The sequence below is a fragment of the Ochotona curzoniae genome, unplaced genomic scaffold (genome assembly GCF_017591425.1).
Source record: "Ochotona curzoniae isolate NIBS_2020 unplaced genomic scaffold, NIBS_Ocur_1.0 scaffold_2453, whole genome shotgun sequence".
NCBI classification, from domain to species: domain Eukaryota; kingdom Metazoa; phylum Chordata; class Mammalia; order Lagomorpha; family Ochotonidae; genus Ochotona; species Ochotona curzoniae.
Genome location: NW_024467094.1, coordinates 29,692,388 through 29,812,963, shown reverse-complemented (window position 1 = coordinate 29,812,963; position 120,576 = coordinate 29,692,388). Strand labels below are relative to the sequence as shown.

Below are 120,576 nucleotides of genomic sequence, written 5' to 3'. Positions count from 1 at the left end.
GCAGTCCACGCCGACGGCGCGTTCCCAGCGCCAGCCCTCAGCCCCGGCGCGCTCCACACGCCACACGGCGCTGCCCACGAGCGCCGGGGCCAGCGGGGGTCCAGGGGACCGGTCGCCGCCCCTGCCTGGGCGCGTTCCGGGCCTGGCTTCCGGAGAGGGACGAGCGGCTCGGTGGCCGGTGACTGCTCGGCGCTCGGCTGCAGGCAGCGTCCCGCGCCCCCCAGGAGGCAGGCGGGCCCCAACGGGCCCCGCCCGCCCCCCGGAGCCGCGGGCCGCAGGCCCAGGGGCCCCGAGGGGACGGACAGCCCGCGCGGACGGCGGCAGGACGGCTGGAGCGGCTCGCGCCTCCCGCGCCTCCTGGCTGAAGGCGCCCCAGCCAGACTCGCCGGCGAGTCGCGCAGGGCAGACACCTCCCCCTCCGGGGCGGCCCCTTTCCAAGGCCGCCCACATCCCACACACTCACCCCACACCACACGCCCTAAGGACACTGTACGCCCACTCCCCAGCCTCGCACTGCACTTGGCACTCGACGTATGCACAGACGTGGCCCTCCCTCTTACCCAAACACTCGCACACTCTACCTGCCGCACACCTGGCGCCCCTCCCCGGCGCAGGCACATCCGCATCTTACATCCCAAGGCACTACAGTCCCACGTGCAGTTATGGGCGGCGCAGGTACCTATGCACACAGGGGCCTACCCTGCTCACGCTGCAGACCCACTCCACACACCTGTACATAAGCACACGGTGACCCTCACCCTCCCCTGCAATCCAGAACCTCCCAGCCACGGTCCACACTGGGCAGAAACAGCATCTCAGGAGTGGCCACTGAGCCCCTGAAAATGCACATGAAGGGTTTCTGACCAGGATACCCTCCAGCCTCATGCTGTAAGCTGCTCACAGCACAGTGCCACTCTCAACAGCCCTCACCACGGAGAACCACACAACGAGACAGCAGGTGGCATCCCCACCCACCCCTCAAGACCTCTGCCACCAGCAAGCTGGCAGCTGCACGCGGGGGGGGGGGGGGGGGGGGCGGGGCGGGGCGGGCAGCCCACCTTCAGCATGTGAGCCACACAGGAAGCCCTGGGGGATGCTAGACTCCACCCTCCTTCCTTTTGCTGATGAGCTCCCACTTGCTTTTCTCCCTATCTGGTCATCCCCTGTCCCCGAGCAGGTGGCCCAAGGGAGAGTTACTTGGTCTAAAAACCGGAGGGGAGGCAGACGGACTATGGGAGGTGAGGAGGCCTGGGGCAGATGGAGGAGGGGTGGAGGGACAAAGGGATGGGAGGCTGGGGGGGGCAAGAGAGGATCCTTAGAGGTGCATAGGATACAGGGAGAGAGGAGGAAGAGTGAGGGCGAGGTGCAGGCGGGCCCCAGTCAGCCAGCAGTGGTTTTGTTCTCCCGTTTCCTGTTTGCAGCTTGCTGGGCCCCCTGCGCAGGAGCTGGACCCCCGCCCCCTCCCTGGCGGAAACCGGAAAGGAAGAGCAGAGGCTGCCTCCATAGCTGAGTCAGGAGGGCAACCAGAGAGCGCGGGAAAAGGCCGCAAACCAGGGTGCGGGATCGGGGGACCCCAGTCAGGAGCAGGGAGATCCTACAAAGCAGAAAAATCTAAGGGTTCAGGGTGGGAACCACTCCTGCCCACTTGTCTTGTGCCTCCCTCCCTGCCAAGGGGCAGCTGGAAGCACCACTAAGCCGGCCTCAACCACCTCACTGTCAGTGTGTCCCCCCAGCCCTGGGCTCAGGGGGGGTCCTCAGCTTCAAGTATGACCTGTGGTGTCAGAGACATACCAGGCCGGTCCTTCCAGGTGTCTGTCTGTCTCTCCTCCTGCTGCAAACCCACTGCCTGGAGCCTCTGGAGCTCCTGGCCTCTGATGCTCTTATAGCTTAGCTAACCCGTGCTGCCCAGGGCCTGTTGAGGAGTCTCATCAGAAACTGCCCCGGGCAGGGAGCTCATGTCCACACTGGTTCATGGCATGTCCTCCAGCAAATGTACACCTTCCCCTCTCTCCACCACCTCCACCCCAGCTGCCTCAGGAGTTGAGTTCACACACAGAAAGGCATCAAGAGTTGCACACAGTGTGAACAAATGATTCCCTGGGCTTGGGGAGTCTCCCAACTCCCACTCCCCCCGTTTTCCACTGGGAAAGGAATGTAGGGTGGGCCCCAGAAAGCCATGGGGGAGGGGGCCCAGGGCTGGGAAATACCAGGCGTTGCTGGGATTCTATTCCAAGCCTTCCTGCCCAGCATGCGTCCTCCCCCTGTGTCAGGAATTACCCCGCCAAGCCAGCAGTCCCTCCCACTCCTCTCTAGCTCCAGCAGCTTCCCTGGGGAGGGGCCTGGCAGCTGTACAGCCCTCCCCCTCCCCCGCAGGATGTCCAGCCTTCCCTGTCAGCACCCCTGCGAACCAGCAGAGGGAGAGGGGGGTAATGGGGATGGACCCAGGGACTGGTTTTTGGTTGCAGAAGCAGGCTAGGAGAGGACGCATGACCTCAGTAGGGGCTTGGTTTTCCCTGTACTGTTCAGAGTCCAGTGTTCCCTGACCCTGGGGTCTGCTGAGTACCTGCTTGGGGGTCTGGGACACCTGGGAGAACAGACTGTCCTCACCAAAGGGTGCCAGCAGGTTCCCCAGGAGTGGCTTTCCTCAGCACTTGAAGTCTTTGGGGAACCCCTCGCTCAGGTGGGGCTGGAGCAGCTGTCTTCACTCCCTATCACCTGCCTCCTTTGCAGGAGGAAAGCAGCAACCAGGGCCAGGAACAGGGTGGGGGAGCATCCTTGGGCCCCAAGGCCGGGAGGGGGCAAAAAGAGGGAAACTAATAGCATTGCATGGGTGCGGCTCAGGAAGCGGGGGGCGCTCAGGGTCAGTTCCGCCTGCCTTTCCTTCCTCCAGCAGGCTCAGCACCTCCTCCCAGCAGGCAGGCCCACAGCCTAAGGTGACAACGTCCCCACCCTCAAGAGGATCCTCCAGTATTTATGAAATTCTTCCTGGTCCCCATATACCCTCCACCAAACGCCAACCCCCAGGCACCCCACCACCTCGTGCACGCACAGGCACATCCCACAGCCAGCACCTGTCACCCCAAGGCACGCAGGCAATGTGATACCTGATGCACGCCCACGCCTCCCACCCTCTGACCGCTTGCCTGGTTGGTCTCTTCCTCGCTCAGGGGTGCCTGCCCCAGGAGCTGCCTCCACCCTTTGGCCCCGTTCGGATGCCTGGTTCTCAGTGGGCTACTGAGGGTGTGAGAGCTCCACCTGACATGCCCCAGCAGGCCAAGCTGACGAGCCGGCTGGGCAAGCCTGGCTCCCAGAACCTTCAGTGCGAACACAGCCCGCGTCACTGCTGACCTGCCCCCATCCCCAGACAGACACACACACACACACACGCACACACACACACAGAGTCCCGCAAGTTGACAGGCAGGGTTTCTGAGGGTCTTCAGGTTTGAGGTTACGACTGTGAGCTGTTTTGATCGCTTTGTGAACACACACTGCCTTGGCTATGCTTGGCCACGTGTGCACAACAATACACTGCCAGGCTCAGACAAACTTATTCCCACAGGCACGGCCCCCACCTCCCTCCAGCAACCAGGGTTCCCACAGGCTCCCAGCATGCCTCGGTTCCTCCACACAAGGAGGGGAGCCCTTTGCAGAGCACTGGCCTCTGGGCTGTGTGTCAGTGGGGGAGGAGGGAGTGGGGAAGCAACTAGAAACACCAGGACGAAGCCTGCTTCTAACAGACAGGCAGTGTGGCGTAGGTGCCAGGCTGGCAGGGCACCCTCCCTGTAGGAGAGCCAGCTGTCTCTCCAGGGACCACAAAGGGAGGGGCCTCGTGATGAGCATCTTCCCTCACAGGGAATGAGCACTTGCAGACAAGGCTGGGTCCGGAGCAGCCACAAAGTAAACACCAGGGCCAGGGGCCCAGATCCGGCCACCACAGACTGGCACGGGGGGCAGGGCTCACCCCAGGCCTTCTCCACCCTCCACCTGCCCCACCCAGCAGCCCCTGGGTCGTCTCCCTACAGGCCATCCAGGATCCATTCTAGTTCCTGGGCCTGTCCCAGAACTCTCCATGGGGAAAGGGCTATGCCTCCTCTATCAAACTGGAGGCTCCCCAGGGAGCCAGGGCCTTATGCCCTAACCAGGTAGGCACAGCCTGTGTCCTTGCCCAGACTGGAGACTGCCCAGGGCACAGCCTACACCTCTCCCCATGACACCTGACAACTCCCAAAGAAAATGGCTGTTGACGTTTCCACCGAAGGATTTGCTTGGATCATGGAAGGCTCTTGGAAATTATTGGTGTGAGGGCCCAGCATGGTGGCCTAGGGCTAAAGTCCTCACCTTGAACGCCCTGGGATCCCATATGAGTGCCGGTTCTAATCCCGGCAGCTCCATTTCCCATCCAGCTCCCTGCTTGTGGTCTGGGAAAGCAGCTGAAGACAGCCCAAAGCCTGGGACCCTGTACCCGTGTGGGAGACCCGGAAGAGCTCCTGGCTTCAGATCGGCACAGCACCAAGCCGTTGCGGTCACTTGGGGAGTGAATCATCAGATGGAAGAACTTCCTCTCTATCTCTTCTCCTCTCTGTATATCTGCCTTTCCAATAAAAATAAAATAATTTTTTTTTTTTAAAAAGAAGTATTTGGGACCCAGCATGATAGTGTAGTGGTTAAAGTCCTCGCCTTGAACACTCCAAGATCCCATATGGGCACTGGTTCTAATCCCGGCAGCACTGCTTCCCATCCAGCTCCCTGCTTGTGGCCTAGGAAAGCAGTCGAGGATGGCCCAAAGCCTTGGGACCCAGCACCCATTTGGGAGACCTGGAAGAGGCTCCAGGCTCCTGGCTCCAGATTGTCTCAGCTCCAGCCGTGGTGGCCACTTGGGGAGTGAACCTTCTGTCTTTCCTCCTCTCTGTATATCTGCCTTTCCAACAAAAATAAATAAATCTTAAAAAAAAAAAAAAAGTATTTAGAGTCTCTCCTTTTTTTTTTCTTCTTAAGATTTCTTTACTTGGGAGCCAGGATCATGGCTCAACAAGCTAATCTTCTACCTTAGATTAAGTGTCAGCATTCCCAGTGGGCACCAGTTTGTATCCCGGCTGCTCTGCTTCCCATCCAGCTCCCCGCTTGTGACCTGGGAAAGCAGCAGGGGATGGTCCAGAAGCCTTGGGAACTTGTACCCATGTGGGAGACCTAGAAAAAGCTTGTGGCTCCTGACTTCAGATCGGCTCAGCACTGGCCATTTGTAGAAGATCTTTCTATCTCTCCTTCTTTCTGCAAGTCTGTCTTTCCAATAAAAACAAATAGATGCTTTAAATAAAATATTTATTTACTTGAAAGGCAGAAACAGAGGAAGAGTGAGAGATCTTCCATCTACTGGTTCAGGCCCCCAAATGGCCACACTGGTAGGCCTATTCTGGGCAGAAGCCAGGAACTAAGAACTCCGTCTGGCTCTCCCACATGAGTGGCAGTGCCCCCCAAGGACTTGCACTCTCTTCTGTGGCTTCCCAGGTGCACTGAGAGGAAGCTGGGTGGGAAACAGAGCAGGGAAGACTTGAACCAGCACTCTGACAAGGGATGCCTGTGTCCCAAATCGTGGCTTAACATGCAGTGCCACAACACTGGCCCCAAGAACTATTAGGTAAAGACTACAGAATTTCAGTGTGGAAGGATTAAAAAAAAAAATCCCAGAGGTACATGGTGGTGGTGGTTGCACAACATGGAAATATACTGAATGCCACTGAACTGCAGTTAGAGTGGTTAACATGGTCAGTAGTATATACAGAAAGTTACAAGGAAGAGAACAGGAAAAAGTCCGAATTCAGGCCAAAAAGAAAACTGCTGAGAGAGCAGGCCTGCGGAGCAGAGGTTAAGATGTTTGGGATGCCTGCATCCATATCAGAGCACCTTGGGTCAAGTCCCGCATCCTCTCTGGATTCCAGCGTCCTGCTGAGGCACGCCCTGGGAGTCAGCACGGGACAGCTCAGGTGCAATGGCCCCAGACACGCACGTAAGGGCTCCAGGCAGCTCCAGACCCCTATCAGTATGGCCCAGTCCCAACTCCTGTGGGCATCTGAGAGATGAACCAACAAGTGAGTTTTCTCCCCCCTCCCTCTCTCTTTCTCTCATGCTCAAATAAACAAATAACAGTTCAGACAGTAGAACAAAGCCAGGAGCAGACAGCCAGGCGTATGTTGCCCAGAGACCTCCCGGCCCCACCAGCACTGCACCTGCTCCAGATTCCTCACCCAGGGACAGCAAGGCTGCCAGGAGAGGAGGAGCTGTGGGCACAGTAGGTCCTTGGCATCGGAGGCTGGACCAGGGCACGTGCAAATATGCCTGGGGTCCCGCCCCACACCAAAGTGGCACAGCGTTTCCTGGCGGGAAGCCTGGCCCAGGGAAGAGTCCCTGTACCACAACCCCATCTGTTCCAAGCCCTGTTCCGTGCTCACCCACCGCCTGTAACACACACCTACCCAAGGGTGTGCCCATAGAGATGCATGTACTCCAAGGAAAGGAGGGTGCCCTCTCCAAGCCAGCAGGGCCGGTAGGTCCCGTGGGGAGCAGAGCCCCCTGCTGGCCTGGCTGGGCATGCCTTATTTCCCTCAGAGCCCACAGGGGCCGAGTCCTTCACTGTGGAGGAGCAAGGTCCCCTGCACAAAGACAAACCAACAGGAGGACCTTGGAGTCTCCTTTTGGTTAGGGAGTCCCAAGGAGCAGGGGAGTCTAGAACCTTCCGGAGGCTGAGTCCCCTGCAGTGACTCAGAGCCAAGCTCACCACACCACCCACCCAGGATAGCTCACTTCCCAAGAAACTGGGGAGGACTCAGGTATAAATCTCCCATAGTCCAGAAGTCCTTCCTCTAGCCTGACTACCCAAGCAGACAGGAGGTGCACTCACTGGCTACTTTCAGGGGACAGCTTAGGTTCCTTGAAGCTAGGGCCACACCCCCTCCCAGTGCAGGTCCCAGCAGACTCCCCCAGGGCACTTGGGGCTTCCTGCAGGGAGGGCCTCTCAGCCCCACCCCTGAAACCACCCCCTCACCCCAGCCCTGTCCAACCTGCCCAGGTTACCCCTGCCCTCCCCCTCACAGGCAGCCCTGCCTTAACCCTTCCCTTAACTGCGAGGCCCTAGGCTGTTGGCTCTGCAGGGTCCAGCAGTGTCCCCTGGGCTGTGTGGTCATCTTGGACCCCACACTTGGGGACACAATCATGTCAGAACAAATGCTGCATCCTTGTGGGCACTTGCCTGCCAATGCCTATTAATTCAACTGCCACGGCAGCCCCTGGAAATCAAGGCAGTCCTGGCTAGGCAGGCAATGCCAGGCTAAGCCAAGGCAGCACTGGGCAATGATAGGCAGGGGTAGGAGGCTGGTGAGGGAGGGGCCACCTACTCTGCTTTAGGAAGACTGTTCTGGGGCAGCAGCGAAGGCACAACATGACATGTTGTCTCCCATACTGCAATGCCTGGGTTTAAGTGACGGGCTCAAGCACTGAATCCTTGCCATCCATGTGGGAGACTCACATTAAGCTCCTGTCTCCTGGCTTTGGGGAGTGAACCAACAGCTGGGAGATCTTTCTTTCTTTCTTTCTTTTAAGATTTATTTATTTATTTTTAAAGTTTTATTTTTACTATTTTTTTATTGGAAAGGCGGATATACAGAGAGGAGAGACAGAGAGGAAGATCTTCCGTCCGATGATTCACTCCCCAAGTGACCGCAAAGGCCGGTGCTGCGCTGATCCGAAGCCGGGAACCAGGAGCTCTTCCGGGTATCCCACACGGGTACAGGGTCCCAAGGCATTGGGCAGTCCTCCACTGTTTCCCCAGGCCACAAGCAGGGAGCTGGATGGGAAACTGGGCCATCGGGATTAGAACCGGCAGCCATTTGGGGTCCTGGTGCATGAAAGGCTAGTTTAGCCACCTAGGCTACTGCGTAGTGGGCCCTGATGGGCTCTTTTAATACCATGATTGCTGGGCCCTGAGGAACACACCCCTGGCCTCCACCACCAATACACTCTCTTTCTCTATTGCTCTGGCCACCCTGGCCTCCTTTCAGCTGCTGTGAGGACCGGACATCCCCCAGCCACACTCAAGGCCTTAGCACATGCTGTTTCTGGAATGCTGTTCTATCTGTCCCAGCTCCCTTCCATTCCACCAACCCACATCTTCATTAACTCCTACCCACTCCTACCTACTCAACAAAAAATGCCAGCTCCCCAGAATGGCTCCTCTGGTTCCAGAGCAGGGCCAGCTCTTGTGCCACCCCCTGGTCTGTGTCCACGTCTTCATGAGATTATTGTGCCAACATTGCTGGCCTTGCCTGTGAGGATGACATCTGCTGGGCAGGTGGTGGCCACACCAAGCTCCCAGAAGGCAGGGGCCTCTTGTAAGAGCTGGGTCCCCAGCCCAGGATGGTTCCACCTGCCTCGGGGCTCTGTAGAGCTCTGGCCTCAGAGGGAATCCCATCCAGAGAGGTGGGGAGGGTTGCTGGCAAGGCAGGGAGGAAGAACACTTCCTCGGTGCTCTTCGCTGCTCTCTGCTCTCGCCCTGGTGGGCCATGTTTAGCACCAGCCCTGCATCCCTCCTTCCCAAGGGGGTTCTCCAAAATGCCAAGCCTTGGACCTCCCTCCCTCACCCCAGAGCCACTGTCAGCCCCCTGGTTCAAGGCCAGGTACATCTGCCTCCCTGCCCGTACCACCCATGCACTTCCCACTAATCGCTCCCCCCTCTAGGCACCACAGCAAACCTCACCCCTTCTCCGGGGCTCCAGTTTCCTTTTGGGGGCCTGACCTAAACAACTGGGACATCTGTGGAGTTTAGGGAGACTGGCAGAAGATCAAGAGGAGGAGCGGAGAGGAGGAAAGAGGAGACAGGAGAGGAGGGCGGGAGGACTCGTGAAAGGACGGCCAGACGTGAGAAACGCCAAGTATGTGAGATATGCCAGCTCCTGAGCTATGAATAGTGTGGCCAGCCTGGCAGCCCAGGTCGGCCCTGCCTGCCCTATCCACCCAGTTCTGCACAGGGGGCATGGCATGGGCTGCAGCCCTCCATGAGAGCACGCTGAAGGCCAGAGGCTGAGTAGCAATGGATGGGACTTGCCATGCAAATGAGATGCAAATAAAGAGCAGCAGACCACTCTGATTGGAGGGTCCCTGCCGGGCTTAAGAACTTTGGTGGTAGTGAGCACTCAGCCCCTGTCACCCAACAGGCCCACCTCCTGTTGCAAGCCTGCAGGTCCCTGCTGGTCATCCCATGCTACCAGGGCTGGGGAAGGCCATGCATCCCACACACCTCACATCACCCTGATGCCAAGTCACCTGGCCTGCTTGGAGGTCACAGCTGAGCTGGGCACCTGAGCAATCCCAACAACCCCCATCCCTGCCTCTACACCCCTGTCTTCACCAGCAACCACAATGGGCTGATGGGTGGTGACCCTGAGGCAAGAGCAGTTCAAAAGACGAGGGACCAGGTTTGTGCATTCCTGGTCAAGTCCTGGCTTTTCAAGCCTCAGTCTTCCAGGCTGCAAAAGGGGGTCAGTCCTGGGCCTGGCGCAGTAACCTAAATGGCTAAAGTCCTCACCTTGCACACACCAGGATCCCATATGGGCACTGGTTCTAATCCTGGTAGCTCCACTTCCCATCCAGCTCCTTGCTTGTGGCCTAGGAAAACAGTCAAGGATAGCCCAAAGCCTTGGGACCCTGCACCCACGTGGGAGACCCGGAAGAGCTCCTGGCTCCCGGCTTCGGATCGGCACAGCGCTGGCCATTGTGGTCGCTTGGGGAGTGAACCATCAGATAGAAGATCTTCCTCTCTGTCTCTCCTCCTCTCTGTATATCCCCCTTTCCAATATAAATAAATAAATAAAAGGGGGTCAGTCCTTCAGGGGACTCAGTGCAGAGCACTGGCATGGAGGAATTAACCAGCAACTCTCTTGTGTCCAGCAGGCCACTACAGCTTTTGAAAGTTAATAAAAGCAATTCCCGATTTTATAAAGTTCAAATGGATGAAACGCAGCAAAGGAACTGTAGAACACAGCTCCTTTAGTTCCCAAGCAGGGCCCAGCACAATGGCTCAATTGGCTGCTCCTAACCTGGCAAGCGTCAGCATCCCATCGTGTCCGTGCTGCTTTACTTCCCTTCCAGCTCCCTGCTGTGGCCAGGAAAGCAGCGAAAGATGGTCAAGACCTTGGGACTCTGCCCCTGCATGGAAGACTCGGAGGAGGCTCCCGGCTCTTGGCTTCAAATTGGCTCAGCTTCAGACATTGTGGTAATTTGGGGAGTGAACCAGAGGATAGAAGATCTCTGTCTCTCTTTTTCCCTGTAAACCAGTCTTTCCAATTAAAATAATTACACATTTTTTTTCTTAATCGTTAAGACTTTTTTTCCAGGTTCTAAGCAAAATTCAGAGGCATGCGATTTTGAAATCCCAGCATGCACCTCCTCCTTGGCTGTGTGTCCTTTGGCCAGTTACTAACTTCTCTGGGCTTCTGTTTTTACAGGCATTTAGCATCATGACTAAAATGCTGTTTGGGATCCCACATCCCATCTCATTCCTGCTAAGGTTTACCCTGGGAGGCAGCACATGATAGCTCAAGTACTTAGATCCTTTATCATCCACATGCGAGACCTGGATTCCTGGCTCCTGGCTTTGGTCTGGCCCAGCCCTGGCTGCTGCTGCTACAGGCAGTTGGAGAGTGAGCCAGTAGATGGGAGCGCTCAGTCTCTTTTTGTCTCGCTTGCCTTTCAGATAAATTAAATCAATGTACAAGAAAAAAAAAAAAACTAGATAGGACCCACTGCTCATGGGCATGTTGCGCAAGTTTCAGATTTTCCATCTGCTGGTTTACTTCCCAGATGGCCACAATGCCAGAACCGGGCCAGGCTAAAGCCAGGAACCAAGAGACTCCTCTGGGTCTCCCATGTGAATGCAGGATCCCAAGGCTTCGGGCCATCCTCTGCTGCTTTTCCAGGCCATTAGAAGGAAGCTGGATGAGAAGTGGAGCAACAAACTGACACCCACATAGGATGCTTGGTACTGCAAATGGTGGCGTAGCTTCCTACACCCAGGCGAGAGCCCCTGATCCCGTCTTCAAGCTCCCATTGAGTTGCTGAAGCCTTCACCTACCTCCCACCACCTCAGGGTGGCAACATCAACCTGGAGTAGCAGCGGGTCCATCTCCCCCAAGCCTGGGCCATTTGTCCATTGATATCCTTGCGCCATGCTGGCCCGTCACGTCAACCCAGAGACCTCAGGGTCCATGTGTCAGATCTCAAGGGGAGACCTTCCTTCTGCCTAGCTTTCAGCAGTGGAAAAAGCAGACGAGACACCCCAAGAGCTCCCCACACACAGGGCACCAAGAAGCCAGGACTGAGGGACCAAGCCCTGGCAGCAGCTGGATTCTCCCATGCTGCCCCAGGCAGAAATGTGGCAGACACATGGGACACAGCATGCCGGCCAGGCCTGGGAACATGCTCAATGCCCACAAGCCATATCTTGTCTCTTTGATAAGGCTGTCCCCTGACACTGGGGTGTTCTGGGCCTCCCCATGAGCCATGCAGGAGGGAAGGCCCCTGGGTAGGGAGTCCCAGCCTTGCATGGTCCTCACTGCCTGCCTGCCTGCCCACCCTCCCCTTCCCCCAGGCCTTGGGCTTAACTTCAGCTGCCCCTCAACCCAAGGGTGCTCTAGGCTGGAGGCAGCACAGAGCAAAGGCTTCATTAGAGCTAATGAGGGCTCAGTTCTACAGATGCCTGTGCAAGATACAGGGCGAGCCAGAGTCACCAGCAGCTCCCATCCCAGCCCCGGTCACCAGCACCTTCCACCCCCATCCCCAACCCCTGTGTGGGGGAAACAGAAGGCTCCAATTTTCCCCCATGCGCAGGGCATGCTGGGATGCCAAGGCCAGATCAGCAGGGGCAGGACCCTCTCTGCCAAAGGCTCCCCATCCAGACTCCTGGGGTCCCCCTGCACACTGCCCACCTCCCCCATCTTCACACCCACTGCCTTCTAAGGAGCCCTTGCATTTTCCAAGGAATCCAATGGAAAAGGAAGAAGGTAGTGATGGAGCCCTGGGCCAGACAGAACCCCAACTAGAGACGAAGAGATGGGGGGAACACCCCCCATGGTGAACCCCTTGGCACCAAGACCCTTTGCCCATACTCGCGGCTGCCATTCCCGGGACCTACCCGCCACCTGCCGCCTGCCTGGGGGTATTTCCACTCCTCACCCCTACCCCCAGGGCCCTGGCCTGTGGGTTCCCGTCATCCCTGGGCCCTGCCCTGGCTGGTTCCTCCTAGGGGCTGGGCCTGAATGTTGAAAGGGTCACTTCAAAGTGGACTCGCCAGTGAGCGCCCAGCTAGGCCCAGGGCAGGCTCCTCGGCCAGATTCCCGCAGCTGGGGACAAAGGCACCACTGTTCCCCGACCCCTGGACGCCCCTAAACGCACTGGCATAAGAAGTCTTTCTTTCCCCAGTTGCACTCTGGCCAGGCCGGGCTCCCTGCCATGGGGAGCAGCCCCGGTCCCTCCCCAAGAGAAACCACAGAGGTGGTGATGGGGAGTGGAGGGTCTCATTTTCCACCCCACCACCTCTTCAACTCCCCAACCCTCTGGGAACCCCAGATGATGAGACAGGCTCGAGGACAGCTTTAGGTTCCTCTCTGCCACCAAGTCTTTCTCAGCCTGCCAGGGCCCCCAGCACACAAACACACATCCATCCTTGCGTGTCTCCTCCAGGCAGCCCTCAGGAACCATGGCAGCCACCTCCAGGTATTCCCAGGAAGCCGAGGTCCTGCCTCCTCTGCCAAGCCCCTCTGACTACAGTCACAAAATGCAACCCATGCCAGCCCCTCGCCCAGGGCCTCACTTCCCCTCACCGTCCTGCCTGGGCTGGGCTGGCTCTGGTGACAGGGGGCTCATTCCCTCTTTGGGCAACTCCTACTTTGGGGTCCCAAAGTCTTCCTTTTCTCCCCAGCGCTTGGTGTCTGTTTGGCTGTGCTCCCCAAATGCCACTTGCCTCACCTGTGCCACTCACGCTTGTGGCCCAGCCAGCCCTGTGCCTCGCATAGTCATTGTCATGGCTGGCCTGTGTGTATGAGAAGGTGGACCAGCTCCCCAGCAGGCGCAGCAGCATGGCCTGGGGACAGCAGCTGATTGATGATAATTCACACCAACACAAGAGGGAGTAGCAGGGTCAGAGGGCAAGAGGCCATCTGCCCAGGTGCACCAGGGCTTGAGGAGGCTGGAGGAGCTGCCCCGTACCCTGGACCTCAGTTTAGGACCAGAGCTGGGTAGACACCAGATCCTTTCTCGCAGGAGACAGAAAATGGATCATTTTGACAGGTTCTGCCCCAAATCAATCCCCATCCATCTTCTAAGATAAGAAGTGCTGGGGTCTGTGCAGTGGCTGTGAGGGACACAAAGGTGTGAAGAGTATTGCTACATTGCAGGCAGGGCTGCAAGGAATTTCCCTCTGCATGCCAGGGCCCAGTGGATGTCTCTATAGTCACCTGAATGCAGCTCCACCTTCCTTTGCACTGGACCACCCTGCGGAACAATTCTAATCTATGCAGGCATTGTTTGCTGCTGTGGAGTTGGCTTTTTACTATCAATGTGAGCTTGGAGGTTAATGTCAATAATAACATCTTGCAAAAGGGCCTTTTATTATTCATGCTGTCTTGGCTGTCCACATTGACCTTAGCTAATGAAGGGACCTGGTTTAGGGTTTAATTCTTTCCTTGGATCTTTAGGTTTTCCTTTTTTTTTTTTTTTTTTTTAAAGACTTACTAATTTTATTGGAAAGGCATATGTACACAGATAAGGAGAGACAGAGAGGAAGATCTTCCATCTGATGATTCACTCCCCAAGTGACTGCAACAGCCATTGCTGCACTGATCCCAAGCCGGGAGCCAGGAGCTCTTCTAGGTCTCCCACGTGGGTGCAGGGTCTCAAGGCCTTGGGCCATCCTCGACTGCTTTCCCAGGCCACAAGCAGGGAACTGGATGGGAAGTGGAGCTACCAGGATTAGAACCAGTGCCCATATGGGATTCTGGTGCGTTCAAGGCAAGGACCTTAACCATTATGCTATCGCGCCAGGCCCTGGATTCTCCTTTTCTTTGTGATGCAAGATTGAGTTGTAGAATAAGAATTGTTTTAGGAACTTCTATTGAGTTTTTAGGTGAAACAAATGGCAGAATTACTCTTGGATACACCCACTTGACCATGAAGTCAAAAGTCTATGCCAGAGCTTGTGAAGGTTTCTGTATAAATAAAGGGAACAACTTTCTTGCATTTGTCCATTATGATCATGAAATCGTAGTGGTCCTTTTCTTTTCTACACCTAATCCACGCACCCTTCTCGAGCTCCAAACTCAGCTGGAGGTAAGACTCCAGCAGAGAAGGTGTCAGGGCCAGGACTGTGCCCACAGCGCACTCCCTCCCACAGCGTAGTGGCAGCTACAGTCCCGGTTACTGTCTCCAATCCCACTGCCTGCGGAAGCATCTGGGAAGCATGTGAAGATGGCCCAGGTACTGAATTCTCTGCCACAGTGCATTTGGCAGACCTAGGTGGAGTCCCTGGCTCCTGGCTTTGGCCTGGCCCAGCCCTGGCTGTTGTGACCAGCTGAGGAATGAACCGGTCATTGGAAGAGCTCCGCGCGTGTATGTGTGTGTAATGTGGTCTTTCAAAGAAATAAAGAAAGTTTTGAAAAAGACAGCAAAGGACAAAACTTTCCACTCCAAGGTGATTCACTGAGCAGACACTGCAGAGAGGAAGAGAGTAAACTCCTTTACCCAACCGTGAGCGCCCATTGTTCAGGTCCAGCTCCAGGGGAGGAGACAAGAAAGCAACCAGGAAATCAGCAGAGACCCCAAGTGGCTGAGCCAAGCTTTGGAGGAAGGGTCGGGGTGCCAAGACCAAGCAAAGAGTTCCATCTCTTGCCTAGACCCCATGCCCACCACCTCCCAACAGCCATAAGTGCAGGCTCCTGTGGATTCACCCTACGCAAGCCCATCATCATGACTTCGGTCGGTCAGTCAACAAATATTCTGAATCCTGGCCGTGCACCAGGCCTGGTAAATACCAAGGCCAACGTGACCAGACCAAGACTGCTAGGCACGAAGGTAAGAGTGTGGGCCACACTGCTCTGCGTGACTGCATGAAGCAGGGGGGGATTCTCCTTGAACGCATTTGATCTGTCAGACAGAGCAAGAACAAAGACCCCGGCAAGGGCAAGTGCTTGGGAAGTTGTGGCTATTAGCAGCTTTCTCACTGTGGAACAACAACTCCAGTCCCTCACACAGACTGGCCACCACAGTGCCAGGGACAGAGCCGGGCACTGGGCACCCCAGGCAGTGGAACAGGGGGAGGGCCATTCCCTGGCTTGTACTTGGCAAACATTTATGGTGAACCGCTTGGTGCCAGGCACCATGCTGGCCACTGGGGACACGGGGATGAACGGGACGCATTGTTCATCCTCCCTGCTCCTCCCCACCACGAGCAGGCTGCTGAGGACCAGACTCCCGCCCTCTCTGGCATCAGGTCCTGCAATGCAGCATGGGAGATTGGGTTCTGGCCTGTCCGCACCCCACCTCATGAGCGCTTGCAACTCCCCACTAAATCCCGGCCAACGTCATCACAGCCTCGTGTCTTCTGAGGCAGTGATGGAGGACATGGGTATCTGGGACAACCTGGCACAGCCTGCCCTGCTGACAGCTGGCACAGTCCCAGGCACAGGGGCCCTGGCTCTAAAGGACCGTTCGGAGGGAGCGCATGCGCCAGGGTGGGGGTGGCAGGGAAAGGCAGCACCAACCCTCCCAGGCCCTATTCACACGTGGCTCTCTCAGTGAGGGTGACAGAGCAGGGTGATTCAAGCCGGGCTTTGTCCAAATCCCTGACCAAGCCAATCCCTCACCTAGAACCCCTGCGCCACACTGCAGGGCTGGGCCCCCTCAGATAGGAAGCCCTGGAGCGCTGTGGGCAGGTGTAGACACAGGCAGCACAGAGCTGGACAAGTAGGTGCGTTCTCACCAACAAGAGACTTCACCCCTATCCCAGCACAAAGATAAGCAACTAAACTTCAAGCCAGCAAGAGAGTCACCCCGATCTTGGTTGGGAGGTAACAGTGGGGCACAGCAGGGCCTCAGCAGCTCACAGATGGGGCGTGAGTGGGATTTGAACCAGGGCCCGGGCTCTTCCACTGGCCCTGCTGGTTCCTAGCTTGCACCTCAGTGTCTCAGTGGTAAATGGGGAGAATGCTGCTTAGCTTGTGGTGGTTCTGTGGAGCAGACATCAGCTAACTGACAAAAATCCTGGCTTAGGATATTTGCCATCTTCATCTTAGCTATCAGCCATGCAATGCTTTTCTTAAGATTTACTTATTTATTTATAAAGCAGAGTGACAGAGGGAAAAGGAGGGAAAAAGGAGCGAGCTTCTGGTTTACTCCCCAAATGGCCACAACACCCAAGGGTTGGGCCAAGCAGAAGTCCTGCGCTCCACAGGGTCTCCCCACATGGGCAGCAGGGTTTTAAGCACTTGGACCATCTTCTGCTGCCTTCCCTGACACATCGTCAGGGAGCTGGGGCAAGAGCGGAGCAGCTGGAGCAAGAGCGGACCAGCTTTTGGTACAGCTGAGAACCCAGAGTCACCAGCAGCTTGACCCACTGTGCCCCACTCCAGTCCCTATCAACCCCATCTTTAAACCACACCCCTCCCCTACTTCTCCAGACTCCAAAAAAGTGTGCTCATTTGCATATCTGCATGCCCTACGGCGCTCCCTGGATTTCTGGCCTGGACTCCACCTTCACAGGCACTCCTGACTCCAATACAAGGGTGCTGCCAGCCGGCTTGTGACGCCATGGCTCCCAAGCCTCACCCTGGAAGTCCTCTCCCACATATGACAGCGGTGCCTCATTCCATGACTTCTTTGCTCTCGGCCTTACACATCAAGCAGGACTCCTGGAAGCCCTGTGATGCAAGATGAGGCAAGCTGTCGCCCACTCCCACACCATCCTGCTCCCCAACCAGCCCCAGGCCCTCTTCCTGACTACACCCAAGGTGCTGACCCCTTCCTGATGAGTGTAGGGTGGGGGACATAAGGAGAGGACCCCAAACTGCCCCCATCCAGGCTGCCCCCACACAGGGCTGTTCCCCACCTCCACTCCTGCTGCCAGGCAGAAAACTTAGACATGGGGTCACAAAGCCACCTTTCTAACAGTCCTTCCTTCTCACACTTCCTTTTATGCCTTGACACCAATCGGGGGATCCAGGTTCCACCCAGGTCCTGTTGCTGCCGTGCTCAGGGCCCTGTCTGTAAAATGGGCCCAGACACCTGCCTGATGTGCCCTTGTGGGCCATGAACTCCAGCATCCAGCACTGAATACTATTCCTTGCTCCCAGGGCAAGGGCAGGACTTCCTGGGCCAGACGACAGAGTTCCCAGCCACCTCGGGGCCGCCAACCCGGCCCCTCCGTGGGCGAGAGGGAGCCGCAGGCAGCTGGGCCAGGGGGGCCTTGGGACTGTGTTTGGAGGCCAAATGATGGGTTATGTAATAGAGATTCAAATCGCATGCTGATGAGAGCTGGTCACTTTGGAGAATGGGGCAGTTGCCCTGGCAGAGGGGGTGGGTGGGGGTGGGGAGGGAAAGCATGTGGGATCAAAAGCTACCCACCCCCAGCTGGGCCACGGGGTGGGGGTGAAGACGGTGAGAAAGAAATCCAGTCTTCATGCTTGATGGGGGCAGAGGCCAGGGACTGGGGCTTAATGACCTCCGCCCCCACCCCCTGTCTGTCCTGAATTTCAAGTTCATAATTAGGAAACACACTTGGCCTGGAGGGAGGGGGCAGAGATGCCGAAGGAGGGAGAATGAGCACATCTGGCCCCCGGAAACAGCAGGTTCGGAAAGTCTGCGAAGTACAGGATCCCAGCTGGCGCCTGGAGGTGGTGGAGGGGTGGCAGGGTCTCTGCGAATTCAGCCAGGAGAGGAAGAGGCCGCCAGTGTAGTGGCCTTGACCCAGACTGGACCCCAGGGGATGTCCTTTCCAAACTCAGGAAGTGTGAAAGCCATTGGTAGTCCCAGGTGGTGTCCACCCCTTCAACTTAGGATGTTGGCTGTGTGAGTCCCCAGGCCTGGGCCCCCCTGTCGCCTCAGAAGCTGCTGGCCCTGAAGGGGGTGGGGGCCAGGAGGCCCTCCCTGGCCTCAGCAGCTGCCAGATGAAAGAACCCAAGCACAGCAGCCCAGCGCTGAGTAATGCCCCTGGCACCCCGTGCCCAGACCCACCCACAGCCAGCCGGAGGCCCTGGAGCACAGCCACGCCTGCATGGCCGGGGGTCCCAGGCCTGGATCTCTTTCCCCCTGGACCTAGGGGCGACAGGGCCTGGCCGGAGACGGCACGCTCTAACCTGCCAGGGGTGGACTCAGCGCGGGGAGGGGGCGTCCCCGAGGCCACCCTGGCCCTGACCGAGTACGTCCAGCTCCGGGAGCCCCCTCCCCCACAGCGCTCCCTCCAGCTGTGCCGGGGCCTCGCCAACGGAAAACGAAAACTCGGGCAGAGGAAACGGCGGCAGTTGCCCCGCCTGAATATCCCGGACAAAAGGCGCGGGCCTCCGCCCCCACTGCGAGGCCACCGGGGGGCCTGGCACGGCCACCCCGCGCTGGAATCCTCCTGCCCGGGCAGCCCCCCAGCCCGTCTCTGTCCCTGTCCCCTGCAGCCCTCCCTGTTAACTGCTTCACCCCCACCCCGTCCTGTCCACGGCAACTTTCACCCGGGTCCCGGCCCACGACCAGCCCAAGTTTCCCACGGCGGTGCCCTTGGTGCCCGCGTCATGCGCCCCAGGCCGTGCCCGTCGAGTGGGGGCGCAGCGACCCCGGCCCGGCCTCCCGCTTCCCGAAAGTCCGGGGTTCCGCCCCCTCTCTGGCCCAGGGCCCTCACCTGAGGGGGCCGGGGCTCCGGGCGGGGCGGGATCCCGACCAGGCAGAAGGCGACTCCATTCATCGGGCGGCAGCGGCGGCTCTCTGCGACCCGGGCACGGATGGGGGCGCCGTCAGGGACCCGGAGGGGGCGGGGTCCGCCCTTAGCCCCGCCCTCACCCCCACGTTCCCACCCACCCCACTCCACCCCAGCGCTTCCGACGGGGTGCACTGCTGGCTTCTCCAGAGGGCCCAAGACTGGGGCAGGTTTGCGATGACGGCCAAGCCAGAGGTCAGAACATAGCATGGGGCGACTGGGGGGGGGGGCGCTCATGGCGACCTCCAGGAGAGATCTGGGAAGGACCCAAAAGGTCACCGAGCATCGAAAGATCCCAGGGAGTGGGAGGGCAGGTGAGAGGAAGGGAGAAGGCAGCAAGGAGAGTGACTGCGCTACGTTGGTTGCAGAGACCCCCGAGAGTGTGCAGAGAGACAGAGTGGGAAAGGCAGAGCCACGATGCGGACACGCAGGGCGAAGGAGAGGAAACTGCCTGGACAGAGATATAAGGGCAGGTGGACCCACAGCGCGCCCTGGGAGTGCTTGCCCTGGTGAGCAATCTCCACCAATGGGGGGGGGTATCCAAGCTGAAAGAGAGCCTCCTGTCAGGGCCCTCTGCCCACAAGCCCCGTGCTGCAGGGCTGGCAGTTAGGGCACATGCTTCCCACAGCACCCCTCCTGGAGTCTCTCTGAGTGGGGAATCTAGGAGGCCTGGAGCCTGAGCCAGCATCCAGAGGGACCCCTCCAGCCCACGGCCTCACAGCGCTAGAGAGAGTTTGTTCTGCGGCTGGGAAATTCTGCTATCCTATACTCATTAGTCCTACTTGTTCTTTCGTTTATTAAAAATTTTATTTGGGAGGGGCTGCTGTTGTGGTATAGTAGCACACATACTAGTCTAACCGTAACCCTAACCTACATCACCAACATCTCCTATGGGTACCAGTTCCAGTCCTGTCCACTCCATTTCCAATCCAGCTCCCTGTTAATGTGCCAGGGAAAGCTGCAAAGGATGGCCAGGTGCTTGTTCACTGCACTCACATGGGAGACCTGGAAGGAACTTTCCTGGCTTTGGCCTGGCCCAGCCCTGGCTGTTATGGCCATCTGGGGAGTGAACCAGTGGATAGATTTTTCCTCTCTCTTTCCCTTTCTCTCTCTCCAATCTGTAACTTTAAAATAAATCAATAGATTATTTTAAAATGTTATTTTATTTGAAAGACACAGATTGAAAGAAAGTTCCCATCAGTGGCTCTCTCCCCCAAAGCCTGCAACAGCCAGGACTGGGCCAAACTGAAGCCAGGAGCTGGGAACTCAGCCTGGATCTCTCACATGAATGGCAGGAACCCAGCTTCTTGAGTCACTGCCATTGCGTTGGCAGGAGAGCGAGTCAGGAGCTGAGCTGGCTCCGTGCGTTCCATGTGTGACATGGGTATAGGAACTGCTGGACTCAACATTGCTCCCTCATGTTTTCAATTTTTAAATTTTTATTGGAAAGGGAGGTCAGATTTATTTTTAAGATTTATTTATTTATTTTTTAGAGGTCAGATTTATTTTTTAAGATTTATTTATTTTATCTTTAGAGAAGAGGAGGCAGAAAGATAATCCATCCATTGGTTCATTCCCCAAGTGGCTGGCTGTGCTGATCTGAAGCCAGGAGCCAGGAACCTACTCCAGATCTCCCACGCAGGTACAGGGTCCTAAGGCTTTGGGTCACCTTCCACTGCTTTCCCAGGCCACAAACAGGGAGCTCCATGGGAAATGGGGCAGCTGGGACACGAACTGGAGCCCATATGGGATCCTGACATGTGCAAAGCGAGGACTTTAGCCATTAGGCTACTATGCCAGGCCCAGGTAGACTCAATTTACACAAAAGGAAAGAGTGAAAAAATCTTCCATCCACTGGTTGACTCCCCCAAGTGGCCACAACAACTGGAGCCCAGCTGATATGAAGCCTGACGTCAAGGTCAACTGGTCAACCGTCAACCGGCACCCATAGGGGGCATTGGAGCCTGCAAGGTGAGGATTTGAGTCATCGGTCCGTGCACTCCCTCATTCCTAAACGTCTTTCTCATGCCTCCTTGGAGTTTGCCAGACTCTCTTGTATTCTTTTACCTAGATTATGAAGGAAAAAACAGGACCCAGGGGAGGAAGTGAGCAGGCTAGCGCCGCCTGCTGGAGTCACCCAGCTCTGGGCCTTCCTGGCTTCATCACTCCCAGGCTCCTACCCCCTCACGTGGATCCCAGTCAGGAATTCAGACCCTTGAAGGGGCCCAGACCCGTTAGGCCTTGCCTACTCCTGTGAGCCCAAGGAAGGAGACACTGGCTGGCTGGTATTAACGTCAGGTGCTGAGGGCCTGTGTGATGGCACAACATGCTAATCCTCCACTTGCAATCGTCAGCATTCCAAATGGGTGCCGGTTCAAGTCCCAGCTGCTCCACTTCCCATCCAGCTCCCTGGAAGCTCCTGGTTCCTGGCTTTGATTGACTCAGCTGCAGCCATTGTAGCCATCTGGAGAGTGAACCAACAGATGGAAGATCTTTCTCTGTCTCTCCTTCTCTCTGTCAATGTGCCTTCCTAATAAAATAAAATCAGATACTTCATTTATAACACACACACTGCAATAGTGATTCTTTTACAATGCTGGTGGAACACTGATGACTTCTCACCCCTCCCATCCACCTTCTTCAGGGTCAAGTGTAACTATAATGACCCATGCTTGTGGACAGTCCTTCCTGCTACCCAGCTGGTCTCTAGCATCCACTTGGGTCTTCCCACCTTCAACAGGTCCCTGCCCCTCCTTTCCGTCTGTCCCATTGCTCCAGGAGCCCAAAGCTTGTGGTCAGAACAAGCCCAGGGACCGTGCCAGAGTCAAGGGTGGCCTCCGGAAGAAGGACACATACATCAGGCACTGAATCAACTGGGCAGGGGTGGAGGGTGCCGGCCATGGGGCTGCTGCCCCTGGCTCACTTTTTCCAGAGTCCGATGCCCGCAGACTCTGCAGGAGGCGCTGAGAGGAAATGAGCTCACACTGACCGGCAGCAGCGAATTCCTCCCTCCACAATGCACCCCGTGCGCCACCCCCACCCACTCCCACTTCCCAGAAAGTGCACACTCCCCACCCTGCGGCCCTTCCCACTTCTTCCTGCACCTTGACCCACAACCCCTCCAGTGTGCCTGGCCCTCCCCATCCATGCCTCCTGTCCTTCATCCCCCTCCCACCGATTCACCCTTTCCCAAACCACTGACTCTACCTAGGTACTCGGCCATTGGGGTTCAGGGGAATAGAGCCCCACATGAGAACTCAGCCTCCAGCCCACTTCACCTTCCTTCCACTGATATTTTGGGGCAGCAGGGAGACAAGAGAGTGGTCCTAACAGGAGAAGGACAGAATGTAGAAACAGGCAAGGCTGCCCATGAGAATCCAAGGATAAGGGCTAGTTCCTCCCCTTGCCCCTCTCCAGCCTCCCCCAGTGACCATTCTATTGTGCGGTCTGGAAGGAGAGCAGCAGAGGAGGAGGGAGCCTCCCGACAGAATGCCCCTTGGGCTGGTCAGGGCTGCGGGCAATGAGGAGTGGGTAGAAGGCACTCAGGAGCAGGGCCGGCCCAGACACAGGGGGGAGGGGGGAGGGTGTGCAGGACATGCAGGTTCTGGCAGGCTGTGCAGGCAGGAAGTGTGGAGGGATGAGGAAGGAAATACTGGCGCGGATGTGGCTTGCCTGGATGCTTCAGTCCCAGCCTGGCTCATCAGGCAGGGAACCCAAGTGCAGAATAGCATGAATGCCCACTGCCCCTGCCCCACAATGGGGAAGAATGGGAGAGCAGCAAGGGGCTGCGGGAGGTTCTGGGGCAAGGGGATCCCTGGTTAACCTTCAGCAAAGACTCCTGGAATAACCTGTTCATCATAGGAGGTAGGATGTGGAAAAGAATCTAGAAAAAAATCCAAGACTTGGATTCCGGTAGACCAGTTCTCCAGGGTGTTGACACGCAACAACAGAAAGCAGGCTAAGCTGATTGTGTGTGTGATTCCAGCTAAGCCTTAGAGGCCTCGTGCCCCAGCTATTAAAACTCTGAGCTGAGGAATCAAGAAACTAAGAACTCAAGTGGCTTAGCTAGGGCCACCCTGTACTTGAACTTGAACTAGGTACCTCAGCTCTGGTTCACACACTTGCCCAGAAGGCTGATGGGGCAGGGATAGCCCCCCACAGCCACGGTCCCTCTCCACAGAGAGGTACCAGCCAGAGGCAGGACTCTGGAAACCTGGTGGCCCCAGAGGCAGGGCTGTAACAGTCCCAGGAGAGAGAAGAGTGAGGGGGTCCATATGGCACAACGTGCTGGGTGAGGCAGTAGAAGAGATCCAGATGGGAGCACTGGGGAAGTCCAGGGGGCCCCAGGCCAGAGCTATGCGGGATCAGGACCAGGTCTGGCCCAGGAACCAAATGAGGGCTATGTTGTCATGGTGGTCCCTGGGCTCATCATGTTCCATCTGATTCCCCCTGTCTTCTGTTCCTGCCAGCCTCATTCTCTGGGCCTTTCCTTCTGTGAGAGCCGCCTTCTGCACCTATCTCCCAGTTGAGACTTATGTTTGGTGATGGACACATAGCACTCTGGGAGCTGAGAGAAAAAACAGCAACACAGCTGCCCAGCTCTCAGGACCAGGCCATGTCCTATCACCCATCTGCAGCCAGCTAAGGGCACCTGACACACCTGAACTGGCCCACAGGGCACTCGCACAAGCCCACTGGAAACATCTGAGTGTACAACAGCTTGGGGCTGGTTCTGAGCTCCTGTGGAGAGAGGACATCACCACATGTTGCTGGGCACACCAGCCCCATTTGCTGCTGTGATTGTGGGGCTGTGCTCATGGTCCCTGCCCAGTGCTACAAGACAGGTGCAAAAGACCCAAATTTAAAGAAGCGCAGTTTCTACTGAAACTGTCACACCACTGCAAGGAAGGGAATTGCTAAGTCCAAGGGGCTGAGGTTGTGCTTAAGCCACTGCTTGTATCATCAGTATCCCACATGGGAGTTCAAGTCCTGACTGCTCCAGTTTCAATCCAGCTGCCCGAAGAAGGCAGCCAATAGATGATGGACCAAGCGCTTGGGCCCTGCCTTCCATCTGGGAGGCCCAAGTGGTTAGCTTATCCCAGCATTGACTATTGCAGCCATTTGGAAAGTGAACCAGAGAATGAAAGATCTCTGCTTTTTCAAATCAAGTTGAACTATCATAGATTGGGGACCATCTGTAGTGTGTAAAGTTGTAGAGCCCTAGAGCCAGAAACCCAGCCCCATTCAAGGCCCTTCCACCAAAGGAGAAAGAGCACCCCCTGGTGGACATAGAGAGGAGGCAGCCAGGGCAGAGGAGCTGCTGCAGCCCCGACTTTGCGTCCCAGGGTTCCCCTCTTGTCCCCAAAAGCAGCATCATCCTCCCCAGTTTGCATCTCTAAAGCAGGGAGAGCCCGGTTCCACAAAGTCAAAAAATACTGAGCACCTGCTATGGGCAAACTGCTATGTAGGGTGGGGAATGAGTGGGACGGTTCTGAGAACTGGGTGATTTGTCTGCCCGCAAGGAGCTCTCATGAATGAAGGAGTATCATGAAATCAGCAGGGCTGGGCAAGGACATGCCAGCTCCCAGAGAAGGAATACCTGCAGGGAGGTAACCTAAAGACCCCGGGAAAGCTTCCCGACAGCTGCAGTGCTCAGCCCTGCAACTTGTGAGCAGCTGATTGAGAAGGGCGGGAGGGGCTGCAGCCAAGCCCCCCAGCCAGGTACCGGGTCCATGCAGGAGGTGGGAGAGAGAGCCCCTGGCTGCTGTGACCTGACATGTCTGGGGCTGTAGGCTGGGGTCTCTATCCTGCAGTCTCCCACCCCCACCACATGACATCGAGCCCTGGCAGCCCTAATGGCATGGACCAAATGTGCACGAGGCTGAAGGCTGACTTAGGGGACATCCCCCAGCAGGGGCTGGGGAGACAGAGTCAGAGAGGGGAGGTTAAGCTCTTTACGCACATTATTTCCTGTAATCCCCACGACAATACCCAACACCGCAGGAGCTAGGAGGATATTATTAGCCCCTCTATGTAAATGATGAAACAGAGAGAGTAACTCATCCCAGATCTCTCGGCCACATTCAGCACTCAATCCTGTGTCTGGCTCTCTCTCTGTGGAGGCAACACCATCACTGCCGGTGGGGTTGGGGGAGAGGTCACGTCAGGCCAGCTCGTTGCTCCCAGCACTAAGGATGCTACATTCTGCAGTAGTTCTTCCAGGACCACCACCACCACCGCTCCCTCCCCCAACGTTCCAGCACACAGCAGGGCCTCCACACCATCCTTCTGGTGGGTACAGGAAAGGAGGGGCAAGTAAGGAGAGGGCTGAGGGGGAGTTGAGGGGGAGGAGACTCCCCTCCCCCTTCCCCTTTGGAGGCCTGGAAATCCCCAGCAGCTGCTGTCCTTGCTTTGTTTGGCCCAGAGCCATCTCCTGGGCAGAAGGTGGGAGTCAGACTGGGAGAAAAGAGGGCAGGGGCTTGAGGCCTTGGGTCAGCCTCCTTCCCCACCACCTCCCCGTCCTCCCCAGCCCACAGCTCAGCCCTCCCCAGCCCACAGCTCAGCCCTCCCCAGCCCACAGCTGCAGTCCCCGTGAAATTCCAGGCCTGCTTCCCTTCGAGGAAGCCCCACATGCCAAAATCCACACATACCAAACACACACGTCGGGGCGGGCCTTGCGCTATAAATGGATTCTTTGCTTGACAAGAGAGGGCCTGGCACATGGGAAGCTGAAAATAGGACCTTTCCCTGGTCCCATGAACAGAAGCTCTGATTTCAGACATACCCAATATCCCAACACCACCACCGTACACATCATACTTCCGGCACATCCAGAAAGCCAAGGAGGGTCCAGGAGGCTGCAGGGCTCTAACCACACCCTGGCCACTCCACAACTGTGGACCCCACGGTGTGCGGTATGGTGGAGCAAACGTTTCCTCGGACATCTGGAAGGGCCCTGGCGAGTCACCTTTCAGCAGAGTTGGCAGAGTTGTCCTGGGCGAGCCCAGGGACCTTGAGGGAGCCCGTGAAGGACCTTCCACATTGTCTCCTCCCGCGAGAAGGAACCCAGAACAGCCTGGTCTGACCTCTGGGGAGGGGGAAGCAACCAAGCCCCCAGGGCAGGTGCAGAAGCCATGGGTGGGTGGACAGGCTCCCAGGAGGTGCAACCCAGCCAGGGAGGTGGCCAGGATTTGCCAGACAGCAAGAGCAAGCACTGGTGGTCCCAGCTTTGCAGCTTTTCCAAAAAAGGTGAAATGACCGCCACTTCTAATGCATGGCTCTACAGTGAGTAACTCCTTGGCATTCTGGACTTGCCCTGGCTTTTTGTATGCTCAGGTTAGCAATGACAAGAGCAGCTAATGGGCCACACACGGAGTCCCCTTCCCCCGCTGGAGCTGCCACTGGTCCTTTCACTTAATGACCAAGATGCCAAACAGGCCTAGAGACCAGCTCCACCCACAAGCTCACCAAACCTCATGCCCAGCCCAGGAAGCCGCCCAGAGCCACTCTCCCTGCTCTGCAAGCCCCTCTCCCAGCTCCAGACACTAGGATGACCTCATATCGACTTCTCCCTACCCCACCCCTGGCAGCTCTCAGCACCCACCACCCACCACAGGTAATGCAGGAGCTGTTCTGTCCCAGCACAGGGGCCCGGGGGGCATCAGTCCCTCGATCCAGCAGAAGCAGAGTCTGGGGCAGGGACAGGAGGGAGTGTGCACCTGCTCATCACTTAAGGCCCACCAAGTAAGAGAAAAGCCCACCTCCCACTCCAGGCCCCGCCTCCCTCCTAGAAACCTCACCCCAAGAGGGAAGTGGGAGCCAGTTCGGTCATCCCAGGAGCCCCAAGGGCAGCCTGCTCAGTGCTACTGCCCCTCTCGGAGTAGCGGGTAGCAAGTCCGGCTGGAGTCCCTGGGCCCACTGACAGGGACCGGCCCACCTGTCCGGGATTGGATGAGTTCCTTTGCAAGGGGTGAAAGCTCTGACGGTGGTGGGTGAGGACTGCACCCTTGCACACCCTGGACGTGTCCTTAGAGTACCTGGGTGAAGAAGAGCAGCCCACCCCCCTCCTGCCCCCATGGCTGGGGCTGCAGTACCACATGTGGGATGCACAGGAAGGGAATCTCCCAGCCCTCCCCATTCTTTTGCTGCCGTGAAATGGTGGCAGCAACTGTCACCAGGAGAGAAGAGAGCCCCCGGCTGGAGGAAGCCCGCGGAAGTGTGTGGGGGTGGGGGGCATTGCTTGTGAGATCCCACGGGGGGGGGGGGTTGCTGAGCATGGCTGGAGACCTTTAGCTCTTCATTCTGCTGAGGCCTAGGCTGAGAAAGCAGGGGCTGAGATCCTACCCACTGAGGTGGGTGGGGGCTTCTACACCTGGGCGCCCTTCTTCTGGGGAAGTGGTGGGGAGAGGTGGCTTGTACACCTTCCTGTCTAGATGCAGCGATGGGGCACGCCCGAAGGTGTGTGCCTCGCGCATGGACATCAGCTCTGGGTCACGCTAGCCCCGCCCGCCCCCCAGAGCCCTGGCTTCTCCAGATCCAGAGCTCTCACACCCCTCCCGCCGTGGCGACCACCCTCCCCCAGTCCTAAACGCCCTCAGCGTTCCTGGGCTCTCCGAGGAACACCCACGCCCGGCGCCCACTGACCTGCTCCATGCTGCGCCCCGCTATGCTGTCCTCGCAGCGCCAACCCCGGGGCGCGCAGGGGGCGGTGGCCCCTCCATGCGCCCAGTCGGGGCAGCTGCACCGGGCGCTGCCGCCGAGCGCCGCCCGGAGTCGCCGCGGGCCCCGCCCCGCCGCCGGCCCCGCCCCACCGCCGCCCCCCGCCCCGCGTGTTCCTCGCCCGGCCCGGCCGGTGGGGGCACCGCGCACTAGAGATCGCGACACCCACTCTCCCTGGCGGAGCCACGCGTCTGCACACGCACGGCAATCACACCACTCTCAGCCGCACACACGCACAATACATAGTGCACGCACGACGACCCCACATCCCCGGGCCCAGCCCTGCTCCGCCCCATGCTCTGCCTGGCGTGGAGGGACGACCCCCTCCAAGGCAAACCACTTCCTCCTTCCAGAGGGTTTTCAGGGCCAGAAGGGCCCCATCCCTATTTTTCAGGGGTGGGGGGCTTGTTCAAGGTCATTCTGCAGCATAGTGATAGAGTTGAGTCCATGGCCCTCGCCAACTGTTTTCTAAGGCTTAGCACCCCCGTGGAGGCCCTGAGAACAGGCCAGAGACATCTGCAGGGCTTAAGCCCCAGCAGACACCTGGCCCCACCCCGCCCCGCCTCCTCCCACCCCCGCAGGCGACCACTGTGAGAACAGGCAGCTGGCCAGCCTCATCAGGTCTGTCCTGGCGCAGTCTGAGACTTGGGCAGTGGCTGTGGAACAGAAAATGCAGATTCCTGCCCCCTCCCCCAGGGGCATGCTCCAGGCCTGTGCCAAGCAGGGAGCTGGGGGCGGGTGGGGTGGGAGGATGGGGTGGGGGGGTGGGGGGGTGGGGTAGTACTGACCTGCTTATCCACTACCAGTGAAAGGGCATCTGGACTGTAGATACTACTCAGGATTATGACCCGGTGGCAGTGGGACCACCTATTAGTGTGGAGACCAAGCAAGTGGCCAAAAGACCCCCTTTCTCCAGCTGCAGCAGGCCATCTGGGGTGGCTGATGCACTGGTGAGAGGCAGGGTTTGGGAAGGGGGTCTCCTAGTGGACTGGGTGGGAATTAACCTGCACTCAGGTGGGCAGTGAGGGTGGGGGCTTTCGGATCCTTGGGTCTGGCTGCCCTGTCTCCCTAGGCCGGTGCCCAGGCCAGCCCAGAGGTGGTGTCATCATTTTCTCATGAGCCTGGCCTCTTAGGCAGCAGAGAGTGAGGGAGAAGGGGGCGGGAAGCTGAGATGGGGAGAGTTAAGGTTCTCAGTGGCTCAGACAAAGGGGGCTTTATAGCTGGGTGTGGGGGGTACCCTGGGGGCAGGGACCAGGAATGCAGGCCTTGAGCTCCTGGGCAACTCATCTGGGGGCTCCACTTGGCACCTCCTAGCCCTCCCCTGCTCTGGTCCCACAGGATATTTGCTCTTGTGCCCTGGGACCCAGCCAGAAACCCCAGGATCCCCTCAGCCCTGGCTGCTGCCCCCCGTGGTCATCTGATAGGCACTGCCCATGCCTTCCCTGCACACTCAGCTGCAGTGGCCCTGGGAGTCTCTGCTCTGCCCTCTTGGTGGCCTTACAGCCCCCATCTGCTGCCCAAGCGCCCTAGGGAGGAGAGAGACAGACTTAGTGGCGGGGTGGGGGGGTCACAAGGCTACGAGGTCAATGGGGCTCTTTGTCCTTTCAGATGCAGTCTGTCCTAAACTGCAGAGACAGGAGACAGAGAAGCGTGCCAGCCAGCAAGCCCTCCGCCCTGGCCCTGAGCCGCCTCCCTGGCTGTGCAAGGCCAGCTCCTACACTTGGCGCTTGGTTTCTACCTGCTTCTCTTTCAGGAAGGGCAATGAGGAGGAGGAGGTGGTGGCCACCTCCACTCAGGCCTTGCTCCTAGACAGCTGTGGCTCGGCCAGGCCTTAAAGTCTGAAGCCGGGCTTCGCAAACAGGGACTGTGTCCAAAAGACTCAGAGTGCTAGCAGCCAGTGTCACAGTGGCTGGACTGCTAAACCCCAGCTCTATTTTATCCACACATCCTGAGCCACAGGAAACTTCAGTAGTGGGGGAAGGAGTGTTGTCATGTGCCATGTCTGCCCCAGCCTGGGGTCCACGTGTGCAGGTCCTGCAGACTAGACCACCCAAGCATTGCTACTCTTCCATCCCGACATGGGCCAGGGCCTTCAGCCACAACGCTGCCTTCCAGGCACGGCCATGGGGAGTGGCAGCAGGCCCAGCCAGGCTGCGCATGTGTCTTATTTTATGTCTTGGATAAAATTAAGAGACCGTTGTCTTGGGCAAAAGGCTCCTTTCAGGATCAAAAACAAGTGCCAAGTATGGTCTGTGTTAAGTTTCCCAGCCATCTCTCTAGGAGGTTTTAAGTCTCACTAGAGGGAAACCCAGATTCAAATCCCAGGTCTGGGAGTTTTTGTTTGTGTAGTGCTTAAGACACACAGGGCTGTGGGCACTCCCCTGATAGGCTGTCCCTAGCTGGTGAGCCTAACCAGGGCTGCTGGCAAGCCAGGCTGGATAAGGCAATGGCACCTGTTGTCATATGTGAGGGCTGGGTCTGGGGGAAGGTTGGGCTGAGCTAAGCTGCAGCATCCAAGGGTGTGCATGAGAGCCAGATGGATTGTGGGCTGGGCCAGACAAACTCACAGCAGAGGCTGGCATGAGCTAAAAACCAGGGTTGGGGGTGGGCCTGGTGAGAGTTACTAGGGGTTGTCCCGAGTAGGCCATGGCATCCACTGGTGTGCATGAAGACTTGGTCTAGGTCTGTGGTGGGCTGGCTGGCCTGGGTCGTGCACCTGTCAGTTTATGTGAAGTTCAGGGCTGGGGCAGAACTGACCAGGCAGCTGCAGCCATGTATATGTGTGCTGGCTGGTGCAAGTGATGGACCGCATCTGACCCTGCACTGGCTGGCACACATGAGTCAAGTATGAGGTCATCCCAGGTGAAGATTCATGGGAGACTCCCCAGCTAGACTTCTGGACTCTGGCCACAGGAAAAAATCACAGGATGTGTGGTCAGACCTTGGAGTGCACATATCAGAACTGGGCCTCCTCAGTTGTTGGTGCCTGTGCAGTGGACAGCATGCCCAGATACACACAGGGGACTTAATGGCCAGCTCATCTAGACCAGCAGGGGGTGTCGACTGCCTTGTCTGGCCAAGCTAGCAGCGTATTCCTGGCTCTGTAGATGTATTCAGGTGGATTTGTCACCCAATAGGCCTTAACATTTTTTCTCAACCCTGGAGCAATGAAGCCAGTGACTTCTCAGAACTATCAAAACCACTCCAGGGACACCCTTAGAATACACTTCCCCACATCGGAGTCTCTAAAAGGCGTCATGAAATTACTATCTCCCACCACCAGGTGCTGATACAGTTTTACAGCAAGGAGCTGTAAACCCCTCCTCTCCTGCAGACACACTAGGGAAAGAAAAACAGAAGCACAACTGAAACATGTGTCCCACCCACCTTCCTCCATACCCAACCCTCCAGACCCTAATCAGAGGGCCACGTGGTCAAGCATCCCTCTCTGTTATGTAAACAATATTAAAAAGAAAATTTTAAAAATTAGACCTCCCTTGGGGTTGGTACTGTGGTGAAACAAGTTAAGTCACCACTTACGTTGTCAGACCCCACACGGGCTCTAGTTCAAGTCCCGGCTGTGTCACTTCTGATCCAGCTCCTTGCCAATGTGCCTGGAAAAGCAGCAACAGATGATCCAAGTGATGGGGACCCTGCACCCACGTGGGAGACCTGGAAGAAGCTCTGGCTCCTGGCTTCGGACTAGCCTAGCTCTGGCCATTTGGGGAATGATTTCACTCAGTCTCTGTAACTAATTTTCTTTCATTTTTTTAAATGAAAAAAAAAAAAATAACCGCAATAGCCTGAGCTGAGCTGAGCTGAAGCCAGGAGCCGTTAGTTTGCAGCTCCTGCCTTTGACCCCCATTGTGGCCATTTGGGAGAGTGAACCAGCAGATGCAAGATTTCTCTCTCTCTCTCTTACTCCGCTTTTCAAATAAATAAAATGTATGTTTAAAAAAACAGGGGCCAGTACGGTAGCCTGGCAGCTAAAGTCCTCACCTTGCATGCACCGGGATCCCATATGGGCACCTGTTCTAAACCTTGTGGCCCCACTTCCCATCCAGCTCCCTGCTTGTGGCCTGGGAAAGCCTTGGAACCCTGCACCCACATGGGAGACCCGGAAGAGGCTCCGGCCTCCTGACTTCGGATGGGCAAAACTCTGACTATTGTGGCCATTTAGGGAGTGAGTCAGCCAACAGAAGATCTTCTTTTTGCTCCTCTCTGTATATCTGACTTTGCAATAAAAAAAAATCTATATAAACTTGAAATTCAAAATGTATTATCAACAACATATTGTGGATAAGTGAAATTGTCTAAAACAATAACAACAGCAGGAGCCTGCACTGAGGCACAATAGGGTCAATTCTGCCTGCAAGGCTGGTGTCCAATATGAGCACTGGTTCAAGTTCCAGCTGCCCCACTTCTTTTTTTTTCTTTTTTTTTTTTGTAAGATTTATTTATTTATTGGAAAGTCAGAGATATAGAGAGGAGGAGAGACAGAGAGGAAGATCTTCCATCCGATGATTCACTCCCCAAGTGACCACAATGACGGGTACTGCACCAATCCGAAGCCGGGAATCAGGAGCCTCTTCCGGGTCTTCCATATGGGTGCAGGGTCCCAAAGCCTTGGGCCGTCCTCAACTGCTTTCCCAGGCCACAGGCAGGGAGCTGGATGGGAAGTGGAGCTGCAGGGATTAGAACCGGAGCCCATATGGGATCATGGCGCATTCAAGGCGAGGACTTTAGCCGCTAGGCCACGCCGCCGGGCCCCCATAATAAATAAATCTTTAAAAAGAAAAGAAAAGAAAAGAAATTTGCTATTTCTTCTTGTTTCTGGGGAAGGGGAATGATGAAAAGGAAAGCCATACCCAACTTCCCAAATGTCACAGTACCCAGGGATGGAGAACTGCCACCCGATATTCACCCAGGGTTCTGGTGTGTGCATGTTCCAAGGGTTCTGCGCAAGTGGTTTGGATAGTTCTGAAATACTATTGGTTTCACCAATCCAAGGATGATGCAGCCCTCCCAGTGTCCATTGGCTGACACAGTCAGCCTCAAGTCTCCAGTCTCCATTCACCTTGATTTTGCTGTCATCGTTTGGATGGGGTAGTTGTCCAATTTGCCTAACATCATCTGTCCCCTGTTCCAACCCTGATAAATCTTAAACAAGCAAACAAAGCAACCAACTTGAGGTCTACAATTTTGTTGCCTTGCAGTTTGGGGCAAGTATTCATAGCTCCCTGAGCTGCAGCTTTGTTATCTGCAAATCAGGTAGGATTATTAAGGGTACAGAACCCCCTCAGAGCTGCTGAAAGGCCAAATGGAAATGTAAGTGTAAGATGCTTGGTCCGGAGCTGGCATATACATAACTGACAAATGCTAAGTACACCTACAAAGTATCAGATTATCTGGTGTTGATTATTAGTAGCTTTAATTACACGAGTGACCATTTCAAACCTTGTCACCCAAATCTGGGAGTTCATACCCTGGCTACAGCTGGATATTCCTTCTCTGGGTTCTCAGCCAGGTGGGGATGGTCAGGTGCTCATTTATACCTCCTAACTGCAACAAAATAGTGTCACTCTGGAAGAACTGGAAGGGGAGCAGTGAGCCTAGTCACAGTGAAGGCAGACAACTCCCGGGGTGCCATGCACCTAGGAAGGGAGGAAAATGGAGGATTCCCCAGGAGGGAGTGCAAGGAGATGAGAGGGAAGGGGGGGGGTGGTAGGCAGCCCCACGCCTGCAGCTGCCGCCCTGAGAACAAAGCAAAGCATGATGCAATCCTGGCCGGGTGCGGCTGAGGCTGCCAGACTCCAAAGGAGAGAGAAAAAGTGGGTGCCAGGGGCAGACATTCAGGGCCTGTGGACACCTGCCTCCACAGTCCTAGCCCAACTCAAGACTCCTTGTGGGGCTCCTGGCCTGTTCCCAAAGCCCCTCATCCACGCCAGACGCCTCCCCGAAAAGTCACAGACACAGGAACAGCAGGAGTCAGATATGATGCAACCAGGACAACACAGCTGCCTCCCAGGAGGGGTGGGACACAATGAGAGCACGGGGCTGTCTCAGAGGCCCCCACAGGGGCCTTCCCCAGCGGACCTTGAGGTGCAGGTCTCTGTCCCCATTCTGTTCCCATCCCAGAGATGAAAGGCCAGAATCCTCAGAAATCTCTGGAGAATGTAACCCGGGGCTTGCACCAAACAGCACATATTTGCAGAATTAAGCAGATGCTGAGCTGATCTGGGTCCCAGCATCTCTCAGGGCTGGGGGATGGGCAGGAAAGGAGGAGCACCCACCCTCCCCCAGTCACTAGGCCCTAGGGTGGGGAAAGTGGGTCTACTTTAACACCCTGCCTTGCTGGGAACCCCGTCCCCGCCCAAAAAAAGCCTCCTGTTCTCACTCCACCTGGAGGAACTGGAACAGGTGGGGCATGTGACATGGGCTACCATCCCCTAGTGGACCGGGCAGCAAACCAGGGCCATAGAAGTTAGGACTAGGGATCGCTGTTAGGGATGCATAAACCTAAAAGCCCACACCCCAGCCCACACCTGAGGGGTAGCCTGGATGCCTAGCCTGGAGCAGCCACTAGATGGCACAAAAAGCCCAAGGACGCAGGCAGCTCCACCCGCTCCCACTCAGCCCTAGTGCCTTACCTGGCTGGAAGGAAGTGGGCCTTCCTCCTGCCGCTCCTCTCAGCCCACCTCTGTCTATAGTCTGCAGTGACAGGGCTCTGGGACTTTCACACACCCTCCTTCTTTGTGGAGGCAAAAATCTCCTGGCCTTCTGCAAAATACTGTTAGTGCCCATGGCTGCCTCACTGGAGGCTGAACAGGGCAGACAGCTAGACTGAGCTACAAGTGGCTAGATAATATTCCCCAGACCATCCCTGGAAACCGGCCTTGAAGGGTGACCCAGGCATGGCAGTTGGAGAAGGTGACAGAGGGAATAGCCTGAGGAAAGGTGGCAAAGCAGGGATGTGGGCCAAGGACCCCAGCTTCCCATAGTAACCAGAACACAGCTCAGGTGGTGGAGACGGAAGAAGCCAGACGGGTGGGGGTGCGAGGGGGGAACTGAGACCTACTTCTCTGGCTTCAAAAGTTAGATCTTTAGCTAAGGAAGTGACATGAGCAGTGTGTTCATGTCAGAACTGGACTGAGGGACAGGAGGCAGGAAGCCTGCGAGGTAGAACTGCGACTGCCCAGGTGAAGCAAGGCGAGAGCCTGACACAGGGCACTGTCATACAGCAGGTGCCTAGGGACAGAGACCCAGCACCAGTGGCCATCAGCACAAAGAACATCACAAACTTCCCCAGGAAGCCCCGGGGAGGATGGAAGTGACCGCTCAGCCAGCTGGTGGCTACTCTGCAGTCCACAGGGCCCATGTGTCAGGTCCCTGTGTACAAGCCGCTCCTGCTGTGAGGGGCTACAGGGAACCCAGCAGGATGGATCACTTTTCCCACCCTCTCCTCTGTCAGGCACACGTGTGCACACACACACATAGAATAAGGGTGTGCATCAAGATACTCGTAGAGGTGAGGTGAAGTAGCCTTCAGCTAGAATGAAGCAAGTTGAAACTGGAGGCAGAGAACACAGGAAATGAAGTAGTTTTAGGCTTTGGGGGTGGAGGAAGGTGAGAGCGGGTAGTTTTATTTTTGGGACTTATGTTTCTGAAAGAATGCTTTTCTGCTATGAATAAGCTAGGTTGCTGAGCCACCCAAGGCATGCCGAGCTGGCACTCAAACATCCTGATAAGTCCAGTGAATCCTCATCTATTTGAATGTCAAAGTGAAATAATGGTAATTACGGTCTCTACTTTGAAAATCAGTGCACATGGGGCAACACCAGAATCCTGTACAAGTGTAGGACAGCCGCTCCAATTCTAACTGAACTCCCCACTAATGCACGTGGGAAGGCAGCAGAGAACAGCCCAAGTCAAGTACTGGGGTCCACTGGAAGAGCCAGGCCTCTTCAGCCTGGCCCAGCCTGGTCACTGTGACCATTTGGGGAGCAAACCAGCAGTGGAAGATCTCTGTCTCTCCTGTCACTCTTTCAAATGAGCACACACATGAATACTTCGGATTCACAGTGTTTGCAGGCCCAGGTACTGCTAGTAAAGCGCCTTTTCCACTGACACACCAGCCAACAGACACCCATTTCTAGAACTGATTCTGAGGTAGGTGTTTTCTTTTGGCGACCCTTACTCTTCTGTCCTTGGAGTACCTTGTCTTCCAGGAAGAGGAGTGAGTTAGTGCATCGGAGTAGCTACCAGAACACATGTCACTGCTTCCTTGTCACCCAGGTGCATGATCTGTGAGTGAGCAGACTGCAGCTGGCAGCCTGGCTGGACCTCCCGCCCAGTCCGGCTCCTGAGAAGGAAGTTTTTATCGCAGGGTGCTTCCCTCTGGGAAGAGAAAGACAATTTCTCATAATAGGTCAGTGAAATCCAGGGGCCCTCTGAGGGATACAGCGAGGGGGGCGCTTTGAGTGGCTCCAAGGACACACTGATGTTAGGAACGTACCCAGCCTTTCCTTGCCTGAGAGCAACTCAAGTGGGTGTGGGCTACAAAAGGCAGCAAAGAGATGCAGATAAACTGTAGGAGAAAACCTTGTCCACGATCCTCAGCTGGCCTAGAACAAGTAGAATAAAACAGGACCTGTCATTGGGGAGAGCCCCAGACCACTGCCCACCATGGCAAAGGCCATGGGCACCCAGCCCCCGAGCCCCCTGAACTCCCCTGCTCTTCCTGGGGAGAAGGCAGTGTTGTGTGACAGCCACCAGTCTCAGGAATTTCCAACATCTCTAATGCTGACAAGCCCAGAGCTGAGCAGACACTACTCTACAGGGGCGCCCCCTTCTCCAGGTGGGCAACTGACTCCAAGAGGGCAGTGAGGAGCCAACGAAGAAAGGAGGCAGATTAAAAAACAAAGAACAAAAACAAAAACCCCCACAAATAACATGAAATGATTTCTAAACATTTTTATTTCAAATCTCTTCACCCCTCCCCAAAAAGACATGGGTCGGTACAGCAATCATAAAAAGGAGATACAAACACCAGAGTCAAATGTCTCCCGCACTGACACTTACAAAAACCGGGAATTGTACACAAGGGTTCCAAACAGGACCTGCAGCAGCTACTAACGGCCCTTTATGAGTCAAACATGCCTATTAATACAGTATGTACAGACACCCCATTCTAGAACTAAGCTACAGGGACTTCCTAGCACCCATCCCCACAACCCCCAGAAAAATACCAAAACACACCCAAAGTGCATTTGTTTTGTTTATATCAAAACATCTTTCCCTTTCCCCACCCACCCACAGACCCTCCCGCCCCATTAAAGATTGGCCTGCAAGTCTATTTTAACCATTTAGTAATTTTTTATAGTTTATGAAAATAAATTATACAGCAACTATCTTAATAAATTAAGCACAAAAAAGGAGAGGGAAACCAAACGGGAAGACAAAAGCCAGGCCACACTTTGGCTTGGAGGAGGCAGGGTGGCCAAGAGGACAGAGGAGGCTGCAGGCAGGTGGGTGGGCTCCCCTCTGGTGAAGATCCCACTGCCCTGAGCCTAGAATGATAACCCCTCCACTCAGCTTCTTCAAAACAACCAAAATCGTACAGCAATGGCTGTGTAGTGGGCAGCACCGCTTCTGGCATCCCAGCAACTGGCCCCTAGGACAAGGATCTGCGACGAATGGCAAGGGGCAGGACCCTGCTGAAGGTCAGCATCAGAGGTGGGAAGTTGTCACGGCCACCCTGCTCCTGCAGAGCTGGTGGGGGCTGAGGATGTAGTGGTGTGCCGGGCTGAGTGGATTCTGGTGGAGGGTATCCAAGTCTTCCTCCATCTGCAGGGGTAACTTCGATCACAGTCTAGCTGCAACCAGACACACTCACCCACCCCAGCTGGCTGTTCTGTGCCCACTCCTGATGCCTCTTGGTACTGTGGAGGAGGAGGAAGGAGAGAAGGGAGACATTCTAGACACCTTCTAAAACTTGCTCAAGATGAAATGGGAGTGAAGGCATGTCATAAACTCAGCATGCAGGACTGGCTTCCTGGGAGGTAGATGGAGCGGGAAGGGCTAGGAGCAGGTGTAGAGAGGATAGGTGGGAAGACAGCAGGAAATGGGGAGACACCCACCAGGAAGGTCAGGAAGCAGTGAAAAGAACAAAGACATATGCAATCTGCACGTAAAGAAAGGTCTTTCTAGGGCAGATAAGAAAGTCAGCATTTTCAATACAACTCATGATTTTCTAACTGCAGGACGCAGTCCCCAGTGCCTGCTTCTAGGGTTCAACCCTCACCTCACTGCTCCCAAACTTGGCACTCCTTCTTCGCAAGGCCTCCTGTCTTTCTTGCTGCAAATGAAGGCTCCAGTGTCAAAACAGGGTATTTTGTGGGGACTTGCAGCCTTGACCTTTGTGGTCTAATAATCCTATAGCTATCATTCATAGTAGGTGGTGGGGTACACTTTCTTTTCTTTTTTTTTTTGCTCTTTTTCTTTTTTTTTTTTAATAAAAAAAAAAGTTTTTACTCCCCAGGAGCAAATAAATCATTTTGAACTACTGATAAACACTGCTGCAGTGAAAAGAAAGATGGCTACATGTATGCAATAGCACAAATTCAGTGTAAGAACAGCTGTGTTGACGGTCAGAGATAAAAATCACTTACCCATCCCCCCTTCCCACAAAACAAACCAAGAGGATTCCCATAGGGAAAATGTCTAACTCAAAAGCTCCTCCCTTACACACAGGGGGCATGGCATTCTCTTAAAAAGTGAAAAACAAATGTCAGGTCTCCCCGCCAATGGAGATGCTCTCAACACTCCAACTGGTGGCAAGACTTTTGCAAACGAACAAAGACACACACACACACACACACACACACACACACACACACACACACACACACACACACACACACCCTGACTTTCACATGTCTGCCCAACAGTCACAGAACTGTATCCCAGAGCCTAGTCCTTTAACTTCAGGGCTCAAAGCTAAGGGAGATGCCGCAGGGAAGGAAAGGATGCAACCCAACGAAAGAGTGCCTCCCTTTTTCACATCCCACTGGGCTGAGAGGACTTCAATCGGGCATGCTTCTGGGAGCCCAGTGTGAGGGCAGAGAGGGCTGGCACTCCAGGGTACTTCCGGGCCTATCCAGTCTCTCACAGCTGGATCTGGGAACTCTAACCATGCCCCCACCCCATCCTGCTCCAGTTTTTCCAGGATGTGCCCTGGAGGGTTATGTACAGCTATTTTCTTATTATTCCCAACCCCAACAAGGTGCCCCAGTGAAAAGGAGGGAAGAAGCAAGGAACAGGAACTATGGAGGCAAGCTTCCCACCAAGCCTTTTCTCTCAGAAGGCTGCCGCTGCCCCCACAGTTTCTATACTGTGGTGTCATATTCACTTTATCCAGGCAACCAGGCCAAGGTCAAGGCCCAAGGATGCCAACTCTATTAAGAGCCAGCTTCGCCTCCAGCACAGAACCTTCACCTCCAGTAAGAGCAGCCAGTAGCAGTAGCATTACTAGTACACACGTATTCACACCTGCCTCAAGAATGGTTACAGTGACCAGTCAGAGGTCCGTGAGAGCTACCCGTGCGGGCCGAGGGCACTGACACCACTTGTTCACAATTCAGAATTCATCAACATGTTCCTGGAAGTGACAGCCTTGTCCAGACTTATAAGCATGTGCCCCCTCTCCATACCGGATTTGTTGGCACACCCAGCAGGACAGCCGAGAGTGAAGGCCGAGAGTAGTCCCTGGCCCTGCTGCCCCCATTCCTGGCGCTCTGCTGATGCTCTGCCCACTACACCTCAGACAGCTGCCCTTTCTCCAGCCTGACCCAACTGGTTCCACACAAAGCCATCCACACAGGTACCCAACGGCCATGACCAATGGATACTGCCTCCTTTCATACAAGCCTGTTCTACAGCCCACTCCATGGACAAGGCTCAACACTCCTGCCTGGAAGAGGAACAAGAGATGGCAGGTGCTGAACTTGGCTCCTGCCTCAGCTGGCTGGTTCTGATCCGAGTGTACGAGTTGCACAGTAGAAACCCCAGAGCCACAGAGGTGCAGAGCTCTGCCTCCCTGCCTGGCAGAGGTGACAGAAGGGAGTCCCTGGTGATGAGCAGGAGCCTGGGGACCTCTGGCTTCAGGTTCCACCTCATCACCACAAATTTTTCACCTCCAGACCTGTCTGACACCCAGGAAGTTTCAGTCTAACCACTGCACCAAAAAAGAAGTCTTGAATGGTGTTGCCATAATAGGGGCGATGCACTGTGCAGTATGTCTCATGAACACATTGCGTCTCTCTAATCTCACCGTCCTGCCCTCACCAGCATCCCAAAGCTTGCACAGACCATCTGGTTCACCCTGATCTCATTTACTCTCAACAGAGGTCCTGGGTTCTGCACCACAGTGAGTTGTTCTACAAGTGCTTCATGCGTGGCACTTATCTGAAAACTCCCAGAGACCAGGCATCACGTCTTCTGCCTCTTACATCTTCCACTGTATCTAGTCCACAGCCAGGCAAGCACACGTTAAAAAATAATGCTAGCTTTATAGATAGCCAAAATTCCAGATAGTTGCACATCAGCCTTTTGAGGATCTCAATAGCTTCAGGCTCCAGGTAGCATTTTCTGTAAGAAGCTGAGTCATTTGTTTAATCCAGAGACAGAACTGGTGAGTTCAAAGAGGACTAATGAGATAGTCTCATTAAGCCAAATTGTGGAATTACAATGTTTCTTAGCTGGCAAACCACAGCGGAAGCCAAGGATAGAAAAGATGCTACAGGATAGATGCCAGGTGGCCAGCCACCTCTCAATAGTCAGCGAATGACATGAGGTGCCCAACACTCAGTTAGAAGAGGGAGACCAGCCAATTCGTGCAGGACCTCAGGCAGAGGCCAAGGCCTTCAGATGAGACAGATCTATAAACAGCCAAGACATGAGGGCCTCTACCCAGCCATCAGGAAACCACAAACCTGACAGGACTGTGCCGAGATAAGACAGATACAAACGTGGGAACCCAAGACAGTCTCACAGAAGTGTAAAAGACCCCACAGCCCACCGGTCACATCTCAACAGTATAGTTCTCCCCAGAGAGCAACGACCTCACACTTGTAACTGTATGCTCCAGCCATGGGCAGCTACAGAAACAAGTAGATGGCCAGAAAGTCCTGGTACTGTGGCCCCTCTCTGGCATGTCCACCTGAAAGAGCAGCAGCTATCACATCAGTTCTGACAGATTCCCCAATGAATGAAGGGAACAGGATGTGACACAGGAAGTCTGCATTCCTAACATGGACAAAAGCCTCCCTTGCTTCTTCGTCCCAGAACAACAGTGCTCAATCTAAAAACACGTAATACTCTCTTCCTCTGAATTTAGGAAGCTCGTGAAGGCCGACCTCAGCGCTTTCTCTAGGAAGAGCCCAACTACAGTACAATACCTTTGCTTCTCCCCTTTCTCTGCACTCCCTTTCGTGGCTGACAGAGGTGACACTGCCTCCCAGGCTGTGGTGCACTTTGCCACTAGGATTCTGGATGCATGTGCCATCAACCTCAGCAGCCCACAGCTGGAGCTCTGCATTGCTCAGGCGACACAGGAATGTTATCCTGACCAGAGTTAAGGGCAGTTATCCCAGAAGGGGCTGCTGATGAAGGAATAGGGTTAGCTTTAGATCAAACAGCTTAAGGAATTAAGTAAAACAACACCAATATAGCTTCCATGAGCAGTAATTCTGAAATTAGGTTCCTAAACCTTGTAGAAAAAGGACAAGGAGTCACTACTTTCCCCAGAGAAGACCATCTGTCAGTTTTTGTCCAATCATCCTTTCTTCACGACTGGTCACACTTTTTTCTCTCCTGCCGAAGCCACCTGTGGCAGAAGAGCAAATTGTCCTGCTTCCTCTCCATCTTCGAGGTCCCTGCAGAAGACTCAAGTCAGCCTCCAGCCGCAGCTGAATGGCTGCACCCTCTCCTCCCACCCCTTCTCTGGACCTGCTCACTCCTTACATCACCTCCGATTCAATGAGCACAAATCCCAGCTGCCTTTAAAGCGAATTTCCCATACTGAGAAATAAAAATATCAAAAGCAGAACTCATTTCTAGGAAAACAAAACAAAACAAACAAAACAACAACAACAAAAAAACACTCAGTACTGAACAGTGTTGAGACTTCTTCCAGTTTTGCAAGGAGCTCATCCAGTCCCAGGACACCACAGGGGTGGATGTGACAGTGGAGCCCCAACTCAAGTGACAGTGTGTGCTTCTTCCAAGCCCTAGGGCTGCAAAGGGAAACCAAGTCTATGCACAGAAAATCCCAGCCCTTCCTATTGCATTTTGCTTGTCCTTACTCTTCTTTTCATGTTAACTTCATCTGGTTCTTCAAAACTGGAGCTTGGCAACCAAAAACCTAAGTAAAAGGGGAGGGGGAAAACATTAGCACAGTTGAACAGCACAGGACCACGATGCAGTGAAAGAACAGTGAGCTGCTGGAGCTGGAGAAGCTGGCCCACAGTCCTGGAGCCCAGATGGGCAGATACAGCTACTGTGTGCTACCCACAATGGCGCAATGGCCTCATCAGGGAGTTCTGCCCCGTCTACAACTTGGAGGACAGATTCAGGTCCTAAAGAAACACAAATGGACCCTACCACATTGCCTAAACTGCCTTACCTTGGCCTCTTTTCTACCAACTTCCTCCCAAGACCCACCTACTAAAGAGGGACTAAGAGGAGACTAATTCCTGAATTAATCCCTGTGAGCCCAGCCCTAGGTGCCGGCAACTTCCTTCAGAGCACTGAAGACTACAAAGGATCACAACAGCCAGTGCAGCTCCCCCTTGTGACCTGAGACAGCACTGCTCTGTGCCCTAACCCCAGCTTCCTGGCATGACAGCTCCCAGATCCAGCAGGCCAGGAACAACTCCTAAATTACACCGGCCTGACCAACAGGAAGTCACAAAGGCACTCCACTTGGGAAGTGTGACATTTCTCTTCTTAAGGGGCTCCAGGGTCCCCACCTGGAGCAAGAAGAGCATTATGCTTGTTCTTTGCCACAGCCAACAATCCTAAATCACAGCACAAAGGGACCCTTGGTGAGGTCTGTCCAAATCTTTGCCAGTAAAGGACTGCAGCCAACACACATGACAGGTTGTAAGCCTCTGGCCCGCATCTGACCACACTGCACCCCTGCCCTTTGCAGCCTGGGCCTGGTGTTTCTCAGTCCTCTTTCCCAGAATGTTCTGCCCCCAAGATCCTCCTGTGGTTGTGTTCTTATAACATCTCAGCTGAAATGTCACCTCTATCTACCCTTGAGCAATACCAATTCACTCATCATTAAATTTCAGTTTTATTTTATTTTCCATCAACACATACAGCTACCTGGAATTCACCTTCCCATGTTTTTATGCACTGGCAGTATTTCTTCTCAACAAAGAAATCATCACTAGTGAGAACAGGCCTCTGACTGTCTCACTTGGTACTCGGTTCCCAACTCACGCTGGTACTCAACCAACAAATTTACTGAATGAAAACTCTTGAGGAAAACTGGATTATTTTAGGGATTCTCCTTTTAAAATGTTCGTCTGGAGGGTGGGCTCGTTTTCAAGCACAGCTAACACAGATCTGCTCAAACACAAGGGTCCTGTTGACCGCACATCAGTCAGCAGGGCAGACGGACCTGCCTGCTTCCCTCCCCTCTAGCTTCCCACTCTAACCTCAACTGCCAAGCCAGAACGCAGAGAACTGTTCCCAGACAGGAAGATGTTTTAGGTGCCACTTTCAGACCCAGGATTTGCATAGTTGGTGGCATACTCGAGCCTGGACATGCAGTCCAGAATCCTTAAAATTAAAAATAAAATTCCACAGTCTCACAGTGTCACTTTATAGCCACTCGCCTTCATTCCTCTTCCTTCATCACTCCTTATCAGCTTGGCTCACACACCTTCCCTAACAGCATAGATCAGGGGCTTCCAGAGCCCAGAAGACAGTCACGGCCAGGCTCAGCTGAGCCATGGGACACGGACTGCAGCTGTCACTCTCTCCCACTGGGAAGACGGCAGGCAGGCGGAAGGCATCAAAGCCTCCTCTTCACCGTAAGGTCGCTGGTGCCACGGGATTTTTCCTCGTGTTTTGTGTGGCGATAGGGCTGAGGAAGAGAGGCCAGAGGAGAAGCAGCCTTCAGGGCTTAAAAACACCACCAGACTGACAGGGGAGAGGGGGCCAGTTCACAGGGCTATGGCCACCGGAGTACAAGTTCTCACTGGCAGCCAGCACCACCAAGTCATGGCTCATTGTAACCATGTTTCCCGTTTGCCTTGACCTTTCAACCTTCAATTCAACACAACTGGAAAGACCCCTGGACCCTGCCACACTAACTTGTACTCCAGGACATTTTATGGAAAAATAAATGAGTACAACACAGTGCAGAACTTAGCTGATTTATTCTCCTGAACAATTTACTTTGTCCTGGCCAAAAGGGAACTCTAAAGAGAAAAAAAGAGGCTGTTTTCCTCATCCTCTCATTTTAAGTTCTCATGGTGGAGCAGGCACTGAGGTGCATGCCTACTGCCTCACAGATAGGTTCAATTCCCTCTGGTGAGATTTTCTTCTCCTCTGGTTTCCCTCTTGCTATTTCGTTTGTGCAATACGAGGGAGATCAGCCAAAGGAAGCATATGAGGAGGCTGCACCTGGCTGTGTGCATGTCCTCCTGCCTATTTACAGTAATTAGCCTGCACACTGCTTGGCAAATATTCTATCTTTCATGTCTGTCTGCTTTATTTCCAAGTAGGGCATGGACTCCACTACCAGATTTGGCAATTCTGTGGGCAGCTATCTGAGTGAAGGGGTGTCCACAGGGGAACATGAGGCAAAGCACATACCCTCAGTGGTGGCCAGGAGAGACCCCTTGCTACGTGGAGGGCTCCACCTCCTGTTTCTGTTTGGAAATGAGCTGCGCTTCCTTTAGCGACAGGTACACCTCCTCCTGAGGATCGTAGTAGTAGAACTTCCGGATGTAAGAGATCAGAGGTCTGCAGAAGACAAACGAGGGAGACACACAAGGTTATTTACACTATGCACAGAGGAAATCATTCCTTCATTTAGCCCTTCTTTTTGCCCTATATGGCTTAGACTATAGCAGAGACCGCTTAACTAATAAAATGCCCACTTTCTCACTTGTTCTAGTTCTGTCTCCCTCCCTCTTACCACTTGGTCTGCACTCTCTGTGGAGATCACAGAAGGCAGGCTAATGCACACACACCTTCCTCCCTTCTGGCTGCAATGTGACAGTGCTAGAGCTAGGTGCTAAGACACAGAAGTGAAAGAAGTGAAAGGAGCATGCCAGGCTCTGCCTGAGGGAGCAGCTTGCAAGTCTCACTGACATTTGGAGCCCACCCCCCTTCCAGCCCCAACCCAGCGACCCCCTTGTACTTAGGCAGTGGGAGATCCGGAATGTGGTCTATCCGGACAAGCTGTCGGATCCGGAATCTACAAAGGTGTTGGAGGGATTTGACATTGCTGAATCGGGACACTGGATAGAGCAGCTGGACTGGAGTTGGTGGCAATCCTTCAGGAATAAAAACAAAGGGACATATTCAGAGGGACTGTAACTTCCCTTAGCAAAAGAATCAGAAGTAGAAAAGATGCCTCTTTATAGCTTATGCATATGCTCTGTGCAAAAACCTTCCACAAAGGGCTGTTGCTTCCCAAAGTACCACTGCTGGGGACAGTGTGGCAGCACAGTGCTAAGCCACTGCCTACAGCACCACAGCGCTCCAGGCTGTCCCAGCTGATCTGCTTCCAAAGTCGCTCCCTACTAATGAATGCTCCTTGGAGAGCAGCAAACGACGGTCCAAGTACTTGGGCTTCTGCCACTCATGTGGGAGACCAGGACAGAGTTCTTGGTTCCTATGGGAAGTGAATCAGAGAATGAAAAATCTGTTTCTGTCATTATTTAAAAAAATTTTTTTAAAAAGCACTACTACCATGTACCAAACTCAAAGGACTCTATTCTGCCCTGTGGAGGGCCTGCCTTGCATCACTCTTTAAAAAAAGATTTATTTATTTTTATTGCAAAGTCAGATATACAGAGAAGAAAAGAGACAGAGAGGAAAGTCTTCACTCCCAAAGTGACCGTAACAGCTGGAGCTGAGCTGATCCGAAGCCAGGAGCCAGGAGCTTCTTCCAGGTCTCCCACGTGGGTGCAGGGTCTTAAAGTTATGGGCCATCCTCGACTGCTTTCCTAGGCCACAAGCAGAGAGCTGGATGGGAAGCGGGGCTGCTCGGATTAGAACCAGTGCCCCATATGGGATGCCGGCACATTCAAGGTGAGGACTTTAACCACTACGCTATTGTGCTGGTCCCCACCTAGCATCACTCTTAACAGCTGAGGCTTGCTCCTTAGAATAGCTCAATGACTAGTGCCAAGGTAGAGATTTCTGCCTCGTGCTAAGTGGTCAATCCCAGGCATGAGGCTCTCAGAGAAGGGCAAGAATCAAAAGCATTCCTGTTGGGAATATGAGATGCATCTCTAGCAGGACCCCAACAGTGAGGCCTCAGAAAGACTGCTCTGCTCCAAGGGGAAGGGGACTGCATTACTATTGCAAAGGTTTTTTAAGTGAAATAATGAAGTAACATCTGGCCACGCAGGGGCCTTCAGCTACCATTGTTCCAAAGTCTGAATAAACAGACTCCTTTCAGAATCTGTTAAGTTCGGGGGAAAAAAAAAGGAAAGAAAAGAAACAGAATCTGTTAAATTCGAATCCCTGTCTACTTCTTCCTCACCCCAATCTTCTAGTAAGGTCAAGCTCAGATAACACCTAGACATTTGCGGTAAGCAAGAGCCACAAACAATGACTTTGCCTTTTCTGTCCCAATCCTTCAAAGACAGGTCATTTTAGGTCCAGGGGAAAACAGTAATGAATACTAAAATCTGCTTTGCCTTCTCAACTTGATTCCAATTTTAACTACAAATACACATATCCTACTGTGGCATTCACCTTAATTCCTAGAAAGATAACTCCCACTAATAAGTAAGTTGATCTTCGGAATGTGGTTTCTACAAAGGCCAGCAAATCAACTGTTGATTTGATTACTGCTTTCTTTTCTCACAACAAAATGGTAGCAAATAAAGCACAAGTTTTGCGTTATCTGAACACAAGTTCGAGTCCTGCCGTTAGCATCTAATCAATCAGTTGTTACCTTCAGGTTAAATAATAATCTTTAAGCCTCAGTTCTCTCACTAGTAAGATGAAAATGTTTTTTTCCTTTTTTAAAACAAGATTCATTTATTTGAAAGACAAAGTAACAGAGAGACGGAGAAACAGAGATCTTCCATTAGCAGATTCACTATCCAAAATTGTGCCAACTCAGCCAGGACTGGGTCACACTGAAACCAGGAGCCAGGAATTCCATTCTTGGTCTCCCCAGTAATAGCAGGGGCCCAATTCCTTGGGTTACCTTCCACCGCTTTCTCAGGTGCATCAGCAAGGAGCTAGATCAGAAGTGGAACATCCAGGCCTCAAACCTGAGCTCTGATAGCAAATCCTGGTATCACAACTGGAGGTTCAATGCACTGCATCACATACCAGCCCTGCACCAATGCTAAACAGATTGATCTGCTATCCAACTTTGAGTTGCTTTGAGAAATTAGCGATTATTTTTTAAAATATGTATTTATTTTTATTGGAAAGGCAGATTTACAGAGAGAAGGAGATACAGAAAAGATATTTTATCCACTGGTTCACTTCCTCCGTGGCCGCAAAAGTCAGAACTAAGCTGATCCAAAGCCAGGAGCCAGTAGCTTCTTTAGGTCTCCCACACGCGTGCAGCCTCCCAAGGCTTTGGGCCGTCCTTGACTACTTTCCCAGGCTACAAGTAGGAAGCTGGATGGGAAGTGAAGCTGCCAGAATTAGAACTGACACCTATCTGGGATCCCAGCACATGCAAGGTAAGGTCTTTAGCTGCTAGGCTACCACTTTAGGCCCCAAAACTAGAATTTTTTTTTTAAAAGGTCCTCGAGGCAGGCATTTGGGACTAGGATGCTATATGTACTTCTGTTTGGTACACAGTACCAGCTCCTGACTCCAGCTTCAACTAAGGTAGACCCAGGAAGGCAACGCTGTGAAAGCTCAGGTAACTGGATTCCTGACTCCTGCAAGGGAGACTCAGGCTGAGCTCTGGTTCCCAGTCATGTCCCCTCAACCACCCCAACACCCCAAGGCCATTGTGGACACCTGGAGAGTAAATCTACTGAGATGGATGGGAGCTCTTTCTCTCTACTTCTCTAATTAGTTAATGAGGAGACAAGAGGGGAGGAGAGGGAAGGAAGGGGAGAGGAAGAGAGAACGTGGAGAAGAGGGGAGGGGAGTTGACAATTGTAAGGCAAACACTAAATGAAGTGAGAAGTCATACAGTTCACACCCTGTCATGCCTTATTCAAATCACTATGATTCTAAAACACATTGCTGTCACCTGCCTCCACCCTGTTCCTGATGCTCTGCCTGAGGCTTCCCTGCAACTCCTACTTACTTGGTAGGGTACCTTGGCTCCCTATTTAAGAATCTTAATTCTGATTCAAAGGGAAGCATGAAATTCTCATTTTGTTCTGTTTGTTCCCAAGAAATCCTTTACATTAATGTGTTGTCATTTTGCTTTATTCAATGACATGAAAGCAGACTCCTACAACTCTCCCCCTCCTTGAGTGCCCAGGAAGGCCGGCTGATGTCACCAGCAAGAATTGCTACAGCCCAGAGCTCCCACAAGGAGCTGTACACACGAAAAAAAATTTTGACAGGAGGTGTAGCACAACACGGGAAAAGCCATGGCAGATACTTCCTCACAGAGACAGCAGTTCCACTCAGCTTCCTTGACACTCAACACTGCCTTTCAGGCGAATACTCTTATCTCTCCTGTTCCCAAGGAGATGACCTGAGAGCTCTCACATCCGTGTCTCACACTTCAATGTTCTGTCTGGGTCAGTGCCATTCCAGAACACCTGAGTGGCAAAGGTTAACTTAATCCCATCAAAACAGGAGCAGGCCCAGTACCATAGCCTGATGACTAAAATCCTGACCTTGCATACGCCCGAATCCTGGTTATTCCACTTCCCATCCAGCTCCCTGCTTGTGGCCTGGGAAAGCAGTCGAGGACAGCCCAAAGCCTTAGGACCCTGCACCCACGTGGGAGACCTGGAAGAAGCTCCTGGCTTGCTTGGCTTCAGCCGTTGCAGCCACTTGGGGAGCAAACCAGCAGATGTAAGACCTTTCTCTCTGTAAATCTGACCTTTCAATAAATAAATAAATAAATAAATAAACATTAAAACAAAACAAAACCAGGAGCAGAACATACTTGTCCTTAACATGGTGAGGACTACCCCTACATTGTAGGCAGAATAGTTGCTTTAACAGCCAAGAAGAAAAAAGTGTGGCCTAGGAGGAAGTCAAGTATTCTACTTCCCTGGGTCACACCTAAGTTAAATATTTCATGCAACTACAGCCTTACCTGGAACTCTGGATCTCAGGAAATAGAGAAATTTCCCATTCTTGGAGTGCATGATGGCTCTCTTAATGAACTCCACAACTGACTGACAGCGATCTTCAAACTTGGGATGACACCACAGGCTGAAAGTTCCTGCCACAGAAGATTAAGAAACAGAAAGTTTAAACTTGAGAAAGACACTTGACACTGGCCTGAACATTTTAACAATGATTCCCGTTTTCAGGAGGGCAGTTTGTAGCAAGGCATCCAGAAGCCACTTATTCCTGCTTATTCCACAACTAATAAGAAAATAATACTTTCATTAAGACTTAAATTAGAGGCCTAGCACAATAACCTAAGTCCTCACCTTGCGTGCCTGGGATCCCATATGGGCACTGGTTTGTGTCTCAGATGCTCTACTTCCCTCCCAGCTCCCTGCTTTTGGCCTGCGAAAGTAGTGTCTACTTCTCTCTGTAAACCTGACTTTGCAACCACAACAAAAAAATATTTTTTTTAAGATTTATTTATTTTTTTATTACAAAGTCAGATATACAGAGAGAAGGAGAGAGAGAAATATCTTTCATCTGATGATTCACTCCCCAAGTGACCGCAATGGCCAATGCTACGCCAATGCAGAGCCAGGAGCCTCTTCCGGGTCTCCCACACGGCTGCAGGGTCCCAAGGCTTTGGGCCGTCCTTGACTGCTTTCCCAGGCCACAAGCAGGGAGTTGGATGGGAAGTGGAACAGTCAGGACATGAAATGGTGCCATATGGGATCCCAGTGGCTGCAAGACGAGGATGTAGCCAGTGAGCCATTGCACCAGGCCCCCCCATTCTTTTTTTTTTTTTTCAGGCCTCCTTATTCTTCTAGTGACTGAAAACAAGACCTATTATCAATGTTCAATCGACTCTATGAGATTTTTCCCATTTGCTATAATTCTATTCCCATACATCCTTTTGACGAAGATGTCAGAAAGCAAAGACAGAGAACCCGGACAGGCACATAGGCACCTCACAGGCCAGCATTCTTACCTCTGTAGTGCTCCATCCTAGTGTGGTGGGTGACGCCCTGGGACCGGAAGCTGAGGCTTAGGATGTAGCGAGGGTCAGAACTGTCTCGTACCAGGAAGGAACCATCTGGCTTTCCTTTCAGCTTCATCTCTGCATCTTCCCAGTTCATGGGCCCCCAGTACCAACCACACTACCAAAAATAAGAGGTAGCCAAGTATTAACAGAAAAAGGAGATAGCTTTCAGCACAATCTATCTTACTAGGAAGCACCCATCACCGCCAGTCTCCAAAGCATTTCAAGAGGTCAAATCCACTACAAGTATCTAAACCATTAGCAATGAACATCACACTCATTAAACTTTTTAATTCCCTAAAGTATTAGGAGAGTAATTCACAATTATATTACCAAGGGCCCAGCCAAGGAGAGAGGAGGGAACTGGGTCAGTTAATCTGTCAAAACCAGGCTAGGCTATGTCAACACTTCTCCACATCCTTCCTTTTTCATGTCCTACATCTACCCCTCAATTCAATTCTGCCCTTTCTCTTATGGAGTCACTACACTGTGTTGGCACTGTCAACAGGGTGGCAGAAAACTCCCCTTCTTCCAGACAGCCTGGGCAGGGCAGTGGGGAGTGGGAGGGGGTAGGCTGTGAGTCTAGCACCGCCTACCTTCTCTAGCTCTCGAAGGCTGGCTGCAAAGCTGCTCGAGTCAGGCCGGTAGAGGGGACAATGGAGGTGCTGGGGGGGCTGGCTGTGCAGGGATTCAGCTGCTCGGATGGGAGCAACCCGGGGAAACGCATCTGCAGAGTGAGAGTGGTGGTCACTGTTTATCCAAACTATTCCCAACAACAAGCAGACCCTCCCCGCCAAAAGAAATGCTAACTGAAGAGGGACAAAGCATTAGAAGCTAAGCTGGAAAGGGTGGAAGCCAAAGCAGTGGGAAAGAGCTGGATGGGCTGGAACAGAAAGCTGTGTGGGCTTGTGTAAGCTGTGAAGGATGGGTGGGGGCACTGCACCCCAGGAATGGAGTGGGGAGCTGCTCACTAACCTGACTAAGGTGACTACTTCAGGGGCTTCACCAGCCTAGAGCGATTCCAACTTCTCCCACCTCGAAGTGAAGTGCCGATAAAGCAGCCTTGGAAATAGCGATTCTCTTACTTGCCCAGGAAGTGTAAGGATTTTGCCAGGCAAGTAAAAAAGAATGTCGATTTCATTCATTTCATTCCTTGGGTACTGGAGGCTGGCAAAGCAGGTGTGGGCTAATAAATGCTTGGTACTTATTTATAAGGCTGCAGTAAATACTAAAAGCTTAGAAAAACCACAGAACTTTGAAAATCAGCAACATATTAAATCTTCACTAACCTAAACTAAGGTTATTTCTTAAATGATATCTACCCAAGGATTGCAAACTAGTCAACAGCAAAGAAATGAAAAATTCAAATCTTTTGTCCCTAATGTAACTCAGATTCACATTCATTAAAAAAAAAAAAAAAAAAAAAAAAAAAGGAAGAAGAAGAAAGGGAGATTTAGAAACACCAGTTCTCAGCCTATTTCCAAGAAGTTCTGGTCCAGCCAAGGGGAAAATATTTAAGCTTTCTCCTATATTGTTCTTTCCATGAAAAGATTTCTCCCATCCTTCAACTCTTACAAGTCTTGCTGCTAAACTAAGCTAACCTGGGGCATGGGGTGGAGGAGGCGGAGGTAGGGGGAAAGACTGCAAGGAAGACCCCATCGGAGCCACAAGGACAGACGTAGGCAGCGTCCCACTGATATCATCTAGAAGAGAGAACAAAAGCAAGAGGTTCAGAAATCCGAGCACAGAATGGGTGAGGTGAAGGCAGGAGAGGGAGAAAGACTGTAAGGCTATGCTCTGGGGCCTGCCCATACCCTCACCCCCACCTTCTGGGGTAACAACCATCTCCCTCTCCTCAGCTCTGCTTAGAAAGCAGAAGAGGAAGAATGAATATTCCTAATGCAGCCCGAGCAGTGGACTGAGGCCAGCTAAGTGTCAGTCTAGTATCTGGGCAATAACTATCACAGCATGCAGGTAACCACCCATCTCACTGCTAAGGGAGATGGCAGGGGTGCTGAGAAAGGAACCGGAAATAACTGTGTCATCATTCAAAACCATTCAGTTTGTTTAACTTCCTGGCAAAAAGTAAGTCTCCAGAGCTCCCCCTCCCTCTAAAACAAGAAGGCACACAGAGGAGGGGATTGTACCTAGGAGGCTGAGGCTTCTTCTTGGAGGAGGAGGGGGAGTTGGAGGGTGAGGAGAAGTCAAGCCCCGCTGAGAAATGTCCACGTCCACAAGCGACACCGTTTCACCTGAGGGATTCATGGAGCAAGCATGTTACAGAGGCACCTTGCCCATGCTAAGGCCAGAAGCACAAAGAGCTAGCAGGGAAGCAAAAGGGTAGTGGCTCTCAAGAAGCTCAAAACCAAATGCTCCCCAGGGCTGAAATCATCCCGAACACAAATTTAGAATTCTACCACTGCTCTGCCTTTTTACAGATCCAGTGTTCTTGATGACAAAAACATGGTAAGAACGGTGGCAAAGTCATCTAATTAATGCTGGTTCTGCCACTGGCACAGATCATAACCTTCTTTATCAAGTGGAAATATCTGTAAAATATCCAGTATTTCACAGACATGTGTATTAATTTCTGCCTTGGGGAGCAAGGCAAGTGGCTTGTTAGGCAAGACACAAAAAACCAGATGCCTGAAAAATGTAAGAATTGCATGTTAAGCTGGGTGCAGATACAGGTCCCATAGCAGCCCTAATTCTTCCTGGTTGGCTTTCTGGAGTACTCACCCATCTGCTCCTGACTGCTGCTGCTACTACTATGGCTAAAAATCTACTTACAGGCCTAAAACTCAACTACTTCCACAGTTAGCTAAAAGCCAGGTGAGCTGTTTTTTCAGTCTAGGTAGGGATGCCACTGATCTCTCCTACTTTGCAATAGGTAATCCAGTACTTTCTCTACCATATCTATTATTTCTTGCCATGTGATCCCTTCCTCTCCATTTGAGTCACTAGAAAATGAAGTGTATTTCTTTAAAAAAAAATTATTTGAAAAGCAGAGTTGCAGAGGCAGAAACAGAGAAAGCATAAACTTCCACCCACTGACTCATTCCTCAAATGGCTGGCCAGACTGGAGTTCAAATTAGGTCTCCCACACGAATGAAGGGGCCCTAGCACTCGGGCCATCCTTCGCTATCTTAACAGGCACATCAGCAGGGAGTTGGATCTGGAATTGAGCAGCCAGGACTTGAACCAATACAGCTTGTCCAAACCACTGTACCACAATGCCAGCCCATCAAGTGTATTTCATTAGCACAGGTTGACAGCCATGAGTAGGTTCGCTTGGCCAGTCTGATCCACAGGTCAAAACACAGGATTCCTCTAATTTACCTCTCAAAGCATAATTTCCAACACCCTTTCCATTTCAGGGCTGAATTATCCCCTTAGCAGTATTTTAGTAATTCTCACTTAAGAAAATGAGGTAACCAGAATCTCTGAAAGTCCAAGAGCTGGGTATCCAGAACCCATATACACAGCTTCTCTTATAAAGGTCTGGAACACCAAGATAAGCAGACTCTTCTCAATGTCATTAATGAAATTCTAAGATTGCACAACTTGGAATCTAACAGCCTTGCTAACCAGAACAATGCAATGGGCCCAGCACAGGTGTGCTCTCAGACATGTCAGACATGTAGACTGTAGATACAGCCTTCAAATAAAGGAAGTGACTCAAGGGAGCTAAAAACTGCCTTGAATCAGAAATTACAAAAGTGGGTGTTCCTTACTTAAGAACAAAGTCATAATTAAATAGACAGACATGCTGCCAACAGGGTAAGATTCAGTCCTGCACTTAGAGTAAAACCAGACCCCGCTGCACTCACACCACCTTCTTCACTAGATATCTGTTTAGGTACCATGATCTGACAGTTCACAGCAGTCCACACAACCAGGGGGAGCAGGTCCCACTGGCCTGCTTAATGTCTTCCCAAATGTCCATTTCCAAATCACAGTTCTTTTATCACCTTTTGGAGGATCCTAACAGGCAAAGGAATGTTACTCTGAAATTTCTTTTTTGAAGATTTACTTATTTGAAAGGCAGAGTGATAGAGAAGAGAGGGTGAGACAGATCTTCCATCCCCCCATTTTCCCCAAATGGCCACAAAAGTCCAGAGCTAGGCCAAGTCAAAGCCACAGACTCCATTCTGGCGTCCCACATGCGTGGCAGAGATAGAAGCCCTTGGGCCATCACACACTGCTTTCTCAAGAGCATTACTAGAAAGTTGGATGGAAAGGGGAGCAGACAGGACTGGAAGTGGCTTTCTTTTTTTTTTTTTTCTTTTTTTTTTTTTTTAAAGATTTATTTTTATTATTTTCTCATTGGAAAGGCGGATATACAGAGAGGAGAGACAGAGAGGAAGATCTTCCGTCCGATGATTCACTCCCCAAGTGAGCGCAACGGGCCGATACTATGCCGATCCGAAGCCAGGAGCCTCTTCCGGGTCTCCCACGCAGGTGCAGGGTCCCAAAGCCTTGGGCCGTCCTCGACTGCTTTCCCGGGCCACAGGCAGGGAGCTGGAAGGGAAGCGGGGCTGCCGGGATTAGAACCGGCGCCCATATGGGATCCCGGGCGTGCTAGGCGAGGACCTTAACCACTTGCGCCACCGCGCCGGGCCTGGAAGTGGCTTTCTAAAAAGGAATTCCATGTTCCTAGCAGCAGCTTAATTCACTGTGTCACAACACTGGTCCCAAGTTTGAGGTTTTTATAAAGCCTTCTCATTCACAAACTCCAAGTACTCAGTCTGAGACTAAGGAAGTATGGTGAAACCTTTCTTTTCCATAGCTTATGCAAGTGTAAGCTCCACATCTGACTGACATGCAGCTCTCCCTCCAACTAAGTTCTATTAAAGAAATAAGGCAGTTACCCATTCCCTTCCTAACAGCCTTCTTACTGTACCAACTATGCTCTCTGCTGCAAGAGCAGAGACTGAAATTAGATACAATAAAGAACTCTAACAGCTGCAAGAATTGTTGGCTCCTAAAATGAGTAAGAGAAGAGTTCATGTAATCTCTCTGCCCAAAGTCTTTAAAAATAGACCAGATAATCACAGATCACTTTTATTAGTTAGCACACAACCTCCCTTGGAAGCAGGGACAGGAACTGCATGACATCTATAGTCTTTTATGCACTGTGAGCCTATAATTCCTACTTTTAATGTATGTACGATGATCATCAACTGACTACTGCATAACTGTTAGGGTCACCCAATTACCAAGAAACAGTCTTTACCTCCAGTTATCATGCATCCAAAATTAAGGCCCATTCCAACCATAAAAACAGCATCGCCCTTAGCCCAGTGGACACTGAATGAAAAAAATTACTGCAGATATGCCTCAAGCTCCCTCTGCCACATAATCTACAAGCATAATATCCAACAGGTCTTAGGACACTGGCTTTCAGATCTCAGAATAAAGTAAATGACAGCATCCTCACCTGTAAACAGGGGGCTGAAGGAGACTGGAGAAAAGGCACTTTGGGTTCTTGTCAACCTGGGTTTCCTAGGTAGAAAAGAAAGAAAACAGAGAATAAAGAGGAGAAATGAACATATATTCATTGAAATCGTTACAACACTCAATTCCAGATGCAACGTGAAACAAATCTGGTCAGCCATTGTCAGCAACACTCCTGTAATAAAGTCTAACATTTGGGGGAGAATAAAACCATTAAGGCAATTCTTTTAATAGATTTGGCTACAGAATCTACCAGCCTACAAAGCAATAAGAAATTCCTTTGGATCTCTTTGCACATTAAAAAAAAGTAAAACATTTTGAGTGGCAATTAGCAAGACCATCTCAAAAGGCAGGAAGTCTTTTGATGCAGAGTTGATTTTTATCCGGGAGCCAAGAAAAAGGCTCCAGACCTGAGCAGCAGCCAGTGCAGGGAGAAGTGATTCTTCTGGCCCTGCGGCGGGAGGAGGAGGTCCCAGAGTGAGCCAGAGAAGGGATTCTGACCAGGGAACAGCATACAGGATGCACAGGAAATCTTCAGTCCTGGAAGATCTCTCATTTCTGCACACATGCCCCAAGGCATCAGTAAAAGCCATTGACTGATGAATCAATTCCTGACAAATGGGCTTCCCCAACCGTGGGCTCCCTCCCACCTGTCTCTGAGCTGCCAGTCACACAGCTCTTCCCATGGGGTTCCCAGAAACCAGCCTGAAAATCCAGACCTCCTTTTGGTTACACACCAAAGGTAAATTCACCCTGCACCAATTTCAGCAGGATTGTCATTTTTCAACAAGAACTCAAAAAGGGGCCCGGCACAATAGTGTAGAGGTTAAAGGCCTTGCCTTGAATGCCCTGGAATCCCATATGGGCACCTGTTCTAATCCTGGCAGCCCCGCTTCCCATCCAGCTCCCTGCCTGTGGCCCGGGAAAGCAGTAGAGGACGGTCCAAAGCTTTGGGACCCTGCACCTGTGTGGGAGACCTGGAAGAAGCTCCTGACTTCAGATTGGCTCAGCTCCAGCTGTAGGGTCACTTGGGGAGTGAATCAGTGGACAGAAGATCTTCCTCTCTGTCTCTCCTCCTCTCTGTATAACCACCTTTCCAACAAAAACAAAAATAAATCTTTATTAAAAAAAAAAAAAGAAGAAGAACTCAAAGAAATCCCAGAACTCAAAGATTCCAGGAAAGATTTGCCAGTTAGAAACACGCTAAGCTCAAAAAAGATTCCTGGATGACCCAACTGACTACAAGAACTCACTGAGGTGATGGAAATATGCATATGATGACAGCAAACAAAATAATACTGAGCAAATGAGTCTGTCAAAATTAACAGAACTGAACACTTAACAAAGGTAAATTTTGTGGCACAAAGGTTATACTTCAATAAACCAGACACTTAAAAAAAATCCCACCCCAGAATGGATTGCATCTAGACATTACACCTATAATTATAGCACTACAGTGCCTATTCCAGGCACTGTAGCTAGCTCACCTTCCAAAAATACTCTCATCCAAAAACTACACAGAACTACCAACAGAGGGGAAAAAACAAAATGCCAAATAAAAATTTCATCTAAGCACCTCAGAATCACGCTAAACAGAATTCCAAAACCATACCAGGCATACTTCACTCAGAGAGCTGCAACATCCATCACTGCCTGCTCCTGCCCCATCTTTCAAATTCCTTCTGCAAGCACCGCCATGCAGACTCCACGAGTCTGCAGATGATGCCACTGTGAACACCACCCCTAAAGCACACTCTGGAGCCAGAGCTACACGCGCGGCCCAAACACATGACGGCCCCCTGCTTATACAAGATGCTCATGACTGTCAAATAACCCAGAAGTCTCAAACAGAATATTAACGCCACTGGACATGAATTTTTATGACCATCAATGAGCTTTCAAGCTGATTTTTATTTGATAATTTGTAGGTAAAACATTAAACTCTGCAAGTAGAAAACTAAAGCGGTGGCCTTTCAAAAGGTTCACACCTCAGCCACTTGGCTGCTTGCCCCTTTTCAAAGGAAGCTGCCTTACGCTGCCATCTGCCCATGCCGAGGACGCGTCTCAGTGCCAAGCACTGAAGAATGGCAGTACCCAAATGCACACATCTTGTGGAGACCTTCTCATTTCAGCTCATCTTCTCCCCACCTCCGGCATTCTGAAGAAAAGAATCATAGTTTCTAGAATCCAGAAAAAATTAAAAAAAAAAATCAAATCTCAACCCAGGCAGAGCCATTTTAGAGTGCCAGGATGGTTTTTCTTGGCAAACAAGAGGGCTCATAGCTGGCAGCTAAGGGAGGTAAAAGGTATAAGAGAATGAAAAGCTAATATTCAACATGTATGCTTCCTTTTCTCTTCAGGGAGCTGCTGCCTAACAAAAAACCTAAAGCAATTTCTGTCTCAAGAACCCTAAGAGCATTCCAGTATCATTTATGAAATGACCAATATAGAAGACAGAAACAAGAAGCAAAGGAACAAGCACCATAGAAGCGCACACAGCAGTTACCTGGTGGAAGGGCAAAGGATGTCATCAGGACCCCCACTCCAAACCAGGTCTAAGGTATTAACAACATTCTCTATATTTGCTAAGTTTGGTAAATACTGTGGATCCAGACAGTTTTTAGCCTTCCACACTACATTTACATATGTACCATATCACATGTAGAATATCTATATACATGCACATCTACACTACATTTCCACAGTAGATCTCTCTCCAGATCACGCTGACAAGCATTAGGGTGGCAGTCACACCACTACAACTGTCAATGGCCACATGCACCCCAGACACACTGGGGGGCCAGCATACGGTGGGGGTAGTATTTGGTGAGTGGGCGGTGTCTCGGGTGACAGAGCAGGACACGGGCAGGCTTTATGAAACGTGTTCTTTGAGGTTAGCCACCCTTTGTGCCTTCAACACCATTACATGAGCTGTAGGTAACAGAGACAGAAAGCCTATGTCCATTTCTACCCTGAAAATCACCAAATAGATTACTAAGCAGCCTTCTGAGATAAAATCAGCTAAAAAGCATTATATACGACAGAACATTCAAATATTACCACTGGCCAGTTTCAAATTCCTTGAAATCTAAAATGTAGGATAATGAAATAATGCCTTCCCCTCTCTTGTCCCTACAACCCACCTACAGATGCTTGTCTTACAGTCTTTTCTGTGATATCTTCCAAAACTAGGATGTCCAAACATCAGGTTTTGCAGCCCCAGAGTACCTCTGCCCCGCTAAAGCGCATGGTGCCAATTCAGCCAGCCTGTGCCATTTCCAACACGTCATCAGCCAGTGTCTGTTCATGTGCTACAGGCACAAAAACCATGTGTTCATCTTTAGTTCCAATACACAGACATCTGTGCAGCAAGGTCAGATCCAAGATCCCTCCTAAACCAAGTGCAGCCCAAGGAGGGGTTTCCAGGGAAGAGCCAGGGGGCATAGTCCATAACCGAGAATCTCAGATGAGTTGCTGGCAAGAGCAATGTCAAGACGTGAAAGGTACAAGACTCCAACAGACAAGTTTCTAACCGCAAGAGCTCATTCTGAAAGAGAAATGCCAGCCATAATCACGTCTCTCACACACACACAGTTAAAAAGACCATGAATGTGGACCTAAAACCCAAACACAGCATCAGAGCTTCCCCACCACACAATAAAATCATTTTGTTCTCAGCTTGTCATGCCATGACTTGAAAAGCTCCTTCAGACCTGAAGAGCTAAGGAAACAAAAACAGGTTTCCCATGTTTCCCATGCCTGTCCACAACAGCAGGGCCCCAAGCTGATGCCGAGGCAACCTGCCTCTTCTCAGAACTGTATCCTTTTGCCCAGGTAGGAAAACCACTACAAAACTATTCTCCACTTCTCTGCCTCACAGCTGTGAAGACTGTAACAGCTTCAACTTTTAACTCAGTAAAAGCAAATCTTGAAAAGTGAACAAAGGTTCCCCTTTCTAATCAAGTAAGTACCATATTGTGAGATTCAGAAAGGTCAGCTCAAATGCCACTTCTCCCTAAATTCAGGGAAGACAATCAGCGCAACAAATGGGAAGCTGAGAAGGGACCTCCCCTGGTTTCCCTGAAATAGCGAAGTTCTTTCTATATTGCACCAAGGCCCACAGGCACCAAGCCCAGCTCTCTGCATCTCAACATATGTGTTTGAAGGCCTCGCCCGTTTCCCCAGAACAGAAACCTGATTAGCTGGTGAACCTATTTCTTATTTCACTTAAAACAGAGTCCTCTAAGTTAATCTGAACCACACTTAAAACTCCAGATAACCAGGCCAAGTCCCCTTGGCAGACTCTGAAACTCATCTGAAAGGAAGCAAAGTTTTGCTTAGTGTTAAAATATGACAACTGTTTAGACTTATTATAGGAAGCACTTTCTAGTTGATAGCCATGAGAAAGGCAGACATTGAGACAGGCAAAGACAATTATGCCCACAGGTACTGTAAATGCCTCAAATTACATCACAAGTCTGCAGAGGCCCATAATTAACTGCAACCAACAATGAGGAGGAAGGCATATACCCTTTGGCAAGACTGAAGCGTCTCACTGCTTCCAGGCCCCACCAATCAAAGCCAGAGACCCAGATAAAACAACCAAACTCAACCTTCCTCCCCACAGGACACACTTCTCAGGAGGCGCTGATCCACAGACATCTCATCGACCCTGGCAAGACTCACCAAGTTTCTCACAGCTGCAAGGCTGCCAGCAAGACTGGCACATAGCAAGCTGTGGGAAAGCTAACACGCAGCACCACACTCTAGGCAGAGAAAAAATTCACTAGTGCAATCTTCCCACTTCTTTCTCGGAAAGCACAGAATATTCCATCCGCATTTCTCCTGTCTTCACTCTATGCCAATCAGAACCGTCACCACCCTCCCATCCTTCAGATGGGGGAGGCCAGAGGAGACTCCATGGCCTCCCATCTCAGGGCTCATGCTGCCTCCAAACAGTAGTCACCCAAACATTCACACACAAACACCTGGTTCTTTCCCAATTCCTCAGAAAAAAGTCCTTGGACCAAAAAAGGTAATTCTCCTGTGGCCTGAACTAAGCTTCCTCGCCGAGCTGCAGCCCTATTTGCTCAGCGGCGGAAATCTGCACTGTGCTTCAGCTGAGGCTTGGTAGCAGAGCAGCCAGTGACCATGAAATTCTGCTTTCAAAGACAAAAAAATCCTATAATGTTATATGCCTTTTCCTCTTCCCAATCTGTCAGACGTACCAGCTAATTTCACACCACACCTCATAATTGGCTTCTCGGGAATCTTACACCAAGTCCTGGTCAATATAAAACAAAGGCAAGACAAGTCACAAGAAAACCAGCCTCCGAGCCCACGTCACTACCCACGGCTCCTGCAGCACCCTCGTTCCCGCTGACGACAATCTCCTCGGTGCTGGGAAGTGGGGCAGCGAGTGCAGAGCCTACCACAGAAACGCTGCTTCAGCTCCCAGCACGAGTTCCCTGGGAGGGCACACACTGGCTTTTTCAGGAGTCTGGGCTTGGCCTGATCCTTGCGATGAGCACAGTCAGCTGCTTCCAAAGGGCAGCGAAGCCCACTCCATCTCATGCTGCCCTTACGGCACCCGTGGCAAACTTCCCTTCAAGACAGAAGTCTGTGTATGAGTGGTTCCTAGGCCAGGCCCCTCCCCCTTTTTTTGTATATGACTTAAACTCTTGGGTCCCAGACACACATAGATTTTTCAAAAAATTCCCCCAGTGATTCTAGTGCTCAGTAAGCTGTCGACTTAGAGTCTACCTGCCCGAGCCTTCATGTGTTCCATCTCAAGAATCACACATATGAGCTCAACCAAGACTAACGTGAATCCTTCCAAGAATCCATCCAGAAACACAATCCCCAAAGGCAATTGCCACAAAGAAGGTCTCACTGCACGGAACAGAGGCAGATGCTTTTCCACAAGGATAAGACAGCTCTAACCCCCCAGACCAAAGGTCTGTCCATTTTCCAGAAATCACCAAGTCTAAACGTGGGATTTCACCAGCTGCCCTGGAATATCTGTACCACCGTCCACACCCCATGCAGATCTCAGAAAGGTGCTATCGGGAAAGCAAGGTTATGTTCCAACCTCACACACAGGGCTCAGTGCACAGGCTGCCGACTCCAGGGCATCACCAGACAGACAAGGAATCTTCCCACCCTCAATGAGGGCAAGCCTACGGGTGCACAACTTCCACGGGGCACTTGTATCAGGCCCATCGGGACTGTGATCTGAGGCCCGAGGCGGGGTCCTGGGAACTCAGAACCCAGAGCAAAGGGATCCAGAGGCAACAGCAGCTTTCCCCCTCCAAAGGGCCAAACATCTTTCTCCCAGCTGTAAGGGCAGATAGGCACCCCTCAAAAACCTTCAAGCCCCAGTGAGGGGATGGGGACATCTTCAACCAGCCCCTCAACCAGAGATGCTAACCAGCTGGCAAGTGTCAAAAGTGTGAAGTCTAACAGTCAAAGCTGCTGCCACAATAAGCTCGGACCTGAAGCAGATGCTGTCACCACCCCACCACTTAAAGTCCCAGGGAGACCTCCTTCCGAGGATCGCCTGTTAACCACTGCCAAGCTCACGGGTAGCAGCAGAATAGGGGAAAAAAGGGGGGGGGGGGGAGTGGGGGTGGCAGGCAATGAAACGCGAACAGGCGGCCTGCAGGGCAGCCCCCACCCTCCACTCCCGCGGCGACCTGGCCATCTCACCTCCCCGTATCCAGCTCCCGGCCCGCGGAGCCGCCCATGTCCGTGAGGCTCGCAGCTGAAGCAGCCAGCTCTCCAGAAGGCCTCTTGCCGCTCCCGTCGCCAGCGCCCGAGCCCCCGTTGCAGCTCTTGGTGCGAAAGAGGCGACTGAGGCGGATTTTGAAGGAGCCCTTCCGAGAAGGGCCGGCGAGCGGCCGGAGGGGCCCCGGAGGAGGCGGCGGCGGCGGAGGGAGAGCTTGCTGTGGCTGCTCCCCTCGACTCAGGCGCCCCGGAGGGACCAAGTCCTGCAGCGGGAAGGGCACGGGAGGTAATTCGGCAGCCGGGGGCTGCAGCAGCAACCGGCTGCCCCCTCCTCCTCCTCCGCGGCCCGGGCTGCTGAGCTCCTCTTCCGAGCAGCTGTTCGTCTCCAAGCTCTCGGCCTCCGATTCCAAGGCCTCCAGCACCAGCAGCGCGTCGCTCGTTTCCGTAGGATCCTCCCCGGCCTGCGGGGCGGTAGCAGGCGGCTGGGGCTGCGGAGGGGCCGCCTGCGGGGGACACGGACACGGGCAGCAACCCCCGGCGACTGTCTTGACCTCCGGCGCCGCCGGCTGCCCGAGCCCAAGAGCCGCGAGCTGTGCCTCGAGTCCAGCCACCGGGCCCCAGGTCCGCTCGAGCGCCAGTCCCGGCGGCAGGCCCTTGGGGTCCAGGGCACAGCGGTGCCGGGGACACAGCAGTTCTGAGGGTCCCGGCTCCGGAGCCGCCTCCGCGTCCTCCTCCTCAGGCGGCCGCCCCACGTTGCGGAACACCATCAGCTGCGGCGGTCGCGCACCCCGCGGGCCCGGCCGCGTGAGGAAGGGTGGCGGCGGAGGGCCATGGCCCGGAGGCGGCGGCGGCGGCAGCGGCGGGCCTGGCTCGGGGGCCGCCTCTCCATAACCGAGGAGGCGGCTCAGGACGCGGTAGGAAGCGGCCGCCGCCGCCGCCGCCTCGCCATCCCGGAGCTCGGCCCCCTGCATCGGGGAGAGGGAGGGAGCCGGGCTGGGGTGGGGACTAGGCCGAGCCCCGCCGGAGCCCCGCCCGCCGCGGCCCCCGGAGCGACAGCGCGAACGGCCGCCGCGGCCTCTGCCTCATAGAGGGAGGCGGGGGGCGCGCGGAGACCAGCGCCAGCCCAGGCCGCGCGCCGCCGCCGCAGACCGCCCCCGGCGCGCGTCACTTCCGGCAGGCGTGCCACGCCCCTTCCTCGGGGCGTGCTCGCTGGGGTCTCCACGGCGCGTGACGTGACGCGCGCCTCGCGCCGCCATTGGCTGTGGCATTGGTGGTCTCCGGCCTCGACCCCCGTTTTTCACTTCCTGGGCGGTGAGGCCCAGGCTGCCGCGATGGCCGCAGCGTGTTCACAAGTCCTCGGGGGCGGGGAGAGAACCCGCAGTGGCCTCCGCCGTCCTCGGGCAGAGAGCCCCATGGCTTGGACAGCAGCAGCCACGGTTTCTGTGGCGACCACGCCGCTTAGGATGTGTGACTTTATGGCCGAGTCTGTTTCATCAGCTGTGGATTGTGGAGTGACCACATGAATACCGTGTTGTACACGCACGGGTGTGCTGATAAATGTGCCAGGGCGGATAGAAAAGGAGGTGTGTGCATGATTTCTACTTGCATAGGAACACAGACTAGTCCTCGATGGCGCTGCCACAGCAGATGGGCAGCGCACCCTGCAGCGGGCGGGCTGACAGGGTGCCCGCATTGATGCTTCCAGCCAAGGACTGGAACTGCAGCCACAGGGTGGGTCCAGTCCTCTGGGTTCACACAAGAGAGAAGTAAAGGACAACTGGATTGTCAGCTTTGCCGAATCAGAGAACAGGTTTAGAATAGGGAAGATCATTTCCCCCATTTTTGTGCTTCATAATTGAATGGCTACAGGCCTGGCATTAATTAAAGTTGAATTTTTGGGACCATCGCGAAGGTTCAATGGCTAAATCCTCACCTTGTAAATGCTGGGATTCAATGTGGACATGGGTTCATGTCCCAGCTGTTCCACTTCCTTGCTTTTAGCCTGGGAAAGCAGTAGAGGACAGTCCAAATCTCTGGGACCCTGCAGCCGTATGGGAGACTTGAAAGAAGCTCCTGGCTCCTTACTTCAAATTGGCTCAGCTCTGGCCATTGGGGCCATCTGGGGAATGAACCAGCGGATGGAAGATTTTTCTTTCTCTGTAAATCTGATCTGCCTTTCCAATAAAAAAAAATACATATTTTTGAAAACTGAATTGTTAATTTTTCTTCAGCCCTGTCTGAAGTATAAATAACCAACAATACAGGAAACCAAGGCTTGACAACTTGATTCATAGCGTTTGTCCCTGTCCTGTGATGTATATGCTCCCACCAAAGCTAGTTTCAGTATATCACCATGATTAAGAAGGCACAGTTAAGAAGAGATGAACTGTAATATACCATTAGGGAGTAGTTGGATCATGCAGGTACTATTAACGTAAATAACCTTAAGAGCATAGAAAAATTATTAAGCAATTAGTTTGGAGAAATTATATTATCGTCTTTTAAAAACTTTATTATTTTTAAAGATGTATTTATGTTTGGCCTAGAGGGGTAAGCCTAGCAGTTGAAGTCCTCACCTTGCATGTGCTGGGATTCCGTGCGGGCACTGGTCTAGTCCTGGCTGCTCCACTTCCCATCTAGCTCCCTGCATTTGGTCTGGGAAATCGACTGAAGATGGCCCAAAGCCTTGGGACACTGCACCTGCTTGGGAGACCCAGAGGAGGCTCCTGGCTTCTGGCTTTTGATCTCCCCAGCTCCAGCCGTTACAGCCACTTAGGAAGTGAATTAGTGGGCAGAAAATCTCTCTCCTTCTCTTTGTAGATCTAACTTTCCAATAAAAATAAATACATTTTTTTTTAAAAAAAAAAGACAGTTATTTTTTATTGGAAAGGCAGATCAGATTTACAGAGAGAAGGAGAGACAGAAAGATGTTCCATCTGCTGGGTTATTTCCAAGTGTTCACAACAGCTGAAGCTGAGCCAATTCAAAGCCAGGAGCCAGGAGCTTCTTCCAGGTTTCCCATGTGGCTTTGGGCCATTCTCTACTGGTTTCCTAGCCCACAGGCAGAGAGATAGATGGAAAATGGAGCAGCTGGGACATGAACCAGTGCCCATATGGGATTCTAATGTGTACAAGGCAAGAATTTAGCTACTGAGCCATCGCACCAGACCCTTTATTACCTTCTTTAAAAATATTTTACTTATTTGAAAGCAAAATTAGTGAGATCATCCATCCTCTAGTTCATTTCCCAAATGGTGGCAACAGTCCTGGCTGGACCAGGCCAGGCTAGGCGAAACCCAGGAACCAAGAGCCTCTTCTGGATCTCCCAAATGGATAGCAGGGGCCCAGGGCTTTGGGCCATCCTCCATTGCTTTCCCAGGACCACTAGCAGAAAGCTATATAGAAAGTGGAGCAGCTGGGACTCAAGCCAGTACAGGATGCCAGTACTGCAGACGACAGTTTAACTTGCTAAACCACAATACTAGTCCTTATGACTTTTGTTTTTAGTGTAATTTAATTAGAAACTGTGTAAGATTTAATAGTGACATTATTCAGCAGCTGGGCTCCAAATTTCCAGCAGGTGTAATGCTTAGCTTCCCCAAGCTGAGACGGGCCCACTCACAGCCCACTAGATCTGTTTTAGCATCTGTGAAAGAGAAGTACTGAAGCTGGGTTTGCCTGCCTTCTCTCAGGGTCAAATAAGGTGGCAGGAGGAACCTGGTTAGGAACCCTCTGCCATTTTCCCTGGAGGAGGGTCAGCTGACAGAACCCAACAACTTCAGTTTTGAACATACGCCGAGAACAAGAGGGGCGGGGTCTTCTGGGATGGGGATCTTTTCAAAATGAACATCTCCTCTCAGACTAATGCCAGCCTTTCCCTGGCCAGCAGAGTCCTGCAGGATCTGCCCTCCACCGCTCTCTTAACACATCTCCCACCAGCTTCACCTAGCCCTCTGTCCCATGCTGCCCTGCCAGCACCGGGTCAGGCCGCCTCACGTATGGGCACCAGCATAGCTATTCCACTTGCCCCTCTCTGTGCTCAACTCCTGCTCATCCCTCAGGCTGGGCTCGCTTCCTCTCCAGGGACAGCCAAACCCACTCTGGCATTGCACTCAAGGAGACATGGGTAACTGCATCTACCTGTGGGGCTATTGGATGTGAACCTGTCTAAACTGTCTAAATTTGCTAAACTCTAGGTTCTCTGAGAGAATGGCCCACAGTGGCTTCCTGTCCCTCCCTGGACCGTCCCTGGCTCACCACGCAGGTACGTGAGATGAGTGTCCGCCCATGGCAGGAGTTCCTCTGTAAGTGTAGGCAGCAGGAGTAGCATCCTACCTCACACATATAGAACCAGACTGAAGCCCAAAGAGTTATCCCCGGCAGAGGACAGTTGGTTTCAAAAAATGCAATGGAATAAAAAGTCACATGCATCTGACTCCGAAGATTTTATTCTATGCTTTCCCTTCCATGACTACTCAGGTTTCTAGAGAACAGAAATGAAATCGATCGCTGTGGGATTTCAGAACACCTCAGGCCTGAGAAACACCATCCCAGTTCCCAGCTTGCTTGATGCCTAGCCGAGTAGGTGCACGAGTACAGGCGCGATCTGTGGCTGTGCAGCGCCCTCTGCTGCCCAGCTGCTTTCTTGGCCCCAGAAGAGGCTGCCTATCGCGGCCATCTCGGGTACCTCTCTGGTCCGAAGCACTCGAAGGAGGTTAACCGGAAATACACGCAAACGCTGCGACAGAGCGAGGGATGCTGCCTCCCTCCACCTGCTTCATTCTCCAGATCTGGAGGGAAAAAAGGCACTGGCGGTTAACCGTCCTTGTGCTTGAATGATACAGGTTTTGGGGTGTTCAGCTGATTTTTTGTGTCTACACATATCTCTTTCTCTGAGGAGCACCAAAGGGGTCCCTACAGATCCCAAGGTAAAAGGACTTAAGAAGAAAAAAGAAAAAAACTTCTAAGGAAAAAAAAAAAAAAGCTATATTTTCACCCCGTTTAACTGACCGTCCACCACTGGTAACCAGGGCATGATCTGCAGCATCAGAGAGGCCATGCCCAGAGCTGTGGGTGGGCATGGCAGCGTTCTGTTCCAAAGGTGTGCCATAACTGGCTGGGTGACCTTGGGAGTGTTCCTCTCCTTTTGGGGGTTCAGTGTCCTTATCTGATGTCAGGGGGATTGTCCAACAGATCTCTCCTCCCACCCCTGTCGCCTTCCCATCCTGCTTTGTTCCTGAGGCTGACTAGCTGCTTCCAGGGGCCACTACGGAGCAAAGGGAGTTTGTAGCAGAACCCCACAACTTCAGTGCTCCCAGACACCAGAGGGCAGACTCCACGAGGCAGAGGCGGGGCAGGCCTGTGGGGATGTGAACCCTGCAGCCAGGAAAGATGGGGTGAGGGAGAGAGAGATCAAGTGATGGGAGAAGGAGAGCAGGGGGCAGGATCGTCCTTCTGTGGCACCCCTGAGAATCCATTCCCTTGCAGATCCAGTCAGCCAGGGGAATGCTGAGTCCCAGGTCCCAGGCTACTGTGTCTAGCAGTGGGAAGATTATAAGGTGCAGGGAAATGAGGAAGAGCAAGACTTGGCATGATTTTTTTTTCCCAGAAGGAGGGAGAAGGCAAGGCTTACCCTGCAGCAGTGAAAGTGAAAAAAGTAAGGGGCAAAACTTTCATTGTCTATTCTCACCTCCCTGTGGCACCCCACCCTACCTTGGCTGCCCTGCTTGGGTCGCGAGGTGGAGACCCGGGTGAGGCAAACAGCAGGGTGGTCCTAGGGAAGTGTCCTCATCTCTCCTTGCTGTGACTACTCCTCTGAGATGCAGCCGTACCCCAGTCCCTGGGGTTGATCTGCCAGCTACATGGTGGGGTATGGTTGGGCAGCACACTTGGCATCTTTCCAGCATGACAGTACATCACCCAAGAACACTCACTAACTGGAAGAGAAAGGGCTTAACACACAGGTTGGGAGGTTCCCGGTCCAAAATTGTATGCGCCTGTCTGCTTGGGGTGTGCAGGGGTGCCTGGAGTACTTACAGGAAAGAAGCACATGGTCCTCCAGGAAGCAGAGGGGATGGCTGGGCCTGACTTCGACTTTTATAACCAATATTTTTCTCCCAAGAGGGTACCTCTGAGGGCACAACTACAGTAACCTAAGAACCTCCCACCTCTAATACTATAATTGCATTGTTTTCACCCCCACAACAGCACTAATGTACAGTTTTAGGGTTTTAAAGTCTGTAAAAGGGGCCAGCATTTTGGCTGAGTGGGTTCAGCTGCCATCTGCAACACTGGCATCCCACCCATATGGGTATGGGTTTGCTTCCTGGCTGCTCCACTTCCAATCCAGCTCCTTGCTGAGGTTCCTAGGAAAGTAGTGAAGATGGCTCAAGTCCTTGAACCCCTATACCCATGTGGGAGACCTGGGTAAAGTGCCTGGTTCCTGGTTTCTGGCTTCAGCCTGGCCCAGCCCATTGCAACTATCCAGGGAGTGAATCAACAGTTGGAAGATGTTTCTCTGTCTCTCCTCTCTACGACTTTGCCTTTGCAATAAAAGAAATTAATAATCTAGTCCACACAAATTGGGGAATCAGATCTTGTTTAAAGTGCAGCAGATGGTATAGGGAGTTGAAGCCTCGGCTCTGTCAAGTCAGAGGGAGCAGCCACATGACCCTGAGTCCCTGTGTCTGCATCCATGCTATGGCAATGACCACATTCACCACGCTCATGGCAGAAGCATTGTTGTCATGAGGCGTATAATGAATCCTTTCTAAGCTACCTCCATCTGTACCACAGGTGATCCTGGTTCCATTAGGCTCTCTCCTCTGACCCTTGCCATCCCCAAGTTAAAATATTCCAGTGGAGCAGCAAGGTGTCAGAGGGTGCAGGTGTCCATGGCAGACCACCAGGAGACCAAGCCCAAGCCTTCACCATGCTGTGGCAGCTGCTGCCAGGAGGCCGAGTAGAGCCAAGGGTTGGGGCGAGGGGCACGGGCTGCTCTGCTGTTGCTATGGCACCCATGCTGGATTTGCCCATCTCTCCTAATGGAGCAAAGGGCGGAGGGAGGGTGAGAGGGAGCATGATTGGTGCTTCCCTCCCCTTCCCACCCTCTCTCATCTCTGGAGCAGATTGGGGTTGGGGCAGTGGAGGGATCAGAGCAAGAGGAAAGGGTGATTGCCTGGATTAACAGGGGTGGAGATGGGGGTCACGCTGGGAGCAGAGGGGCAGGGCCCTCATACAGATGTCCAGAAGCCAGCTGATGACGTTGGAGAAAAGCAAAAACAGACGAGACAGCAGCCAGCAGCCAGCGTGTGACAGAGTGGAATTAGGGGAGCCAGGAGCGCAGGCAGCTCTCAGTTAGGGCCACCTCTTCCTGGACCACCCCAGGGTCCTGAGGGCTGCCCCAAGCATGGGCACCAGAGCATTAGCCCTGCCCACCCCTGTGCGGGGGTTGCTGGGCTGCTGCTTCCTGTGCAGCTGGGCTCTGGGAGGCCCGCGGCCATTCCGTTCTCTGCTTTCTCCAATCGAACCGGAGTCTAGGCCTGTGTGGCTGCCCCTGGAAGAGGCAGAGGCAGCTCTGGCTTTTCTCTACTCTGGTGATGCCCGGCAACTGTTGGGGGCCAACTGCAGTGAGCGCTACACAGCGGGTAGCGTAGGAGCCAGAGCGGGGCTCCCCCTGGTCCTGCAAGGTGCAGCCAGTACCCTTGCCCAAGCTGCCAATTTCCTCAACATGCTGTTGCAAGCCAACGACATCCGTGAGTCCAGCGTGGAGGAGGACGTGGAGTGGTACCAGGCCCTGGTCCGCAGCATGGCCGAGGGGGACCCGAGAGCTTATCGTGCTTTGCTGACCTTTGACCCTCCCCCAGGGGCCAGCCACAGACAGCTGGCCTTGCAGGCCACTCGAATGGGAGAGGAAACCATCCTTCAGGACTTGTTTGGGAACAGGATGCATGGAAGCCCAGCAGAAGACCCTGACACCCCCACTCTACAGAAGCGGGTGCTAACCAATGACCTGGGGAGCCTGGGCAGCCCCAAGTGGCCCCGCGGGGATGGATATGTAGGGGACATTCAGCAGGTGAGGCTGTCTCCTCCTTTCCTGGAATGCCAGGAAGGCCAATTTCGTCCTGGCTGGTTGGTCACCCTCTCAGCCACCTTCTATGGACTCAAGCCAGATCTCAGCCCGGAGGTCAGGTAAGTGAGCAGCACTTGATACATTGGAGGGTATGTGAGGCTGAGGAGGACCCAGCTGTGCCCAGCTGTGCTTGGGCCACTCGGCAGCACCATGTGCCTGTCTGAGGGGCACTTATGTACTCAGACATGTGGTCACCATCTGTTAAATTTTCAGGTGAGAATGCACGTGTGATGTGTGAGTGAGCCCCTCCACAGGTGCTTGTGTGGGAGTCTGAACATATCTATGCCCTTGAGCGTGGGAATGGATGGCTGAGAGAGCATGTATGTGTGTGTGTGTGTAAGTCTCACACGTCTGTCCACAGGAGACCACACGCTGTGTGCACGGATATGTGCAGGTGTGTGTGTGGCAAGGCAGTAGTCTTGGGCTGAAGGGCTGAGGAGTGGGTTTGGTGTGGATGACCGTGACAGTCCTTGCTCCGGGCTTCTCGGAGGAACTCAGGCAGTACTCTGGGAGTCAGAGCACGCTGGCCCCTCGTGCAGAGAACTAGAAAAGGCAGCGTTCCCGAGTGAAGGAAGGAGAATGACTGGGAGGGGAGGGCCTGGAACCAGAGCTCTTTCTGAGAGCTAGAGCTGGCTGAGCCCCTGGCGTCAGGCCCCATGGCTGTATCTGGCATCAGATGCTGCCCACTCTGACCCAGGGCCTTGTAACACCCTTCCCTCACCAAGAGTGACAAGGGATGGGAGCGTAGGGGGAAGGGCAGCAGTAGAGGCCTTCAGTTGCTTTCCCAGCTCTATATGCCCATGCATGTTCACAGCCACAGCCGGGGCTGGGCAGCTCAGCAGTTAGTGCCTCCCCTCCTCCATCCGCATGCTGATCTGCACAGGGGTGGAAGAGGTGAGGACACAGCCAGCAGCTGAGCTGTGCTGTGTGCACATACGGACCCTCAGAATCCCGGCTGCCCCCTTTATTGACAGAGTTGCCTCCCAGAAAGAATAAGGTGTTGAGAAGTGGACGAGTGGAGAGACGATCCGTGGGAGGGGGAGCATGGGCTGCGGGGGCAGTGTGGGTCCAGAGCGCGGGGGAGGTGGAGACGGACGTGTGTCCTGCTCCGCAGCACCTGCTGCCTCCCAGGTTGGAGGCCACACGTCCGCCTCGGCAGCCATCACTGTGTCTCTAACTGCGAATTCACTGCCCTAGGGGGCAGGTGCAGATGGACATAGATCTCCAGAGGGTGGACATCGACCAGTGTGCAAGCAGCCCGGGCTGGTACGCCAACACGCACCTGTGTGATCTCAACAGCACCCAGGTATGGAGAAGGAGGAAGAGGGACTACAAGGGTCTTGCCTCCCTCCCCCTTTCCCATCACTGCCACTACTCAGCTCCCAGAAGACATTGACGGAGCCTCCTCAGCATCTCAGGGGAGCTTCAGGGGAGGTCCTGGTAGTGAGAGGTAGGGAACCTCGTAAATTACACCACTTTTAGGCCATTCTCCAGCATCTGCTTGGATCAGTGCTAAATCTAGGGTTAGAGAAGGCTCCCATTGCGGTCCAGTCCACTCTGACCCAGAATTTCTCTGGCTACACATCCGTCTGACTGTGCAGACTGAAATAGGAATGGAGCGCCACCCAGTGGTCTGTGGGAGAGGACACTGAGGCGGCATTTCCCAGGCACCACATTCTAACCCTCCTAGGTGAGTTCAGGGCTAGGTGCAGAATCACTCAGGGTTATGCTCTGCCTTCACTGCTTTGGTATCTGTTCCTAGCCACTCCTGCGGCAGAGTTGACCTCATCCACATCTTCCCTGCCTGGCTCTGAGGTCTGCTTTCTTCCCTGCTGGGCATACCTCACTGGATGGAGGTGGAATAAAGGGCTCGCCTTGGCATCCTACCAGAATGGCATTAGCCTGGCATTAGGGCCAGGGGAAATAGTCCTGTGTCAGAGCCAGATGGCTCCTGATGGCACAAGCTGCTCCCCACTGGGGGCCTTTGCAACCCTCCACCCAGGAGACTCTTTGAAGCAGGAGGTAGCTCACAAGGTGTGAACTCAGAACATTCCCTGCCTGACCTCCTCCATGCACCCTGCCCTTGCAGCAGGTGGACAATGAGACTTGGGACATAGGAGGCTTCTGTTGCAGGCAGTGTAGATAACAGCATGCTTCATCCCAGGCCTCCCTGCTTAAGGTTTTTTAGAGAACAGACATCAGGAAACGCCGGGGTTGGGTTTCCACACAGGAGAGGCTTCCCAAGGGCTCCTGGGGGCTTCTGGTGGGGACCCTGGACCACAGAAAGGAAGGGAAGGAGGGATGGAAGGGTAGGGAGAGGGTGAGATAGGCCCTCCTCTCTCACCTTTCCCAGGAGGGCAAGCTCTTCCAGAGAAAGCCTCCTGGGAACCCCTGTCGTGTTTGTCATCCCCACAGTGTGTCCCCCTGGCGAACCAGGGCTTTGTCCTCGGCCGCTACCTTTGCCGTTGTCTTCCTGGATTCTACGGGGCCAGCCGTGCCACAGGTATGCCAATGTGGCGGGGCCAAGCAGGTGGTTTACAGGTCAGGAGGTGCATCTGGAGAGGAAAGAAAGCTGCAGTAGGTCTATGGGAGGAAACCTGTGGGGCAAAGGCAGAGGGCAGAGGCGCTACAGTAGCAAGGAGGGCCCAGTCTCAGGATGAACTTGCCTCATAATGATGTGATGCATTTGACCTCCCAAACAGCCCTAGCCAGCCATCACCTCTTCCTATTACCCTGCCTCCCTCCGACATAGCCCTGGGACCACAGACCCCATGAGGACAGAGAGGGGTGCTGTGGTGGCCATTAGGAAGGCTGGGATATAGGCTGGGATAAGGAAGGCTGGGATAAGGGCGTAGCCCAACCACGCCCTTACTTCCTTGTTCTCTGTAGGGTTGGAGGAGAATGCTACCCACACTGCTGGGCAATTTGAGTCCCCCCGAGGCAACACAGGGAGGCTGCTACGGTGCCAGCCATGTCCGGAGGGCTGTCCCAGCTGCCAAGATGCCACCCCGTGCCTGGTGGAGGAAGCCCCGGCGCTGCGGGCAGCAGTGCTGGCCTGCCAGGCCTGCTGCATGCTGGCCGTCTTCCTGAGCATGCTCATCTCCTATCATCGCCGCTGGAGCAAGGCAAGGAAAACCCCACGCCTGGCACCTGGCCACCTCACCTGGAGACAGGAGACTCGCTGAGGCCAGAGCTCAGGAGGAGCAAGTGGCAGCCTTGATTCTAAATCTAGCTCATTAGGTGATGCTGGGCAACAGCTTCTCCCCCTCCGGTCGGTCTGTTGAACTGGGGACTGAATTGGCCCAGTGCTAGTTGAATAGCTACACTAAGTCAAACACTGAGTGAACCTGACTCCGGGTGGGGGTGGGAGGGGTCCCCAGCTTGCTAAAGCAGGAAGCAGCAATATAAAGAGATGACAGCAAAAAACACTGGGCAAGCATGGAGGGATCTGTTAGGTGCTGTGGGCAGCTTGTAGAAGCGACCCAGCTATTCTGCCTGGCATGGCATCAGGATTCAAACATTAACAGGACATTTACTGGGCAGACCTGGGCATCTTTTCCTCGACAAGGAGGCAGTTTGACTCTAAACTTTGGCGAGGGCATGAGAACCTGTCTAGCTCGAGTAGCCTCTGGTGTGAGCCCTGGTCTGCAGCAAGGCCAAGGGTAGGATAGGGAGAGACAAGAGACTAGAAGGGAGGGGGAGCCATAAGAACCCTTAGCCTTAACCAGGCTTAGTACCAGGGGAGCTGGGATCAGGGGGCCTGGCTGTGGAGAGACAGCAGAACAAGTGTGGTGCAGTGTTAGCTACTCAGTGACCCCCAGGACTAGCGTGACCCTGGCACACTGTCCAGGCTGCCCTGCCCTGCCCTGCTCACCTGCCTCTCTCATACTGCATTCACAGAGTATCCGGGCATCTGGAGTGGTTCTGTTGGAAACCATCCTATTTGGATCCCTGCTGCTGTACTTTCCTGTGAGTCTGAAGCCAAACGTGGGCTCCATCTCCCATGATTCCCTCCAGTCCCCAAGAGGCCCTTCTTTGCCCTCTTGGGGGCATCACACCCACCAAGGGCAGGCTGGCCTGGTGAGCTCTATGTCCTGCTGTGTGGTGCACAGCCTGTTGCCAGACCTCTCTGGGAGCGACTGCAAGGCCGCCCAGCACAGGCTTGTGCCTCTAGGTTGCACAGCAAAGCACAGCTCTTTCACTCACTTCCCGCCAGGTCTTCATCTTGTACTTTAAAGCCAGTGTGTTCCGATGTATCGTGCTGCGCTGGGTCCGCCTGCTGGGCTTTGCCACCATGTATGGCACCATAATCCTCAAGCTTTACAGGTAGGGCCCTACCCAGGTGTGGAGGAAGGACAGCAGCAGACAGAGGCTGAGGTCCAGCTTGCTCCTGAGGCCTCCCCTCTCCCATCCACGCACTCTTGCCTGCAGAATACTCCAGCTGTTCCTGTCTCGGACGGCCCAGCGGGGTCCACACCTGAGCAGCGGGCAGCTGCTGCGGCGCCTGGGGCTGCTCCTGTTGCTTGTGCTGGGCTTCTTGGCCGTGTGGACAGAAGGTGTCCTGGAGCGGGACCCCCAGCACACACCTCTGGTGACCCAAGGCCACACTCCCACTGGCCGCCACTTCTACCTCTGTCACCATGACCACTGGGACTACATCATGGTTGTGGGTGAGCTGCATTCCCCCCAGAACCCAGCCCTCTCCATTCCCTGATGCTGCAGCAATGGACAACCATTTGCCCTGGTTCTCCTGCCCATAGTCCCGGCCTAGGCAACTTGCCTGGAAGGGGCACAGAGAGCTGAGGTGGTGCCACTCTCCCTCCTTGCTCCCCAACAGCCGAGCTGCTGCTCCTGTGCTGGGGCAGCTTCCTGTGCTACGCCACCCGCGCAGTGCCCTCGGCCTTCCACGAGCCACGTTACCTGGGTTTTGCCCTGCACAATGAGCTGCTGCTCTCCACTGCCTTCCACATGGCCAGGTGAGCACTCCCACCCCCAGGTCATGCTTGGCTTCTCCCACATGAGGGTCAACCATGTCACAATCTTGCCATGCCTCCTCACCCTGCTCCTAACTCCTCTCCCCCTCCAGCTTACCTGTGTCCTGCACTTGCAGGTCTTATGCCCGCCTCCCCTCACCCCTTCACCATGTGGGGCAGCAGGCTGGGGTGGCCCTGTGTGAAGAGCATTGGAAGGGAGTGTCTTCCTGGCCCAGCTGGGCTCAGGGCAGCTGAGGGGGAGGAGTCGCTCTCACCTCTGATCCCGCCCACAGGTTTATGCTAGTTCCCTCCCTGCACCCGGACTGGACCCTCCTCCTCTTTTTCTTCCATACACACAGCACGGTCACTGCCACGCTGGCTCTAATATTCATCCCTAAGGTGAGGTCCTCCCCTCTTCCTCAGCTGCTGTCTGAGGTGCGGCTGCCACAGGCCCTCTGAAGGATAAGGATGTCACGGGGTGGGGGGGAAGAGGGGCAGGTAGGGGGGAAGGAGCGCTGAGAGAGGGGGCCCTAACAATGATGGCCTGACTGGAGGTGAGGGGAGCTACCACCGCTGCTCACAGTGCCCCTCAGTGGTTGTGCAAGGGATATAAGAGCAAGGGTTGTTGGTGGGTGGGTCCTTCCTACCTAGTGGGGAGGCTGGCCATGTGGGTTTCCTCCTTAAACCCGCCTGTTCAGTTCTGGAAGCCAGGGGCCCCTCCCCGGGAAGAGATCTTGGAGGAGGTGTACGAGGACGAGCTGGACCTGCAGCGCTCTGGTTCCTACCTGGACAGCAGCATCGCCTCGGCCTGGAGCGAGCGCAGCCTGGACCCTGGGGACATCCGGGTAAGTGCTGCCCACCCTGGCTTGGTCAGGTGCTACTGCAAGAGGCCCGGCTCCCCCTTCTCCAAAACCCACCATGCATCACCCAACTGGGGAAACTCCACAAGTTCTAGATCCAGATCCCAGAATCCCAGGCCATGCTGCAAGTGAGGGCAAAGCTGTCCCCTCATCATGAGGACAAGCCAGCTGTGGGGTTGGCTCATTTAGGCATTAGCAGTCACCAGAATTTTCCATGCTGGGATTCTCTGGACCTGCCGGGCCTTCCCAAAAGGCAGTTTGGGAATCTTGCTGATTTTTTCCTTTTTTCCCCCTGCTTATGGGCATCCTTATACTCATGGGAGGCCTGTAAGGCAGCTCAGTGGGGAGTAAATAACAGATCTGGTAGAATAAGCTCTTGCTTTGTATTTAAATATTTATTTTGGGGCCAACACTACAACAGAGCGAGTTAAGCTGCTGCCTGCAGTGGCTGGCATCTCCTATGGGTGCCAGCTCCAGTCCTGGCTGTTTCACTTCTGATCAAGATTCCTGTTAATGTGCTTGGGAAAGCAGCGCAGGATGGTGCCTGGGACCCTGCACCCACATTGGAGACCCAGAAGAAGCTCCTGGCTTCGGCTCAGCCTAGAATTAGCTATTGTGGCCATTTGGGGAGAGACCCAGTGGATAGAAGACCTCTTTACTTGCTTTCTCTAACTCTGCCTTTCAAGTTTAAATTAACAATCAAATAAATAAATTTAAAAGGCAGAATGATGGGGCTGGGGAGCACATTTGTTTTCCACCCAGTGGTTCATTGCCCAAATGCCTGCTATGGCTAGGGACTAGGGGCTGGTCTGGGCAAAAGCCAGCACCCGGGAACTCCATCCTGGTCTCCCACATGTGTGTCAAAGGCTCAGGTACTAGGGCCAACATCCAATCACCCACTGCTTCCCAAGTGCACTTGCTGAAATGTAGTCCCACTTGGGAATGGGAGCAAGCTAGCCAGAACTTGAACTGGCATTCTGACAAGCGATGCTGGCACTGCAAGTGGTAGCTAGCCTGCTGTGCTACAACACCAGCCCATTCCTTGCTGGCCTCATCTACCTTTACTTCTCCTTCCCTCTGAGCTCTGCCTGCCCCACCCTTCTGTCCCTCACTCCCATCCTGGGTAAAGGCTCAGCTGAGACTCTCAGTGTACTTGGGAGGCTGGGAAGTGTGGCTGTACCTTCCATGGTAACACCGCCTTGGTCCTGCCCTTTCAGGACCAGAAGCCCCTCTGCTCTCCTGTATGGCCCCTGGCCAGCAATTTAGGCACAAAGGATGTCCAAAGCCCTGCTTATCCCATCACCTACACCTGGACACAGCACTTGCCCCTCCACTTGTTCCATGAATCCCATCTCATCCTCTTAGGGAAGTGAACTCTGGTGGGCTGAGTACCATCAGTTTCTAAGACAGCTTTGAGCCCCACAAGGGGTTAACTGTCTCAAACCTGCCCCCTGTGTAGGGGAGCTCCCAGCAGAGCCCAGTGGCCAGAGAAGCAGGCGGAGTGGGTGTTATTTGTGTCCTTAGGGCTGACCTGGAGCCGAGGTGGCAGGAACCAGGCCTTGAAGGAAGGGACTTGGCCTGATGGAAGGGACACCCTCCCCCCAGGAGAAAATGGTCTGAGTAGGGCCAAGAGAGAGCAGAGTGCATGATGGGGGAGGGGAGCTCAGTCTCTCCACCCCAGGCAGCTCCCCTCCCCTCTTCCCTCCTGTCACCTCAGGATGAGCTGAAGAAACTCTACGCCCAGCTAGAGGTCCACAAGACCAAGGAAATGGCAGCCAACAACCCCCACCTGCCCAAGAAGCAGGGCAGTTCTCGCCAGGGCCTGGGCCGCTCCTTCATCAGGTACCTGGCTGAGTTCCCCGAGGCACTGGCCCGGCAGCACTCCCGAGATGCAGGCTCCCTGGGCCATGGCAGCCTGCCCAGCTCTTCCCGCTGCCGGCTCCTTAGCACCAGCTTCCAGGAATCCGAGGGACCACCGGCCCACGACCAGCCCCGGGAGCAGGACTCTCCGTTGCTTGACTCGCTGCTGAGGAGGACCCTGTCCAAAAAGGCCCCACGTGTGGAGAGCCGGGAGCGGGCTGAGGGTCCACCTGCCCTGAGCTTCAGGTCGGCCAGTGCCCACAACCTGACGGTGGGGGAACATCTCCCCAGGGCCCGGCCCCCCTCCTTGCAGAAGTCACTCAGCGTGGTGGCTGGCTCCAGGGAAAAAGCCCTGCTTGTGGCCAGCCAGGCCTATCTGGAAGAGACCTATCGGCAGGCCAAGGAGCAGGAGGAGCGAAGGAAGGCCGAGGTGGCCCTGGTGAGCCCGGCGCGGAGACCCTCGGCAAGGAGGCTGGAGAGGGTTCGGGGGGCACCCCTGTCAGCCCCACCATCCCCTGCCAAGAGCAGGAGCATGGACAGCTCCCGTGCCTCTGGGAAGCTTCACGAGGAGGCTGGGAGGAGGCTGGCTCACCCGCCCATCCGCCACCAGGTCTCTACACCCATCATGGCGCTGTCTGGGGCCTTCCTGGGTGAGTCAAGGATGCTGTCCCCCACCTCCACGCTGGCTCCTGCTCCAGTGCCAACTCTGGCCCCAGCCCCTGCCCTGATGCTGGCCCCAGCGCCTCCCCAAAGTCCCACTCTCCTCAACTTCATTTGCCCCTGGGAGAATGCGGAACTGCCAGTCAAGAAAGAACCCGTGGCCCAGGAAGCACCAATGGGGCCGGAGCAAGGCAGCCATAGCCCTGCCCCAGCTCGAGCCAGGCTCTGGAGGGCCCTGTCTGTGGCAGTGGAGAAAAGGGGGGCTGGGGAAAATGGGCTGGACTTGGGGAACGGGCCTCTGCAGGAGGAAGCCGCCGAAGCAGAGGAGGACAGGCCCAAGCTCTTCTCCAAGTCCCACAGCCTCAGGGCCCCCGTGGAGCAGGGCTCCATGCGCAGCCTTGGCCTGGCCATCAAAGCTCTGACCCGCTCTCGGAGCACATACAGAGAGAAGGAGAGCAAGCAGGAAGGCCCTGAGCAGGAGAAGGCCAAGGTGCCAGGGCAGGGTGGGGGAGTCCCGCCCAGGTCCCCCAGGCCAGGCCGGCCGCCAGCGGTGAGCAAGCAGGCCGCTCTCACCCCCTGCGATGACGAGGAGTCTATGCAGAACCAGCAGAACACTTACACCAGCAGGATGCTCCAGGTCCACCACTGGGAGTGCAGTGGCAAGCAGGAAGACAGAGGTCTGAAGGTGGCCCAGGGGAACCTAGGGGAGCAGCGAGCTGAGAGGGCAGGCAAAGTGGGGCCTGCCATCCTGAAACAAGTATGTGGGGACAGAAATGTTGAGCAGGCAAGAGAGGCCCCTGTAGGTGGGCAGGAAGCACCTAGAGCTGGCCTCCAGCTGCTGGGCAGTGCTGACCACAGGATGGCCGAGGTGTGTCCCTGGGAAGTCACAGGGTCACAAACGGCTCAGCTGGATGGTTGCAACAAGGTCGAGATCTGCCCCTGGGAGGTGAGCAAAGGGGCCCCTGAGGGGAGGGCATCACAATATTTCAGTGACTCCCAAGATGAGAGGCACAAGGCTTCAGAAAAAACAGAGCCCAGAGGTGGGGTTGCCACTGCTCAGAAAATGCCTGAGAGGCTGGTCAGGGGGCAGGAGGCCGTGTGTCCCTGGGAGACTGCCGAACCAGGAGGTGCATCCCCTCAGTCATTCCCTGTGGACACTGAGAGACGCATGGACACATCCGAGGCAGTGGGCAGTGGACAGGCCAGGAAGGCGGGGGACAGGCATCGGGGAGATGCCACTGACCCAAAAGCTGACACAGCGGGGCTCGCTGCTGCAGAGTTAGGCCCCTGGCAGGCAGGTGGGGAAGGAGAAGGGAAAACAGCCCAGGGGCTGATGCAGAAGCCCCCCCAGGAAAGGCAGAAATCTCCCAAGAGGGCAGCCTTCTGGAAAGAACGGAACCTGGGTACAGACTTGGAAGCCTTCTGTCCATGCGAGAGCACAGATTTCCGGGGCCCCTTGGCCGTCTCACTGCAGGTCTCAGGTGGCTGTGGGGCTGAGATGCAGCCCAGAGAGGCAGGGGATGTGCCGGCCTTCAGGGAAGCGGAGGTCTGCCCGTGGGAGCTGGGGGCTGAGGGGAGAAGAACAGGTGGAGCTTGTCTCCTGAAGGGGAAAGCTGCTGGAAAAGGGAGCTTGGGAGAGGCAGGGGAACAAGCCGTGAATGCCGTGCAGGCGTTCAGTGCACAGCAGGAATCACCATGTCCCTGGGACAGCACAGACAATTCCTCACGCACAGTTGGTGCCCAGCTCCCCAGCAGTGCAGGAAGTGGAACAGTGCAGGTACATCCACGAGAAGACCTCGAGCTAGAATTCAGGGAGGCAACATCAGCCAAAGCCGAAATCTGTCCCTGGGAGGTCGAAGAAAGAACAGAGGGCCGGACGTCAGGCCGGACACCAAGAAGACAATCTCTGAAAGATGAGGAGAAAACGCCTGGGAAAGCAGGAAGCAAAGGGGCCGGAGCCCAGGAAAAGTCTGAGGAGCAGACGCAGAAGCGGGAGGCAGTGTGTCCCTGGGAAGGTGTGGACTCCAGCAGCTGTGGCCCACAGCTGGGCCCTCCAGATTCAGACAGAACACAAGTCGTTTTCCAGGCATCAAGCAGCGTGAGAAGCAAAGCTGCTGAGATCTGCCCGTGGGATGTGCAGGGTACCCCGGCTGCTGCAAGGGCAGAGAGCTGTCCCTGGGAGGCCACAGGGGCTGCAGCCAGCGAGGAGAGCACTCAGGGAATGGAGGCCACCAGGAAGTCTCCCACTGATAGTGGAGAGACTCCTGAAGATTCCAGATCCAGGGAGAGTGTTGTTACAGTTCCAAAGAAGCCAGAGCCAACTGGCCGCGAGGTGGCCTGTCCCTGGGAGAGCTTGGGTCCAGGGGGTCAGCATGCAGACTCTCTGGACACTGACAGACCAAAGGTTGGGTTTCAGGCTTCTGATCACGTTGGGTGCAGGCCTGCAGAGGTGTGCCCTTGGGAAGTAGAGGAGACTCCGACCAGTGAAAAAGCCAAGATCTGCCCCTGGGAGGTGAATGAAGGAGCCACTGGGAAGGAACTGGAACAAAAGAAGGAGAGTGACTCAGCAGGGCAGAGGGAGAAAACTCTAGAAGACTTTAGATTCACCTCCCTGGGGAAAGGCGAATCGAAACCAGAGGCAAAATGGAGTCACGAGCAGGAAGCGATTTGTCCTTGGGAGGACAAGACCCCGAAGGAAGCATCTTCTCAGGCCAAAGTCTCAGACCCATACAGCCGAAAGGGTAGCCAGGTGGCAGAGGGGCACTCCCTGGAAGTGAGTTGTGAGGCCACCGAAAACAGGGACCTGAGACAAGACCCGAAGACACACCACCTCCAGGAACACAGAACCCAGTCAACAGCTCTCACTCCTGAAGGTAGGGAAAGAAGCAGCACTGTGCTACAGTCTGTGTCTCCTCCGCTCCTAGTTGGTCCTGACCAGAGACTGGCCAGAGCTAGGGACAGGGCCACTGACATATGTCCATGGGAGGCACCTGAGCTGGACACCCCCTGTGTTGCTGACCTCTGTGCCAAGGCTGAGATCTGTCCCTGGGAGGGGGCTGAAACGCTCCCTAAGAGAACACTACCAACCCAGGATGGACCAAGGTGTTCTCAAGAGAAGGGGAAAGCAGCAGAAAAGCCAGAGCCCCAAGGTATGGAAGTTCAGTCAAAGCTAGGGATGGCAAACTCGGGGCAGCAGGGAGCCGTGCGTCCCCAGGAGAGTCCATGTCGTACAGGTCTCTCCCTACAGTCAGGCCCACTTGCTTCAGACGGAAGCCACGGAGGTTCTGAGGCAGCAGGCAGCGTGGGAGTCAGGGCAGCAGAAGTGTGTCCATGGGAAACAGAAGAGCCATCCTGTGCCAAGAGAGCTGAGATCTGCCCTTGGGAGGCGAGAGAGGGAGCAGCCAAGGAAGGAGAGCTTGGCACAGCCAAGGAGGGGGATGGAGACACACCTGGACAAAGGCTGCCCTTTCAGCAGGTGGCACCCGAACTTGGCGGAGAGCAGGAGGCAGTGTGTCCTTGGGAAGACAGTACAGCAAGGGGGATCCTCCCCCAGCCGGAGGTTCTAGACCCTGTTCAGGTCCAAGTCAGCCCCCAGGCAGCAGGCAGTGTGGGCAGTAGGATGGCAGAGCTGTGTCGGTGGGAAGTCACTGATCCTGATGGGAACAAAATCAAGGGCACCATGGCAGACATCTGTCCCTGGGAGGAAACTGGCCATCTGGCTTTAACACCAACTCAGACTGAGAATTCCCCCCCAGTCTCCGAGCAGTCACTATGCCTTTCAGTCCATGAACCCCTGCGTAGCTTCCTTCCAGAAAGCAAGAGCCCGTGGCCCCAGGTGAACAAGCCAGCCAGTACTTCCATTCTAGAAGGTATCAAAGAAACACAAGGGCCATCAGGGCTTGGGCCAAGGATCGGCTTGGTTCCCGAGCCACATCTTCAAGAAGTTGAACCTCGGAAATCCATCTCCTTAAGTGAAGATGAAGGACAGGTGGCTGCCGACGTGGACAGTGAGGACCTCGCCCCTGCAAGGGTCTATCCTTGGGATGAGGAGTAGTACACAGAGCTGGCTGGCAGGAGTCCAGGTGCTTCCCTCATCCTAGTGGTTCCAAGAGGTAGAATCAAGACACTCACTCACTTCCCCTCCTGGGCAGGCCAGAAAGCCAACTCCTTCAGACAACAAGGTGTTCCAGCAGGGTACGGCCCAGACCCCAGCAGGCACTGTCATCCTCTCTCAGATGAAGATGGGCCCCCTGCTTCTGCAGAATCCCCATCCCACGAGAGTCCTCAGTACAAGCACTGTTGTCTGGGCATCTACATGTGGAGCCAACATTAGCAGCATCCAGGCTACGTTTTATCAAAAATACAGAAACCCAGTTCTTCTCCAGAGTGGATGGTTTTTCATGCCAGAATTCAACAAGGCACTGGCAACACAAGGACCGCGGGCACAGAAGGCTACGAAGGTCACCACAACAAACAGTAAGAAGCCACTTAATTCAAGTTGAAAGACATACTGGGGGGAGAAAGGAAAAGGACTCAAAACAGGTGCCTAAAATGCCTTGAGGACCTTGTCATTTTGGCTTGAAGTCACCCCCTTCGGTTTCACTGATCTTGCACCTGCCCTGTTTTATGGCTGAAGTAGAGGCCATCAGCGGTATCTGGGTCAACAGCTGGCATCTAAAGCAACACCAGGGAGAGAGGACACTCCCCTCCGGTGGAGGTCTGCCCTTACATATCCCCAGCTTTCCCCACCCCTTCCCCGCCCGAGCTCTTGCCAGCCTCCAATGCTCACTTCACTGGCTCATATTCTGCCTCCTGGCCTTTCAGGGCTGGCTCGATGTAACTGGAGCCAGAGTCTCAGGTTCTGATGTGAGGCCACTGCCAATCACCTGCTTAGTAACAGGAGGCCATACAGGTCTCCTTCCCATGGAAACCCAAGTAAGCAAGGCGGGCCTCGCGATAGCTGGCCTTCAGAAAAGGCTGTGTGCTTGGGGCAGTGAGAGTGCGGTGGGGAAAAGGGTAGCACAGAAATGCAAATCCTCCTCTCTCAGGAAGGTCTGTCTTGGCGTGGTTCTAACAGTCACTTAATCTTTCTTGCTTGGGTAGAGCTGGATCAGAGGGCTTGAATTAGATAATGTCAGAGGGAAATAAGAAAGCAGAAAAATATACAGAGAAGTCCTAGTGCTGGCAGAGGTGAGGTGGGGCCCCACGTGGCAGAGCTGGGCAGGCATACTTGAGAAAGCAGTAAGATCCACTCGAACAGTTCACATGTTGATGCCATTCATGCAGAGAGAAGAAATACCAACAAGGAGACCAAAGACCCACTGGGAAAACACTGAGTCTGTGTAAACACTGAGTAGTCAGAGGACTTCATGGAAAAAGTAGCAAAGTGACCCACTTGCAGAAAGGAGCAGAGGGATGGGATAACTCAATCTCCGGGGACCAGGTGCCCTGGGTCCCACACCTGGGCCCTCCCACTGACCCGCTTCCTGCCCCAGCCCTCCAGAGCAGCAGGAAGTGTGCTATTCCACCGCTAGACTCTGGTTACTCAGCCTGCAGCCTCAGGCCAGTGAGGATTTGGCTAATGATGCATCCCAGAGCAATCCCAGAGCATGTGGTCTAATAAGGAACAGCAAGTTTTCCCCACCCTGACTGTCATGGAATAAACTGCTAGGAGGAAAAAAAAAATATAGAGAGTGCTTTTGCTTGACCACTGCTGTTGGCTCTAGCTTCTTTATAATAGCGGTTTTTCTTCTTGCAACATGTATAAATGGTAACAGCACATAGACAAGGAAAGAAGAATGCCTGCCCCCAAGCCCCAAGTAGCAATGCTGCAGGCTTCAGGACATCCGCTGATCTGGTAAATGTCCGCCGGTGCCCAGACTGTGGCTTAGACTGCAGACGGTCTCTGGCTGGTCCTCCCAGCCAGCCCTTCACATCTGGAGCGATCTGCTCAGCTGGATTTGTTCCCAAGGGAAAATGAAAATTGCACAATAATTGCTGGCAGCTTTGGGACTACTTAGGATTACCTGGGGCCCCAAGACATATCCAGGACAGAGGAATGGAACAGTGTATCTGAAACACTGTTTTGTATGTTCAGAGAAGTCAATGCAACGTTTGCCCACTAAGGGTCTTCTTTGTTTCTCTGCTTCCCTAACCCTCCAGGATTACCTTCCCTTCCTCCACACTCCCCAGCTACGGACTCTGTTCAAAGCACTTCTCTTATTTGGCCTTAATCCAGGGCTCAGGCAAATAGGATATAACCAAAATGCATTTGGGCAGTAATGCCACGAACTGATGTACACTTTAAGCCAAAAGGGTTGAGGCTAAGTAGCATGATAAGGGTAGCTGCACATCCATCTTTGTTGCAACGGTCAGCACTCTGCAGCAGCTGTCGAAACCCCCAGCTGTCCTGTGCAGCCCTGGGTCACTCGCTGCTTAGCTAAGGTGTAGCTACTGGGCGAACAAAGAGTCGAATTATTTATTCTTGACCCGATTCCAGGTCTTTTGGATTCTACTCTGGAAACAAGGTCAGGACAGATTAAGTGGCAGATTCCTTAACAGAAAAGTCTGGGTTTGAAAACGAGAAAGTGTGAGAATAGAGGCCTTGTTTTTGAAGAGAGGCCTACCGATGAGAAGGTGGGTATTGACGGCCAAGCTTAGAAGCAGGGAGCCTTGTCTTGGAAACGTGAGCGGCCACTCCACAGCCCTGCCTCCCTCCCCACACACCTGCTGGGGCCACACCACTAGCAACACACAAAAGCCAAGTGGCAAATGACTTTTTTGGAATTATATTCTTCTACCTGATCCAGGGAGAATGTATGAGTGTATGAGAACAGACCCTCTCAGGTAGACCCTATCTTATACATGCTAATGCTAACTATTCCTCCTCCCGAGTTTGGACTTCCTGCACGTCACATCACACACAGGAACCATCAGAAGGCTGGTCTACCACCTGTCTGAACCAGGGGAGATGTAGAGAATCCGTCAACATTTGTTTGATACAAATGGTTTTATTTCAAACTTCTCCCTGTCCTGTGATTAGAAAGAGATTGCTGCTGGTTTCCTCCCATGGTCCCTGCTGCAGGAAGAACTGGCAGGTACAGTGCCGGAAATGGGCCGTGCCTCCGTGTCCCAGCCACCCACCTCACCCCAGTCTCGGCCATGCCTGCTGAGGATAAGGCTGCTGTGAAGCAAGCAGGATGGGTGGCAACCTAGATGGCCTGGATGACTGCCCACTGTCCAGCAGCTTCATCAGCCATGCTCCACCGTAGGAGTCCTCCTTGCCATCAGGCTAGCTGACACTCACGGCCCTCCTCGTGCCTCTTCATAGTTCTCCCCCGGCTTCAGCTCAGGGCCAGGGATCATCACCGTCTGAAAGAGCAGGAGGCCGTGTTACCCATCCACCCAGCCAAAGAGCTTCATCCTGGCCTCTGCACATCCACCATCAACAACATGGCTGTCCCCCGGAGTTGCAATACCCCCTCTCTCCACTAGATGGAGCCCAGCAGGAGGGATTTAGGATGCCACCTGCATGGCTTCAGCTGTTCTAGAGCACCATGAGCTGCCTTACCTTAATGATGGGCTGTTTTGGAGGCGCCCATGTGGGAACAATCTTGCCATGCATTCTCCAGCTCCCATAGGGGTTTGCCAGATGCTTCTCAAATACAACATATTCCAGGACGTCCTTGGGAACGTCTTCCTCTCCATACATCAACCGACCAAAGCGGTCATAAATAGCCAGGGCCTGCAAGGGTGAGAACAAAGCTGGTCTGATAATCTTTGTAGGCAGCTGTTTTTTGTTTTTGTTTTTTGGTTGTTTAATTTAAAAGTTTATGTATTTTTATTGGAAAAGCAGATTTACAGAGAGGGAGAGACAGAAAATATCTTCCTACCGCTGGTTCGGCCACAATGGCTAGTGCTGAGCCAATCTAAACCCAGGAGCCTCTTCCAGGTCTCCCATGCAGGTGCAGGGTCCCAAGGCTTTGGGCCATCTTCCTCTGCTTTCCCCAGGCCATAAACAGAGAGCTGGATATGAAGTGGAGCAGCCAAAACACAAGCTAGCACTGGTATGGGATGCTGGCGCTTGGAGGTGAAGGAATAGCTTATTGAGCCACTGTGCTGGCCAATGTGGGTAGCTTTTTTTGATTTCTGCTACACAACCACTTTGGAGACAATCATAACTGAAAACTGTACTGAGTAGAAAATGATTATCTCAGAATTCTGAATGTAGGCCTAACGGATCACCTGCCCTCACTTTACTTTTAGAAGCTCTTGGACAGGAGTGGGGAGGGAGAAGTCCAGACCAGGATGTGTGGGACAGAATGTGCTCACACACTGGCAGCAGAGGGCACAACATGAGGAAAGGCACAGCGTGCTGTCCCACGGTCCTGAGCAGCTACACCACGTACTCCAGAGGCGGACGCGCAGCCGGAGAGGAAAGCAAAGTGCCGCACCTGCCGGGAGTGCATGCGCACGGTGACCTGGCCGTACATGTTGCCCTGGTTCAATAAGCTGGAACAGCGAACCTGAACCACCTGAGGTGGCTCTAAAGATTCCACGAAGCGCCAGCGGACAGTCTTACATTTGAGGTCCCAGACCATGTCCTGTGGGCAGAGAAGAACAGGTTCAACGGGGTATCCGCCCCCGGAGGGAAGCTGCTGCTACGGCAGCTGCTTGGACTCCCTACAGCACTGTAGTCAACAGGCAAACGCAGCAAAAAAGCTGCCCGCGTTGACCAGACCAAATGCTCTCTGGAACTACCATTTAAGCTCATTTCCCAGTGCTCTTTTCATCTCGATCACAGCTTGAACTCCATTTACTTCTTTAAGGATCTTTCTCTAAATCAATGAAAACCACATTTTAAACTGCCAGCCTTCTCCACAAACCTCATGTCCCCTGTGCACTTTGACAATCTGCCCATGTCGGCCAGCGGGTTAGCTGCCTGATTATTTCCTTTCTCCCGTCCACCTCGCCTTTTAGCGGGAAAAGGTGGGCATTTTGTGAGGTTACAGAGGATAAACTGCTCACACTAGATTTTCTCTACTTGTCTCTGGTGAGATCGACAGAAACTAAAGTTCTCTTGTTAGAAACTCAACTGATAATGGAAATTCAAGTCCCTGCCCATTCTTGGGAGTCCCTGAAATCCCTCGCACCTGTCACTGTCACGCAACAGAAGCCTCACAAGCTCATGCTAACATCACAGGTGCAGCCCAGGGAAGCCCCCATCCTGATCTCCGGAGCCACCTGCGCGTGCACTTCCTCCATCCTCATGTGCCGTGGTCTCTGTGAGGGCCAGTCCCAGATCATTCTCAGCTACAAATGGACCTGAAGCTTGTGCCTTCGATTCGCTGCACTTTGAAAAACACACCCTTTTTAGGCGAACCTAGCGACTGTATGTAGGAGTGGCCCACTCAGCTGCCCCGCTGGTTCTAAGCAGGATGAGAACCTACCGGGAAACAATGTTCAGTGACCAAGGTGTGAAGGCGGTCGTGGTCTGAGCTGGAAAAGAAAGAGACACAGATCACCGGCTCTTGCTTTCATGACATCTTGTGAGTTGGAAATGTTCCAGAAAATGGGAAACGGATTCATTTTTGAAACATTTTCTGCACACCTAAGGTAAGCCAGGTACTATATGAAGCTCAGGAGACGCAAAAGATGCAATGTGATTCACCAGAAAACTGAGCTCTAAAAACACAGTAAAATTATGTTTGAATTTCAGAGGTAGAAAAATAACTTGTCTAGCATTACTCTTCATCCTCAGGACAGTCAAGACACCTTTCCTGGAGGCTGGTGTTGTGGCGCACCACGTTAGCTCATTGCTTTCCAATGCCAGCATTCAAGTGGGCACTGGTTCAAGTCCTGGCCACTCCACTCCCAATCCGGCACCCTGCTGATGTGCCTGGGAAAGCTGCAGAATTTGGCCTAAGTATTTGGGCCCCTGAACCCACGTGGGAGATTCAGGTGACGTCCTGGCTCCTGACTTTGGCCTGGCCCAGCACAGTCCTGGCCGCTGTGGTCATCTGGGGAGTAAACCAGTAGATGGAAATTGTCTGTCTGTAATTCTGCCTCACACATGAATAGATCCTTAAAAAAGAGAGAGAGAGAAACTTTCCTGGGACAGGGCGACTAATCTAAGATGATATGGAGAATAAAGTCCAACACAAAGCACAATCAGAAGCTTATCTCATGTCCTCAGGACCAATTTGTGTGGCTTTGTATCTACACTCTCCAAAGATAACAGTCTGCTTTTCCCTCCTTCATTGTTACAGTCAGAGTGGCCTAGTTATGCTGGCTCTATGCTCCTGACTGATGGCAGCCCCCTGCTGCTGGGGACAGAAGATGAAGGCAGGGAGGTAGTACTGTGGCATCATCCCACATGGGTGTCAGTACAACTTCCTGCTGTTCCACTTCTAATACAGCTCCCTGCTAATGGCCTGAGAAAGCAGACAAGATGGCCCAAGTGCTTGGACCCCTGCACCACGTGAGAGACCCACGTGGGAAACCCAAAAGTATCTCCAGGCTCCTGGCTTCAGACCAGCCCAGCTCCAGCCAGTGCAGCCATTTGGGGAGACAATGAGCAATGACAAACCTCTTTCTCTGTGTGTTCCCCCCTTTGTAACTCTGCCTTTCAAATAAATAAATAAATCTTCAAAGAAAAAAAAATGTTACGGGGGATTTAGCAGAGGGGCCCCCAAAAAACCCAAGACTACAGGTTACTTTTTTTTAGATACCCATGCATGACTTTTCTCACAATTTGAACATTTACAGGCAGTTTGGTACTTTGTCCCATTGCTCTCTAACCTCAGGGCAGCTAAGGAATGAGTTCCAAGGCACCTCATGTGTGCTAGATCAGGGAAAAGCCAGGCTGGGTTGACTGTTCCTACTGCTGCAAGCATAAATCAGAGTGGGTGAGGGTTGGTTGGGCTTTGCCACAGCATCAGCTGACAGAAGCTGGCATTGGAGGCTAATTCTGTCAAGTTAAACTGCAGAACCACCTGGAGAGTGCATGATCCGGGAGTGGGAGTGGCCTAGAAGGGAAATAGTGGGTTCCTCCCTCTTGGGTTACCACTCCCACAGGAGGGCACGAAAACCAGGATAGGGCAGGGGTCGCTAGACAGAATGGCACTTAACAGCATGCATGTGGTCTGGATAGTGGAGCTGGTTGGGTTGAACGAGGCTTCAATGCCCATTGACATGTATGAGAGCTGTATGGGATGTGGGACAGACTGGACTAGTCTGATGCACATACTGGCAAGCACAGGAACCTGGTGGGGGTTATTGTGGGTTGCTCTGACTAGGCTGTAGCTCCCACTGGTTTGCATGAGGGCTGAGTGTGAAATGGTCAGGATCAGGCTGGACTGCAACACCCACTGGTTCGTATGGAAGACAGGGCTGGAAAGAGAACTGACCCAGCAACTGTAACCACCAGCTGATTGGGGCAAAGGACTGTACCGGCCCCTGTACTTGCAAGCACACACAAGAATCAGGTCTAGGTTCACCTCAAAGTTTCTTTGGGGATCTCCCCAATCGAACTGCCAGACTCAGATCCCTAACCATGAAAAGACAGAGGACAAAACAAATCAATCAACTACCCCAGCCATATGTTGGCAGTGAAAAACAGGACAGAGACTCTAAGGTGGACTATGTCAATCAGTGGATTCTGCAGTGACCTCATCGTGCTTGGAATGGCGAGATTGACAGCAATCCATAACTGTTGAACTATCAAAACCACTTGAGCAAGACCCTTGGAGCATGCCCCACATCAGGGACCTGGGATGGGTGGGAGACTGCGTGGGGCTTCTCCCTTTACCTCCCCCATTACTCCAGATATAGAAAAAAAAAAATGTGGAAATGATAATCTTATCCACTTTCCTGTAGCCCTTGAACCTTTGTGCCCTAATTAACTAAGTAAAGATTGTAAAAAAAAAAAAAAAAGCCAAAAAAACCCAAAAGACAAGAAACAAATATTGGGGCCATCATTGACTCAGGGATTGTACCGAGAAGCTAGGTCAAAAGTACAGAACTGGGCCTGGTATGGTAGCCTAGCGGCTAAAGTCCTCACCTTGAATGTGCTGGGATCCCGTATGGGCACAGGTTCTAATCTCGGCAGCCCCACTTCACATCCAGCTCCCTGCTTGTGGCTTGGGAAAACAGTCGAGGATAGCCCAAAGCCTTGGGACTCTGCACCCACATAGAAGACCCAGAAGAAGCTCCGGGCTCCTAACTTCAGATTGGCTCAGCTCCAGTGGCTGCGGCCGCTCACTTGGGGAGTGAATCATCAGATGGAAGATCTTCCTCTCTGTCTCTTCCTCCTCTCTGTGATTCTGACTTCTCAATAAAAAATAATCTTTAAAAGAAAGAGTCATTTTCATTGGAAAGGCAGATGTGCAGCGAGGAGAAAGATCCTCCATCCTCTGGTTTACTCTCCAAGCGGCTGCAATAGCCAGAACTGAGCCAATCTAAAGCCAGGATCTGGGAGATTCCTCAGGGTCTCCCACGTAGGTGTAAGGTCCCAAGATTTTGGCTCATCCTCCACTGCTTTCCCAGACCTTAAAGAGGGAGCTGGTTGGGAAGTGGAACACCTCACGCACGAACTGCCGCCCGTATGGGACGTGGCACTGAGAAGTGGAAAATTAGCCAACGCACCAGGCCCCCCGCTCTGCTTCCGTTTCTATTTCTGCTGATGTACCATTCTGGCGTGGGTCAGCTGATGCCTCAAGTACTTTGATCCCTGCCACCTGTGAGATTTACAGACATGTGGGGAGTCCGTCAGTGCTGGAACACCTCTGTCTCTGTGCCTTTCAAATAAAATGAAATGCACAAAACTAGAAAGCAAGAAAAAAGTACAGTTACTAATCATGTCCCTTGTAGGAAATTCTCTCTCTATAATTCTAACCCAAAAGCTAAGGAACAAATCTAAAACACACACCAACAACAAAACAGAAAACCAAAAGCAAACCAAAAACCTGTCTAGATTAAAAGGTACTTAGAACAGGTGGTAAGAGACAGACAACTCACTCACTTGTTCAGACAAAGGTGAGCTTCAATGAAGATATCCTTAGCTTTTTCCGGGAAGTCCTTCACTTTAAAATCAGCATCATATTCTTTTATCTTTCGGATTCTGCAAAATTAAGCCGAGAATCAGTTCTAAAGACGTCTTCATACAATTTCCACTGCTTATGACTTACATGAATCTCAAACAATAGCTGCCTGCATATTTAATAATTTTTTTCTTGAATGTGTCTTTTTTTTTTAAAAGATTTCTTTATTTTTATTATAAGTCAGATAGATACAGAGAAGAGACAGAGAAAACAAGGACCCTGCACCCATATCGGAGACCTGGGCCATCCCTCACTGTTCTTCCAGGCCACAAGCAGGGATCTAGATGGAAAGCAGGACTGCAGGTGAATGCAAGGCAAGGGCTTTAGATATAGGCTACCGCGCCGGGCCCTTTGTCAAGTCTTGTAAATGCAACCCACTCTCTCCTAAATCAGCCATTCTGAGAAAAAGCCCAAACCTTCTCAAAGTGAAATTCAGAATTCTGGTATAGGTTTCACAAAGGATTGAGGGTGAGGAGGAGGGGGTTCAGTGCAACGACTCAACTCTCTAACCCTCTGTCTGCAAGTGCTGGCTGGAATCCCATACGGGAGTCAGTTTGTGTCCTGGGTGCTCCACTTCCCATCCAGCTTCCTGTTTATTGCCTGGGAAAGCAGTGGAGGATGGGCCAAAGCCTTAGGACTCTGCACCCGTGTAGGCAATAAAGAAACACGGGAGAGGAAATCACTGCAGGACAGTGTTATTAGAAGTAATAAGTGTGCAGTGTGTATTAGAGCAAGGGTAACCCCAGAAAGTCAGCAGGCAGGATCCTGAGGTGGTCTTGACCAATGAGTTGGCAATATCATCAGGCAAAGGATAGGAGAGGGGGTGCAAAGACACAGAAGTGACGTACACCTGTGTCAAGGAAGTGGCAGTTCAGTTTGGACACGCATGACTTTCAGGAAGACATCAATGGATTATGGGGCAAAAGATGAAGGTGGAAAACAAAGTCAAGGGCAGATCATAAGAAGCCTTGCATACCACTGAAGGACTCTGGATTTTACTGTTCGGGTAACAGGAAGCAGCAGAAAAGTTCTAAGCAGGGAAGGTAACATGATGAGATCTGTGTTTAAACAGTTGTGGCCATTTGAAGAATCAACACTGACTCTATATATCTATACACATAAACCTATGAAAATAATAATTAAAAAAAACCCTATTATTTAGACAGAGGTTGGGTGAAGAATACTGAACTAAAGAGAGACCAAGACAAGGTTCATGAGGGTCAGCACTGTTGTATGGTGAGTGAAGCTGCCATTTCCTACACCAGCATCCCATAGGGGTGCCAGTTCATGTCCCAGCTGTTCCGTTTTTGATCCAGCTCCCTGCTAATATGCCTGGGAAAGCAATGCAAGATGGCTCAAGTGTTTGGGCCCTGTTACACTAATGGGAGGTCTGGGACAAGCTCCTGGCTCCATCTGTTGCAGCCATTTCAGCCAGCAGATAGAAGATATCTCCACTCCCTCATCCCCTTTCACCATGACTTTCAAGGAAATAAATCTTTAAAAAGAAAAGGCTCAGGCTTCTGCTCTTCATCCAAGGACTAATTAGCTCCCCTAAGATCAGGTCTCTTTTCTTGATCGTTTTTGGCTTTTCTTATTTTCTGAAATTTAAACTAAAAAATACTCCTATAAATATGCTTTAAAAAATTTTTTTAAAGGATTTATTTATTTTTATTGGAAAGAAATACAGAGAGGCGAAGAGACAGAAAGATCTTCCATTCACTGGTTGACTCCCCAAGTGGCTGCAACGGCTGAAGCCAATCCGAAGCCATGAGCCAAGAGTTTCTTCCAGGTCTCCCATACAGGTAAAGGGTCCCGAGGCTTTGGCTATCCTCTGCTGCTTAGTAATCAGAATGCTCATGTTATTTTGCACATTTAATCACAGCCTCTAACACAAAAGAAGAAAATACTGTGTAGTTACTAAGAGAGTTAAACTCAAGCCAATCAATCCAAGTATCCTCGGAGGGATAAAGTAGCAACAAGAAATTTTTATTCTGGGGTGAAAGTTTGGCCCAGTAGTTAAGATATCACTTGGGATGCCCATATCCAAATTGAGAGTGTCCAAGCTGGAGTCCCTATTCTGTTTCTTACTTAGCTTACTGCTAATGTGCATCCTGGGAGCCAGCAGGTAACGATTCAAGAACTTCAGTTCCTGCCACTAACAGGCAGACCCAAATGGTCTTTCCAGTTTCCTGCTTTAAGCTCCTCCAGTCCTGGTCATTTGTAGATATTTAAAAAGTGAATCAATGGAGCCTGGCGCAGTGGCCATATGAGACAGTGACATAATAGGCACAGCGCCATGTTGGTCTCTTGTCCTTATCACTCTGCTTTTCACATATATAAAAAAACAAAAACTAAGTAATTTTTATTCTAATATTGACTTCCGGTTGTTCCAGACACCTACGACAACTGTGATGCCACATTCTTCTTCAGTCGCTCCGTTCTCTGGGTTAGTCCTTCCTTCGAAAGAGATGACATGCGAGCATCACCCTCGGGAGGCACATAGGCCTCAAAGATATTAGCTGTAATGAGAGAATCAGAAAACAAAGTGTCAAAAAACTGAAAAAAGGTCACTTTTCTATTAACCAGCAAGGATCCTGATATCAACTAGACTAATGAAAGATTTCCACTTTGAGGGAAAATTTGTTTCAAAGCAAAACAAAGCAGTAAGTGTAATCACAGAGCCTCAGTTCGTGCAAAATTCCTACTTGTCTTCTAGGAACAGAGTAAAACCAAGCCCACAGGTGACCTCTGAAAAAGAATGCATGGGGTTGACACTGTGTCTCAACAGGCTAATCCTCCATCCTGTGGTGCTGGCATCCCACATGGATGCTGGTTTGTGTCCCAGCTGCTCTACTTCAGATCCAGCTCTCTATCTATGGCCTGGGAAAGCACTGAAGCAGTGCTTCCTTTGGGGCCCTCTACCTGTCTGGGAGATCTGTAAGAAGGGCCAGTACGATGGCTCAGTAGTTAAATTCTCACCTTGCAACGTGCTGGGATCCCATATGGGTACCAGTTCATGTCCTGGCAGCTCCACTTCCCATCCAGCTCCCTGCTTGGGGCCCGTGAGAACAGTACAGAATGGCCCAAAGCCTTGGGACCCTGCACCCATATGGGAGACCTAGAAGAAACTCCTGTTCCTGGCCATTGCAGAAACTTGGAGATTGAACCAGCAGATGGAAGATCTTTCTCAGTCTCTCCTTCTCTCTGTAAATCTGCTTTTCCAATAAAAATAAATTATTTTATGGGCCCCGTGCCATGGCCTAACAGCTAAAGTCCTCGCCTTGAACACCCCGGGATCCCATATGGGCGCTGGTTCTAATCCCAGTAGCCCCACTTCCCATTCAGCTCCCTGCTTGTGGCCTGGGAGAGCAGTCCAGGATGGCCCAGTGCCTTGGGACCCTGCACCCGTGTGGGATACCCGGAGGAAGTTCCTGGCTCCTGGCTTTGGATCAGCACAGAACCGGCCATTGTGCTTACTTGGGGAGTGAATACTCGGATGGAAAATCTTCCTCTCTGTCTCTCCGTCTCTCTGTATATCTGACTTTGTAATGAAGGTAAAATAAATCTTTAAAAAAAATAAATAAATGCATGATTCTTAAAAAAAGAAAAAAAAAAGCTCCTGGGTTCAGCTTAGCTCCAGCCATTGCAGTCATTTGGGGAGTGAAGCAGCAAATGGAAATCCTTATCTATCTCTGCTTCTGCAAATCTTCCGTTCAAATAAAATAAAATCAATTTAAAAAAAGAATGCCTGTAAGGTGAAGCATAACTGAGATTTATCTGGTTAACGGAATATTATCAAGCACAGCCCAAGCTATTGACCAACGGCCTGGGTTCGGGGTCCCAAAAACAGCACATCTCACCTGTACATGCCAAATGTATGGGACGCTCCAAACGTTCCGGAGGAATGACCAGTCCTGCTTTCCGGGCGTGTTCCGCAAACTCCTTTTCTGTTCTGAATTTGGGTTCATAAGCAGGGGGTGTGAAACGTTTTTTAGTCCTTACTGGAACTACCACTATCGGATGAGACGCTAGGACCGGCTGAAAGGTGTGGGAAGCGTAAGGTTATGGAAGGTATTGGAAGGCAGCTATGCTCACCACTTAACCACCAACGCCCACAAGTTATGGGTAACTTGAAAACACACATAACTAGCACCTTGAACAAATTTTACACAAAACGTTACAGAAAGAACAAATCCAAGCAATATTTCGGAAATATTATTGTCTATTTGTTATGGGCGAAATGCATCACTCCCTTAAGAACTAGAGGTGTTTAGTACAAGAAGACAATTAATAACCTTTATTAACATTCAACATTTACTAAAGGTATTCCTTTAGCATGTTCCTAAGCACAGAATTCACTCTCAAGTCGCAGAGTAAATTAAAGCAAGACTTCCGCTTTCAAAGAACTTCCGGAATGATGGGAACTTCCTTACCAACCCCATACTGAAATCAGCTGAAGGCTGACATTCAACCTAAGATCTTCTCAGCACCTGCTCCCCATGAACTCGGGTGACATTCTGTTACACCTGCGGGCAGTCCCACGGCACATTCAATTTTGTCTTTCCAGCTCCTAACTGGTCAATAAGCTCTTTGCAAAAACGGGAATCCTTCTCTCCCGTTGATGAAATTTGCTCAAGTAGCCACAGTGATATGGGTCTCAACACTGTTCTACTTAGGTCATCTCTTCAGGATCTGAGAGAAGCAAGCCCACCGTGCAATTCTCCCTTTAATACCTGCACACCAAACAAATCCAAGCAAAACTGCACTAAATTCCCACCAACTCTTCCCATCCACCACTGAGCACAAGGTAGCGGAGTCCATTTGCTCCAAACTCAGATTCGATCAAGGTCTGACTCGAATCACCCAATCGCGCCACGGACACCTGCACAGAGCAATCTCCTTCTATTCTGTCCTTCCAGCCCTAGAATCTCTACCCACCTGACGAGACCACCATCCCACAGCCTTGAATAAATAGGACAACCCCCGAGGCATGGGGGCTGCCATTTTGCGCACGCAAAGGCTGCCGGGATGCAGGCAGCTGGAAGGACGCTCGGGGTTGACCAAGGAGGCTCACTGGGCGGAGCTAGCGCGGGAGTGGAATTTTCCAGGGCGCGCGCCCTCCACCCCCCCTACCCCGAAAGGAGCGCCGCGCGAACGCGCACGTGCCCGTGCGGGTGAGGCCGGGGCGGAGCTTGGAGGAAGGCGCGCGTGCGCAGTGAGGCAGCACTGGGGGGAGGGGTGAGCGCACGGCTGTCACGCGCCAGTCGGAGCGCGCTGGAGCTCGAGCTGCGCATGCGCGCAGGGCGTCTGGCGCCCTGGGGATCCTGCATTCCTGCAAGCTTGTCGCATTGCTGCGTCTCCTTTCTACCCCGTGTGAAATGAGAAGATGTCTACCCTGATTCTGAACCCTGGCTTTCCCTGTGCGTACGGTGTTTAGACAATCCTTTCTGGCAAATTAAAGAAAGTGGCTTCTAAGTTCACTAAAGCGAAAGATAACGTGGATTGGCAAAATCATGTCTGATTTGTCATTCAGGAAAGAGTCTTAGGTTTAATATGAACACATTTAAACTAGCTTGTATTTTGGAAATTGCTTACCGGGCGCCTGAAAATGTTCTAAGCCTTTTACGTGTATTAATTCAGTTCTCACTACAAACCAAACAAAAACACGATTGCTTGTTTACATATGTGGTTGAGCCACAAAGAAATGAAGTCTCGTTTTTTTTTTTTTTTGGCAGAACTGGGATTGTAATCAAACAGGGTACTGCAGTGTGCTGCTTGGCGTTTGGCTGTTAAAGGAGCCCCATGTGGGCATCTTCCTGGAAATTCCAGTCCTAGAAATGTTACTGAATGACAAATATTTTCCGTGCTTATTGATTGGTTGTTATCTTATTCTGTCCGATATTATTGATGGCTCCATCTACACAAGTGAATGGGAGCTGGGATCTGTGCATGGAAGCACTTTCAGACTGCAGTCCTACTGCTGTGAAGGTTGAAGCAAAGTGCCAGGGACTGTTCATGGAAATGAGAAAAGTCACTTTTGGGTTTGGGGATCACATTCTTTGTCTTTTTTTTTTTTTTTAAGATTTATTTATTTTTTTATTGCAAAGTCAGATTTACAGAGAGAAGGAGAGACAAAGAGGAAGATCTTCTGTCCGATTATTCACTCCCCAAGTGACCACAACAGCCGGTGCTGTTCCGGTCCGAAGCCGGGAACCAGGAACCTCTTCCAGGTCTCCCACACGGGTGCAGGGTCTCAAGGCACTAGGCCATCCTCGACTGCTTTCCCAGGCCACAAGCAGGGAGCTGGATGGGAAGTGGAGCTGCCAGGATTAGAACCGGGACCCATATGGGATCCCAGTGCGTTCAAGGCGAGGTCTTTAGCCGCTAGGCCACATCGCTGGGCCCACACATTCTTTATCTTAATGCTTGACTTCTGGGCCCAACACAGTGGCTAAAGTCACCGCCTTGCATGTGTCAGGATCCCATATGGGCACCGGTTAATGTCCCAACTCCTCCAATTATCATCTAGCTCCCTACTTGTGACCTGGAAAAACAGTAGAGGATGGCCCAAAGCCTTGGGACCCTGGTCTGGTGTGGAAGACTTGAAAGAAGTTCCTGGCTCCTGACTTGGGATCACCTCGGCTCCAGCTGTTGTGGCCACTTGAGGAGTGAATCAGTGGACGGAAGATACTCCTCTCTGTCCTCTTTATATATCTGACTTTTCAATAAAAATAGATCTTAAAAAGAAAAAAAAAAAAAGATAACTCGCAGTGCACTCTGAGGAAGAAATAGAAGATTAGGGGCTCAGCATTGCATGGAATATTCCTGCAACCTTGTAGACACACAAGTGGGTACCTTTCAGTCAATAGAGGGGAATGCAAGGTGAACCATGATGAAACAGAAGTTAAAATTGATTTCCTACTTTTCCAAATACAGGGGGTTCTTGGGTTTCCTTCTTCTTCTGTAGAAATGTTCACATGGCCTCCTTGTGAGCATTGGGATATACCTGCATTTTCTTTTCCTCCCATTACCAGATATCATTAAGAGTCAAGTCCTGGAACTGGCACTATAGCCGAGTAGCTAAAGTCATCACCTTGAATACGCTGGGATCCCATATGGGCAGCAGTTCTAACATGACAGAAGATCTCTCTAGCTCTCCTCCTCTCTGTATATCTTACTTTAAAAAAACAAATAAATAAACAAAAAAGGGAACACCTGGAACATGATTTAGCCCATTATGCCAGTGTGTCACAATACCAGCCGCTCCTTCTGAAGAGTGTTAGCACCGTTCTTTCTCTCACCTGTGGATGTGTGTGTGTGTGTGTGTGTGTGTGTGTGTGTGTGTGTGTGATTAATTATGTACCCACAACTCACAGAATTGCTATTAACTCATTGAGTTAATACAGAGCCCCACTCTGGATAGCCAGAACCTTTGCTTTTAAGTCTCATGATAGTCTGGGAAGTGATCTATGGAGCCTAACAGAATCCTGATATCTGTTCTATTTGTTGGACTAGATAACATCTATGTCCCCAGGGGCCACAGTGTCCCTGAAGCAAGAGAGCTAACTGGGATAGGAGCTGGCAGCCCTCAGGAGGCCCTGAGAGTCTGCTTTCTATTCCTGTAAAAGAGCTGTTCTCACCTCTGAAGAAGCCAAGACCACCCAAAGTCAAGTTCTCTCCAAGCCACAAAATGATTCCTTATTCTGATGCGGCATGACTTTATTTTCTTAGATTCCCCTCTTTCTTATTATCCATCTGTCCACTCACCCCCCGCTCCCCGTGGCTAGGGACAAAGCCTTTTCCTTTACCTCTTCCTGCCTGCCCTAGATTCCTCCTTTTAAAGGTATGTTTAGGAAGAGATATTACTTAACCTGGCTCAGCAGGAAAAGAAGCCCATGGCCAACCACTGATCCGGCAAGGTCCAGAATTAATCCCTTGCCCCTTCTTTCTCCACTTTCAACCCAGCTGGCTAGATCAAACAAAAAACCTGGAAGGGAATTTCAGACTGCACATCTCCACCCTCCAACTACATTTAGGGAGGAGAGAGCAAAGCCCTTGGATCAGAGTAATCTCGTTCTAACCCACTTCCATTCCCAGGGATTACCTCTGCAGGTCAGTGCGCAGGGTCGGAGGGGGAGGAAAGAAAACAATTCAACACCTCAGTCCTGGGAAGAGGGGGAACCAGCTTGCAGAGCACCCCTAAAGGGTTGTGGGCGTGGAGTTCCCGAAGCCTGGGAGCCCCTTCTATGCAGGGATACGCGGTGAAAAGGCCCACCAGCTTGAAAAGCAAGGCTTGAGGGTTGCATTTGGCAAAAACAGGTTCTCATTAAATGCGTTGGGTGAAAGAATGAAAAGTGCTTGATGTGCGAGCAGATGAATGCAAAAACAATTCCCCGATGATACCTGCAGCTCTCATCCTCATGGTTACTCCAACTGAAGACAAAAATCCATCAACCGACAATCAAGGAATGTGATCCAGAAGGGAGAGCTCCACGCTGGGGTGCAGGAGACACAGTGTCTAGTCTCCTCCTTGCTGATGTTGATTTGCTCTGTGGCCTTAGGCAAATGACTTCATCTCTCTGATCAGTACTTTTCTTCAATAAATAAAAGTATCTCTGGGGTGGTCCCAGTGCGATGGCCTAGGGGCTAAAGACCTCACCTTGAACACACCAGGATCCCATATGGACGTTGGTTCCAATCCCGGCAGCCCCATATCCCATTCAGCATCCTGCCTGTGGCCAGGGAAAGCAGTCGAGGATGGCCCAAAGCCTTGGGACCCTGCATCCAGGCTCCTGGCTTCGGATTGGCTTATCTCCAGCCATTGCAGCCACTTGGGGAGTGAATCATTGGATGGAAGATTTTCTTCTCTGTCTCTCCTCCTTTCTGTATATCCAACTTTGCAATGGAAAAAAAAAAGCATCTCAGGGCAAGTGTTGGACACCGTAATTAAGACACCACTTGGGATGTGCAGTTCTAGCTGTTCTGCTTCCCTGAGTGGCAGTGCTGATGGCTAAGTAATTGAGTCTTTGCACCTGCATGGGAGACCTGGACTGAGTTCTAGGATCCTGAACTTGGCTTGGCCCAGCCATGGCTGTTGCAGGCATTTAAAAAAGTGAACCAATGGGTGGAAGATTTCTCTTCCCCTTTCCCCTCACCCCGTGTCTCTCTCTCTCCTCTCTCTCTCTCTCTCTCTCTCTCTCTCTCTCTCTCTGCCTTTCTAATGAATAAAACAAGTGGAAATAAAATGAAAAGTATCTTTCCAGAGTCCCAAAATTCCACAGTCCCTTGTGATGGGTGTTGAGCTCCTATCAACGACTCACAAAGGCTGAACTCATTTATGTTTGGACAATAACTCTTTGGTGGTGGTGGGGTCCCCTGGGAGCCACTTCTTTGTCACAGGTTCTTTCCAGTCTGCCCGCAGGGACTGTGACATCCAAGCCTGCAGTCTGCAGCTGCCCATTCTTCAGCTCGCTCTCCAGGGGCTGAGGAAGGGCTTCCCTCCCAGCTCTTTGGGGCACAAACCAGGGAAGCTGTGTGAATGCAGGAAACTTCCACTAGAGGGTACCCAGGCTGCACTGCGAGGGAGCTCAGATGGCAGGGAGGTTCTGCCTGAACCCAGGCATTCCAGGATTTTGAAAATAGCTCCGTGGACCTGCTCTTTCAAAGGCCTAAGAAGTCCCCACCATGTGGAGATCATTTTCATTTGATTTGACATCCGATCAAAGGCAACTTGATACAGTGAAATGCAAGGAGGCTCCGGCAACTGGTATAGATCTTGTTTTTGCTAATTTTACAATTCTTATGTATTAGACCAGGGGAGAGATCTTACATCCACCTGTTCTGTTCCCAAATATGTGAAATAATATTTGAGCCAGAGTCAGGGCTGGAAACCATGAGTGGGAAATAGACTGGGTCTCCCACGTCGGGATCAGAGAGCTATAATCTGGTGTGTCCCAAAGTGCGTAGTAGCAGATTGCTGGACTCGGAAACAAAGCTGGGACCAGACTCAGAACTCCAATGTGGTATGGATCTTGCTCCCCTATTTCCAGATTCCATGAGCAAGTTAATTATATCCTATGTGTTTCAGTGTGCCCATCTATGAAATGGGGATCATAAAACATCCTTCATAGAGTTGTTGCAGGCACTAAGTGTGCTGGTACGGTACATGGAGGGCTAAGACCCGCCGCCTTGGGAGTTGATGAGGTTAAGTTCTGCTACGGCTGAAGAGAGATGGACTCGCAGAGTGGAAGACATGGAAAACGAGCCCCTGAGCGTTTTTGCTGTTTGTTCCTGAGTCTAGCTGGCTGGCTGGCTGGCTGGCTGGCTGGCTGGCAGGCAGGGGGGAGGTGGGGCTGCTGAGTAAGCGTCAGCCTGGTCAGCCTGTCGCTTGCTCCTCAGTCACGTCCCAGCTCGGCTGGCTCTCCCATCTCTGTCCTTCTCATCTGGTTTCCACGAAGGTGATTTTCCTTGCTGCTTGATCCTCAGCTCCTCTGTGAAAGGTCTTGTGTTTGCCCTGTGGTCTGGGCCTAGCTCTGTTTCCTCCCCTGCTCCCTTCACCTTGCCTGTCAGGGCTGCTGGGGTGAAACGTGCCATCTGTTGCAGACATTAAGCAGAGGTTTGGGAACGGGGGGAGGGACAGCGTGTCCTGCGCTGGCGTGTCAGCAGACACGTTACAGCTGCAGGGCAAACTAGGGTGAAACCACAAGCCTGGGGCCCCAGGCAGCCAGACGGAGATCGGCCCCCACACTCCACCGCACCACCTCCAGCTCTCCCTCCTTCACCTAAAGGGCTCCGGGCAGGAGGGGCAGAGGTTGGTATTGAGTCCTTGAGCCCTGGCTCACTTCCTGGCCTAGCTGGATATCACCCAGTTATTTCCCATAGTGTCACCCCAAACAGAGGACACAGAGCTACTTGTCCCCATCTGAGAAGGCTCCCAACCAACCCGCAGACAAGGGGTTTCTAGTCCTGTGTGGTGTTATGTGTCATCCATAAGATTCCCTGGGCTATAAAACGAATAGACTTATCCCACATGGCTGCACTGGGAGACTGACTGTTTTCCAGATTACTTGATTAAAAAAAAAAAATCGTGCTTGGATTTCTCCAGAAAGAATAAAATAGTGATTTAATTTTGTCTGGGTAGGGGCAGGGGACTGGGAAGGTGGGTTGGGCATGGGAACACAGAGCCAGGAAATGACCAGGCCATTATCACACTGTGAGTCAGGGACCTATCTAGGGACATACTCGGGCTTCCCAACCCCACCCCGAATTCCATTCTCTCTCTCTCAGGCTAGTGACTTACGGACTAAGTTATGTTCTGGGCTTTCTGGATTTTCCAACTGCCAAGTTTCCAAGGATTCAATAAGAAACCAATTGTATCATGCTCCTGGCACAATCTGTGTCTCTTGCACTACTGTTCCTGGGGAAAATGGGGATTCTGTGCCTGCTACCTCTGAACAGGTGGTCGGAAACACTGGGGAATTATCTAAGCTTCAAAGGCAGCCCAGACGGCAGGCTGTAACCGTGGTGTCGTACATCAGAGACAAGGGACTCCATTTTCAAATCACTTGTTGGTGTTCAGGATCTGCCTATTTTTGTGAGCACTGCATCGGTGGATGCTGTACATTCTTTTCTTGTTCTCTTTATTCAAAGGTTCCCTCGCTAAGGAGGGTCATGCTTCCTAAAGACATGAGTTGGTTTCCAAGAAAACAGATTCTAGTTTTATCCCTTTGGCAGAAAGAACAGAATCTGATTTTTTTTTAACCAGATATTCCCATCTGGAAGAAAAGAGAAAGAATCAGCATTGCAGAGATGTTGTAAGGGTTGCCAGAAAGAGAGGAAGAGAGAGTGGGTCACAGGGAGGAGAGAGAAACACAGCACAGCTTGGAGCCCCAAGCATCAGATTCTGGCCTGATGCTGCCCTTTCCCCTCACCCCTCCTCCTGCAGGATGTGATTATGGATCCTGCCTGTGTCAACTTGGTCTTCACCCCCACACTGGTCCTGCAGTTTCTGGCTCTCCGCAGACTACTTTTTCCTACACCTCAGACTCGGCATTCAGAGGAAGAAGCAGCTGAAGCTACCCAGAGCCTGTGTCCACAGGCAGACTTCTGTGGGCCCAGGAACCGCTGAAGCTGATTGCCAAATTTGTACATATGTGCTTCTCTAGCAAGAAGGCTCCTGGAGGGCCCAGTGAGCTGACTCGACTCCACTGGCTAACACTGTCCCTTCAAGTGCTGGCATCCCCTATGGCTTCCAGATCATGTCGCAACTGCTTTATTTCCCATCCAGCTCCTCGCCTACAGCGTGGGGGAAGCAATTGAGGATGGCCCAAAGCTTTTTGTTCAGGGGTGGTTCACATCCGGTCAGAACAGAATGATTACCGAAATAATTGCATAAGAATGCTAAGAGCTTCTGCAGAAGTAAGCTCAAAGTAATTGGTAGTGTGAAGGAGAGAGTAACAAGCCATTTGGGGAGTTCAGGTGGGACCACATTTGAACCTGGAGAATTAAATAGGAATTTCCAGAGTGCCAAGTGACGATGTGGAATTCCAGGCAAAGGCAGAGTAATGCAGATCTTCTAGAATGGCCAGGTACTGCAAATGGTCTGGTTGGTCACCCTTGACCCTTGAGGATCAACTAGCTTGTGGATGCATGTTAGCTTCCTGAGTCTCCCAAGTGTCCCCAGCAGGCCATCGCTTGGTTCTGCCTGGCCTCTTTTGGGGAGTGGAACCTGGATCCTTAGAGGAGCTTACTCTGCTTTTGAGCATCCGGTTGTGACAAATTTCTTCCTATGTGGATGTAACATTTAGTTCCCTCTTTCACCCAGTGATTCTCATTTGCCCTCTGCAGCATGATGAGCTTCTTGTTTTAGGTTGAGCCTAAGGAACCTTCCATTCTTGTAGATCACAACAGTCAAATATTGACAACTTCATGTAGTTGACCTTCAACTTGATTATCAACTGTTGGAGTATGGCTGTTGTTCATCACCATGGTCTTCCCTTTCCCATATTTACTATCTCAAACTCCATCAATTTCTATCTTTTTTTGGAAAAGTTGCTAGATCCTTTCCTAACATGATCTCTCACTAGCGTACATTCATTCTTCAACATATTTCTTAGTTGGCACAGCCAGAACTGATTAGTTCAAAATACAGGGAGACCATGATCCCTCTGGATCTGACATTGTGCATTGTTAAGAAACTGCCTGAACAGCATTTTCACACGAAATGCTGTCAAGCTAGTTCTGCTTCTTCCGGGGAGAGGGGAGGATTTCTTTTTTAAACCTAAACGTATGTCTTCACTTTATCAGTGTTAAATTTCTTCTTGTTGATTTTAACAATTTGTTCCAACCTGTTAACTAATTTGACTACATTGTGAATACACAACAAAGCATGTCATTGTACCCAATAAATATTCTTGTCTATTTTAAATATTTAAAAATTATTTATTAAAATTTTAAAATTAATTTTTGTTGAAAAGACAGATTTATGGAAGGAGAGAGAGAAAAATCTTCCACCCGTTGGTTCACTCCCCAGTCACAATGGCCAGAGCTGGGCCAATCTGAAACCAGAAGCCAGGAGATTCTTCTACATGGTTGCATGTAGAAGCCTTGAGCCATCCTCTACTGCTTTACAAATATGGTGTCCGTATGGGATGACGGCATTACAAAGCAAGGATTAGCCTTTTCAGTCCCTGTGCCAGGTCCCCAAATGGTATCTTGTTTTTTTTTCAGATTTTTTTTTTAGTTGTAAAGTAAGATATACAGAGAGAAGGAGAGACAGAGAGGAAGATCTTCCCTCCGTTGATTCACTCCCCAAGTTGCACAGCAATGGCTGGTCTGAAGCTAGTAGCCAGGAACTTCCTCCAGGTCTCCCACATGGATGCAGGGTCCCAAGGCTTTAGGCTGTCCTCGACTGTTTTCCCAGGCCACAAGCAGAGAGCTGGATAGGAAGCAGGCCCACCGGGATTAGAACTGGTGCCCATATGGGATCCCAGTGCATTCAAGGCGAAGACTTTAACTTCTAGGCCACCGTGCTGGAACCTCCAAATGGTATCTTAACAAAAGGTTAAACACCACTCCTAAGTTGTAGACTTTTACTTATTTAAGATTTACTTATTTTTACTGGAAAGGCAGATTTTACAGAGAAAGGTGAGACAGAAAGAAAGATCTTTCATATACTCATTCACTCCTAAAATGGGCACAAGGGCCAGAGCTGAGCCAAATCTCAAGCCAAGAACCAGGAACCTCTTCTGGTTCTCCCACATGGGTGCAGGGTCCCAAGGTCTTTGGGCCATCTACTTTCCCAGGCTGCAAGCAAGAAACTGGATCAGAAGTAAAGCAGCCAGGATATGAACTAGTGCCCATATGGGATCCTAGCACTTGCAAGGGGACGATTAGCCAATTGACCCATTGTGCTAGACCCATAAGTTGTAGACTATTAAAATGTTTACTAGGACAGTAAATCCTTTCCTTATTGGTATAATTTCTTTTTTCTTTTATTTTCTTTCTTTGTTTTTTTTTAAACCTCTAAACTTTTTTTAAGGAACTGATGAGTACATTAGATTCTTAGGGTCACAGAAAATGCATAATTGCTATGAAACAGCTCAATTTGTGGTTGGTATCAATACCTCAATAACCAGCTGAAGTCAGCTAAATAGCCCTGTAACTGGGCAGGTGCAAACCTCCAGTTGGAATGCCTATGTGGTTTGAGTCCTAGCTCTTTTACTTCTGGTCCAGCTTCTTGCCAAGGTGCACCATGGGAGGGAGCCGGAGACTCCAGTACTACCGTGCATGAGGGAGACGTGAATTGAGTTCCAGATTCCTGCAGGCATTTGCAGAGGAAAGCGAAGAATGGAAGATCTCTGTTTATCTCTGCCTGCTTTTCAAATAAATGAAAATTGGTAAATAAAGACCTTAAAAGGAAAAAAAACCTCACAATAGTGTTTTTTGTTATGGGACAGAAAAGAAAGTGACCCCTCTCCTGTCTGACATAAAGACCCAAGGATCCTATGACAAAAGACAGGTTAACATGGGAAAGCCAGAACAAATTTGTCTGCTCAGAGTTTTAAGTGACGTAGGGGCTTTCAAACTGAAGACCCAAAGATCCAAGAGTGACCTGTGCATTTCCATGCTTAGGTTCAATGCAGCATGAACAGCTGTGCAGAAATAGGGACAGAAGGAACGCGGTCAAATAGCAATGGATGGAGGGTCATCTGGAAAGCCAGCAAGACCTGTCTGTTCAGATTCTTGTCCCCTGCGTAGCATTCCTTCCTGCCAGGTACCAACAGATCCTCTCTAGAATAGGAGCTTCTGACCTACAACCACACAAGGGAGGTTCGAGAATTTCTTTAGGAATAATTTACACAAACAGGCAGGGAAAAGGAAGAGAATTATCTCTAGGCTTTATGGCTGACTTTGGGGAAAGGGATTCTTACTTCTATGACCTGCCCTGGGGAAAAGGAATACTAATTTCTGTAGCTTGCCTTCGGGGCAAAACTAGTGACCCAAGAGCAGAGGGCCAGAGGAGGTCAGGGAGAGACTTCAACAGCCTTCATTTTGGAGATTTTTCTGCTGAGCCGCTGCACTATCTGCAGCTCCCAGTCTCCCTTTCTCAGCACCATCTTCCTGACCCTTTGCTGCTTTTCTCTGATTGGCTGTTGGTCCGAGTTGCAAACCAGACCCGCCAGGCACAGCAGAGTGACAGATCCATGAAGGAGAGACACAAACAGCGGTTGTAGTTAGACGCGTTGTGGAGGACCTTCCCACTGCTGGTTCCCATCTGCCTTAAAGCCTCCCCTTCATTTGGCAATGAGGAGGGAGGCTGTGGTTCCCAGAATTATTTCGGAGGCCCACCATGCACACTGGGTGCCTCGGTGCACCTCCGGGTGATGCACTCTGGCTTGACTCTAGGTGCTCCCCTTCTGCCTGGGATAGAGCCTCCTATTACTTCATAAAAGATACAGATTTGTATGACTTGCCCTTGACCTTCTTAATGGCTATAGAATATTCTATTATTTACATAGAGCATACTGATGAACATATAAATTGTTTCTTTTAAAAAATTTTAAGGTTTATTTATTGGAAAGGCAGAGTTACAGACAGAGGGACACACACACGCAAAGGAAAAGACAGAGAGAGAGAGAGAGAGAGAGAGAGAGAGAGAGAGAGAGAGAGAGAGAGAGATCTGCTGGTCCAAGCCAGAAGCCAGGAGCTTCTTTCCATTCTCCTATGTGGAAGGTAAAGCTTTGAATTAAATTGAAGCACTCTAGCATGGGACACAGCTAGGCGTGGGGCCCAGCGTGCTCGTTCTGCATTGCAGATGAGAAAACGGAGGCCTTAGGATGTGGAACACTGGTTTGTGTTTGCTCGGTGAACCTTGGAGCTCCAATGCTTCCTGTGTGCCCTCATTACCCTTGTTTTACCTCATTTGATTTTTTTTTAACAGTCTTATGAAGCGGGTGCTACTGTTACATCTACTTCATGAGTGAAGAAATTGAGGTTCAGGGAAGTTGGGTAACTTGTAGAAGGTCATGCAGTAAGAAGTTGTACTGATAACATTTCAATCTAAACAGCAGGGCTCTAGAGACTGCACCCTGAATCCCTAGAGATACACTGATTGGTCTATGTAGGCGCCTATGAAGTTCTAATTTAAATTTCTTTATTAAAATCTATTTATTTGATATTTAGCATATATGTTGCCAAAGCATGCACAAAATATATTTATTTGAAAGAAACACAGGGCCTGGTGCAGTGGCATAGCGGCTAAAGTCCTCACCTTGAGCGCTCTAGGATCCCATATGGGTGCCAGTTCTTTTCTTTCTTCCTTTTTTTTTTTTTTAAAGATTTATTTATTTTTATTGGAAAGGCAGATATACACACAGGAGGAGAGATAGAGAGGAAGATCTTCTGTCTGATGGTTCACTCCTCAAGTGACCGCAATGGCCAGTGCTGCACTGATCCAAACCCAGAAGCCAGAAACTTCTTTCCGAGTCTCCCACATGGGTGCAGGGTCCCAGGCTCTGGGCCATCCTTGACTGCTTTCCCAGGCCACAAGCAGGGAGTTGGAAGGGAAGCAGAGCCGCTGGGATTAGAACCGGTGGTGCCCTTATGGGATCCCAGTGCGTTCAAGGCGAGGACTTTAACCACTATGCTATCACACCGGGCTGTTGTGGTCACTTGGGCAGTGAATCATCAGATGGAAGATCTTCCTGTATGTCTCTCCTGCTCTCTGTATATCTGACTTTGCAACAAAAATAAATCTTTTTTTAAATAAATAAATCTTAAAAAAAAAAAGAAAGACAGAGATTCCCCATTTGCTAAGTCAACTCCCCAGCTGCTTCCAACAGCCAGGATTGAACCCCATTGAAGGTAGGAGCCAGAACTCAATTCAGACCTCCTGCACAGACAGCAGGAACTCTTGTACTTGAGCCATCATATGCTTCTGCCCACAGGACACACATAGGCAGGAAGCTGGAATTAGGATTGGAGCGGAGCCCACCCTCTAACCCAGACACTTCAACATGTCCACATCCCAAGTGGGGTCTTAATGACCATTCACCCTGAACCAAAGTTTCTGAGTGATGCCTATAATATAGTGCAGGCTGATGCCTGCCCCAGCACAGAAAACACAAGTTCTAGGAGCCCCTTTCCTGTGCTAGGGGAGAAGGCAATGGGGCAGGATGGCAGAGAGTGTGGGCATCAGGAAGAACCCTCCCTGCCTTGGCCTCTGGGGAAGTGGGTGGTTGCAGAGAAGAGGAAGCCAGCGCCGCCTTTGTTCCAGTTTTCCTGGAACCCAACGTTCTGTGAAATGCAGGAGGTACCAAAGGCCAGTTTAGGCAAATCCAAATCAATATGTATTTATTGCTTTCCAACCATTGGCCAGACTGTGCCAAGTTGAAGCATAATGTAAATAAGCTATATCTTCTAGAGATGGAGATAAGCCCTCCAATTGCCAGTTACTTCAGGGCAACAGGTGGATGGGTAATAAGAGTCCTGAGTATGGGCCTGGCACGATGGCATAGTGGTTAAAGTCCTCGCCTTGAACGTGCCAGGATCCCATATGGTCGCCGGTTTTAACCCCAGTGGCCATGCTTCCCATCCAACTCCCTGCATGTGGCCTGGAAAAGCAGTCAAGGATGGCCCAGAGCCTGGGACCCTGCACCCATGTGGGAGACCTGGAAGAGCTCCTGGCTCCTGGCTGGCTCAGCTCCAACCATTGCGGCTGCATGGGGAGTGAACTATCGGACGGAAGATCTTCCTCTCCCTCGCTGTCTCTCCTCTTCTCCATATATCCACCTTTCCATAAAAATAAATAAATCTTAAAAATAGAAAAAAGAGTTCTGAGTGAATTTTTGGGATGAAGAGCAGTGAGCGTTGAACAGAGAATGGGAAAAAGGAAAGTAGGGATAAGGCTCCTGTTCCTGTGGGCTTTGATTTTCAGGAAATCATACAAATTAGGAATGACTGAGCCAGGCTTGCTGGCAGCAGGGAGGTACCTTCACGATGCCTCCACTGCAGGTAAGTCCTAGACCTTGCCTGTTGACCTGGGTGTGTGTGTGGTGGTGAAGAGGGGAGGTGGCAGGCAGGAAAACACAAGGGCAAGGAGCAGCCAGGAAAATTTCCAAGTTCCATGGGAGTGTGTGTGGGCGTGGGTGTGAAATGCAGTTTCTGCGTGCTGTTGGCAGCTCTTCTGGAAACTGTGAAGAGCTGGCAATGGGAAAATCACTGCACGCACTGGGGACCGTGGCCCTGCCCCTAGGTGGCAGGCTCTCACCTGAGCCATTCCAGGAACTGGGGAGATTCTTCCATTGCTTTCAAATTTTTTGTTTTGTTTTGTTTACTTGAGGTAGGAGGAAGGAAGAGAGAAGTTCATTTTTTTTTTTTTTAAAGAACAACAAGCAAGCCATGTCCTCAGCTCTGACCTTCTTGCAGGTTAAAAAGGCTCATATGGGCCTGGCGGCGTGGCCTAGTGGCTAAAGTCCTCACCTTGAATGCACCAGGATGATCCCTTATGGGCGCCGGTTCTAATCCCGGCAGCTCCGCTTCCCATCCAGCTCCCTGCTTGTGGCCTGGGAAAGCAGTCAAGGACGGCCCAAATCCTTGGGACCCTGCACACGTGGGAGATACCCTGAAGAAGTTCCTGGTTCCCGGCTCCGGATCGGCACAGCACCGGCTGTTGTGCTCACTTGGGGAGTGAATCATCGGATGGAAGATCTTCCTCTCTGTCTCTCCTCCTCTCTGTATATCTGACTTTCCAATAAAAATAAATCTTAAAAAAAAAAAAAAAAAGAAAGAAAAGAAAAGAAGAGTGGCTTAGTGGTGGAAATGCAGGTTGGAAGGCTCATATTCCATGTAAGAGTGCCTGGATTTGAGCTCCTCCTCCACTTCCTATTTCAACTTGCTAATGCGCATTTTGGGAGGGCAGCAGGCAAGGACTCAAGTGCTTGGCTCTCCATGAGGGAGACCCACATTGAGCTCCTGCCTTCTGATTTTGGCCTGGCCCAGTCCTGCCTATAAACAAGCAGGTGGAAGAACTGTAGCCTTTAAATTGATTTTTTTTTAATCAAAAGAAAATAAAATTAATGCTGGAGTGTGTGAAAGCATATGTTCTCCTATGCTGCTGAAAGGAGGGTAAATTGGTACATTTCTGGAGGTCTGTTGGCAATGTGGATTAAGAGCCATAAAAATGTTCACACTCTCTGATTCAGGGTTTTACTGCTAGATATTTAGCCTAGAGAAGCAATCATATGTGGGGGAAGAAAAATATATTTATAAGTTTCTTCATATGGCTTCCTTACATGATAGGAAAAAATGGAATAAGCGAGAGTTTTCACAACCTTCCTCTTTCCCACAAGCCAAGAAGAATGCTTTGCCGTTAGAACAGGAAAAAGACGGGACTGGCTCCCAGAAAATGAAGTACAGCTTTAGTGTAATTTATATGGAAAAAGGCAGGTGTTTACAGGAAGATAAGAAGTTAATCAGAAAGTTTGGGTTAAGGGAAGACGAGATGACAGGAAAAGGAAGGAGTGGGTAAAGAAGCAAATAAGAGAAAAAGATGTGGTTGGAATTAGGTGTTTCGGTCTAATGGGTTAAGCTACTTCTTGGGACATTCATATCCCTTGCCACAATGTTGGTTCAAATCCTGGCTTGGCTCCTGGCATACTTGTCTCTGCCTAGCTTCTTGACAATGAGTAAGTACTTGGGATCCTACCACGTGCGTGGGAGACCTAAGTGGAGTTTGTGGCTCCTGTCTTCAACCTGGTCCTATCCCAGCTGTTACAGTGTGTAGGGAATGAATCAGCAGATGGAATGTCTCTTTTTTGCTTCTTTCTCTCTTTTTAAGATTTATTTATTTTTATTGGAAAGTCAGATATATAGAGAGGAGGAGAGACAGAGAGGAAGATCTTCTGTTCGATGATTCACTCCCCAAGTGGCTGTAATGACCAGAGCCAGGAGTCAGAAGCCTCTTCAGGGTCTCTCACATAGGTGCAGGGTCCTAAGGCTGTGGACCGTCCTTGACTGCTTTCCCAGGCCACAAGCAGGGAGCTGGATGGGAAGCATGACTGCCAAGATTAGACCTGCCGCCCAATAGAATCCCAGTGCACACAAGGCGAGGACTTTAGCCACTAGGCAATCGTGCTGGGCCCCTTTTTCCTTCTCTCTTTTCCCCTCCCACCATGTGTCATTCTGTCTTTCAAATACAAATAAATACGTAAGTAAATAAATAAATATTTTTAATATTCTAGTGGAAAGCAGATTCACACACATGTCCTATTTCTGAGTGCTTTGAATATGACTTGTCCCTTACAGTACCATGTTGAAATCTGACTCTTAGTGTGGTGGTATTGGGAGGCGGAGCCTTGAAGAAGTGATTAGACCTGTACCAGATTGACGCCTTTCTCAAGATGGGGCTCATTCTCGTGGAGAACAGACCGTGATCAACTGAGGCTGCCCCTTGAATTTTACCTTTTTTTTTTTTTCCTAAAATTTATTTATTTGGGCCTAGCACAGCAGCCTAGAGGCTAAATCCTCATCATGACCCTGGCAGGTAGCCTAGCAGCTAACGTCCTCGCCTTGCACGTGCCAGGACCTCATATGGGCACTGATTTTAATCCTGGCAGCCCTGTTTCCCATCCAGCTCCTTGCTTGTGGTCTGGGAAAGCAGTTGAGGACGACCCAAAGCCTTGGGCACCTGCACCTGCCTGGGAGACCTGGAGGAGGCTCTGGGCTCCTGGCTTCAGATCAGTGGAGCTTGTGTCATTGCAGCCACTGGGGAATGAATCAACGGACGGAAGATCTTCTTCTCTGTCTCTTCTCCACTCTGTATATCTGACTTTCCAATACGAATAAAATAAATCTTTATAAACAAACAAATAAATAAATATTTGTAAATAAATAAATAAAATAAATAAATAAATTTGTAAATAAATAAATATTTGTAAATAAATGAATAAACAAGTAAACAAACACATAAATAAGTAAGTAAATAAATAAATCCTTGCCTTGCATGCACCAGAATCCTATATGGGTGCTGGCTCTAATCCTGGCAGCCCTGTTTCCCATCCAGCTCCCTGCTTGTGACCTGGGAAAGCAGTCAAGGACAACCAAAAGGCTTGGGACCCTGCAACTTCGTGGGAGTCCTGGAAGAAGCTCTGGCTCCTGGTTTCAGATTGACTCAGCTCTAGCTGTTGCGGCCACTTGGGGAGTGAACTGGCAGATTGAAGATTTTCCTCTCTCTCTCCTTCTCTCTATGAATCTTCCTTTGCAATAAAAAATAGCAAATCTTTTTTTCTGTTTGTTTCCACATTAATATTATTATTTTTTTTTTTCTGTATTTGGGGTAAGGGGACAGATAAAGGGAGAAACCCCACCCAGTCTCCCTTGTATCCCAGGTCCCTGATATGGGGCATGATTTGAGGGTCCTGCTCAAGCAGTTTTGATAGTTCAACAATTCTGAATTGCTGTCAATCTCGCCATTCCAAGCACGATGAAATCTCTTCAAAATCCACTGGCTCCCATAGTCTCTTCATGGTTGGGGATCTGAGATCAGCAGCTCAGTTGCAGAGATCCCCCCTAAAAAAAACTTTGTTTGAGGTGATCCCAGACCTGATTCTTGTGTGTGCTTGCAAGTACAGGGCCCGGTACAGTCCATTGCCCCAATCAGCTGGTGGTTACAGTTGCTGGGTCAGTTCTCTTTCCAGCCCTGTCTTTCACACGAACCAACGGGTGTTGCAGTCCAGCCTGATCCTGCCCACTGCACACTCAGCCCTCATGCAAACCAGTGTGAGCTGCAGCCTAGTCGGAGCAACCCACAAAAATCCCCACCAGGCCCGCCCCCTATCCTGTGCTTGCCAGTATGTGCATCAGACTAGTCCAGTCTGTCCCACATCCCAGACAGCTCTCACACATATCAATGGGCATTGAAGCCTCGTTCAACCCAACCAGCTCCACTATCCAGACCACATGCATGCTGTTAAGTGCCATTCTGTCTAGCGACCCCTGCCCTATCCTGGTTTTCGTGCCCTCCTGTGGGAGTGGTAACCCAAGAGGGAGGAACCCACTATTTCCCTTCTAGGCCACTCCCACTCCCAGATCATGCACTCTCCAGGTGGTTCTGCAGTTTAACTTGACAGAATTAGCCTCCAATGCCAGCTTCTGTCAGCTGATGCTGCGGCAAAGCCCAACCAACCCTCACCCATTCTAATTTATGCTTGCAGCAGTAGGAACAGTCAGCCCAGCCTGGCTTTTCCCTGATCTAGCGCACATGAGGCGCCCACAGGTGCTGTAGCCCTGCTCGGTCTGGTCTTCCCCTGTCCCAACTCACACTGTCTAGTGGGAGTGGCTGTCCAGCAGGGGGGTCCTCCACATTCCCCCTACTGGCTTTGTCCCCCTCCCTCCCTGGTTCTCATGTGTGCTGGTTGGGCACTGTGGCCAAGTCTGGTACGGCCCACCTCATCTTGGCATTTGCCAGTGGGTGTTGTAGCCTGGCCCAGCCCGGCCCACCCCCAATTCCAGCTGACACTGGTGTTGGTTACAGCCTAGCCCAGCCCAGCAGGCATCCAATCCTAGCCGTAACATGTACTGGTAGGTGTCGCGACTGAAATTGGCCTGACCCACACTCTATTCTGATGCTCAGATTCACCAGTGGGTGATATGAACTGGTTCAGCCTGGTCTGCCCCCGACCTGTGCCAAATGTATGCTGGTGGGTAGCGTTGCCTTGCCTGGCCTGGGTTTCTCCCTATCGTGGTTCTTGCACTTACCTGCAGGGACTATGTCCCGACAGAGGAGTTGCCCAAGCTCCTCCATCAGAACGTCTCCCAGTGCCAGATCTTGTGCATACCGGTGTGTCCATGGGCCAGCCCTACTTAGTCCACCTCCTGTCCTGGCATTAACAGTGGCCTTTCCTGACTTGACTTTAAAAAAAAATGACTTATGAGTTAATAAGTGAAAGTTATTTTCATTGTTTTAAAGGTGGATTTGTTTTGTCTTGCCATGTAACACCCTACCAGATACTCTTGGGCTTTCCTACCTTCAGACCTGTAAGCTAAATAACCCTCTTCCCCTTAAAAATGACCTAATCTTGTTATTTGGCTGTTGTGAAGGAAATGGTCTGAGATAATTTCTGCAAGTGTGGAGTCCAAGAGTACCGTCTACAAAACCTCCTGCGTGCTCATTTCCTTGTGAGCCGGATTCCATGGGGCCACACCCTGAGACTGCATTCAACATGAATAATCATCAAGGAAGGTGAATGAAAACCATCATGAGGTGTGATTTCACTTCCCCTGGAAAGGCAAGACAAGACTAACAGCAAGTCACAGTGAGAAACATGGAGATACTGGAACGTTCATGCGTTGGTGGTGGGCGGTCAAACGGTATCACCACCTTGAGAATGAATTCTCTGTTGGTTTTTTAAAAATTTATTTTATTTTTTTGCAAAGTCAGATTTATAGAGTGAAGGAGCGACACAATGGTTTTCCATTTGCTGGTTCACTCCCCAAGTAGCCACATCAGCCATAGCTGAGCTGATCTGAAGCCAGGAGCCAGGAGCTTCTTCCAGGACTCCCACGTGGGTGCTGGATCCCAGTACTTTGGGCCGTCCTCGACTGCTTTCCCAGGCCACAAGCAGGAAGCTGGATGGGAAGAGGAGCAGCGGGGATATGAATGTACACCCACATAGTATCTCAGGTGTGAAAGGTAAGGAGTTTAGCTACTAGGCTACTGCGTTGGGCCCTATCTGATAGTTTTTTACTAGCTAATTATGCATTTAACCTTTGACTCAGTAATTATATTGCCAAGTAGGTACTCAAAGAAAGACATTTATCCATGAAGTGACCTCTACAGGAATTCTCACAATCCGACTTAGTTACAGTGACCCAAGCTGGAAATAATCCAAATGTCTGTCAATAAAAAAATTAAAATATGACCTTCATTAATATTATTCAGAAATATAAAGTAATAAACTACTGAGATACACCATGGATAAAGATAAAAGGCATTATAATGTATGAACAAGAAAAAAAGAAAACCCACACCCATACCACTTCACTGATACAAAGTTCAAGAATAGGCAGAAGAAAGGGAGGGTGAGAGAAAGTGATTGTTTGCATATACCGAGGGCTGACCAGGTAGGACTGCGAAGAAACTGGGTTTTAGAGATGTTTTCGGTGGTGCTTACACAGTGGTTCCAGTTGTTATCAGTCAGGGTTCAATGCCGTGTGGTAGCAAGTTAAGCCTCTGCCTGTGGCACCACAATCTCATACAGCTACCGGTTCAAGTCCCAGCTGTTCTGCCTCTGGTCCAGCTCCCTGCTAATTGCATGGGAAACCAATCGAGTTTGGTCAAAGTGCCGGTAATCATGGCCATTTGGGGAATGAACCAGCAAATGGAACACTTCTCTCTTTATCTCCCCTCTCTGTGGTACTTCTGCCTTTCCAATAATAATAAATAGGATTTTAAGAAAATATTTATTTATTTTTATTGGAAAGGCAGATTTACAGAGAAGAGGAGAGACAGAGAGGAAGATCTTCTGTCCGTTGATTCACTCTCCAAGTGACTGCAATGGCTGGAGCTGAGCTGATCCGAAGTTAGGAGCCAGGAGCCTCTTCCAGGTCTCCAGTGTGGTGCAGGGTCCCAAGGCCATCCTTAACTGCTTTCCCAGACCACAAGCAAGGAGCTGGAAGAACAGCGGGGCCACTGGATTATAACCAGTGCTCATATGGGATCCTGGTGCTGAGCAAGGTAAGAACTTTAGCCCCTAGGCTACCACGCCAGGCCCAATAAATGGATCTTTAAAAAATTGTCATTAGTCTTTGGCCTGAACACTTAAGATTAGTCCAGTTTATTGTAGGTAGTATAAAATATTCTTCATTAAAAGCTTATACCTGGGGTCTGGTGCCGTGGCCTTGTGGCTAAAGTCCTCGCTTTGAAGGTGCCAGGAACCCATGTGGCCGGTTTTTATTCCTGCAGCCCTGCTTCCCATCCAACTCCCTTCTTGTGTCATGGGAAAGCAGTTGAGAATGACCCAAACCTTGGGACTCTGCACCTGTGTGGTTGATCCAGAAGAAGTTCCTGACTCCTGCCTTTGGATAGGTTCACCTGAGGCTGTTACAGCCACTTGGGGAGTGAATCATCGGATGGAAAAGCTTCCTCCCTATCTCTCCTCCTCTCTGTATATCTGACTTTCTTTCTTTCTTTTTTTTTTTTTTTAAGATTTATTTATTCATGGGAAAGTCAGATATACAGAGAGGAGGAAAGACAGAGAGGAAGATCTTCCGTCCGATGATTCATTCCCCAAGTGAGCACAACGGTCCATGCTATGCCGATCCGAAGCCAGGATCCAGGAACTTCCTCCGGGTGTCCCATAGGGGTGCAGGGTCCCAAAGCTTTGGGCCGTCCTCGACTGCTTTCCCAGGCTACAAGCAGAGAGCTGGATGGGAAGTGGAGCTGCCGGGATTAGAACCTATGCCGTTATGGGATCCTGGTGCATTCAAGGCGAGGACTTTTAGCCACTAGGCCACGCTGCCGTGCCCCCTGTATATCTGACTTTCATATACAAATAAATAAATCTTTAAAAGAAAAGCTTATACATAAAGAACTATTCGGGGACAGTTGCCTAAGCCACCTGTCAGGCTGCCGGCCCAGTCCTGAAGTGTTGGTTGAAGTCTGGCTGCTCCTCTGTTTCTGATCCAACCCCATGGGAAAGCCTACTGGCTTTATGGCTTCAGCCTGGCCCCGCTTTAGCTGTTTCTCTCCGTCTCTCCTCTCCTCTCTATATCTGCCTTGCCAATAAAAATACATAAATCTTAATTTTTTTCCCATTGGAAATGCAGATCAAATTTTTGTAGAGGAGGGAAGACAAAAATCTTCCATGTGCTGCAACAGCCAGAGCTGTGCTGATCTCAAGCCATGAGCCAGGAGTTTCTTCTGGGTCTCCCACACGGGTGCAGGTCCCAAGGCTTTGGGCCGTCCTTGACTGCTTTCCCAGGCCACAGGCAGGGAACTGAATCGGAAGCGGGGCTGCCGGGTTTAGAACTGGCACCTATGTGCCTAAAGACGAGGACTTTAGGCGTTAAGCCACTATGTCGGTCCCAGAAATAAACAGTTTAAAATAAGCTCATATACAGACATAAAATGAGTAGCACACATAGGTCCTCAATAATTTTTAAAAACAAAGAAAAAGAAGATGATTTTTTTTAAAAATAAATGAATTATTAATGAAAATGGAAAATATTCCCTTTCTCCATAGTTTATCTGAAATATGAGATTCTATTTGGATCATTCTTGATTAAAATCCTATGAATATTAATTCACCACTGTGATTGTTTTTCTTTCCCCACTGAAACATTTAAGCTTTGATATTTACAGGAGTGGCAGAATCAGGTCTGCAACGTCTGGCTGCATCATTTTCAGATAAGGGGAAATTCTCAAAGTATTTTTAGACAGTAACAGTGGTAAGAGAAAAGAAATCAGAAGCCATCATGGTTTCCAATGCGGTATATCAGTCCTTGGCTGCCACCTGACGCAATCTTGCCAGTCTCACTCTCTAAGCAATTTCTCTTATAAAGTGTGGCACACCCTATTCTGTCAAAGGCTATTTAATCTCAGATAGAGCACTTCAACTATTTGAAATATTTGAATAGACAAGTTTACTTTTTTGAAGCCAGTTGATATTAACCTACGATGTTTTCCACTGAAGTGAATAACTTGGGGTATAAGAAAGTCAGAGGAGAGCCAGAGAATCCTTTTAGAGGTTTATATTCTGAAAAATTAGACATGACAGAACATACACTGACTCTCAAGAAAAAAAATTTTTGTGAACCTACAAAGCTATTTAAAATTTTCTTTTCGGTGGGGGGGGGGCTTGTGCTGTGGCATAATGGCTAACACTACCACCTGTAACCCTGGGCATCCCCTATGCGCGCCAGTTCATGTCCACTTCCACTCCAGCTCCCTAGTAATGACATGGGGAAAGCAGCAGAGGATGGGCCAAGTGCTTGGACCCCTGCCACCCATGCAGACGACCCGGATGAAACTCCTAGCTCTTGGCTTTAGCTTGTCTCAGCACTGGGTTTTGTGATTAGCTGTGGAGTGAAGCAGAGGGTAGAAGATCTTTATTTCTTCCTCTCTGTAACTTTGATTTTTTTTTTTAAAATAAATACACCTTTAAAAAATTCCTTGGTAGAAAATCAAGTAATTCAAGAGCTATTGGCTGCCACCTTCAAAATGAGAACACTGGCGTGGATAGTCGATAAAGCAGTGAAAATGCCCATTGAGAAACTCACCCGTATCAGAGTGCCTGGGCTGCGTTTCAGCTCCCTGCTAATGTGTGCCCTGGGAGGCAGAAAGCGCTTGATTCTCTACCACTCATCTGGAAGACCTAGATAGACTTCCCAGCTCCTCGCCTTCGCCTGGCTCAGCTCTGGCTTTTGCTGGCATTTGAAAGGAGCCAGCAGACAGAAAATCTCTGCCTGTTCCTTTGTCTCTTTCAAATAAGTAGCAAATAAATAAAATCTATTCTGATAAGATCAGCTGGTAATCATGTTCCAGGTATAATTAAAAGGAAAAATCCTTAAGCAGAGTACTTGTAGGATTGCCAGATATAGCGAATAAAAATACCAGTTATCCAGTTAAATTGGAACTTCAGATAAACCATGAATAGTTTCAAAATAAGTATGCCCCTCACTAAGGCATATTTTTAGTATATGACTCATGGAATATTTGAGATACACTAAAATATGTATATGTACTACTATTTATCTTCAATTTAAATCCAACGAGGTGTCCTATGTTTCATCCAGCAACTAACACTCTTGACAAAGAGAATTATGGCCTAAGCTCTTCATTCTCCTGCAGAACAAGGGGTCCCAAGCTTGTGAACAAGAATGTTCCACGCAGGTTACTACATGGAACTATGCCTAAAGTTAGCGATGATCATGTTGAAAGCAGAAGAATTAGACCTTTGTTCTGCTCTGTAAATTTCCACCCTGTCTTTTTCACACTGGGAAAGGCATCTGGATATGTTTTTAATT

General features: G+C 51.7%; 3 protein-coding genes across 4 annotated transcripts; 1 reads left to right on the top strand and 2 right to left on the bottom strand.

Annotated features, from left to right (window-relative positions):
- Window positions 1-36,680: 36,680 nt before the first annotated feature.
- Window positions 36,681-63,582, bottom strand: SOCS7 (suppressor of cytokine signaling 7). The gene is made up of 10 exons (XM_041000406.1): window positions 62,451-63,582; window positions 55,726-55,790; window positions 52,433-52,537; window positions 51,887-51,988; window positions 50,882-51,012; window positions 50,235-50,403; window positions 49,227-49,355; window positions 45,156-45,291; window positions 44,606-44,755; window positions 36,681-42,137 (listed from the first exon to the last, which is right to left on the bottom strand). Exons 1-9 carry the CDS (start codon window positions 63,437-63,439, stop codon window positions 44,635-44,637), a joined length of 1,947 nt encoding a protein of 648 aa, XP_040856340.1. The 5' UTR covers window positions 63,440-63,582; the 3' UTR covers window positions 36,681-42,137; window positions 44,606-44,634.
- A 6,294-nt stretch (window positions 63,583-69,876) lies between these two features.
- Window positions 69,877-83,006, top strand: GPR179 (G protein-coupled receptor 179). The gene is made up of 11 exons (XM_041001505.1): window positions 69,877-70,658; window positions 71,797-71,905; window positions 73,015-73,102; window positions 73,489-73,724; window positions 74,500-74,568; window positions 74,816-74,925; window positions 75,031-75,269; window positions 75,437-75,575; window positions 75,866-75,971; window positions 76,271-76,417; window positions 78,150-83,006. Exons 1-11 carry the CDS (start codon window positions 69,877-69,879, stop codon window positions 83,004-83,006), a joined length of 6,882 nt encoding a protein of 2,293 aa, XP_040857439.1.
- Window positions 83,007-85,946: 2,940 nt separating this feature from the next.
- MRPL45 (mitochondrial ribosomal protein L45) lies at window positions 85,947-97,074 on the bottom strand. Of its 2 annotated transcripts, XM_041001335.1 has the most exons (8): window positions 96,991-97,074; window positions 95,913-96,090; window positions 94,454-94,571; window positions 91,974-92,072; window positions 88,402-88,450; window positions 87,406-87,555; window positions 86,523-86,696; window positions 85,947-86,323 (listed from the first exon to the last, which is right to left on the bottom strand). In XM_041001335.1, the coding sequence occupies exons 1-8, from the start codon at window positions 97,054-97,056 to the stop codon at window positions 86,255-86,257; spliced, it is 903 nt and encodes a 300-aa protein (XP_040857269.1). In that variant the 5' UTR covers window positions 97,057-97,074; the 3' UTR covers window positions 85,947-86,254. The 2 variants fall into 2 exon arrangements, with proteins under 2 accessions (XP_040857269.1, XP_040857270.1); XM_041001336.1 differs by lacking the exon at window positions 87,406-87,555.
- Between the last annotated feature and the right edge of the window lie 23,502 nt (window positions 97,075-120,576).

Coding starts and splice junctions, on each gene's coding strand:
- SOCS7 (XM_041000406.1), bottom strand. CDS start 63,439: ATGCAGGGGGCCGAGCTCCGGGATGGCGAGGCGGCGGCGGCGGCGGCC. Junction 52,538..55,725: donor CTTCAGCCCCCTGTTTACAG/GTGAGGATGCTG, acceptor TGAATCCCTCAG/GTGAAACGGTGTCGCTTGTG. Junction 49,356..50,234: donor TAGGATGGAGCACTACAGAG/GTAAGAATGCTG, acceptor CTTCTGTGGCAG/GAACTTTCAGCCTGTGGTGT.
- GPR179 (XM_041001505.1), top strand. CDS start 69,877: ATGGGCACCAGAGCATTAGCCCTGCCCACCCCTGTGCGGGGGTTGCTG. Junction 73,103..73,488: donor CGGGGCCAGCCGTGCCACAG/GTATGCCAATGT, acceptor TGTTCTCTGTAG/GGTTGGAGGAGAATGCTACC. Junction 75,972..76,270: donor CTCTAATATTCATCCCTAAG/GTGAGGTCCTCC, acceptor CCGCCTGTTCAG/TTCTGGAAGCCAGGGGCCCC.
- MRPL45 (XM_041001335.1), bottom strand. CDS start 97,056: ATGGCAGCCCCCATGCCTCGGGGGTTGTCCTATTTATTCAAGGCTGTG. Junction 87,556..88,401: donor TCACTGAACATTGTTTCCCG/GTAGGTTCTCAT, acceptor CTCTGCCCACAG/GACATGGTCTGGGACCTCAA. Junction 86,324..86,522: donor CAAAACAGCCCATCATTAAG/GTAAGGCAGCTC, acceptor CTGCTCTTTCAG/ACGGTGATGATCCCTGGCCC.